A 121,896-nucleotide genomic window follows, 5' to 3' on the forward strand; every position below is an offset into this window, starting at 1 on the left:
TATTTACATTTTTAAATGTTCATTAATATGTGCTGTCCCTTTACAAATAAATAAGATGGGTGAGTGATTTTTGATGTAATGCACTTTGAGCCTTGAAGGTGGAAAAAGAATGGACAGCAAACCAACCCAGATTTTCTAAATGTAACTGTTTTACATCTTAATATGTGATGACTGAAATGTTTGACTGTTCAGAGCCAATTAACTGTGCAGGTAAAAGCAGAAGACCGGGTAATGTTTGGAGCCATGCAAGTGTATGGACAGTGGAACTAGGCTTGGTCCTGATCCTGTTTTAGACAAAGCTTAGTTCCACTGTCAATAGACTTAAGTGGCCCCAAACACGAGCTGGTCTTCTGCTTTTACCTGCACAGTCAATCATTTCATCAAAGATCACGCTTTCAATCTCTTTTTGACAGATTATTGTAGTATTTATATATTATTTCTAAATGGTTTTGCATTTGACTAGAATCTAGTGAACCAGAATAACAGTCCATTATTAGTGTAACTTGGGGCTTTTGTTTTTTTGTTTTGTTTTTCGATCGTAGAAATGTTCATTTTCAAAGTATATATGCATATTTATTCTTCACTGAACAGCTTAGACCTTGGGCTCTGTCAGAGGACATGTTTCTTTATGGAGGTACAGGTCTCTGTAGGACATGTGTTCTGGAGGTGCAGGTCTCTGTAGGAGGCTCTGACTGTTTGAATGGTGTGTTTTTAGTTGTTCTAAGGCTCCAGTCACATATTTAGAGTGATATTTGATTCCTGTGTTTGCCCTGATGCTGTTTTAGATAAAGCCTAATTCCACTGTCCATACCTGGCCTCAAACACGAGCTGGTCTTCTGCTGTTTACCTGCACGGTCAACATTCAATCATTCCATTAAAGATCATAAGTTAAGATGCAAAACTCTGTTTTCAATGATTTTTTTAAGAAATTTGAATAAAAAATAATGTTTTTTCAAAAATAAATTTTGCAGAGCTTGTGGGGCCTTAAAACTATGAAAAAATGATAAAACCTAAATCTAGTAAATCTTCATGTAAATGAGGTCCTATGGGATGTATAAGTTGTGAGTCTGGAGTTTGAATGAAGTTGGGCTGAAATTCCAAACACAGAAATGTAAGCTGGACTCACTGAATCCCATTGAAATGAATGAGAAAATGGCTCATTGGAAGTTCAGTATCACCAACACTAAATTTAGACCCATCCCATCTTCTAAATCAAATGTTTTTTGTCAAGTACAGTCATGTCATTTCAGTGTTATAGGGCCTTAAACTGTTAGAAATGCACTTTTTTCACATAATCAAGGCATTTTGGTTTTAAATATATAAAGGTAAGGTAAATGTAGTATCATTGCATCAGTCTGAATTCAGACTAAAAATAGAGCCCAAAATTATACAAATATGTAAACTGGGGTCAAACTGACACCTTGAGGAACTTTAGCTTAACTCTACTGGGAGGAACACACAAGAGTTAACTAAATAAACTAGGGCTGTAGACGCTTGACTTCTGCATCTGTCTGTGTTTAGCTCTACAAAGAGGGAAACAGTATCCCTTAAGTGCAACGGGATTCACAGCTCGATGCAGGCTCCTTTAGGGCATGTTCACACTGTGTCAGGTTGACTTCTCATAAACGCTGTTTCATTTAGGTTCCTTGTAAACGCGGTGCCAGGTAGGTCAGGTCAGGTAGGCTCATCATAAACACTGTCAGGTAGGTAGGCTACTCCTAAATACTGTGTCAGGTAGGCTACTCGTAAATGCTGCGTTAGGTAGGCTCTTTGTAAACGCTGTTTCAGGTAGGCTCCTCGTAAACACTGTCAAATCGACTCCTTGTAAACGCTGTTTCAGGTCGACTCCTAGCTCCTGCACGATCAGGCTGCTTTAGTCCCAAACTCTCCTAAAAGCTGCACTATATCTTGTGAGTGGGTGATGTCAAACGGGTCCTAAAAAGAGCATCTGAGTGTAAACAGTAAGACAAAGCGTGATTTTAACACATTATGCAGATAAAACAGCGCCTTCACAAGGCTCCCACAGGTATGACGCCAGCTGCAGTGGCACGCAAAATATTAGTTTATTGTGTCTGAGTTTAGGGTTGGGTCCCAACATTTAAACTCATTTCTTAGGGCGGGGTGGGTCGGGTTCATCACTACTATGTTTGGATTCAATAGCACTAAGAAGAGGCAACGAAGTGTCACGCATTTGTCACTGTACTTCATATGGATTAAAAGCAACATACAATGTGAGGCCAGGTGTCCTATAGGCTGTTAGTCTTTAGTGTTGTAGTGTCTGAACTCACAGATAGGGGGCGCTCAGAGCACTGACAGCAGGGGCAGAGCGGAGAGAGGCAGCTGGAGGCAATAGCATGTGATGACATGTGAGGTTTAATAAAAGTTGTTTATATTTGTACTAATAGGCACAAGGTAAAAAGCCTCTTGCGACATCATTCTCAGAGTTCATTCATTCATTCAGCTGAAATTCAGATTAAAGAAACACACATACACCTGAAGGGCAGAGTTGAACTGAGGACGCTGATGTGTGTCACATACATCACACATGCACACACACACACACACCACATACACACAGAGATACGCACACACACACAACAGACAGACACACACCAGAGACACACACACTGCACAGCCCCCACACACACACAGACACACACACAGACACACATGCACAAAGACCGTGGTCTGTACAAAGGACATGTGACGTTACCCATAGTGTTCAGCTCCTAAACCAACGAAAGAGCCAATTAGGAGCAAGGCTTTTGAAAGTAACGCCCCTTCCTGCACCACTGGTTTAGCAGGAAGCAGGCACTTAGCACCGCTGTCAATCAAACCTGTTGCTAACTCTAGCTGTTATTAATGTTCATATCTTAATTTACAGACACAGTAGATAAATAAAAAAACAGGATCATGTAGAGCAGGTTAATACGAACATTTTAAGACCAAAATGACGAGTCTGATAGAAACAGTTACAGAGAGAGGGGCCGCAGTTTTTCAATGTTAAGTGACTTGGAGCCAGAGTCGATGGAGTTGAAGTGCGCCCATAATCACTTCCTGTCTGGAACTGGGCGGTTAGCAGGTTGGCTATGTCCATTTATATATACAGTCTATGGCACACACACACACACACACACACACACACACACACACACACAAAGAGACCTCGATGTGGGTGGCTCTAGTTTAATCCCCACATAATCCTCAAAACCTCCTTTAACACAAAACAAGACCAGTCCAGGTCTAAACCAGGACTGAACCAGGACTAAACCAGGACTAAACTAGGACTAAACTAGGACTAAACCAGGACTAAACCAGGACTAAACCAGGACTAAACCAGGACTAAACCAGGACTAAAGCAGAACTAAACTTTGAGTCCCATTTAAGTTGAAATCAGTCCTGGGTCGAGGTCTGAAGCAGGTCTTCACTGTCCTTCACCTTCTCTTTCACCCCCCTCTCTCTCCTCATATTGCTCTCGCTCTCCTCTCATCTTTCTTCTTCTCTTTCCTCTCCTCTCTCTCCTCTACTCTTTCCTCCCTCTCTCACTCTTCTCTCTCCTCTTTCATCTCTCCTCTTCTCTCTCCTCTTCCTCTAAACCTCTCCTGTCTTATCTCTCTCCTCCCATGTCTCTCCCCTTTCTCCTTTGCTCTCTCCTCTTTCCTCTCTCTCCTCTCTCTTGTCTTCTCTCCTCCCTCCCACTCTCTCTTCCCTCTCTCTTTTCTCCTCTCTGCTCTGATCTCTTCCCTCTCTCCTCTCCTCCCTCTCTTTCCTCCTGCTTTTTCCTCTTGCTCCTCTCCTCCCTCTCTCCTCTTCTCTCTGTCGTTCTCTTCTTGTGATGTGTTTGTGGTTTGACATTATTCCATGTGAATGTGTTATTAGAGTGTGGGAGTATTCAGGGGGGGTGGCGGGAAGGGAGGGGGGGGGAAAGAGGGGACGGGGGGGGGGGCATTGAGTGTTATTGTGCTCAGATTGCTCAGAGATGGAGGGATGAAGAGGAGGAGGGGGAGGATTATTGGCCCCGCTCTCAGCCTCATAATGAACTCTCTTTGGTTTAATGAAATAAAGAGCAGCAGCTGCAGCAGATTGACCCAGAGCTACGAGAGGCGCCCTCCTGTGTCAGATGCCCTCCCGTACCCTGTGTGTCAGAGGCTCTGTATGACCCACTATCCTGCTCTTTCAGTCCTTGTTTAGTCCTGGTTCTTCCTGGTTTAGTTCTGGTTCAGTCCTGGTCCAGTCCTGGTTAAGATTGGATCTGTATAGCCTCGTTTCCACTGGTTTACTTTGGAGCAGTGTCTCCAGTGAACCATACCACCCTGTCTGAGGGGGACGCTGGAGGATCCTAGCTCCAGAGGGTCTGACCCTGGAGGGTGGTAGCTCCGAGAGTGTGCCAACTCAGTATGAATTGCTTTATCTAAAGCTTGCTCCAAACTCACCTGTTCCAAACACACCTGATCTAAACTGGCCCGCTCCAAATACACCCGCTCTAAAGTCTCCCACTCAAAACATACTCGCTCCAACCACACTTCCTCTAAAACTGACCCACTCCAAACTGACCCACTCCAAACTTACCCCCCTCCAAACTGATGCGCTCCAAATCCCACCGCTCCAAGCACACCCGCTCTAAAATGACCAACTCCAAACAGGCTCCCCTCCAAGCTGACCCACTCCAAACTGACCCCCTCCAAACTGACCTGCTCTAAACTGACCCGCTCCAAACATAACCACTCCAAACATAAACACTCCAAACTGACTTTTTCCAAATCAACCCATTCCCACACTTACCTGGTCGAAAAACACACTCACTCCAAACTCACCTGCTCTAAACTGGCCCGCTCCAAACACACCCGCTCCAAACTGATCTGCCCCAAACTGATCTGTTCCAAACTGACAACCTCCAAACACACCCACTCAAAACACACTTGCTCCAAACACACCTGCTCTAAAACTGACTCTCAAATTGACGTGTTCCAAATCCAACCGCTCCGAGCACACCCGCTCCAAAATCACCAACTCCAAACAGGCATGTTCCAAACTGACCCTTTCTAAACACACCCTCTCCAAACTGAGCCCCTTCAAACTGACCACATCCAAATTAACCCCATGCCCATTAACGCATGGATGCATGAGAAGGGCGAGTCCAAGCTCAATCCAAGCAAGTGCAAGGAGGGCAAGTCCGAGCATGGACTCGTGAGGAGGGCGACTCAGGGTCTGAGCACAAATGCACTAAGAGGGCGAGTCAGAGCAGGGACGCATGAAGAGGGCGAGTCAAGGCCTGAGTGTGAATCTGCGAGGAGGGCGAGTCGAAGTGCAGGTGCGCAAGGAAGGCGAGTCAGAGCACAGACTCGTGAGGAGGGTGAATCCGAGTATGAATGCACAAGGAGGGTAAGTTCCAAACACAACCGCTCTATACTGAACACTTCCAAACTGACCCTCTCCAAACACACCCGCTCCAAACTGACCTGCTCCAACAGGACCTGCTCCAAAAAAATGAACTACTCCAAACTGCAGTAGTCCAAACTGACCTGCTCTGGTGGAGAAGAGGGTTTGTCGCACTGTGACGTCGCAGGATTCTAAAATGGCTGATTTTACAGGATCACAAGCGCAGGTTTTATGTACCCTGAAATTATCATTATGGCCCGAGCATGAATGTGCGAAAAGGGCGAGTCAGAGCATGAATGTGCGAAGAGGGTAAGTCTGAACTTGAACAGGTGAGGAGTGCGAGTCCTAGCACAAATGCGTAAGGAGGACAAGTCCGAGCTCAGACGCGTGAGGAGGGCCAGCCCGAGCACGAACACGCAAGGAGGGCAAATCCAAGCAAGGAAAGCGAGTCACAGCATGGATGCACGAGGAGGGCGAGTCAGAGCACAGCCATGCGAGGAGGGCAAGTCCGAGCTTGAAAGTGCAAGGACGACAAGTCCGAGCATGAATGTGCTATTGTTATTAGACGAGTCTGAGCTCAAATGTGCGTAAAGGGCAAGTCAGGGCCCAAGCACAAATGCGCGAGGAGGGCAAGTACGAGCATGAACGTGCAAGAGGGTGAGTCCGAGCATGGACACGTGACGAGGGCAACTCAGCGCCCAAGCATGAACATTCGAGGAGAGTGAGTCTGAGCAGGAGCGTGCAAGGAGGGCCTGAGCACAAACGTGTGAGGAGAACTTGTCAGGGCTCAAGCAGAAACACTCAAGGAGGGTGAGTTCAAGCACGAACGCGCAAGTCCAAGCGAAGCTGCGCAAGGAGGGCGAGTCTGAGCACGGACGTGTGAGGAGGACAAGTCTGAGCTTGATCCGAGCACGAACGTGCTAGGAGGGTGATTGTGAGCACGAACATGTGAGGGCGAGTCAGTGCCTGAGCACAAGCATGCGAGGAGAACTTGTCAGGGCTCAAGCAGGAACGTTCGAGGAGGGTGAGTTGGAGCATGAACGCATGAGCAGGGTGAGTCCAAGCATGAACGCGCGAGGAGGGTGAGTCTGAGCACAGACGAATGAGGAGGGCAAGACCGAGCTTGATCCGAGCACGAACTTGTGAGGAGAGCGAGCCTGAGCACGAACATGTGGGGAGGCCGAGTCAGGGCCCAAGCACGAATGTGCAATGAGGGAAAGTCCAAGCACAGACCTGTGAGGAGGGCGACTCAGGGTCTGAACACAAATGCACGAAAAGGGCGAGTCAGAGCATGAATGCACAAGGAGGACGAGTCAGGGCTTGAGCATGCATGTGCGAGGAGGGCTAGTCAGAGTATAGAAGTGCGAGGGGGGTGAGTCTGAGCTCGAAAGTGCAAGGAGGGCGAATCCGGGCCCAAGCACGAACATGCGAGGAGAACTAATCAGGGCCCAAGCACAAATGTGTGAGGAGGTCGCACATTTGGTCGCACGCATCCAAGCACAGATGAGTGAGGAGAGCAACTCAGAGGAAGGAGGCGTGAGGAGGGCGACTCAGGGCCCGAGCTCGAACGCACAAGGAGGGCGAGTCCGAGCTCGAACGCGTGAGGAGGGCAAGTCTGAGCCCAAATGCGCAAGGAGGGCGAGTCAGGGCCCGAGCTCGAACGCACAAGGAGGGTGAGTCTGAGGCCAAATGCACAAGGAGGGCGAGTCAGAGCACGGACACGTAAAAAGGGCGAGTCAGAGCACGGACGTGCGAGGAGAGGGACTTTCGTGAGCCTTAAAAAGTCCATTTACATTGCACCAATGGGAGCACGGCCCAGAAACATGTCATCGTAGACAAATGAAACAAATTAATAATAGGTCATGGTCAGGACATGTAAAAAATGATATTATGGCCCTGCTGTAAACCCTACAAGAAGTCAGCCATATTGGGTCAAACTTGAGACATCCAAAGGGTTTTGTCCGATGGACTCCAGAGGCAGTATCATCAGGACATATCTGGGGTAAAACGTTGCTAAAAGAATTTACATAAGTCTCACAGTGTTGTCATAATGAGCTCTTAAAGAAGTGGCCATTTTGAAAGTTTAAAAATTCCGGTAACTCTTGCAAAAATTGTGGACGAACCAAAATGTAGTGTTTGTGTATTCTGATGAACTGGACATAATGATGTGTGAGTATCTTTTAAAAAGTCTCTCCACCACCCCCTGCAAAGTTAAAATGGGGCAGAAAAAATTTATATGTCATAGACAAATTCAATTTGGTACAGACAGCCTTCATGAGATTCTGAACAAAAAAAAGGCAATGAAGACCACGCCCTCTCTACATTCATATTTGCAAGGCCACACTTCAAAAAAGTAAATGAGAAGTGAAACTTTTTTTATTTTTTATTTGCTGTAATCCAATTAAATTTCGTACACTCATTCTTTATGTGACCTTAAGCAAAAATTCTATGGGGACCACACCTTATCTCTAATGTTAATTCAGCCTTTTTGAATAAAAAATATGCAGATGGCCAAAATCTAGACCTTGCACTTTAACAAACTTGTCCTCGGATTGTTATCCAATGGACTCCAAATTGAGGACATATCTGGGGTCAAAAGAATTGATATAAGCCCCAGGGTGTGGCCATGACAAGCTCTTAAGTAAACAGCCATTTTGAAAGCACAAAAATTTCTGTAACTTTTGCAAATATTGTCGGATTCAGACAAACCCAATGTAGTGTCTGTGTATTTTGATGAGCTGGACAAAATGATGTGTGGATTAAAATTCTATCTTTAAAAATGGCTCTCCAGCACACCCCTGCAATGTTACAATGGGCCGTAAACATTAATTTCTGACATGACACTGGAAATATGAAATCACATATCAAGCAAAGGTTGATATGGAGTTCTCCCACTGTGGCGTGCTCTTACGCGGTCACAAGGGTTGCGACGGCTATTTATAACAGCTTGCAGTTTAAAATATAATTATATATATATATATATATATATATATATATATATATATATATATATATATATATATATATATATATATATATATATATATATATATATATATATATATATATATATATATATATATATATAAAAGATTTTTCATATTTCATTCAGGGGGCCCCACATTGGTCCCCGGGCCTCATTTTTAAGTTCAGCCTAAATTAAATTTGGAGAGGTGCGAGCTAATAATGTATTTAGTATTTAATTTTGAATTTTAATAAGTACATTAGGTCAAATAATTAATTATGATAGTTAATAATAATAATAATAATTATCATTATTATCATTATTATTATTGTTATTACTATTATTATTATTATATTAATAATAATAATGAATATTGTGAGGTGCTCCCTGAGAAAAACAGGTGCGCCGCAAACTCTCTGAATAACAATCATAACATTATTCAAATAATTAATTATGATAGTTAATAATAATCTAATAATAATACGTATTATTATCATCATCATTATTCATAATAATAATACGCATTATTATTATTATTATTATTATTATTATTTTATTATTAATAATAATAATAATAATAATAATAATAATAATAATAATAATAATAATAATAATAATAATAATAATAATAATAAATAGTGTGAGGCGCTCTCTGAGAAAAACAGGTGCGCCGCAGACTCTCTGAATAACAATAATAACATTATTAATACCCGGATAATCCCGGGCCGCGCGCGGTCCAGAGGGGCTCAGGCCGCGGAGAGGAGCGGAGACGCGCGCAGGACGGAAGGCCGCTGCGTTCCGCTCCGCTCGCGCCGCGTGGCCCATAATTGAGCGCGAAATGAGCAGCGCGCGGATAATGAGCGGCTCACGCGCTCTCAGGTCGGATCAAAGGCGGATCAGTGGTGGATCAAAGCCTCCAAATTGGCGCATAATACGCGCATAATCAGCGGATAATGCGCGGATAATGCGCGGATCACACGAGAGGAGGCGGAACGTGAGAACCGCCACGGATCAAACACATCAGCGCGAGGGTCACGGCTCCATTCAGCGCCGCTCAAAGGCTTTAGTCCGGATTTAGGACCACACACGGGACTGTAGACCGGGACTAGACCAGGACTAGACCGGGACTATAGACCAGGACTACAGCCTGGACCGGAGCGGGGCTGCGGCGGGGAGCAGACCGATGGGAGTGCGCTGTGCCCGGCAGAGCAGATCACACGAGGCCGCTGCTCCCGGAGCTCCGAGATGCACAGTTTTTATAAAGAGCAGAAAGAGAGGACACACAGTGAACTCCACTCAAAGTGGAGCGATCAAATAAAGAACACAGTGACGTTTTACGTTTGACTTTATTAAAAATGAGAATAAGTTAAACATGCAACAAACTCACGCTCCGTAGAAACTCATGCAGCGAATCCACAAGTTATAATCGTAATCGTAACATAATTATCATAATTGTAATTGTAAGAGCAGACTAGAAACAGCCTCACAGAAACCGACTAATCAGAGCCCAGCTGTGGCAGCAAGCACCAATCAGAGAGCTGCGTCTGAACCGGACAGCTGCTGGTTAGAGGGCAGGGAAGAGGAGACGATTAAAACTCTGATTAACTGAGGATGTAAATGAAGATTTCTGTGACTCAGACACAAAGTAAAAATGATTTTATATAAAATGTAAGAAATAATAGAACAAAAAGTGTACGGGGGTCCAAACAACTAAAAGTCTAAATATGATCCGTGTGCGTTTGGTTAAATGTAAAATAAGACGCCTTATAAAAGGGCCACGGCACAAAGAGGATGAAGGGGACGGCGGGGAGACGCGACCTCACCACAGAGCTGTGATCCTGGGCAGAGGATCAGTGACCCCCCCATCCCCACCCCGGGCCCTAGAGCTCTCACACACCGCCTTTTGTTTGAGAAGAACAACTCATAAAATTAAAAAAATTAATCTGTGAACCAGAGCCACAGTGGGAGACTGCAGCCGGCAGCGCCCTCAGACAGAGCACTGCTCCGGGGATACATTGCCAGCGAAGGCCCCTGACATCTGGAGCTCCAAACCTCATATTAGACCTGGAGATTACAATAAAGGGTCTCATTGATATAGTCTATATTCTCTGTTGTTGTGCCTCTGAGAAAAACTATAAAGGCCATCCAGGCTGAACTAACTGTAACAAATAAAAAACGGAAAAGAGAGAGGTGAACGATGAGAGAAGGATGATCTGTTCCAGACTCTGACATTTTTGACTAAATGATAAAAAACATTTAATTTTCTGAATAAATCTGAGAATTTAGAACAAAACTTTGATTCAGACTGAAAAGAATCAAAAGAATCGTCTGTTCTGTTTGGAGTGATTTGCCTCAGAGCATCTGAACCGGACCAAGACCAGGACCAGGCTCAGGACCAAGACGAGAGCCAGGATCAGGACCGAGACCAGGACCAGGGCCAAGGCCAGGCTCAGGACCAAGACGAGAGCCAGGATCAGGGTCAGGACCAAGACCAGAGCCAGGATCAGGGCCAAGACCAGGACCAAGACCAGGGCCAAGACCAGGACCAGGCTCAGGACCAAGACGAGAGCCAGGATCAGGGTCAGGACCATGACCAGAGCCAGGATCAGGGCCAAGACCAGGACCAAGACCAGGGCCAGGATCAAGACCAGGAATAGACCAGGGCCAGGACCAAGACTAAGACCAGGACTAAGACCAAGTCCAGGACTAGACCAGGACCAGACCTTTAGACCAGGATTAGCCCAAACCAGGGCCTGGACTCAACCCAGACTAAACCAGGATTAAACCAGGACTAAATCAGGACTAAACCAACCCTAAACAATGACTAAACCAAAATTAAACCAGGACTAAACCAGGTCCTAACAGTGCCAGAGACCTTAGGAAGACCTGGTCCGGTCCCAGAAGCAGTCCAAAAGTTCAAACACAAACCCAAAACTCTGAAAAGGTCATGTGACTTTAGGGTTTATGCAAATGAGCTGTGACCTCTGACCCCTGTCGCCACAGAGACGCCAAAAAACGACAAACTGACTAAAACAAACACTCCAGAGCAAAGGAGGAGGAGGAGGGAGGGAAGAGAGGAGAGAAGGACAAACAGAGACAAGGAAAGAGAGAAGAGGAGAGGTGAGAGAGGCAAGAGAGGACGACAAACAGAGAAGGAGAGAGAGAAATGGACAGCTGAGAGAGGGAGAGAACAGAGGATGACAAACATAGAGAAGGAGAGAGAGAAAAGTAAAGTTGAGAGAGGGAAGACAGGATGACAAACAGAAAAGGAGTGGTGAGAGAGGAAAGAGAGGACAACAAACAGAAGAGGAGAGGTTAGAGAAGGAGAGAAATGAGGATGACAAACACAGGAGAGAGAGAAAAGAAGAGGTGAGAGAGCGAAGAGAGGAGGATAAACAGAGAAGGAGAGAGAGAAGAGGAGAGGTGAGAGAGCGAGGAGAGGAGGACAAACAGAGAAAAGGAGGGAGAAGAGGAGAGGTGAGATAGGGAAGAGAAGAGGACAGAGAGGAGAGGATGGGGGATAAAAGCAGTGTGCAGAGAGGAGAGAGAGAGAAGTAACTATTATGAGTCTGTTTACATCTCCAAAGCTCAAAATGCTCTGTTCCACCTTGTGATGTCATGAAGTGGTAGTTTTCAAGTTAACAGCTCCTTTTACTGTTTGTTCAGAAATTCCAGGGCTGAAATGATCCAAATGATTCTAGTGAATGTGTATGGAGTTTAAAAATAGTGTAGCACTTCCTGTATTATCACATGACATCACAAGGTGGAACAGAGTGTTTTCTGTTGGAGAACTCATTCTAAATATGCAGGGTTTGTGTATTAAACAATAACTTTAGAACAGAGATCAGAGAAAAGCCTAATATGGGGCATTTAAGTAACAGACCTGAAGGAATACTAGCTGCCACAGTAACAGCTATCCAGGTTTGGTCCATGGCAAGGCCTGAAGAAAGGCTCTAGTCCATAAGAGAATGTACCAACACTGTTGAGAGAGCAGCTCAGGAACACAACCTGATATACATCTCCATCAACCAACACCGTTGTGAGAGCTCCTCGGGACCCTAGTCTGCTGCACATCTCCATCTCAAAGTCACTAACCACTCTTTTGAAGATAGTGAGGAACAGGCCTTAGCCAAAGAAAAGAAATGGTTTGAGAGGACAGTTAAAGAAGCATTTTTTGTTAGGAAAGACAATCCTTCCTTGAACAGGAATGAGGGCCTCAGACATCATCTATTCCCTATCTATAACTCAATCCTCAGACCCACAACAAAGAAAACAATAGGGCTAGCCAGGATGCTAATAGGTGTAAGCGCACCGATTAGGGGACTGAACCATTATGCAAAATATCACTGCAGCAAAACGTTGTTCACTCCAAAAACTTTTTGTCCAGTTACAGAATTGATTAAAAAAATGTATTTACGAATAAACAAATAAACACAGGAGCAGGCTCAGGTCTAGAGCAGGGTCCTGTACTCCTGCAGTAAACTTTCACCAGATTGGTTCCTGACCACAGATGTTACTTGAGAATGGAAGCTCTGATTGGTCGGTTGTGGGTTGAGCTCTTCTCTGATTGGTCGGCTCTGTGTAAAGGCTTGTTCTGGTTTTGGTCACAGTGCAGAATCAGGAAGTGCCAAAAAAGGTCATGTCCAAATCATTGGGCCCTAAAATAGTGCAGCTTCAAAACATTCAGTCTCTCAAGTCCAAGACCCGGTTTAGTCCTGGTTTAGTCTTGGTTTAGTCCTGGTTCAGGCCTTTCTAAAACTAACCCAGGACTAACCCTGGACTAAACGAGGACTTAACAGAGACCCAGGACTAAGCCCTGACTGACCCAGGATCAGGTGATGAGGGACAGCACAATTCTCGATGGTGATTGGTCCATGCAGACAGTCCTGAGCTGTGATTGGTCAGCCCTGGCCTGTGATTGGCTAGGAGCTATGGAGCAGAGTCCGGGGGTAGGGAGCACTGTAGTAGTTGGCGTCGAGCTCCAGGCCGCGGGAGCCATAACCATTAGCGTTAGCATTAGCGCCATGCGACATCAGGCTGTGGATGGAGAATGGGTGATCGAAGGCGAAGCGTGGGTCGTCCTTCAGCTCCAGGGGATTGTGGGAGGGCAGAGGGGCATTGTGGGAGGGCAGAGCAGAATGATGGGGGGGCAGAGGGGCCGTGTGGGTAGGCAGCTGGTCGGGGTCTTGATTGGAGGTATGGCTGGGAGCATGGTTGGCTGCACTGGGGTTAGCGGCATTAGGGGTGGGGCCAGCCTTCAGCTTCCTGTCACACTTGAAGCGTTTCTGGCGGCGCAGGTAGCAGCCGTTCTCAAACATGTTTCCAGAGTCGGGGTGCAGCGTCCAATAGGAGCCTTTCCCTGGCTTCTCGGGCGAGCGAGACACTTTGACGAAGCAGTCGTTGAAGGAGAGTGAGTGGCGGATGGAATTCTGCCAGCGCTGTTGGTTGTGCCGGTAAAATGGGAATAGCTCCATGATCCAGGCGTAGATCTCCGACAGCGTCAGCATCTTATTGGGCGCCTGCTGGATTGCCATGGTGATGAGGGAGATGTACGAGTACGGAGGTTTGGCGTGTGGGTAGCTGCGCCGGAACGACTTAGTGTCACGTCTGTTAGCACCGTAAGAGCTAACACCACCGTACGCCGGGCTGAGAGCACCTCCCTGTGGCCCCTCACAGTAACTAAAGGATTGAGAACCCGGAGTGGACATGTACGACACAGGCTGCATCTGAGAGGAGATCTGTGAAGAGATCTGGGACGAGATCTGGGACGAGATCTGGGACATGGGCTGCATCTGTACAGACATGGATGACACGTGAGAGGACATCTGAGACATGAGCCCCGCCCCCAAACAGCTGCTGGACAGAGGAGCCGAGGAGGACAGGGGTCCAGAGGAGGACAGGGGTCCAGAGGAGGACAGCGAGGGCATCTGAAGGGAGCCTGGTAAACTGTTGGACATGGGGGAGTAGACCTGGACAGAGACAGAGACACAGAGACGCGTTATAAACCCACATCAGACCCACATTAAACCCACATCAAACTCACATCAAACTCACATCAAACTCACATTAGAACCACACCAGACCCACCAGGGCCACGGTCAAGACTAAGATCAGGCCAGTACCATGACCCGGGCCAGGACCAAGACCAGGACCAAGACCAAGATCAAGACCAGGGCCAGAACCAAGACCAGGACCAAGACCAGGGCCAGAGCCAAGACCAGGACCAAGACCAACACCCACATCAGACCCACATCATGTATCTCAGATGCACAGTTAAAAAGTCTCTGACAGGTCGTTATTATTAGAGCGGCAGGTGAGCTGAGCGGCAGGTGAGCTGAGCGGCAGGTGAGCTGAGCGGCAGGTGAGCTGAGCACTGAGCTGAAGGCAGTGGGGAGTGAAGGGTTAACCTGCACACTCTTGGTTTGATGGCAGTGGGGAGTGAAGGGTTAACTCTTGGTTTTATTAATAACTCATTTAATAAAGTCAGTGTCTTTTATTCACTAAAAACATGTTTTTTTTATCAAAAGTCAATTTAAAAATACTTTTATCATTTCTGTTTGTGCCGTTTGACCTTTTCCTCAGAATGAAACCAGCGCACATCTGATTATTAGTAATAATGCTATTATAAGTAGGCCTGTATCCAGTCAGTGGCCCATTATTATTAATATTATTAATATTAAGACTATTAATACCGCAGCCCTGCTCTCTGCTCCAGCTCAACTACACGCTTTTATCAGCACATCTCAAACCTGATTAAAGTTCACAACAGAACCAGGTCTGGTCTCTGGTCTCAATCTGGTTCTGGTCTAGACCAGGTCTGGTCCTGGTCTCTGGTCTGGTCTCTGATCTCTGGTCTCTGGTCTGGTCCTGTTCCGGATCTCTGCTCTCTGGTCTGGTCTCTGGTCTCTGGTCTCTGGTCTGGTCTTTGGTCTGGGTTTGGCCCATTTGCAGCCTTGTTCAGGTATGTACTTAAGTTCTTTAGTTTTTCGTTATATATACAGTTGAAACCAGAATTTTACATACACAATATAAAAAGACACATGCTGAAGTTTACATACATTTCATTAGTATTTGGTGCCATTGCCTTTAAACTGTATGACTTGGGTCCATTTTTTTGGATTTCCTTCCACAAGCTCCTCACAATAGTTGGCAGGAATTCTGGCCCATTCCTCCTGACAGAACTGGTGTAACTGAGTCAAGTTTGTAGGCCGCCTCGTTCGCACATGCCTTTTCAGGTCTGTTCATACATTTCAATATGATTGAGATCATGGCTTTGTGGTGGCCACTCCAAAACATTGACTTTGTTATCCTTAAGCCACTTTGTAACCAGTTTGGCAGAATGCTCTGGGTCATTGTTCATTTGGAAGACCCATTTGAACCAAAGCTTTAAATTCCTGGCTGAAGTCTTGAGATGTTGCTTCAGAATTCCCACATAATGTTCTTTCCTCATGATGTCATCTATTTTATGAAGTGCACCAGTCCCTCCAACACCAAAAAACCCACAACATGATACTGCCATCCCCGTTTTTCACAGTTGGGATGGTGTTCTCAGACCTGCAAACTTCTCCCTTTTTCCTCCAAACATAATGATGATCATTATGACCAAACAGCTCAGGTTTAGTTTTGTCAGGCCATAAGACATGTCTCCAAAAATGACAGTCTTTGTCTCTGAGTGCATTTGCAGTTTGTAATCTGGCTTTTTTAATGCTTCTTTTGGAGTAATGTCTTCTTCCTGCAGAGTGGCCTTTCCCGGTGCAGTCCTTGTTTCACTGTGGATAATGACACACTCTTATCAGCTTCAGCAGCATCTTCACAAGATCTTTTACTTTTGTTCTTGAGTTGATGCACATTTCAGACCAAAGCACATTCATCTCTGGGACATGTCTCTGTCCTGAGTGGTCTGATGGCTGGATGGTGTTTATACTTGTGTATAATAGTTTGAACAGATGAACGTGGCACCTTCAGGCATCTGGAAATTGGACCAAGGATGAACCAGCAAGTCCACAATTCTCTTCCTGATATCTGCTCTCTATTTAACTCAAATGTTGTCAATAAACCAGAAGCTCAGAAGACAAGAAATCAGAAGCTTCCAAAGACATGAGATCATCATCTGGGTTTTCCCCAATTGTTTAAAAGCATAGTAATTTCACTGTATGTAAACGTATGACTGAAGAAAGTCATGAAAAGTTGTCTAAAAATCCTTCTCTCATTATTCTGGCATTTAGCAAATAGAAATAATTTTGGTAATCCCAACTGACCTAAAACAGGAAATGTTTAGTCTAATTTTGTTGAGACAGTGAGAAAAAAAGCATGTGTCTTTTTACATAGTGCATGTAAAAGTTTTTGTATATTTATGAACAATACAGCTACCTGTGTGTCTGTTTGTGTGTGTAGGTGCAAACATAACACACATGACCTGTGTTCCAGAGTGAGGTCAGAGAAACACCCGTTTACAGATGGACACGTATACAAACATCCAGAGCAAGTGAGGAGTGAGTGTGAGTGCGTGTGTGTGTGTATATATATAGACACGATCGCCTGTATAATATTATTTAGCAGTGAGTTATAGTAGTTAAAAATTATTTTATATATGTAATTAAAACGTGCAATTAAATATAATATTAAACGTGTAATTAAACATAATATTACGCATGTACTTAAACAAGTAATTAATCATGTAATTAAACATGATGTTAAACGTAATTAAACATGATATTAAACATGTAATTAAATATGTAATTACACAGATTTAAATAGTAGATGATTACATATTTACCGGTGACAATTCTATTTTTAAATGTGCAGTCTTTATTTTTTATGTTTTTATCTTTACAAAGACATTAAAGACTTTAGAGTTTGTGTTCGCCTGCTCCGCTGTATGTATATATATATATATATATATATATATATATATATATATATATATATATATATATATATATATATATATATATATATATATATATATATATATATATATATATATATATAGTATGTATTTATAGTTTACACACGACCACCAGGGCCGAGTTCATCTGGATTATAAATCGGTTAACTGGCCACTCCCGATTAAAAACATTGTGTGTAGTAGTCATGTTGTAACAGTCCTCCGACACGAGGCCTTTAGTCCTATTTTTATTTTACAAATAAAAACCTCCGCAGATGAGGCCGGGCCCGGAGCGGAGCGAGGCCGAGGGCAGCGCACTGAGGCCGGCCAGAGGCAGCGCGCGCAGACCGCTGACCTTTGCTTTGAATAATAATTCATTTTATAATATTTTTTATAAGAATTGCCTCATTTGTCACGTGTGCGCGCGCAGAGTAGTTAGTTTATAAAATCATTCGTGCGGGTGGTCAGACTGTGATTCGGATTCCCGCCATCAATAATTCAATTACGTGCGTGTACCTGCCTCCATCTCAGTGTAACACACGGGAGGGCATCTGACACACACAGCACAGTACTTGTCACAAACAGTTGTAAATAGCTGTTACCTCTACAAACCATGTTATGTCTTGGTATGTCTTATCACCACTTATCACTACGATTGGTCTGTTTTGCATTAAATAAATAAAAATCTTAAAAACAACAAAACACAAAAACAAACAAACAAAAACTCAGGGTTTAAACAAACTGAACACAGAGAAAACTACTCTACAGATGTTCTGGCATACAGTTTTTTTAAGCAATAAAAGGATAAATGACGCATCAAAAAGTATTATAGTATCAATCAATAATTCAATTACGTGCGTGTAGTAAAATAAAATATATTTACTCTCCGAGAATTATGATTTTAAAGCGCGTAAAAGACGAAGGACGGAGGACCGCAGCAAAGAAGAGAAAGAGAGACAGGACAGAGAAAGAGATAGAGAGGGATAGAGAGAGAGGACAGCGACAGAGAGACAGGGCAGAGAGATGGGACAGAGACAGAGAGACATGGACAGAGACAAGAGAGATGGACAGAGACACAGAGAGATGGACAGAGACACAGAGAGATGGACAGATAGACAGGACGGAGAGAGAGAGATGAATAGACAGATAAACAGGCGTACGTCTGTTTAAATGTTGATCCTACGTTTGTCTTATTTATTTATGATATTTAGATGAATATGATTGTGTTTTTAGAGCGCGCGCTGTGAATGTCTGAGGCACCTGCGCTTCTGCGTCCCGGGCTTTACGCACTCGCGCCTTGGATTGTTACAGCATAAAAAACACCTAAATCTGAAGATTTATTTTGTCATTTTTATTATTATTTATGTGAAGTAAATGAATATGAATTATTTCCGTTTTAATAACATCATAAGTTTTCTGTTTATTTATCAGATTAATTATCGGCCTGTTTCAGGATCCACGCGCGCAGAACTTGAAATTTATTTCTATTTTTACCACGGGAACAAAAATATATTTAAATATGTTTACATATTTACTGAATAAAAATAAAAAGACTCTTTCAGTCAGAGTTTGTATGGTCCGCATCTGCCGCGTATAATAATAATAATAATAATAATAATAATAATAATAATAATAGTTATTATTATTATTATTATTATTGTTATTATTATTATTATTATATATTTTTGGGGTTTTTTTTGTTTGTTGTTTTTTTTACACAGAGTAAAAGAACGAACGAGTCCAGGACTGAAACACGAGGAACCAGGACTAACCCAGAACTAAACCACAATTAAACCAGAACTGACCCAGGATTAAACCACAACTAAACCAGGACTGACCCAGGACTAAACCACGACTGAACCCTACTGGATCAGGACTAAAGTAGGACTACCCCAGGACTAACCAAGGTTTAACCCGGGGCTCGTGCGTCTCACCTCGTCGCCGTAGAAGCTCGTGCTCCAGTCTTGCGCCTCGTGGCCTTCCATCTTCACGGCGCCGAGCATCGTGCACTCGCCCGGGTTCGGCCCAGGCTCGGTCCAAGTTTAATCCGGGTCAGATCCGGGACCAACCCCGAGCATAAACCAGGTCTGAACCAAGTCTAAGCAGTTCTGAGAGACTGAGGAGTCTCTGACCCTGCGCGCGCTCGGCTCCTCCTCGCCCCTCACCCCCTCCCCCCTTCCTTCTTTCACGTGCGCGCACACACACGTGCACGCGCCCAAAATGAGTTTCATTAAAACGTCTCCGCAGAGTCCGGGCTCAGGCAGAGCCGAGTCTGAAATGAAACGAACCCATTTTAGACTCGAGTTATAACATCCATCTGACAGGAGCAGACAGGAGCAAAGAGGAGCAGACAGGAGCAGACAGGAGAAAGCAGGAGCAAAGAGGAGTAGACAGGAGCAGATAGGAGCATATGGGAGCACGCAGGAGCAGACAGGAGAAAAGAGGAGCATACTGGAGCAGACAGGAGCAGACAGGAGGAAAGAGGAGCACACTGGAGCAGACAGGAGAAAAGAGGAGCATACTGGAGCACGCAGGAGCAGACAGGAGAAAAGAGGAGCATACTGGAACATGCAGAAGCAGACAGGAGCAGAGAGAAGGCAGGAGGAAAGAGGATTTATGATTATAAAAACAGATGACCATGAGAAAAACACCAGAAGACAAAGGTGGTGAGTCCTGGTTTAGTCCTGGTTTAGTCCTGGTTTAGTCCTGGTTTAGTCCTGGTTTAGTCCTGGTTTAGTCCTGGTTTAGTCCTGGTTTAGTCCTGGTTTAGTCCTGCTGGATCTGGGAGGGAATCTGGTACAGATTCACTGGAGACATGTGACCTGCCTCCATCTCAGTGTAACACATGGGAGGGCATCTGACAAACACTCACACAGCACAGTACTTGTCACATACAGTTGTAAATAGCTGTTACATCTACAAACCATGTTATGTCTTGTATGTCTTATCACCACTTATCACTACGATTTATGTATTGTCACTATGTTGGTCTGTTTTGCATTAAATAAATAAAAATCTTAAAAACAAACAAACAAAAACTGAACTGAACACAGTGAAAACTACTCTACAGATGTTCTGGCATACAGTTTTTTTAAGCAATAAAATGATAAATGACGCATCAAAAAAGTATTATAGTAGCAGTATAAGTAATAGTATAAGTAGTACTATTGTAGCATTGTTTTGCCGTAGTAGTAGTAGTAGTATTGTAGTATTAGTACTACTAGTAGTATTAGTAGTATAAGTAATACAGTTGTAGTATTGTTTTGTAGTAGTAGTAGTTTCAGTATTGGAGTTGTAGTATAACTAGTACTATTGTAGTATTGTTTTGCAGTAATAGTAATAGTAGTAGTAGTAGTAGTAGTAGTAGTAGTAGTAGTAGTAGTATTGTAGTAGTTGAATAAGTAGTCCTACTGTAGCATTATTTTGCCATACTAGTAGTAGTAGTAGTAGTGTAGTATTGTTTTGCAGTAGCAGTAGTATTAGTATTATTAGTATCAGAATTGTAGTAGTAGTATAAATAGTAGTATAAGTAGTACAGTTGTAGTATTGTTTTGTAGTAGTAGTAGTAGTAGTATTGTAGCATTAATAGCAGTAGTATCAGTATTGTAGTAGTATAAGTAGCAGATTTGTATTATTGTTTTGCAGTAGTAATAGTCATAGTAGTAGTAGTAGTAGTAGTAGTAGTACTTGTAATATTGTAGTATTAGTAGTAGTATCAGTACTGTAGTAGTAGTTTAAGTCGTACTATTGTAGTAGTAGTATTATAAGTTGTACAGTTGTATTGTTTTGCAGTAGCAGTAGTAGTAGTTGAATTGTATTATTATTATTAGTAGTAGAATCAGTATTGTAGTATTAGTATAAGTATTAGTATCAGTAGAACAGTTGTAGTATTAGTATAAGTATTAGTATAAGTAGAACAGTTGTAGTATTAGTATAAGTATTAGTATAAGTAGAACAGTTGTAGTATTGTTTTGTAGTGGCGTCTCCTCAATGACCTGTGACTCACTGGTCTCAGGTAAGGGGGCGGGGCTAACACATAAACCTGTCTCAGTCTGAGCCAAAGGGGCGGGGCTTGCTGCAGGTAAATCTCACTAAAAGCCTGAGCTGTCCCAGAGCCCCGCCCCCTCACCTGAGACTGACCCCGTGGCATCACTGTGACATCACCGTGACATCACCGGGCAGACTCTCAGGAGACAGGAAGTGACTCAGGCAAGGGGTTTGCCTGTTCTCCCTGTGTCCTGACAGTTCAACCCAGAGACACTAAAGGATGGGTCACAGAGATGGGGTCAGAGGTCATACACAGTTCTATAAATTACATTGTACTTTACCATTAAATCTCCAAAGGGTAAATTCACAAATGATCATTTCTATTAGAGACTAGAGCCAAGACGTCTTTGTGTTACAACAACAACAACAACAACAACAACAACAGGCTGAAATGAGTTTCCTCTGCAGGGTGGCTGGGTGGTCTCTTAGAGATATGATGAGGAGCTCAGTGGTGGGCGTAGAGCCGCTGCTCCTCCACATCGAGAGGAGCCAGCTGAGGTGGCTTGGGCATCTGTTCAGGATGCCTCCTGGACGCCTCCCTAGGGAGATGCTCAGAGCATGTCCCTCCAGGAGGAGACCCCAGGGAAGACCCAGGACACGCTGGAGGGACAATGTCTCTGACCTGACCCAGGACACGCTGGAGGGACAATGTCTCTCAGCTGAGCTGGGAACGCCTTTGGGTCCCACTGGAGGACCTGGGGGACATGTCTGGGCGGTCTGGGAGTCCCTATTTAGACTGCTGCCCCCACGACCTGGCCTCGGCGCAAGAAAATGGATGGATAATTCACTTTTGGATTTTTTCTTGATTTTTCAGACGATCTTAAAACATTTTGTCTGTGCTTGCTAATGTGTGCATTGTGTCTCCATGGTAACTGCTGAACATTCCGCCACAGACATACATGTAGCATATGTTATGCAGTCTATGGTTTTAGTGCAGTAATTTTACAATGTTGTTCTGCCCTCTTGCATCTCTGCCTGTTATTGTTCAATAATAAAAGTGAAAGTCAAAACTTTTGGGCCCCGAACCTCAACATAAAGGGTATTGTGGAATTCAGAATGAGAAATGAGTGGACCAGATGGAGCATCACCTGAAGGGACTGTAGGGTATGCTAACAGAAACTGAAGAATTAGCAGGAAGTGCTAATGCTAATGCACGAGCCAAGTTTGAAAGATGAAAATGCATTTTCAGTGTTAGTGCTAAATGTGGCTACACGTCAGTTATACATGAGGATGAGCTGCACAAACATAAAAGAAACATGGGACACGTTAGCAGAAACATTAGACACATTGACAGTAACACGTTAACAGAAACATTAGACACATTGACAGTAACATGTTAACAGAAACATTAGACACATTGACAGTAACACGTTAACAGAAACATTAGACACATTGACAGTAACACGTTAACAGAAACATTAGACACATTGACAGTAACACGTTAACAGAAACCTGGGACAATTTGACAGAAATATGTTAACAAAAACATGGGACATCTGTGTAATCCCTCAGTTGTCCAGGTTTGATCGATAGCAAAAGTCAAAGTTAAAATTGTTAACTGAACAAAAAGTTGTAGGAGACTTTTTGCTGCTCATCCAAACTGCTTCTGCAATCTGACCAGTTCTGGTGGACAATGCTTTATATCTGCCTGAAGGGAGGTGCGGACTACAAACACAGAGGAAAAAGTGAAGAAGGAGCAACATGTGGAGAAAGTCCTCTCGGATTGTGGATGTCCAAAATAGGCCTTTGATAGATCTAACTATTCCTTACACAGGTGGTTTGTCTGAAAAACTTCAGAGAATTTTCAGACAGTTTGAAATTCTGGCCATTCAGACAGAAACTGGTTCAGCCAAAGGACAAAACCCCAAGCCATAAACTAAGTAATGTTGTCTACTCCATTCAGTGAAGTGAAGAGTGCAGTGAGTGTTACATTGGAGAAAATAAACAGCCAACTAAACACCGACACAAGAGCTCCTCTGGAACACAGTCTGCTGTACATCTCCACCTCAAAGACACTAACCACTGCTTTGACGATGGTGAGGTAAACCGGGTATACTACCGGGTATACTACAGTCCGAGTATACTGGAGTCTGAGTACAATACACTCCGAGTATAATACAGTTAGGGTATACTATAGTCTGAGTATACTACAGTTTGTGTATACAACAGTCCGTGTATACTACAGGCTGAGTATAATACAGTCTAAGTATAATACAGTCAGAGTATACCACAGTCTGAGTATAATACTGTCTGTTTAGTTAGACTCATTTAGAACGTTTTATCAAATTCCTTAAACTTATTTTACAGCATCTTGTGTAGTTGATAAACAAAGTAATCTGATGCACTCCTCCTCCTCAGGCCTTCACCAAGTGTTTGAGTTCCTTGAGCTTTGTGTTGTGACCATAGAATGTATATATACAACTCTGTGTTCAGCTGATACGGCCCGTCTCTGTGTTCAGCTGATATGGCCCATCTGTGTGTTCAGCTGATACGGCCCATCTATGTGTTCAGCTGATACGGCCCATCTGTGTTCAGCCGATACGGACCGGCCCGTCAGTGTGTTCAGCCGATACGGACCGGCCCATCAGTGTGTTCAGCCGATACAGATCGGCCCATCAGTGTGTTCAGCTGATTTGGCTTGTCTCTGTTGACACTGACGTTTTCCATCCTCTCCTCTCGTGCAGCAGCGAGTCTTTTTGAAATGTTTGCTCTTGGGAACATGCAGAACACTGTGCAGACTCATTTTGAACCTCACTGACTCTGAATGATAATGATATTCTTAGTTTTATGTTTAAGTCAAAAGGCTTTGACTGCTCAACTATTACCAAGGTTCACTTTGAAGCCCTCCCCCTAATAAGAAACCCTCCCCCTAATAATAGATTCCATCCATAACATAATAAATATGTCGTTATAAAATGGTTACGTTCCTCAGTCCTTTAAGTATGCTGTGATTAAACCCCTTTTGAAAAAACCTAACCTAAATCCTGATGAACTAGCCAACAATAGACCTATCTCTAATCTTCCCTTCCTCTCAAAAATTCTAAAACGAGTGGTGGTGAAATAGCTCTGCCGCCACCTGCAGGACAATAATATATTTGAAAAATTTCAATCTGGATTCAGAGCTCACCACAGCACAAAGACTGCACTGCTTAAAGTAACAAATGACTTACTACTAGCTGCTGATAACAGGCTGGCTTCAGTCCTGGTCCTACTGGACCTCAGTGCAGCGTTTGACACCATTGATCACAACATTCTACTGCAGAGGTTAGAATGTGACATTGGAATCAGAGGGACCGCCCTCAAATGGTTTAAATCCTATCTATCAGATAGGTACCAGTTTGTTAGTATAAACCAGAGCACCTCTCCCTGTTCTAAAGTAGCCTGTGGTGTTCCACAAGGATCTGTGCTTGGTCCAATCCTATTTACTCTGTATATGTTGCCATTGGGTAACATTATCAGAAAACATGGCGTTAATTTTCACTGCTATGCTGATGACACTCAGCTGTACTTATCAATGAAACCAAATCAGACTGATCAAATAGATAAACTCAAAACCTGGATGACCCTGAATTACCTGCTCTTAAATCCTGAAAAAACAGAGGTCATTGTCGTTGGTCCCAAAGGTCAAAGAGATTCTCTGTCGGACCAGATAATCTCACTCGACAATGTGAGTATAGCTTCTAGCCCTACTGTAAAAAATCTTGGAGTCCTATTTGATCAAAATCTCTCATTCACAGTCCATATAAACCTAGCTTGTAAAACCGCATACTTTCACTTGCGAATTATAACTAAAATTAGAAATATTTTACCTAAACACGATGCTGAAAAACTCATCCATGCATTTGTTACTTCCAGACTTGATTACTGTTATTCTCTGCTCGCCGCCTGCCCCAAAAGTACTATAAGGAGCCTCCAGTTGGTCCAAAATGCAGCGGCCAGAGTCCTAACAGGAACTAAAAGAAGAGACCACATCAGTCCTGTACTAAAATATCTGCACTGGCTTCCTGTTGAGCTTAGAATCAAATTCAAAGTCCTCCTCCTGACATACAAAACCCTAAACGGTATGGCCCCATCCTATCTGCAAGATGCTATTGTCCTGTACCAGCCAAACAGAGCACTCCGCTCTCAGAATGCAGGACTATTAGTGGTTCCTAGAGTGTCCAAAAGTACAGTGGGAGGGAGAGCATTCAGTTACCAAGCTCCTGTGCTATGGAATCAACTCCCTGCTGATGTTAAACAGGCCCCCACAGTCTCTGTATTTAAGACCAGGCTTAAAACCTTCCTCTTCGGTATAGCTTATGACCAGGTTACTTAGTGAGCGAGTTAGGGAGGGACATTAAAACCCGGGATAAGACAGGCTGCAGTAGGAGATAACTAGCTGGGGGAAGTATGGCAACCTGAGCACTATCCTCTGCTTCCTCCTATTTTCTCATCAGCAATGCTATTCACATGTTGTCCCCTGTCCCACTCCCCCTGTGGAGTGTAACTCTTTCAGATGCCCCAATGACAGCTGGACCCTCTCCTCCTCCCCGCCTGGCCCTCCTCCACCCGCCTCCCTCTCCTCCTCGCCTGGCTCTCCTCCTCTTTGCCTGGTCTTCCTCCTCCTCACCTGGCCCTCCTCCGCCCCCCTCCCTCCGCCTCCCCTGGCCGATTTTTCTTGTTTTGTCTGATTTTTCCTGTTGTGGAAAGATTCACAGTGAAGGAGAGGTTTCTCTTTTTCCAAGGTTTCTTTTTTGTTGTTGTTTTTTTTTCTAAGGGTCTAAGGACAGGGGATGTTCTTGGACACTTCTCCATTTGCTTGTTTTCTGTTGATTTGCTCATCTGTTTCTCTTTCATTGTTGATTTTCTAACTTTCTGTTGGTTAAATCAGTTCTCATGTTCAGCCCTAAGAGGAAACTGCTGTTGTCTGACTGTATTCTACTCGGGCTGAAGTATACCCATCTGTAGTACACTTGGACTGTAGTATACTCAGACTGTATTGTACTCAGACTGTATTATACTTGGACTGCATTGTATTTGGACCTTATTATACTTGGACTGTAGTACACTGTGACTGTATTATACACGGACTGTAGTAGACCCAAACTGTATAATATTTGGACTGTATTATACTCGGACTGTTTTATTATTGGACTGTACTCTACTCTCACTGTATTATACTGAGACGATAGTATACCTTGACTGTAGTATACTTGGACTGTATCATACTCAGACTGTATTATGCTCGGACTGTAGTATACTCTGAGTGTATTATAATCGGTCTATAGTATACACAAATCGTACTATACCCGGCCTGTAATATACACAGACTGTATTATATTTGGACTGTTTTATACTCTGACTGTATTATACTTGAACCGTAGTATACACGGACTGTAGTATATCTGGAGTATAGAATCCTTGGACTGTATTATACCCAGATTTTAGAATACACTGACTCTAGTATACTCGGACTGTATTATACTCATGCTATTGTATACCCAGACTGTAGAATACATGGATTGTATTATATTAGTACTTTATTATACTTGGACTGTATTATAATCAGATCTTATTATACTCTGAATGAAGCATACCCAGACGTTAGTATACCCGGACTGTAGTATACTTTAACTACTTTAACTAATATACTTGGATTGTAGTATGCCCAGACTGTAATATACTCGGACTGTATTAGGTCCAGACTGTAGTATACTTGGACTGTATTATATTTGGATTGTATTATACACAAACTTTAGTATGCCCAGTCAATAGTATACTTGGACTGTATAATACTCGGACTATATTATAACTGACTGTACTATATTCTGACAGTATTATACTCAGACTGTAGTATAGCCAGACTGTAGTACACCCAGACTGTACTTTGACTGTACTATATTCAGACTTAATACACTCGGACGGTAGTATACCCAGAATGTAATAAACTTAGACTGTAGTATACTCTGAATGTATTATACTTAGTCTATACTATACACGGATTGTAGTATTCCCAGACTGTAGTATACTCAGACTGTAATATATCCAGACTCTAGTATACACAGACTGCATTATACTGACTCTAGTATACTCATTTATTCTGTTGTTTATGCTGTCTATGTCTGTTTTATTCTTGTCATATTAAATGAATAATAAAAACAGAGTTTTCTTTTTACAAATACATTTATTATTGACACATCATTTTACAACTGTCATTTAAACTACACAATAACTTACATCTTTACAAAGTCATAAGAAAACAGGACTGAACCCAGACTGAACCAGGTGTAAACCCGGTGTAAACCCGGTGTAAACCCGGTGTAAACCCGGTGTAAACCAGGACTGAACCAGGACTGAATCAGGACTAAACCAGGTCTACACCAGGACTTAACCAGATCTAAACCAGGACAGAACCAGGTCTAAACCAGGTGGGTTAACAGTTTGCTCAGTAAATTGCACTTTTGAATAAAACTTCAATAAAACAGGGTTAGCGTAAAACTAACAGAGGAGATGGTCAAAGGAGGACAGGGTAGGAGGAGGCGAGGATCAGAAGAGGCAGGGGTCAGAGAATGAGAGGGCCAGAGGAGAAGATCACTGGAGGGGAGGGTCTGAGGAGCAGACAGTCAGAGCAGCAGAGGAGCAGAGGGTCAGAGGATCAGAGGATCAGATCAGAGGAGAGGATCTGAGGAGCAGAGGGTCAGAGGAGGAGAGGGCCAGAGGAACAGAGGGTCAGAGGAGGAGAGGATCAGAGGTCAGTGGCAGAGTGGTTAGCACAGTAGCTTCACTTGGTCCCGGTTCCACAGAGTTCTCCACACCTGGTTCTGTGCTCCAAGTGAGTGACAGACGGGATAGGTGAGTAACGGGTGAGACAGGTAAGTGACAGGGTAGTAACAGGTGAGACAGATGAGGAGGTCAGACGTTGATGACTGTGTCCTCCTCTTCGTCCTGCTCCTCCTCACCACATGGACTCATAATGTACCTGAAACAGAAGTCAGTGACAAAGTCCATGTGAGGGCATCTGACACACAGAGATACAGGAGGAGGGGAGGGCATCTGACACATAGGGACATCTGCAGGTTAGACTAGAGACATTTGCCATGACCCCATCTAAGAACTAAACCAGGACTTCAAAGAAAAGGACTAAACCATAACCAAACCAGGTCTAAACCAGTTATAAACCAGTTATAAACCAGGACTAAACCTGATCTAACCTGTAGTCTCCTCCAATGGCCAGTGCAGCTCCTGATCCCTCTGAGATCCAGTCATGGTGCTGAGTCCAAGTGTGCTGTGACTCTGCCCTCTCATCCTGATGCCCCGCCCCCTCGCCCTGCAGGTTCACGTAGAGCAGAGGAGAGATGGGGGGTTGGGGGTTTGACTCCAGGCCTAAGAGCAGAGTCTGAAGCTGAGACACGAGAGCTGAGAAACTGGGTCTGCACCTGGGCACCGGGCTCCAGCAGCTGTGCATCACCTCATAACTGTGAAATATAGATATATACATATACGGTGGGGTAAAAAAGTATTTAGTCAGCAACCAACTGTAGAAGTTGTCCCACTTAAAACAATGAGAGAGGCCTGTAATTTTAATCATAGGTACACTTCAACTATGAGAGACAGAATGGGGGGAAAGAATCCATGAAATCACGTTGTAGGATTTTTAATGAATTAATTGGCAAATTCCTCTGTAAAATAAGTATTCGGTCACCTACAAACAAGCAAGACTTCTGGCTCTCACAAACCTGTAACTTCTTCTTTAAGAGGCCCATCTGTCCTCCACTCGTTACCTGTATTAATAGCTCCTGTTTGAATTCATTATCAGTATAAAAGACACCTGTCCACAACCACAGTCAAACTCCACTATGACAAGACCAAAGGAGACTAGAAACAAAATTGTAGACCTGAACCAGGCTGGGAAGACTGAACCTGCAATAGGTAAGCAGCTTGGTGTGAAGGCATCAAAATAAATAAATAAATAACAAATAAATTCTTACCTTAAAAAAAACAGATAATGTGATTTTCTGGAATTTTTTTTCTCATTCTGTCTCTCATAGTTGAAGTGTATGTATGATGAAAATTACAGGCCTCTCTCATCTTTTTGAATGGGAGAACTTGCACAACTGGTGGCTGACTAAATACTTTTTGGCCCCACTGTATGAACATGAACTCATATGGGGCATATATATATATATATAGTACTCACATGTCAGGTCTACAGTCTGGGGGCCTCTTGAGTCTTTCTCCTTTGATTAAATATTCATAGATCTCAGAGTTTTCGACGCCTGGATATGGAGTCTGTCCCCGAGTCATGACCTCCCACATGGTCACTCCAAAGGCCCACTGTAAGAGAAAAGCCTCACTGTAAGACAAAAAGAGTCAGTTGCCCTCCCACATGGTCCCTCCAAAGGCCCACTGTAAAGAAAAAAAAAAAAGTCAGATGCTCTCCCAAAAATGTCAGATGTCCTCCCTCACCTTTTCGCTCTGGCTGGTGTGTGTGTGACTGTGTCAGGTGCCCTACCATGTCTCTCTGGCTGGTGTGTGTGTGTGATTGTGTCAGATGCCCTACCACGTCACTCTGGCTGGTATATACATTGTCGCTCAGGCTCTCCAGGGCAATCCACTTCACTGGGAGTTTGGAGACGGAGCCCTGGCGGTAATAGTCCCCACTGTAGATCCTCTTAGACAAGCCAAAGTCTGCCACGCACACAGCCAGGTCCTCCCCCAACCTGAAGACCAGAACCAGAGACAAGAACCAGAGACAAGAACCAGGTCAGAACCAGGACTAAACCAGGACTAAACCAGGACTAAACCAGGACTAAACCAGGACTAAACCAGGACTAAACCAGGACTAAACCAGGACTAAGCTAGGTCTCAACCAAGTCTAGTCTCACATGCAGTTGCGTGCTGCCAGGTCTCTGTGGATGATGTTCTTGTTGCTCAGATATTCCATTCCTCGAGCCACATCCAACATGAAGCACACCAGAGTCTGCAGCTCCAGAGTCTGAAACACACACATAGAAAGAAATTATTTTCCGCATTACTTCTTAAGTACTGGCCTAGCCCCGCCCCCATCCATAAAAACGTGTAGGTGGTACGTGTGTGTTGTAGATGTGTGTGTATACACATGCATACGTGTGCATGGTACATATGTGTGTGTCCATACATGTGTACGTGTGCATACATATGTATGTGTGTGTGTAAACGTGTACAAATGCAGGAGTCTCAAACTTGTGGCCCAGGGGCCAATTGTGGCCTGTGAGATGATATTTTGTGGCCCGCAGGACAATACGGCCACACTAAGTTTAATCTTAGTGTGGCCATATTGCAAGTAGAAGGTTCCGCCAAATTGGTAAACCCCAAACACATGTGCCACTCGCGCTGTGTACTCGCATCACAAAAGATTCAATAAATAACGATGTATATCCATAAAATCCACAAGAATTGGCATATTTCTTCATGTATGTTGAAAACAGTGACGATGTTTGTGGAATACCTGATGCGGCCCAACCTCACCCTGATTCCACCTCCTATGGCCCCCAGATAATTTGAGTTTGAGACCCCTGCAAATGTGTACATGTCAGTGGGTGTGTACATGGGTACATGTGTGTGTGTATAAATGTGTGTCTATGTATGTATACATGTGTACATGTGTGTGGTATATGTATGTGTATACATGTTTATCTGTATGAATGTGTATGTGTGTGTGTTTATGTGTGTATACATGAGTATGTCTCTATACATCTGTACACATGTGTACGTGTGTGATACGTGTGTGTATATACGTGTCTGTGTATGTATATACATGTACGTGTGTATATAGATGTGTATGTGTGTGTATAGATGTGTATGTATGTGTGTATACATGTGGACATGAGTGTATGTGTGGTACATGTGAGCGTGTGTATACATGTGGCAAGGTCAAGGCAAGGCAAATTTATTTGTATAGCACAATTCCTACACAAGGTAATTCAGCTTTACAGAATAAAAAAGACATTAAAATAACAATACAACAAATCGAAACATAAATAATCACAAATAATCATCATAACATGTGTGTGTATACATGTATATGTGTGTCTCTCCATGGCCTAGCATCAAAATACATCTCCAACATGCTAGTGCCATATGAACCATCTCACACTCTGAGGACTTCAGGGACCGGCCTCCTGCTGGTGCCCACAGTCAGGACTAAACATGGGGAAAGGTATTTCAGTTTTATGCAGCTCAAAGGCCTCTACTTTGACCATGTTTAAATCCAGGCTCAAAACGGTTCTGTTTAGCTGTGCATATGACTGAAAGGTTTTTATTCTGCACTTTTCTCCTTTAATGTTGTTCTGTAAATCACTTTGAATTACTGTGTGTATGAATTGTGCAATACAAATAAACTTGCCTGCCTTGCCTCTGTCTGTAGTGGGCCCATTTGTTTACCGGTGCAAATGTAATAAACCAACACACAGTCTTCTTGTACGTTTTGGTATTTTTACAGATAATTTCCATGACACTTACAAAAGGGTTCTCTCCAACTCTGGAGAGCAGGAGGAACGTGTGCAGATCTCCATGTTTCATAAACGGAAGAACCACCATTGGAACCGGCAGCTTCTGACCAGGACGACGGTGAAGACTGACCCCTATAGGACCAAAGAGCTGTCAGTCACATCTGTAACACACTGTACACACCCACAACACACCAGACTGACCCCTCCCTGTGCGTCAGATGCCCTCCCCATGTGTCAGATTCCCTCCTTGTGAGTTAGACCTCTACAAACATAGTCTGACATACATGGGTTAGTCTGTCATGACTACAGGACTGAAATCATCCAAATTATTCTAATGAAGGTGTATGGAGATTAAAAACACTGTGGAGTGCTTCCTGTATTACCACATGACATCACAAGGTGGAACAGAGTGTTTTCTGTCTGAGAGAAGAACACAGCCTAAATATGCAAAGTTTGTGTGTATGAAGCAAAACACAACTTCAGCTCTGGTTGTGATGAGGAAACATTATAATCTGAGCTTTTTAAACTGGCCAGTTTTTACCAATGAGCCGGATCACGTTGGGATGGTTAAAGTCTTTCATGTGCGCCGCCTCCTTCAGACACTGCTCCATGTCACATGAAGTGGTAATGTCATCTGCAAACATAGTCATAACACAACACAAGTCATAAAAGAGACTATTTAAACAAAGAGCCAAAAGAGACAGAGGAAAAGGGTCAGAGGAGCATAGCTAGAGAAGAGCCAGAGGAGCAGAGCCAGAGGAGCAGAGCCAGAGGAGCAGAGCCAGAAGAGCAGAGAACCAGAAGAGCAGAGAGCCAGAAGAGCAGGGAGCCAGAAGAGCAGAGAGCCAGAAGAGCAGAGAACCAGAAGAGCAGAGAGCCAAAAGACATAGAGCCAGAAGAGCAGAGAGCCAGAAGAGCAGAGAGTCAGAAGAGCAGAGAGCCAGAAGAGCAGAGAGCCAGAAAAGCAGAGAGCCAGAAGAGCAGAGAACCAGAAGAGCAGAGAGCCAGAAGAGCAGAGCCAGAGGAGCAGAGCCAGAAGAGCAGAGCCGGAAGAGCAGAGCCAGAGGAGCAGAGCCAGAGGAGCAGAGCCAGAGGAGCAGAGCCAGAGGATCAGAGTCAAAGGAGCACAGTCAGACAAGCAGAGGAGCAGAGCCAGAGGAGCAGAGAACCAGAAGAGCAGAGAGCCAGAAGAGCAGAGAGCTAGAAAAGCAGAGAGCCAGAGGAGCAGAGCCAGAGGAGCAGAGCCAGAAGAGCAGAGGAGCAGATTCAGAGGAGCAGATTCAGAGGAGCAGAGACAGAAGAGCAGACAGGGGCAGACAGGAGCACTGACTTTTTAAAACTTTGACGGCCACTTTCTGAACAGAATCCTCAGTTTTCAGCTCGGCCTCTCGCACCGACCCAAACTCTCCTGAACAACATCAGACCAAAGGTTATTACACAGCAGGTTATTACACAGCACTATACACACACAGTTAATATTATTATTGTTACACAGCACTATGCACATACAATTATTATTATACAGCACTATAGACAGTTATTATTACACAGCAATATACACACAGTTATTATTATTACACAGCATTATACGCAGTTATTAGACAGCATTATACACATACATATACAGTTATTATTATTGTAAAAGCCAAAAGTACAATTTGTCAACTGGATAAAAAGTTATAGGAGTTTGGCTGCTCATCCAAGCTGACTTACATCTATCTGAAGGGAGGAAACTGAAAACAGTTTCTGTTTACAGTTTCTGTTTGTAGACCAGGTTTATTGAGCTACACTAAGTGTGTACTGTGCCTGAGCCATACATAGCATATTCATTCAGCGCTTAATGGTTGCTTTCATACCTACTGGCATCCTGGCTAGCTCTATTGTTCTCTTTGTTTCCTTTGGGTCTGAGAATGGTGTTATAGATGGGGGAAAGGTGATGTCTAAGGCTCCCATTTCTGTTCAAGGAAGGATTGACTTTCCTGACAAATATTGCTTCTTAATAAAAATATATCTTAATCTCGCGCCCCACTTCTCCTGCTGACATCGCCCTGTGTAACAAATTCTCAGTCCTGGCTTTGGAAGAGTTTCCTCCGCTGACAGCCGGACAGCCTCAGCGGCAGCCTCCAGCCCGCTGTCGGACACGTCCTGGTAGCATCCACTTCACCCCGGCTCCTAAACCTCCTGGAGCGTGGCGCACGGGCTCATCACCACCTTTCTTGGGCTCTCTGACTGACTTTCCGCTGATGCGCCCCTCATCTCCACCTGCCGCTCCACCCTGAGCGGAGGCTCCGCGGCCGCGTCCCCACGCACGTCGGGCCAGACTGCTCGCCGTGAGTCGGGTGTATGCGCCGCGTCCTCTCGGTGCACACAGGGCTCGGCCGCATCCAGCGGGTGTGACCCAGGTGATAGCTCTGCTCCGGCGGGTGTTTCCACGGCGCCACAGAGAGACCCAGCACAGGCTCCACCAGCGGCTCCAGCCTCAGCGCCGCGGCCAGGTCCCTCAGGTCCCTCCGTTCTGATACTGGGCTCCTCCTTGGTCAGACACGTGAGGGTGAAAAATGGCTACACGTCTTGTCACCCAGGTGCCCTCGTCCAGGACATCACAAACTCCGCCCCCAACATCCTACGTCAGCATCCCACGGTTAACACAGTTGTGATTCATATTGGAACTAATGATCTCCGTTTGCAGCAGTCAGAAACACTTAAGGACCACTTCTTAACTCTCATCTCCACCATCCATAGTCTAAATAAAAAATGCATAATCTCCGGCCCACTCACCCCACCTCGCTTTGGAGACATCAAATTCAGCCGCTTAAGACAACTTCACATCTGGCTCAAATCCTTCTGCACCACCAACCATATCCCCTACATAGACAATTTCCTTCTGTTCTTCAAGAGACCCGGACTGTTCAAAAAGGACCTTCTTCATCCAAATCTCCATGGTTCATTTCTTCTTTCCCAGAACATACAGCTCACAATAGAATCTGCATGACGGTTTTCTTCAGAAACCCCATCACCATCGTCCACGCCATCAATAGAATCATCACACCATATCCCGGTAATTTTCAGCAGAGAGCGGCCTATTCACAAAAACTCTTACAATCGTACAGTTAACATCAATAATTTATCACAGCTCACCAAAATTAATTTATCAAAGATTCCTCCTACTCATCCTCCTTCAACAATAAACATGGCACTTTTAAATGTCCGCTCTCTGCTGAACAAAGCTTTTATTGTCAATGACTTAATTTTAGACCACAAACTTGACTGTCTCTTTTTAACGGAAACTTGGTTGGGTGGAGATGGACCGGTTGTTCTCAATGAGGCCTCCCCCTCTGATTTTAACTATGCTTTTTCAATTAGGGGTAGTAAAAGGGGAGGTGGCACTGCTTCTATATGTTCAAGTACTCTGGCCACCAAACCTATTTTATTTAATAATTTTAAGAGTTTCGAATACCACGCAGTTGTTTTTAATAACCCACAAATTTTAGCAGTAACAATTTACAGACCACCAAAAAAGTGCAGTATTTTTATCAATGAATTTTCGGATTTTTTATCAATTCTACATAATTCTTACAATATGATTATTTTAACCGGTGATTTTAATTTACATGTAGATATTTTAGACCCTGTTGCAAGGGAATTTTTAAATGTTCTTAATTACATGGATTTTACCCAGCATGTGACACAGCCAACTCACAACAGAGGACACACTCTGGACTTGGTCATCACTCATGGCCTGTCTGCGAGTGTGTCCTCTGTTGTTGACCTGGCTGTGTCAGATCATTTCTGTGTGTTTTTTAATATCACTGGTTTTATTCAGCGGGAGACCTCTGTGAGAACTGTGAGGAAGCGTCATCTTACCCCTGAAGTGGCTGCTAATTTTATTCATATTTTAGAGAACACTCCTCCAATTGTTTTACCTGCCTCCTGTGATTTTATTGTTGATGATTTTAACAGCAAACTTCAATCCACTTTAGATACAGTTGCTCCTCTTAAATTAAGCAAGGCCCCCCCCAAACCTGCAGCACCATGGAAAACTGAATCAATAAAACAACTTAAACGAAACTGCAGAAGGGCAGAAAGAAAATGGAGGAAAAACAAAATCACAATTAACTTTCAAATGTACACCCAACATCTAAAAACATATAATAACGCCATCAGAAACAATAGAAACTCATATTTCTCCAAACTAATCACAAACAATAAAAACAACCCCAAAATTCTTTTCTCCACTATCGACCATCTCACTAACCCTGTTCTTAACAACTCCAAACTCCCTCCCACTGACTCCCTTTGTGAGCAGTTTGCAGACCACTTCATGGGAAAGATAAACAAAATCAGATGTGACATTTTATCTAACCAAACCACTGTTTTTAACACATCTGATTGTTTGTCTTTACCAGAGGAAACACTGGACAGCTTTGTCCTGGTTAATGCTGAGAGGCTTGATGAAGTTTTCTCCTCAGTGAGACCCACCACATGTCTTGCTGACCCCATTCCAACACGGTTCTTCAAGTCATTTTATGAATCTTTTAGAGACGAGCTTTTAAACATGATGAACTACTCTCTTCAGACAGGGGTCTTTCCCACTGCCTTTAAAGCTGCAGTGGTGAGGCCCCTGCTGAAGAAGAGCAATTTAGATTTTAATGATTTTAACAATTACAGACCAGTGTCTAACTTACCATTTTTAAGCAAAATTTTAGAAAAACTTGTTTTTACCCAGCTTAATTATTTTTTAAACACACAGAACATTCTTGAAGAATGTCAGTCTGGTTTTAGAGTAAACCACAGTACAGAGACAGCCTTGACAAAGATTTTAAATGATTTTAGACTAAATTATGATTCTAAACAGGTGACAGTGTTGGTTCTACTGGATCTAAGCGCTGCCTTTGATACAGTAGACCACACTATTCTTTTAAACAGACTCAAACACCTGGTCGGCCTCTCTGGTACTGTACACAAATGGTTTACTTCCTACCTCACAGACAGAACATTTATGGTAAGCTTAGACACCTACTCCTCTCAGGTTCATAAAATCACATGTGGTGTGCCCCAGGGTTCCATTTTAGGTCCTATACTTTTTAACCTGTACATGCTCCCTCTTGGTGATGTCATCAGGAGACATGGAATCAGCTTCCACAGCTATGCAGATGACACACAGCTTTACATCTCCATGTCTCCTGATGACACCAGCCCAGTGGATGCTCTTTTTAACTGTATTTTAGACATCAAATCCTGGATGGCAGAAAACTTCCTCCAGCTTAACCAGGACAAAACTGAGGTTTTAATCATCGGTCCTGAGGCCCAGAGAGAGAAACTTTTACCCAAATTACAGTCACAGTCTTTTAATCCATCATCACAAGTAAGAAACCTGGGCGTTATTTTTGACTCTGAGCTGACTTTTATTCCACACATTAAAAACATCACAAAAATTGGTTTTTACCATTTGAAAAACATAGCCAGAGTCCGTCCCATTCTCTCTCGGGCCAACACAGAGACGCTGATGCTTTTATCACCAGTCGTATAGACTACTGTAATGCCCTGCTCTCTGGTCTTCCCAAAAAGGCGATTTCAGGTCTACAATTATTACAAAATTCAGCAGCACGTGTCCTGACTAAGACCAGGGGGCGGGACCACATTACACCGGTTTTAGAATCCCTGCATTGGCTCCCTGTGTGTTTCAGGATCGATTTTAAAGTTCTTTTACTGGTTTTTAAATGTCTTAATGGTCTTGGGCCTTCTTATCTTACAGAACTGCTTTTATCCTATGAACCCTCGCGGCCCCTGCGCTCCTCCGGCAGCAGGCTCCTAGTCATTCCCAAAGTCAGGACACACACGCATGGAGAGGCCTCTTTCCAGTTTTATGGCCCCCGTCTATGGAACAGCCTGCCGGAGGACCTCAGGGCCGCAGAGAACATTCAGGTTTTTAAAAGCAGGCTCAAGACCCATCTTTTTAGCATAGCTTTTGATTAGTATTTATCATTTTAGTTTACTTCTCTATTTATTTAGTCTTATTTAGGCTGGCTAGTGTGTTTATGTTTTACTTATGTTTTATTTACTTGTTTAGTTTTGACTTATTTTATTATTTATTGATTATTTTATTATTTATTGATTATTTATTGACTTATTTATTAGGTTTGACTTATTTTATTATTTTTAATCATTTTAGATTTCCCAGTGTTTCCTCTGAGGAGCCCTCTGCACCGGGAGCTGTGGTTGGCTGTGGCTGCTGGGCCCTGGCTCCTGGGCCCTGGAGGTTTGGTCTTGACCTCATCTCTTCTCTGGGCCCTGGGCTGGTGTCCTGTGGCTGTGGGTGACCCTGTTCCTGGTGCAGATGGTTCCTCTGGTGGCGCTCTCTCATCTGGTTCATCTTTATCCAGCCTGTTCCACTTAAACATATTTTAAATGAAACTGAGGTATTTTAACATGTGTTGAGGTGGGGGGTGGGAGTGTGTGTTGGGGTGGGGGGTTGTTTGGTTATGATTATTGATGTGTTGGGGTTGGGTTGTTGGGCTGTCGGGTGGGTTTGGTGGGTGGGACTGATTTTAATGGTTTGTAAAGCACTTTGTGTTACTTTTTTTTTTTTTTTTGTATGAAAAGTGCTATATAAATAAAGTTTGATTTGATTTGATTTGATTTAAGTCCCTTCTCAAACTGTTTCTTTTCTCTGGCTAAGATCTGTACCTCGCTAGGAGTGGTTAGTATCTTTGAGATGGAGATGTACAGTAGACTGGGGTCCAGAGGAGCTCTTGTGTTGGCACATTCTTTTATGGAGTGGCTGTTTAGTTTCTCTAATGTAACGCTCACTGCACTCTTCACTGCACTGAATGGAGTAGACTACATTACTTTGTTTATGGCTCAGGGTTTTGTCCTTTGGGTGAACTAGAATCTGCCTTAAAGTGTTTCTAGGTTTAAAATAGACTGGATTTTTATACTGTCTGAAAATTCTCTAAAGTTTTTCAGACACCAGCTGTGCAAGGAATAGTTACATCTTTTCTTCTAGGTTCAGATTCCCTGTTGTCCAGTTTTGTTTTTTTTATCTCTCTTAGATCTATTGAAGGCCCATTTTGTATATCCACAAGCCAAGAGGGCTTTCTCCACGTGTTGTTCCTCCTTCACTTTTCCCTCTGTGTTTGTGGGCACCACTTGAGCTCTGTGTTGTAGTGTAAGGGTAACTTTGAGTTTGTGCTGCATGTGGATGGTGTGAATCAGACAGCAGGTATTGGTCAGTGTGTGTGGGTTTCCTGAAGACTTCTACCTGGAGTCGCTGGTCATCTCCTATAGTCACTGCACAATCTAAGAAGGTCAATTTGTTCTCCTTGGACTCTTCCCGTGTGAACTTGAAGTTTGGATCCAGAGCATTAATATGTGCAGTAAAGGGTTCCAGATCTTGGAACTAGATTAAAATCCAGTGGATGACAACTGGATTTTAGTCCAGTTGTCATCCATGTATCGATACCAATGTGTGGGTGGAGTACCTGGAAATGAGACCAATGCATTTTGGTCAAATTGCTCCATATATAAGAGACACTGGTAAGCACATAGCACAGCCGTGGATTTGCCTGCAGAAGTTTCCTCTAAACTGAAAATATGTGGAATTTAAACACATTTCACTCTTATAACAATTTGTCCAGTCGACAGATTTAAACTTCATCTTTTGCTATGGATCAAATCTGGATGACTGAGGGATTACACAGATATCTTTCCAGGTGTTTGCAGATTTGGTCAGGTGACAGTTTAGCTCTCTCTTTTAGCTTAGTATCCTGCAATAGCCTCCTCTTTGCTGCCTCCACCGCTACTGATGTAGAGAAAGTGAAAAAAGAGGTCACATTGAATGAAACCATGGCCTGATCTGAATCAAATTGGAGATCGTTAATTTTGCTCACAAATTCTGCTGTGTTCTCAACAAGGTGCTCCATGTTGCCCACCAGAGGAGCCCCGATGTTCTTCAGATGTTTGGCCACATTGTATGTGATCTGTGCTACATACAATGGGTCTGAGGAGTACTCCTTCTTTGTGGATTTTTTGGGAGGCCATAAATGCAAGGAATGAAGCCACCAGGATAGTCTGTAATACAGCTGTCTATCAATGACTTCTTCCTTATCCAGCTTCTAAGCAGTTTATGATTTTCTTCCTGTACTCACTAGTAGGGTCTCATTTCAGCAACTCATAGGTGGCGGTGTCACTGAGGAGGCTGTTCACTTTAGCCTCATAATCAGCTGAGTTCAAGATCATGGTGCATTTCCCTTTGTTAGCTGGCAAAATATTGATGTTGTGGTCCTTTTCTAGAGCAGAGAGAGTGTTATGTTGGAGGGAGGATGTTTGGCGCTGCTCAGTGGAGCTGTTACTTTCAGTCCAAGGTCTCCAGCTTCCATATCTGTAAGCTTAGTGTTTCTAATGGCGGTTTCTGCTGCTGTAATGTAGTACACTGTGGGGATCTGGTTAGATGTTACAGAGAAATTCAGTCCTTTGGAAAGTACCTTGTTCTCTGTCTGGGTGAGCTCACAGTTGGACAAGTTTTTCACCCAGCATTTACACAGACATCTTCTCAAGAACTGTGGGCAAACCACTGTCAAACTTGTAAGAGAGCTGGAAAATATTGCCAAGAAATTAGCAGAGAATAAGAATCACTTACGGTCTAACCTTAGATCTCGACAGAATGTTAATACCCAAGGTTTTACAATGGAAGGCACCTGAAGAGACAGAAGCTGGAGATCTTTAATGGAGACCTCCAATATATCATCAGAGGAAGGCTCTTACTGCTCTAGAAAAGGACCACAGCATCAACATTTTGCCAGCTGACAAAGGGAGATGCACTGTCATAATGAACTCAGCGGATTACGAGGCTAAGGTGAACAGCCTCCTCTGTGACACCGCTGAGATGAGACCCTACTAGTGAATGAATATGCTAAGTAACTGTAAATAACAGCTGTTTCCAGTTTCAATATAGTTAGCTCCTTCCTTCAGATAGATGTAAGGCAGTGTCCACCAGCAATCTGACCAGAACTGAAGAAGCAGCTTGGATGAGCAGTCAAATGTCTTCACTCTACATCTTTTTTGTCCAGTTAACAGATTTTACTCTTGGCTTTCACCATGGATCAGACCTGAACGACTGAGGGATTACACGACAGTTATTATTATACAGTACTATACATAAAGTTATCCTAACAAACAGGTGACCCAATAGAAAACAGATCCGAACCACACAGAACCAGAGAACCCCAGAGAACCATACAGAATCACACAGAACAACACAAAACCACACAGAACAACACAGAACCACACAGAACAACACAGAAACACACAGAACCACACAGAACACATTGTAAGTACAGATGCACTGATCCAGTTCAGTTCAATTTGGTTACAAAAAAGTATATGTCAAATGATATTGGCGTATATGTTTCAGTAATCATGATTGTAAAACACACATGTCAATCACTGAATCTGCTGCGTGATTAGACTAGTGAAAACACTGGCCACTTGGGCACCCATAGATGAGGGATATTTTCTGATTTGAAAAAAACTAATGTGGCATAAGACGCAGCAGATTTCAGAAGATCCAGATGTCTCATACAAGGAACTCTTTACACTGGGACTTTGGTCATGGCCAAACCTCCTGGTCAAAGCCAGATGTGGCCTCAGAAGCTCCACAGGGCTGGGCCTGGTCAGTACTTGGATGAGAGACCACTGGGAATTTCAGGGGCCACAGGGGGGCACCACTGGGAAAAAGTCTCATTGTGTTCTTAGGCAAGGCACTTCACTCACATTGCCTAGTATAAATGTGGTGTGTGGGTGAATGTTGGTGATGGTCGGAGGGGCCAATGGCAACTTGGCAGCCCCAGGGCAGCTGTGGCTACCAAGTGTGGAGTGAATAATTAAGACATGAATGATGAAGTAACTATGAGCATCTGGGAAAGTGCTGTATAAGACTACAGCATTATTATCATTATTGTTATTATTATTATTATTATTATTATTATTATTATTATTATTATTATTATTATTGTTAAAGCTAAAGCTGGTTGTGATAATAACTCGACTTGGCCGACAGGACACCCTGAGCGAGAATATAACTGTAAAGGCGTCAGTGACCCTTAATAGCTTGAACAAGTGTCTTATTATTTTATTACTGGATGTGTGGACGCTGGACAACGTCTTTTTCTTCAACAAATGTGTATCTATGAACGCATCACACCATCACAGTACTAACAAGTAAAAAGTACCACATTTGGAACTCACAAAATGAAGCTTGTTATTGTGAATTATAATTTAACTCAAGCAACGACTAGAAACAGTCTGACCAGATTGGTGCTATTCACAATCTATGTTTTTCCACAAACGTGTTCTTGTCCTAACATAAGAGCAATAAAGCTTCTAACGAAATGTAATAGTCTTGGACAATCAGGATCCTGAAGTGTCCAAAAGGTCACTGTCAACACGAGGACGTTCTGTCATGTCCTAGCTAAAGTATGGCAGAGAAAACGCAGTAGAGCTTTGAAACCTGGGTGAGTATCTTTACCTTTTGATTTACAATGAAGATGTCAATGATTAATGATAGCCTTTCCTGTCTTAAAATGGACTTGATTTACCTCATACTTATATATTTATGAAAATGACAGAGTGATACCAATTAAAAAAGGGCTTTTTGTAATTCTTAACAGCAGTGCATGGTCCATTTTATTTAAAGCATATTGTAAAAGACAACATTTCTAATGGGAGGGCCTCTGGCTAATAAAACTTTTTAAAGGTCGTAGTTGCCCAGAAAGTTTCAGAATGTTTGAACTTATATTTACACAAAGTTTTCTGTCTTTACCTGAGATACATAATACTTTTAGATTAGTTTGGTCTTATTTTAGTTTTGTTTAAAGGAAATAAAAACTTAATACTTAATGAAAGAGTAAAAAAACGCACCTTTTCCCAGGACGTGGCCCAGACTCAGCTGTCGCTCTGGGATTAACACATCCTGAAGTTTGGCCCTCAGCTCCATGCTTATGCCCAGGCTGTCCACTAGAGGGAGACAAACAGAGTAAAGACTGTCCACTAGAGGGAGACAAACAGAGTAAAGACTGTCCACTAGAGGGAGACACACTGTCCGCAGTAAGCATCAATGTTGAGAATAATGCCATTTAAGTATAACAGTGTTAGTAACGGGTTTATTTTTTAACAGTGATGAGTAATCTACCTAATGACTCTTTCCTCTGTAACTCCGTTATAGTCACTGTCAGTATAACAGGGCTTGTTATTTTAATGTGAGTCTCAGATCAGACTCAGCTTTCGCCTCATTCAGAAAAGCTGCAAAGTTTTCCCTTTGTTTTGGGAAGTAAACAGGACTAAGACGAGGGATTAGAGACAGTTACAGGGCAGTCCAATCACAGGGCAGTTTATTACTGATCCTGGGTCAGTTTGACTCTGTAATGGTGCAGTCACACCAGCGTCAAGTTGGACGCCTTTGCATTTGAGGGCTGACACCTCCGAAGTGCGTCATGGACGTCATGGAGGTCAGGGAAGTCATGGACGTCTTGGACGCCCGATCATCCGCTGCGATCTGCAAGTGCTATTGGATTGGTTTTGTTTTCCCTGTTTCTTTGTGAACACTGCAGACCAGGTTGTGAGAGTGGCTTTAGTGTATTTATCACATAAAACCCATCAATGGAGGCTATCGGCTCTGTGGTGTGTCTGGGTCCGTTACTAGCCTTTAAGATAACCGGTGTGCACAGCATAATTAAGTTGCCGCTAGTTTGTGGCTGATATCTTTCTACTTCTTCCAAATAATGACGTCACTTTGTCACTGGAGCATAGTCTCTGATTGTTCAGCTTTCTCAACTGCCAAAAAGTTAAGCTTTTTCAACTGTTCGATGCGCGAACAAAGTGTCCGACGCCTGAACACTCAAGACACGCCACGCCAATGCCAGATTCGCGGCCTCCTCCCATGGACCTACCACCTGCAGGAGGATCTGAGAAAGGCCAGTACAAAGACATCTGGGTAGCAGGTAATGTAGGGGGCCTCGATGACCAGATCTCCGGACATGGAGACTGGCTCTGGGGACATGGAATGTCACCTTGCTGGTGGGGAAGGAGCCTTACCCCACAGCGTTGAGCGTTGCCGGTGTTGTCGGCCTTACCTCCACGCAGAGGACTCTCCATTTCTCTGGCGATGCCCGGGGTAGAGGCAGCGAGCTGGTGTGAGCTTGCTTATTGCCCCACAACTCAGCCATGTTGGAGTTCACTCCGGTGAATGAGAGGGGTACTACACAGTGTACCGACCAGGGATTCTGTTGTTATACTGGGGGACTTCAATGCCCATATGGGCAATGCCAGTGACACCTGGAGGGGGCTGATCGGAACCCAACCGATGTTCTGTTATTGGACTGTGCTAGCCAGTGTGTCCATAATGAACACCATGTTCGAGCACAGACGTGTCTATCAGTGCATGTGCCACCGTGATACCCTAGGTCAGAGGTCAATGATGAACTTTGTTGTCATGTCATCTGACCTCTGGCGGCGTGTCTTGGACACTTGGGTGAAGAGGGGGCCAGAGCTGTCAACCGATCAGCATCTGATGGTGAGTTGGATCCACTGGGCCTGCCAGGTCTGTCCAGGAGGTAGCCCAGGAGGAAGGCATGCTCGTTTGATGTGCTCATGTGGAGGAGGAAGCCGGACAGACCTGGCAGGCCCAAGTGTACTGTGAGGGTCTGTTGGGAACATCTGTCGGAGCCCTCTGTCAGGGGGGGGTTTCAACTCACACCTCCTCCCATATCCCAGACAAGGCTGGGGCCATGTATGCCAAGTAGGTCATGTTCTCCTCTATTGTCAAGTCAGCCACTCGCAGCTGTGGTTGTAAAGCCTGTGGTGCTTGTCGCGGCAGCAACCCCTCGAACCTGGTGGTGGACACCAGAAGTAAGGGATGCCGTCATATTGAGTCTTGTTGGCTTGTGGGACTCCTGAGGCAGCTGATAAGTACTAGTGGGCCAAGCGTGCTGTGGTTTGCGCTGTTGCAGTGGCACAAACTCGGGGTTGGGAGGAGTTCGAGGAGGCCATGGAGGAGGACTATCTGACAGCCTCAAAGAGATTCTGGCAAACCGTCCGACGCCTCAGGAGGGGGAAGCAGCGCTTCACCATCACTGTTACATTTAAAATGTACATTGCCTGGCCAAAAATAAGTCACCACCTTGATTTAATTAAGCAAATAGGTACAAGCCTCCTCCAGTTGGTCAGGTCTAGGTTCAGCAACAGTCTGTGCTCAAAGAATGAGGTCAGCTGACACCTGAATATACTGAATGACCAGGTTTTTCCATCAATACATTTTTTCTTCCCTGATGGCACGGGCATATTCCAAGATGACAGGATTCATGGGGCTCAAATTGTGAAACAGTGGTTCAGGAGCAGGAGACATCATTTTCACACATGGATTGGCCACCACAGAGTCCAGACCACAACCCCATTAAGAATCTTTGACCGCTGCACAAAGCCTCCTCCTCCAGCACATCCCAGACTCTACCATCATCAATGCAAGATCTTGGTGAAAAATTAATGCAACACTGGATGGAAATGCATGCCGTAATCAAAGCTAAAAGGTGGTGACTTTTTTTTTTGGCCAGGCAGTGTATATTCACTGTTGATTTAATATAATCGCTCAGGCAGTTTATTTGATTCATGTTTGAGTGCCACCACAGAAACTTAACTGGCCCCCCATAAAAGAATCATGGCTCCGCCCCTGGATTGAGCAATCTTTAATCTCACATTATACAGGTTATACAGATTATACAACGCGGAAGTCAGAGGATTTTTTTCTTTTATGAAATTGTTTTAGAAGAATATTGTGATTTAAAATGTATAAATTATAACAGCTCAAATAAAAAATAAATTTAACAATCTAAGGAATAAGACTGTTTTAATCATAGGTCTGTCATAACAGTGCTCTCTGGGGTCTGTGTAGTAATAGTAGTAGTAGTAGTAGTAGTAGTAGTACTATTAGATTGCAGTACTCACAGTTGATCTCAGAGGGGCGCTCTGTCCTGTTGAAGGATCGGGCTGCACTGAAGGACACCAGACTCTCTGAAGTGACCGGTTTGAACGCTGAACTGCAGGAAAGATAAAAAACGGACATTTGGGCCAGCACTATTTTACACATACACCTTTTCCTGCTTACAGGTTCATCAACTGCCTGTCTCCATGGCCATACTATTGATTTGTCTAGAATGTTCCACAGTGCGGCATTAAACATATCCATCAGCTGTGTTCTTACAATGAGCAGCACACACTTCCACAGATCTGACCTGTAACTTGGTTCGGTACACAGTCAGTTGAGGTAGATAGTTATAAATGCTTGTCTGCAAGGAAATAAATTTCGGTTTAATGCCATACTGTGGAACATTCCAGGCTATGATATCAGGTGGCACGCCCTGTACCAGAAAGGTTCCACAGTGAAGCTTTACTTTGACATAAGACATTAAGGAAAGATGCTGCAGGTGAACAGGAAGAATCGTGTGCTATAGTTTAAATGAGGTTTTATGTTAAAATAAGTCATCATGACTAAAAACAGACAAAATGGACCAAAACAGCATGAAACATGAAAAATATTTCTTGCTTCTGTTTGGTGATATTTTAGATACTAACAACACACAGAGGATACTGTGCATACTGGCTTCTTATTAAGTATCTGGGTAAACTAAATCGTACTGAAAAGGTTCCTAAATGTTGATATTTCCCCTCATTTTTTGGAGTTAAGACTTGATTCACACTTGGAATTAGAGGTTAAAAAAATCCTTCTGTTTGTTTGGTTAAAATCTTATATATATATATATATATATATATATATATATATATATATATATATATATAAAAAGCCTGTTGCAAAGAGACCAAAGTGTTTTTACCCAAAGAGTGAGTCTTTTCTGCGTCTGTGGGCCCCAAACGCCACCATCAAACCCAGAACAGAGGCACCCAGGAGCCCAAGCAGCACCCCAGACCACAGATGAGAACGAGGAGACACCAGGGACACTGCAACAGAGACTGGGTTTAGACCAGGCTTAGATCGGGTTTAAACCGCAACAGAGAAAGACCGGGTTTAGACCAGGTTTAGACTGCAACAGAGAAAGACCAGATTTAGACTGGGTTAAGACCCGGATTAGACCAGGTTTATACTGCTACAGAGAAAGACTGGGTTTAGAATGGGTTTAGACTGCAACAAACAGAGACTGGCTTTAGTCCCTGGTTTAGTCCTGGTTTAATTCCTCGTCCAGTCCTCGTCCAGTTCTGGTTCTGACCTGGTTTAGGTAGGATCAGGACCGGTCTGCTCCAGGGTCCACAGCCCACAGAGGTACACGCCGAGACCTGGACCGAGGCATTCAGGAACCGGCCGGGTCCAGAGAGGAACGCCCAGGACTCTTTAAACAAGAGCGGCTCCTGGACACAGAAATGTCAAATGCTCTCCTATCCTCCTGTGTGTGTCAGATCATGCCAGATGACCTACCTGAGTCTCGGAGCCCAGACTCCACTGGACTTTGTAGGCCTGTAGTTTTCCCTGGAGCTCGCTCTCCTCCAGTCCCACCCATCGCAGGGTCAGGTGACTGTCCGACAGGTCAAAGGTCAGGTTCCTCGGAGCCACCATTGGGACTAAAACAAGAACTGGTTTAGTCCTGGTCCAGTCCTGGTCCAGTCCTGGTCCAGTCCTGGTCCTGATCCAGTCCTGGTCTAATCCCAGTCTTGGTCCTGGTCCAGTCCTGGTCTATTCCCAGTCTTGGTCCTGGTCCAGTCCTGGTCTAATCCCAGTCTAGTCCTAGTCTAGTCCCGATTCAGTCCCGGTTTGGTCCTGGTACAGTCCTGGTATGGTTCTTATTCAGTCCTTGGTCTAATCCGTGGTCTAGTCGTGGTCTAGTCCTGGTTTAGTCCTGGTTCAGTCCTGGTTCAGTCCTGGTTTAGTACCAGACTCTGGTGTAGTGAAGTTGATCCAGTCTGAGTTGGGGGATGATCCCAGTTGGTTCCTACAGGAGACTCTGAGGCTGTAGTCCGAGTGAGCCCTGAGTCCAGAGACTGAGATCTTGTGAGGAGGGACCGGGACCAAGACTGGACCAGAGACCTGACCAGAGACCTGAAGGGTGAGACAGAGAGCTCTTACGGCTATAGTTAAGCACATAGCCTGTATAAAGAAGTGGGCTGAGTGAGTGTGACGTCACCCACAGTGTTCAGCTCCAAATGAAGCTCATCGATCCTAACAGTTATTGCGGCTAATCTGGAGCCCAGTTCCATATTTGGAATTTTGACCGCATGTATCATAGCAACCAAAGAACCTATCAGGAGAGAGGCTGTTGAAGGTAACACCCCTTCCTGCCCACACCGCTAGTTTAGCAGGGGGCAGGCACTTAGCAACGTTGCTTGTTGCTAATGTTATGTTCATATCTTTATGAACATTAATAACAGACAAGTCAGATAGCAGCAGTTACAGAAAGAGGGGCCAAAGATTTTCAATAAAAAAAGAATTAGAGCCAGAGTTGATGGAGCTGAACTGCACCCATGATCACTTCCTGTGTGGAATGCGGCGGCGAGCAGGTTAGCTATGTTTAACCTGAGACAGGTGAGAATTCTCAGGTGGAGTTGCTGTGTAACTCTCATACTGCAGTTGTGTGGACCTGGCTTAGACCTGGTTTAGACCAGAGGGGGAGTACCTGTATGAAGAAAGAGGTCAGGAGGAGTACCTGTACGGAGCAAGAAGTCAGAGGACAGGGGAAGTACCGGTATGGAGCGAGAGGTCAGGGCCAGGGGGATTACCTGTGTGGAGCAGGAGGTCAGGGGTTTGGGGGAGTACCTGTATGGAGCAAGGTCGGGGGGGAGTACCTGTATGGAGCAGGAGGTCAGTGGGGAGTACCCACTGAAGCCCGGGGTCCAGGACACTGTGACGTTGTTCTCCTCAAGGTTTTCCACCTTCAGAAACACAGGAGCTGATGGAAGAACTGAGAGAAAGAGAGAAGAAGGGATGAAAGAGAGGTGAGAGGATTTAAAGGGGCACTGTGTAACTTTTCTTGTGCAGAGTTCAAAACCTTCTTGTCTCCATGGAGATGATGATGGTGATGTTCCAGTCTCCATGGAGACAAGCAGGTGTCTCCACTAAACCAAGTACTTTTGTCAGCATCAATAAAGACATACCGGTACTACATAACAGTTTCATATTGATACTTTACAGTGACATCATACTGTTCTATGGTGGAATGTTCAGCAGTTACCATGGAGACACAACGCACACATTACCAAACGTTTTATGATCGTCAGAAAAAAATCCCAAAGTGATTTAAAGAGCACATTTTCAGGAGCCTGTTTTCAGTCTAACTGAAAAACTGCCGCTTGTGACTGTATTGTTATTTGAGACTTATTATTATTTGAGAGAGAGACTTGTCAGATTGTGTTAAAACAAAGCTCAGATTAAAGTCTAAAAGAGCTTCAAACAGAGCAGTGCCTACAGTTAGCATCTCGCCTCCAGGGAATGTTGATGACATCAGCTGCAAAGTATCAATAGAGCAGAGCATTCCCTGCAGACAGACCTGTGTATAATTTGTGTGTGTGTATAGCACCACCTGCAGACAGACCTTTGATGTGCACCGTCCCCGTCCTGGACACAGAAACACCCCGAGAGTTTTTAGCTTCACAGTAAAACTTCACACTGCTGCTCACTCCTGAAACACCAACATATTTGAACATGTAAATATGTCAACATTTAAACATTTAATTTACACGTGTCAATATGCAAACATTTAAACGTGTCAATATGTAAACATTTAAATGTGTCAATATGTAAACATGCCAACATGTAAATATGTAAACATTTAATCATGTCAAAATGTCAACATGTAAACACTTAAACATGTCATCATGTAAAGATGTAAACATTTAAACGTGTCAACATGCCAACATTTAAACATGTCAACTTTAAACATGCCAACATTTAAACATGTCAACTTTTAAACAAGTAAACACTAACATCTAAACATTTATACATGTAAACATGTTTTACATTTTCAACATAGACTCAAACCTCACCATATTTAAACACAAACATATTAGATTATCACAGATTACACTGTGAGATTCTGAAGGTTATTTATGTAACTACAGTTCTATGAATCCCAAATGAGGTAGAGGCATCGCTTAAAACTGTTGTGTTGGGGATGGCACGTCTGCAGGGCGTGTCTGCAGGGGGCGGCTCCAGGGCATGTTTGAAAGACGTGTCTGCAGGGGCATCTGCAGGATCACCGTTATTTATAAGTAGTGTTCCCCACTCTTGACTGAGTCAGAAGCCGATTCTGAGTTTCATGCTAATAAACGTCTGCTAACGAGGAAGTACTGTGGTGTACTGTGGTGTGCTGTGGTGTGCTGTTATGTAGTGTGCTGTGGTGTGCTGTGGTGTGCTGTGGTGTGCTGTGGTGTGCTGTAGTGTGCTGTAGTGTGCTGTGGTGTGGTGTGCTGTAGTGTGCTGTGGTGTGGTGTGCTGTAGTGTGCTGTGGTGTGCTGTGGTGTGCTGTGGTGTGCTGTGGTGTGCTGTAGTGTGCTGTAGTGTGCTGTGCTGTAGTGTGCTGTGCTGTGGTGTGCTGTGGTGTGCTGTAGTGTGCTGTGGTGTGCTGTGGTGTGCTGTAGTGTGCTGTGGTGTGGTGTGCTGTAGTGTGCTGTAGTGTGCTGTAGTGTACTGTGGTGTGCTGTGGTGTGCTGTGGTGTGCTGTGGTGTGCTGTGGTGTGCTGTGGTGTGGTGTGCTGTAGTGTGCTGTGGTGTGGTGTGCTGTAGTGTGCTGTGGTGTGCTGTGGTGTGCTGTGGTGTGCTGTAGTGTGCTGTGGTGTGCTGTGGTGTGCTGTAGTGTGCTGTGGTGTGGTGTGCTGTAGTGTGCTGTAGTGTGCTGTGGTGTGCTGTGGTGTGCTGTGGTGTGCTGTGGTGTGCTGTGGTGTGCTGTGGTGTGCTGTGGTGTGGTGTGCTGTAGTGTGCTGTAGTGTGCTGTGGTGTGCTGTAGTGTGCTGTGGTGTGCTGTAGTGTGCTGTAGTGTGGTGTGCTGTAGTGTGCTGTGGTGTGCTGTAGTGTGCTGTGGTGTGCTGTAGTGTGCTGTAGTGTGGTGTGCTGTAGTGTGTTGTGGTGTGCTGTGGTGTGCTGTGATGTGCTGTGATGTAGTGTGCTGTGATGTGCTGTTATGTGGTGTGCTGTGGTGTGCTGTGATGTGCTGTGATGTAGTGTGCTGTGATGTGCTGTTATGTGGTGTGCTGTGGTGTGCTGTGGTGTGCTGTGGTGTGCTGTGGTGTGCTGTGGTGTGCTGTAGTGTGCTGTGGTGTGCTGTGGTGTGCTGTGGTGTGCTGTAGTGTGCTGTAGTGTGCTGTGGTGTGGTGTGCTGTAGTGTGTTGTGGTGTGCTGTGGTGTGCTGTAGTGTGCTGTGGTGTGCTGTGGTGTGCTGTGGTGTGCTGTGGTGTGCTGTAGTGTGCTGTGGTGTGCTGTGGTGTGCTGTTATGTGCTGTGATGTAGTGTGCTGTGGTGTGCTGTGGTGTGCTGTAGTGTGGTGTGCTGTAGTGTGCTGTGGTGTGCTGTAGTGTGCTGTGGTGTGGTGTGCTGTGGTGTGCTGTGGTGTGCTGTGGTGTGCTGCGGTGTGCTTTATTAGTGGTGGAGATTATAGTTATATTATTATTATTTATTATTTTTATTTATTTATTCTATGATATAAATATACTGCCTGGCCAAGAAAAAAGTCGGCACCAAAAAAAAAAAAAAAAAAAAGGTCACACACTCTAATATTTCGCTGGGCCGCCTTTAGCTTTGATTACGGCACACATTCGCTGTGGCATTGTTTGGATAAGCTTCTGCAATGTCACAAGATTTATGTCCATCCAGAGAGTGGTAGAGTCTGACGCTGCACAAAGCTTCTCCAGCACATCCCAAAGATTCTCAATGGGGTTAAGGTCTGGACTCTGTGGTGGACAATCCATGTGTGAAAATGATGTCTCATGCTCCTGAACCGCTCTGTCACAATTTGAGCCTGATGAATCCTGACATTGTCATCTTGGAATATGCCCGTGCCATCAGGGAAGAACAAATCCATTGATGGAATAATCTGGTCATTCAGTATATTCAGGTGTCAGCTGACCTGATCTTTGAGCACAGACTGTTGCTGAACCTAGACCTGAACAACTGCAGCAGCACCAACATATTTGCTTACCGGTAGTTAAATCCAGGTGGTGACTTTTTTTTGGCCAGGCAGTGTAAAACTGATCATCTGCTACTACATTTTGTTTCATGTGTTCTCATCTCAATATTGTTTTTTTATTTTATTTGGGCACACGAGGTATACACAGATGGCCAGAATGGATAACGTAAGTATGTCATTTGGATGGAGAACGTTGGTGTTTTTGTTGTTACAAACGAAGATTGTGCCTTTTTACTTTCTTACTATTTCAGATGTAATGTAAATTTTGTACAATTTCTGTATACTGGAAATAGACAAATTTTTAAAAGAAAAAATAAAAGTGTTTATTGTGACAGAAGTCCATCGTTACACTGAGAACATGATTCCACAGATAAATACAATTATATAAAGATTTTACAAAACATTAACTATAACTTAGTGTGAGTGTTGATGGTGGAGGGGCAGATAGTGCAGCTTCTGTCAGTCTGCCCAAGGGCCGCTGTGGCTACAAAAGTATCTTACCATCACAGTGCAGAGTGAATAAAGAATGCACCAAAATGTAGTGCATTTGAGCATCTGGAAAAGTGCTGGATAAGGTCGCGCACGGGAGAAGTGCTTATGTCTCTATTATTATTCAATTATTTACCTGTTGTTTACTTGTTTACCTGTCAGATGCCGTGTGCTGTTATTATTTACCTGTTGTTTATGTGTTTACCCGTTAGGTGAAGTGTTGTAGTTATTTACCTGTCAGTTGCAGCGTTGATGGCGACGGCTCTGGCCCGCCCACCTGCTCCCCTCCAACCCACCACAGCACCTCCACCGGGTCAGGAGGCCCCACTGCGGCACATGACAGATTAAAGGGTTCTCCTGGGAGAACAGAGAGATCCACAGGTTCTGATGTGAAGTGAGGGACTCCTGAGAGAGATAGAGAGAAAATGAGAGGAGGAGAGAAAGAGGAGTGAGAGGAGAGAAGGAGAGGAGAAGAGAAGAGGAGAGAGAGAGGAGAGAGAAAGGAGAGAGAGAGGAGGAAGGAGAGAGGAGTAGAGAGGAGAGGAGGAGAGGGAGGAGAGAGAGAGAAAGAGAGGAGAGAAAGGAAGAGCGAGAGAAGGAGAGAGAGAAGAGAGGATTAAGTAAGGGCGAGAGAGGAAGAGAGAGTAGGAGAGAGAGGACAGGAGAGAGGAGTAGGGAGGAGAGGAGGAGACAGGTTAAAGGTTGAACTAAAGTAACAAACTAATGATTTAAGTATTGGATTCTCATGTTTCCAACATCTTTGTAAATGTATGGATACAGATTTACAGATCCTATTTTATATATGGTTATATATTCTTTCTGCTGCTCGATTACCGTTTTTGGCTGCATATTTTACTACTTGCATCTTGTAATCTGCAGAATAGGTCTTTCTCAGATGTCTTTTAAAATAGCGTAATGTTGAAATTTTTTATTTTAAATGGTATAGGAGATACTGGCAAATAAGCCTAGACTGCCCTCATGCGGTTGTAAGTGGGACAGCAACAAAGATGTGAAATTATATACATATTTTAATAATTTCACATATAAGTCGCATCTGAGTATACGTCGCACCCTCGGCCAAACTATCAAAAAAAGTGCAACTTATGGTCCGGAAAATATGGTAGTAGTAGTAACAGTAGTAGTAGTAGTAGCAGTAGTAGTATTAATAGCAGTAATAGTAGTAATAGTAAAAGTACTAGCAGCAGCAGCAGGAGTAGCAGTTTGGGCCAAGCTCTGTGGGGCCAGATGGGTGCGCGACTGGAAGAGGGAGTGGCCGCGGCTGCACGCTCCGCAGGCTCTTCCCCTCTCACAGGGTCAAACCCTCTCACATCGCTCTGGTCTGGCACAGACTGACTGCTGCGGGCCGCGGAGTGCCATCAACTCATTTATTTATTCCCATGTGACCCAATACCTCTGAAAAGATCCTCTAGCCCACACTGTTATGTCAGGCCACTCTGAAACTCAACAAAACACTTCCTGTGACCATTTCAAAATAAAATCAATAAAAATAAGTTTAAGAAGAACCTATTGTGATAAGCCCAATATTGCAACTAAATGCAGTGGAATACAGGAATTTAAGTGATTTTTTGCTAAATTCCAGTGTTTGCAGTAGTAGTAGTAGCCGCAATAGCAGTAGTACCAGTAGTAGCAGTAATAATAGTAGTAGTGTTTGTCGTACATTTACCTTCCACGGTGATCCAGGCAGGTTCAGAGGAGTACACCTGTCCGTCTGACTCCACCTCACACCAGTACCTGCCCCCATCCTGTTGCTGCACAGACCGCACACTGCAGAGAAACAGCCAATCAGAGAAGCAGTGAAAAAACAGCCAATCAGAGAGGAGTAGGAAGATAACAGCCAATCAAAGAGGAGCAGTTAGAAAGAGCCAGAGAGAAGCAGCGAGAGGAGCATGGAGAAAACAGCCAATCAAAGAGGAGTAGGGAAAAATGGCCAAACAGAGAGAAAACAGCCAATCAGAGAGGCGCCGTGGGAAAACAGCCAATCAGAGAAGAGCAGGGAGATTCTCGTTCAAGCTGATAACACTGAGCTCCGTGAGTGATGTGCCGTGATCTCCTTGGTTCTAGACTCGGTTGTAAACTTGGTTCTAGGTCCTGTCCTGGTTCAGTCCTGGTTCAGTCCTGGTTCAGTCCTGGTTCAGTCCTGGCCTGGTCCTGGTTCAGTCCTGGATTCTGGCCTGTCTGGTCCTTGTTTCTGGTCTGTCTGCTCCTTGTTTTGGGCTCTCATAGTAAATACAGGTGGGGCTCAGTTGGGTCTTTGTTTTCAGTTTAAAGTTCAGATGGAGTTGGGGAAAACTCTTCTAAAACTTCAGTCCTGGTCCGGTCCAGTCCTGGTCTTTCTCCTGTGTTCTAACTCTGTTCCTCATCAAAAACATGAAGAGGTTTTAAATGCATGTTTGAGTAATCTAGTGATCTCTCCCAGGCCCTATTCAAATCCTCCTTACAGTTGTAAGAGTCTGTACAAGGCTCTGTCCACAAGCCTGCATCACCCACATGACAATTTTCCATAAATATACAAAAACATGATACAAAACTGTACACAGCAACTTGACAAACCTGATGTGATGTGCAGTAGTTTCATTAGTTGAATGCAGCTGATTGTGTTGTGGCCATAGAGTGTATATATAAATGGACATAGCCAACCTGCTAGCTGCCGCATTCCAAACAGGATGTGAGCATGGGCGCACTTCTGGCTTCATCAATTCAAACTGTCGCTTCTCTCTCTGTAACTGCAGCTGTCAGACTCGTCATTTTGGTCTTAAAATGTTCGTATTAACCCACTCTACATGATCATTGTGTTTTTATTTCACTATGTAAATCAAGATATAAAAACATTAATAATAGACAAATCAGGCGCCTTCTTTCCCCGAGGTCGCTCTCAAACAGGTTTGCTTGACACCATTGCCAAGTGCCCGTTCCCTGTTAAGCCAGGGAGATTGGCTCTTTGTTTGCCATGATACTCGTGGTCAGAAATGGGCTCCAGATTAGCAACTATAGCTACTAGCCTCAATGAGCTTCATTTGGAGCTGAACTCTGTGGTGACGTCACAGTCACTTAGTCTACTTCTGTATAAAGGCTATGGTTGTGATAGCACTCTGATGAGAGATTCAAGTAAAACACCCCTCTTTAATACCCCATAGAGGTAAATAACCCCTCTTTAATACGTCCTCTTCAGTTTAAATCTTTGTGTTTCATCACCAATTTCTCTTTTTCTCAAATTGAAACTTTCCGATGTGTTTCTAAAAATATGAGACTCGACCTCCCATAATCCTCTGCTGCCAAGTGTGACTGGGTTTAAACGCATTCCAACAATAAGAACTGTGCCAGAGACCGGACCAGAGACCAGAGACCAGAGACCAGAGACCGGACCAGAGACCAGAGACCAGAGACCAGAGACCAGAGACCAGAGACCGGACCAGAGACCAGAGACCAGAGACCAGAGACCAGAGACCAGAGACCAGAGACCAGAGACATCAGACCAGAGATCACACCAGAGAACAGATGGTCGTGGTTTAGTCTGGGTTTTGGTCCTGGTTCAGTCCTAGTTCAGTCCTGGTTCAGTCCTAGTTCAGTCCTGGTTCAGTCCTGGTCTAGTCCTGGTCTAGTCCTGGTCTCGTCCTGGTCTCGTCCTGGTCTCGTCCTGATCTAGTCCTGGTTTAGCCCCGCTCAGTCCCAGCTCAGTCCAGCCCTGGTTCAGTAGCGGTTCAGTCCCGGTTTAGTCGTGGTTTAGTCGTGGTTTAGTCCCGGTTCAGTCCTGGTCTAGTCCTCAGTCTAGACGTGGTCTAGTACCTGTAGAAGGTTTCCAAGTGCATTTCTCCGAGGCTGCCAAACATCTGGTCTGTGGAGTAGATCCTGGTTTAGCCCTGGTTTATTCCTGGTCTAGTTCCGATCTAGTCCTGATCTAGTCCCAGTTCAGTCCTGCTCTAATCCTGGTTCAGTCCTAGTTCAGCCCTGGTTTAGTTTCAGGCCAGTACCTGTAGAAGGTCTCCCAGTGCAGTTCTCCGAGACTGAGGAACATCTGGTCTGTGGAGTAGATCCGGGTCTGGTCTTTCCTCCACACGATGTCGGGTTCCGACAGACCCAGAACAGCACAGCCCAAACGCACGCCATTCCCCTGGGTCACCGTGTGATTCTGCGGCTGCCGAGAGAACACCACACCTGTAACAGAGAGAACCGGGTCAGAACAGGGTCAGAACAGGGTCAGCACCAGGACTAAACCACGATGATGTCCCAGTTCTAATCCTTACAGAGGGAGCCATACTCTCCCTGTGCAGTACTTGTAAACCTGTGTACATGTACACAGGCAGTAGTACTGTGCAGTACTTGTGCACGTGTGTATGTACATGTACACAGTACTGGGCAGTATTTGCAGTACACACAGGGGTGATGTGGGACTAGAGCAGGTATTATGAAGTCTAGACGTATGCTTTATAAAGTGTCAACATGGTAACAACAAATTCACTTTCAATACTGAGGATACGATACCAAGATTACAAGAGTCGGTACTCAATAAGATGCCACGAAGACTCAGTACTCGATACAATACCAAGATTATAAGACTTGGTACTTGATACCACAATGAAAATGCCCTTTTTTAATAACATGACATCATTTTCATACAGCCTTTAACACACCAGTACTTCAACATACTACTACTTTCTTTACCTCAAGCTGAGAATCACACTCACATTCTGTCAAAGGGATTTGTTTAGTATCAATTCCTGTGAACCATGAGGACCTCGTTTACAAACTTGTTTTAGTGGAGATTAGTGATTTTCAATACTTTGGACAGACATAGTCATAGACAGAGATGCACCAATCTGATGCTGGTATCAAATATTAGCTTCTAAATATCGGTCCAGTCGATATCCTGTTGGACATTTAAACTGATGCAATGAGATATTTGTAGGTCAGAGTCATCCAGAAAGTAACAGAATGTCTGAACTTTTATTTACACCAAGTTGTTATGTCGTTATCTGAGAGATAATAATAAGAATATCTGAATCAGTTTGTTTTTTATTTTATTTTTGTTTAAAAGAAATAAATGCTGTTTTCAGTCTCTGGCTCATATTGAGTATCGGGACTTAAAGCCAAAGTATCAAAATCAGTATCGGAACAGAAAGAGCCATATCGGTGCATCTCCAGTTTATATGTGCAGGATTCTTATTATACGTGAAATAAACAGTGAAGGAGTGTTTGACTGAAAGATCACTGAAGCATCATGGGACGTGTCCACAGGCCTCTCACAAATCACATTTACACTAACTCATGAACATGTGACACACAGGGAGGGCATCTGACACAATATGACAAAAGGGAGGGCATCTGATACAATCTGACACAGAGCGAGGGCATCTGAAACACAGGGGAGGATGATGGGAGAGCATCTATGTAAATAACTGTAAAAATCAATGCTGAACACATCAGACTGAAAATGAGCCCCTGCAGCAGAGCATCATGGGAAAACCTCAGGATGGTCTAAAAATAAATTTGTTAAACTGGATTCTTATTGATCTGAAGAGGCACGATGTCATCCTCCAGCCGCAGCCAACCAGCAGGTTCCATGAGCATCACTTCCCCAAAGCGGTGATGTCGTCTTTGTTCACGCGAGTAAATAAGATGATGTCATAGCTGTACTCCAGGTCCAGGACCGGGTCCAGGTCTAGCTCCAGGTCCAGCTCCGGGTCCGGCTCCAGGTCAGGCTCCGGGGCCAGCTCTGGGTGTAGGTCCAGCTGCAGGTTTAGCTCCAGCTCCGGGTCTAGATCCTCAAGTTCCAGCTCCCAGTCCACGTCCAGGTCCACAGTGATCCATTTACATTTAAATGATGACATAATTTTTAAAGCAATATCCAGGACAGAACAGAACAAATAGAATGCATTTGTCTTTAGATCTCAAAGCGGCCCTGGTTCGGCCCTGGTTCGGCCCTGGTTCGGCCCTGGTTCGGCCCTGGTTCGGCCCTGGTTCGGCCCTGGTTCGGCCCTGGTTCGGCCCTGGTTCGGCCCTGGTTCGGCCCTGAACTGATTTTGAACACTTGGGGGACCCTGCGCTCAGACGTTTGGGTTGTAGATGTATTTTGAACACTTGGGGGGGCCCCACGCTCAGACGCTTGGGGGAACACTGGAGCTCTGTGCTGGACCTTGAAATGTTTTTGTTGTGGGGTAAGTTGAGTCCAGAGCCACATTCCTCTGGCCACAGTGACAGACTGCAGAAGGCGCAGGACAAACGCTCACAACGCACATTTAAACACCCCCAAAATTTGACATCAAACATCACAGAAGCACAAACGCACAGGTTCCTGAGGTGCATTTGTGCCGCCGGCGATGGCGAAAATAACATGAGACCATTTAAACCAGCGGAATGTGCTTGTGTTTCTAATGCTACATCAAAATATTCATCTAAAACAACTTCATAAAGTCCACTGACTTCCGTGTTAGAAAACTCTGGTGCCGCGGTGCCCGACTGATGTCGCCATAAACGTCATCACAACAAAGCGCCGCATGCTGTCAGTGCCTCTATGGACAGCTGCACATCACACTAGCGAGCAGAATGTTTTTCACATTTGTACTAAAATAACTATGTAAGCCGCCGAATCCTACGAGTATCACCAATTAAGAAAATATAACTGGAGAAGGAAGTGTGTACATCACAGTGGGTGTGTACATCACAGTGGGTGTGTACATCACAGTGGGTGTGTACATCACAGTGGGCGTGTACATCACAGTGGGCGTGTACATCACAGTGGATGTGTAAACAAGGGTAGATGGGCAAAATGGCATCTTGAAAATAAGAGATTAAAGATTACTTAAACATGAATCACTCCAAATACAACAGAGGCTCAATGAGAAGAAACAACTGGAACATGGTTAAAGATCTGCACACAACTGTTTGAACAGGGTGGATTTAAAACTCTTTGGCACTTTTGGTCCTTTGACAGTGTAACTCTGTGGAGGGACACTAACTAGAACTATAAGTATAACTAGAACTACTGTCTGACAGGGGCCAATCCCTGTGTCCCCAAATCAAGACTTAATTGCCGTGTGCTAAAGTTTAAAGTTCAAACTAGAACACGGCTCACAAAGATGTGTCGAGTGAGAATGATGAGCAGAATCAGAACCATGAGCGGAATCAGAATCACACTCAGAATCATGAGTAGAATCATGAGTAGTTTGTGCTAGTTGTTCAGAGCCGAGTTTGTTGTTTAGTTCTTCACTTAAGTTTAAATTTTAAACATTTTTGTATCAGATACGATCAAATTTCTTTTAAAAACTCACCCGAGGCTTTAGCAGAGTCTGGTCCGAGCAGAAAAAACAGAAAAAGACACAAAACCCGCGACATTTTGGCTCAAATCCAGATTCGGGCGGCGGAGCGGATCATCCCGAGGAGCTGAGCCGAGTACAGGCGCCTGATTCCGGTCAAGAAAAGTCCCAAACCCGGGTCTAAAGTCCCAAAGCCGGGTCCATGTGCTCCCGGAGCCGGAGACACGGGGCCCGGGGCGGGTGAGGTCTGAGCCCGGCGGAGATGCAGCCTGAGCGGGGAAAGATTCTGTTCTCACGGCGCCTCCCGAGACAAGTGTCAACTCTGAAGGACTACAGAGCCCCGGAGAAAAGACTACAAACTAACACCGGAAACGGCTGCAGACTGACCGGAAACATGGAACCTTCGCAATAAAAGCGGTGAATCAATACGTATTGTGAAAATAAATAAATATAACTTTTATGACTAAACATTTATCTGTCACAATGTGATTAATCAGATATAAAATAATTGATCAGTGTTGCACTTTTAATCAAACTTTTAATTTCAAATAAAGTGGATTTAGATTTGAAATATGTATTGAAATAAAATACCTTCATCTGTCTCATTTAATTATTACACTGGAGGGTAAACTGTGGCGAGTTCAGTGGGATATGACTCAAAAACTCATCCTGATAGCGCCCCCCGCAGGAGGAGTGTGGGACCTGCATTTTCCTGACTCATCCTGCAGGCGGCGCCACAGGACTGTAGAGGGCGCTTTGCATCTGGATCAGACAAAGGGGTTTATGAATGACGTCACTTCTACATAGTGCTGCACTCACCATGTATACTACTACTACTACTACTACTACTACTACTACTACTACTACTACTACTACTACTACTACTACTACTACTACTACTACTACTACTACTACTACTACTACTACTACTACTACTACTACTACTACTATCCTGCAACTTATACTGCTTCACATAATATAAAGGTTCAGTCCTGATTTAGTCCTGGTTCAGGACTGGTTTTTGCGTCTTTGATGACAGTTGGTCATAAACATGATTTATGGAGACTTTGATTAAAATCAGTGGATTACATCACGCTACAGCAAATCCAAGGTCAGAACCAGGACTAAACCAGGTCTAGACCAGCACTGAACCAGGACTGAACTAGAACTAAGCCAGGTCTGAACCAGGACTAAACCAGGACTAAACCAGGACTAAACCAGGACTAAACCAGAACTAAAACAGGACTAAAACAGGACTGAACGAGGACTAAACCAGGACTAAGCCAGGTCTGAACTGGGACTAAACCAAGAATAAATCAGGATTAAACCAGGTCTAGTTTAGTCCTGGTTCAGGACTGTTTTTTGCGTCTTTGATGACAGTTGGTCATAAACATGATTTATGGAGACTTTGATTAAAATCAGTGGATTACATCATACTACAGCAAATCCAAGGTCAGAACAGGACTAAACCAGGTCTAAACCAGGACTGAATCAGGACTGAACCAGGTCTAAACCAGGACTGAATCAGGACTGAACCAGGACTAAACCGGGACTAAATGAGAGCGTATTATGAAGAAATGTTTGATGCAAACCAAAAATGTGACTTATTTAATGAGTCCAGTTTTAGACTCAGTTAAAACATTTCAACCTTTCGGGCTCAGACTCACAAAGATCACTTAAAAACATTTGGCTTTTATTAAATGAACAACGAAACAGACTAAACCAGGAATAAACCAGGTCTGAATCAGGTCTGAACCAGGACTAAACCACAACTGAATCAGGAATAAACCAGGTCTGGTTTAGTCTTGATTTAGTCTTGGCTTAGTCCTGGTTTAGTCCTGGTTCAGGAATGGTTTTTGTGTCTTTGGTGACAGTTGGTCATAAACATGATTTATGGAGACTTGGATTAAAATGAATGGATTACATCACACTACAGCAAATCCAAGGTCAGAACCAGGACTAAACCAGGACTAAACCAGGACTGAATCAGGACTGAACCAGGACGAAACCAGGATTAAGCCAGGTCTGAACAGGTCTAAACCAGGCCTAAACCAGGTCTAAACCAGGACTAAACGAGGATTAAGAAAGGACTGAATCAGGACTGAACCAGGACTAAATGAGATCGTATTATGAAGAAAGGTTTGATGAAAACTGAAAATGTGACTTTTATTTAATGAGTCCAGTTTTAGACTCAGTTAAAACATTTAAACTTTCAGGCTCAGATTTACAAAGATCACTTAAAAACATTTGTCCTTTATTAAATAAACGATGAAACAGACTAAACCAGGACTAAACCAGGACTAAAACAGAACTGAACCAGGACCAAACCAGGACTTATACAAGACTGAACTAGGTTAAACCAGGACTGAACCAGGTCTGAAACAGAACATGTACACTTTTACATACCGTATTTTCCGCACTATAAGGCGCATCGGAATATAAGGCGCACCTTCAATGAATGGCCTATTTTAAAACAAATTTCATATATAGGGCGCACCGCATTATAAGGCGCATAGAATATAAACTACTGTAGTAGCTGGGGTTGTGTTACGCATCCACGAGATGGAGCTGCGCTGAAGGGAACGTCAACAAAACAGTCAGATAAGTCAGTCAAACTCACAAAACAAGTTAATGCATTCACAATATAGTAACTCTCGAAATAGTGCAACGTAATAACAATAACTCAACGTTGTTCAAACGTTAATGTCCATATTCACAATATCTCCCAGCCTTGTTTAGTTGTAAACACGCGAAAGAAACACGTAAAACTCACTTTTTCAGTTTATTCCTCATTCACGAATCCGTCGAGATCTTCCTCTTCAGTGTCTGAGTTGAACAGTTGGACGAGCTCATTCAAAGTGCTCGATTCCGTCTCGTCCAAATCGCCATTATCCGTGTCACTGCTGTTGTCTAACAGTTCAGTGACAATTCCTGCCTTCGTGAAACTCGGACCACAGTTGAGACTGATATATCAGCCCAGGCATCCGCGATCCATTGGCAGATTGTGGCGTATGTCTCCCCGTCTCCCCGTCTCCCCGTCTCCCCGTCTCCCCGTCTCCCCGTCTCCCCGTCTCCCCGTCTCCCCGTCTCCCCGTCTCCCCGTCTCCCCGTCTCCCCGTCTCCCCGTCTCCCCGTCTCCCCGTCTCCCCGTCTCCCCGTCTCCCCGTTATCCCTATAGCGTCGGATCCTGTCGTTGCAGATAGAGCGGGTTGCGGACTTTCCAGCAGCGTAACTCCGCGCCCGGTCGTGCTCTCATGTAAATTCAAACGGCGTCTCAAAGCGGAGACACTGGGCTATCTAAATGTTTTACCGTCATTACGGTAATCTGCCTCTGTTGTCCTGAAGGTGACGAATGAGAGCGCGGGGCTGCGGGGATTTTCCCAGTCATTTATTCGACGCGTAAAAGAAAAAATACGGATGGATGTGTAGAATAGAAGTAGTTGTGTGGAAAAAATGCAGCAAATGCTGATACTTCGTTTAACATGATTTTTATGGCTAAAAAAGAATAAAAGTCTAGGTCTAGGTGAGCTATACTGGCCCAGAGTGTGCTCAGTCCTTAAAGGGTTATTACCGCTATTACTTCAGCGACGCCTCCTGACTACGGGTGTCATAATTGACCAATAGTGATCCATATATAAGGCGCATCGGATTATAAGGCGCACTGTGGGTTTTTGAGAAAATTAAAGGCTTTTAGGTGCGCCTTATAGTGCGGAAAATACGGTACTCTTATTTTTCCCGTAGTGAAATGTGTCCTCCACATTTGACCCGTCCTTCAGTGTCTAGGTCAGGAGCAGTGGGACTCAGCTTCAGGTCTGGGTCTAGTCTTGGTCAGGACCTTGTGGTGCATGTCACAAATGTGATAAATATGACATTTAAACAGTCCAGAAGTCTTTAAAAGGCAATAAAATGTGACTGGTCCTGACTGGTGCACTCTCAAGAACCACATGAACCCAGAGATACCCACAAGAACCACAGGAACCCATAAGAACTCACAGATACCCGCAAGAATGACAGGAACCCACAGATACCCACAAGAACCACAGGATCCCACAGATACCCAAAAGAATCACAGGAACCCACAGATACCCACAAGAACAACAGGAACCCACAAGAACCCACAAATACCCACAATAACCACAAGAACCCACAGATACCCACAAGAACCACAAAAACCCACAGGGAGGGGGGTATTTCACATGGGGGGTATTTCATTTGACTTTTATGGGGTATTAAAGAGGGAATATGTATTTCTATGGCCTATTAAATAGGGGGTATTTTACTTTTATGGGGCATTAACTGTAACACATAACATTTTAGATCACCATGTTTGCTTTTATTGTTTTGAAAATGCTCTTTTCGCCCAAAACAACATATTAACATGTTTTATAAGTTTAACTTTTGTTTATATTTGCTGAGTCTCCCCTCCCTTTGCTCTCTGTGCTAAGTCACTCCCCCTTCAGAGCACTATCACAACACAATCAGCTGCATCCCACTAATGAAACTACTGCACATCACATCAGGTTTGTCAAGTTGCTGTGAACAGTTTTGTGTCATGTTTTTGTATATTTATGGAGAAATGTCGGAGCATGGATGGCGTAGGTTTGTGGGCGGAGCCTTGTACAAGCTGGTACTGCTAACCGTAAGGAGGGTTTGAATAGGGCCCGGGAGAGATCACTAGATTACTCAAACATGCTCTCCTCTTTAAAGTCATTCAGTTCTGTGTGGTTCTGTGTGGTTGTGGTGGTTTGTGTGGGTGACATTTCAGGTGATGGTTCATTCATGGTCAGGTCAGAGGTCACACGGTGGTCATCAGAGTAAAAGTTCCGCTCTTCAGCCTTTGGATCCTCTTCTTCAGATTCTGAGAGGCTTTTATTCTGACGAGATGCTGCCTCCTGACCCCGCCCATTCCACTGTGCTCGCCTTCACTTCCTGTCTCCTCCTCGCTGCAATGCTCTTCTCTGATTGGCCGCCTGCAGGTGAGCTGCTGTGACGTTACCGCTCTGCCACACTGTGATTGGCACAGACTCCTGGATTTGACCAAAGACCACCGCCAGGATTTCACTGAGGAAAAAAAGAACTGTGTCAGAAGAGAAACAGACACGTTTCTGTTTAGTAAAATTTCACTAAAACCTTAATAAAATGTTTTATAAAAGAAATACAAAAATTAAATTTTGTGTCTTTCTCCCATGTTCTAATGAGGAGTAATCTAGTGATCTCTCCCGAGCCCTATACAAACCCTCCTTACAGTTAGCAGTACGAGCATGTACGAGGCTCCACCCCCAAGCCTACATCACCCATGCTCCCACACAACAATCCTCCATAAATATACAAAAACATGATTCAAAACTGTACACAGCAACTTGACAAATCTGATGTGATGTGCAGCACTTTCATTGTTTTAATTTTATTTTTATTTATTTTATTGGGACAATGCATGCTAATGAAGAGACATGATACAACATGAAAGTAAACAAACCGGGCTATAGCCAAAGGCTAATTTCTTTAAAAAAAAAATCAAGATATGTTTATTGTTTTCAAATTATCAAATACAATCAAAAACTAATAGAACAAGAACTAATAGTACAAAAACAATACAAAAATGAATTTAAAAAATATATATTGTAAAACAAAACCCACAAAAAATAAACCCACCCTGTCACCGCATGAGGAAAATATTTACACCAAGTGCTGTATTTATTCACATACAATTACACTGCACCCTATTCTTTTTAAAGCGTTGGGTACAACTGTACCCATATCTTCTCAAATGCATTGATATTTTTGTTTCAATGAAAAGCTTTAGACAGGACATGACATCCTGTAAGCAGAGTGTGAAGGAGGGTTAGCATCCTTCCACCTGAATAAAATAGCTCAGCAATAAGTAATGCAAAAGCCAAAGAGTATTTTTTTGTGGCACTAAAATGTACATGATCCTCCAAAACACCAAAATGGGCCAATATAGGGGTTTGGTTCCATCCTAATATTGAATATCTGGGACAGAGTGTTAAAAATGTTCCTCCAATAGGTTTGCAGGTGTGAGCATGACCAAAACACGAGGCCTCAGTCAGGCCACATTAAATGCATGATACTTGTTTGTGTAGCAGTTTTACTATAGATGACAAAAAAAGTCTACATTTAAAAGGTGAAACGTCTCTTTCAACTGTGCAAATAATGCTATGGTGCCATTTATCAAAAGATCTTTAAAACGTTTGGCTCCCCCTCTATGCCATTTCCAAAAACCTGCATCCATGATTGATGGCTTAAATAAATGATTGTTAAAGAATAGGGCTCCAGAGTGAAAAACTGGCCAGGCCAAAGTGCTTCCTAAATTGCCCCCAAACCTTCAAAGAGTGCTTGACAACTAGATTATCAAATAATGCAATGGAAGGTAAAGGTAGAGAAGAGCCCACTGAGGCCAAGGGGGACAGTTTCAGTGAAAAAAGTTCCAACGCAACCCAGTCAGGGCTGATCAATTAGACAAAGCAGGGCCCCCAAATTAGGCAAAGCAAGGCCCCCATGAAGTTTAGATATTTGGAGATGGATCTTGCTTAACCATGGATTCTTGCCCTCCCAAATATAGGAAGTTATGCTTTCTTCCAACAGTTGGACGCACTCATGAGATATAAAAATGGACAATGTTTTGAAAAGATATAAGAATTTCGGTAAGATTACCATTTTAACAGAGGTTACATGGCTCACTAGGGAGGAAGGGTGATCATTGAGACATCAGCTGCCGGGCCTGGTTCAATAGAACAACAAACATTTTCTTTAAACAGGTCCCTGTGGTTTTTGGTGACAATAACCCTAAGACACGAAAACTTGTCATATTCGACCTTAAAGTTTAAATTGGAAAGATCTGAGATCCACGCCTTGTTATTGATCGGAAATAAGATAAGCCATTGCAGGTATGAAGTGCGATAGCAAGTCAAAAAGCAGGAGACTTAAAGGACAACCTTGACGGGTGCCACGGTACAAGGGCCTGGACATTTGGGAATTAGTACAAATCATGACAGTGGTGTGGGAATAGAGCATTCGGTGGGTCCAAATCCAAATTTGTCCAGCACAGCAAAAAGGTACGGCCAATCGATGTGGTTGAAGGCCTTCTTCACATCTATAGAAATTACACACTCAGGATGGTCTTCCTGGGCAGAGTAAAAGATATTAAAAAGACGTCTAATGTTAAAGTAGGACTGCCTGTTTTTAACAAAGCCTGTTTGGTCTTTGGATATAATGGTTGGGAGGATATTTTCCATTCTGAGGGTTAACATTTTTGCCAGGACCTTGGCATCTGCATTAAGACATTACAGCTCACTATGTTAAGACCATTTACCATAGTGTTTAGAGAGGTATAGAATTGTTCAAAATAACCTGGTGACCAGCAGTAGGCAAAGTGATCAACACTTCCCCCAAGGATTTTGAGATAGCGGCGTTGTTTGCGGTGACAGGTGCCCACCCCTTACCTCTCCCAAAAATGACAGCTGCTGTTAAAAAAAGCAGCAAGCTTCATAAATAAAAAAAAACTTCAGACAGCCCGTCCTCCAAATGATGCTTAAGAATGGAACTACAAACGTTCTAGCATTTGACGTCAAATTAAAATAACAGCCCCTTTAATAGAATAAATGCACTGTAAGTAAGTAAAATTAAATAGTAAATACTCTAAGTATATTTTGACTGCACTCCAACAGAAGACCAAGGTCCTATTTACAATGGTTACTACTTTGTAATATGACAAACGTGTACAAACAGTAATATAGTTATCAAAATAAAATGGTAAGCAGTGTAGTCTAGACAGTCACCAAAGGTAAAATGGAATCAAATGATGGCTATTTGCATTGTCTATCGATTAATAAGAACACTGGCTAGTAAACATAATGCAAAGTGTATAAATAACTCGCCATTGATTGCATTTACAGTGATTCACCCAGACCAATGACACAGAAGATAAGTCCAGGGAAAGTCCAGTTTCTCCATCTATATGGGACTGAGCTGCTGGTAGGTATGATGATCAATGTATTTTTGTGCCTCCTCAACACTGCCAATCCACTTCTTGAGACCACTGGATAAGGGCGGAGATGAACTGAGTAGAACATTAGACCCCCATTTATAAAACTCTGCCACTCTGCCATCACATCTCTGTACTGTACTCGTTGGGACATAACTTCAGCGCTGTAATCTGTTGCCCATGATAGTCAAACATCCCTTTGCGTCGTGCTTCTGATGAGGACGTCCTTTGTTTGGAACCGATGCAGGCGGAGAATGACTGTGCAACTGTCCCCAGCCTTGCTGCCCCTATGCGATGAGCCCTGTCGATCTCCAGCGGGATGGCAATGTGTCCTTTCCAAATGCATCCTGAAGTAGCCGTGAAAAAAAGTCAATAGCCAAGACAAGAATATGTATATTTTGGTCCTCCAGGTCAATAACTTTAGCCTTAAGTTTAGAGTCATCATCCTGGAGAGAGGAGATGGCATTTTCAAGCTCGCTAACACGTTGGCTAATGTCGTTAGACGAGAGCTCCAAAGAGGATATGCGCTGGTTGTGGTCATCTACCAAAAGTTTGTACTGGTCTATTCCAGTCAGAGAAGCTTTGAACTCAGCAGAGAGACTTTCATGGTACTTTTCTAGGGCTGAAACGGCTTCTACTCACGTCCTCCTTCTCGTCAGTTTTTTGGCTCTTAGGCAGCATTGTGAGAGAGATTATGTTCACGGATGGGTCAAACGGATAGTAAAAATCTTCCCAAAAAGGCAAAAAACTTAAATTAAGATTATAGAGGGCTAAATGAAAAATAAGTTTTGAATTTGCCAGAGCACACTCACAACGCGTCTACTCCATCTAAGTTACCAACCAGAAGTCTCTGCCAAAGGCTTATTTCAATCCGTTATACAGTTATACAAAAATGTCTCCACACTGCATTCCAAATTATTATACAAATTGTGTATATTGTGTAATAGTGTCATAAATGTATTTTTTTGTTTTCCAGTGAAAACTCATTGATGTATTGTGTCTCAGGGCTCTTTGGGTCAGTCAAATTAATCTCAGACACCTGTGACAATTAGTTTGCCAGGTAAGTTCAATTAAAGGAAAAAAATACTTGAGAACATTCCGCATTATTAAAGAGACCACCATTTTCAGGCAATATGGGAACAGAGGATCTCTTTAATGCTGAAAAGCATATATATATATATATATATATATATATATATATATATATATATATATATATATATATATATTTTTTTTTTTTTTTTTTTTTTAGAATACCGTGGACAAGGTATGAAAACCTTAGATATTTCATGAAACTTAAGCGTGATCATCATACTGCTAAGAGATTTGTAGCTGATTCAGAGCACACACGGATTTGTGCAGATAAAGGCACAATGAGGAAGGTTTCTGCCAGACAAATACATCAGATTAAGAGAGCAGCTGCTAAAATGCCAATACAAAGCAGCAAACAGTTATTTGAAGCTGCTGGTGCCTCTGGAGTCCCGAGAACATCAAGGTGTAGGATCCTCCAGAGGCTGCAGTTATGCATAAACCTTCTATTTGGACACCCTTAACCAATGTTCACAAGCAGAAACGACTCCAGTGGGCCCAGAAATACATGAAGACTAATTTTCACAGTCTTGTTCACTGATGAGTGCCGTGCAACCCCGGACGGTTCAGATGGATGGAGTGGTGGATGGTTGGTGGACGGCCACCATATCCCAATAAGGCTGTGATGTCAGCAAGGAGGTGGCAGAGTCATGTTTTGGGCCCAAATCATGGAGAGAGAGCAGGTCGGCCCCTTTAGGGTCCCTGAAGGTATGAACATGACCTCTGTAAAGTATGTGGAGTTTCTGACTGACCAAGTCCTTTCATGGTACAAAATCAACTGTGCTTTCCATTGCAAAATCATCATCCAGGACCATCTCATGCTGCAAGGAATACCTCTGTATCATTTGCTGCTATGAGCATAAAAGAAGAGAAACTCATGGTGTGGCCCCATCCTCCCCTGACCTCAACCCTACTGAGAACCTTTGGAGCATCCTCAAGCGAAAGATGTATGAGGGCGGGAGGCAGTTCTCATCCAAACAGCAGCTCTGGGAGGCTATTCTGACCTACTGTAAAGAAATTCAAGCAGAAGATCTCCACAAACTCACAAGTTCAATGGATGCAAGAATTGTGAAGCTCCTCTCAAATAAGGGGTCCTATGTTAAAATGTAACTTGACCTGTGAAGATGTTTTGATTTAAATAGGTTTTGATTTCAGAAATATGCTAATGCTTCTAATTGAAAAATAAACTAAGGACCATTTTCAGTGTTGTGCATAATAATTTGAAACAGTGCATGTTATGTTTTTATTTTTGAAAAAACACTTATCACTGGGAGGTTTGTTCAAATTGTACTCTAAAGGTTGATGACTTGAAAATTATGATTGTCATTTGTATTGACAATTTGGCAAAATCAAACAAAAATATCATTTGCATAATAATTTAGAACGCAGTGTATAGAAAAGTCAAAATCTGATTGCCACTATAAATGAGTGCATGTTTGGTGTGACCATAACCAGTTTTTTATTTGAGCTTTAAAAGAAATGTATGTGGGACATTCTCTCAGGGTTACTGGGAGACTATTCCACAGGTTCCCACCTTGGACAGATAATACATTCTGACCAAAGGTTGTCTGTCTGAGCGGGATCAACAGGTCATCTCTGGTGGTGGCTCGTGTGTTCTTTGCTAAATTGTCTTTATATTTAATGTACTCCTTTAAAGGTGGCGGTGCAAGGCAGTGTATGACCTTATAAATTAGGCAAGCTCATTTATGGTTGACCAAGTTGTTAAAGTCCAATAGTCTATGCTTTTTCAGAATGTGACAGTGATGGTGGGAAATGGGTTTTTAATAAAGTATTTTTAGGCCTCTTTTATAAAGGTTTTCAATGGTTTTAAGTGTTGTGGGGCAGGCAAGAGACCAAGTAGTTAAACAATAGTCTATGTGAGAAGACATAAGAAGTAGAGTAGAAATACGTTTTAGCAGCACACATGTTTAAATTATTCCAGATAAGACGAAAATTCTGATTATTGAATTGAATTACCTGGGACCACTTTTTTTTACATGACTTTTGAAGGACAAGTTTTGGTCTAGGATAACTCCAAGGTATTTCAATTCTGGGACCAGATCAAGTTATACACCATTAAGAAAGACATTTGATTGTCTAAGTTCAGTATGAGGTTTTGAGAAGTACATACAAACCATTTTTTGTGGTGTTTAACAAGAGGCACAAGTGGGACGAGTGAGCATTAGTGTGATGCAGCTGATTGTGTTGTGATAGCGTTCTGAAGGGGGAGAGACTTAGCACCGAGAGCAAAGGGAGGAGAGTCTCAGAGTGTCAGAAACGAAAGTGAAATATATAAAACATGTTAATACATTGTTTTGGGCAAATATAGGATTTTCAAACCAATAAAAGGAAACAAGGTGATCTAAATATATTATGTGTTACAGTTAATACCCCATAGATGTAAATACCCCCGTCTTTAATACCCCATAGAATATAAAACTGATCCCCAAACCTGCATTTCTAACCCCATGACTCACCTGAACAGGACCTGAGTGATGCTCTGTCCTCCTGCACCTGTGCAACGCTCCTCCTCTGCCTCCTCCTCCCCAGCTCCCTCTGCCTGAGCGTAGTCCCTCCTCTGCTCTCCTCCGGTCTGCTCCTCTTCTGCTCCTCTCTCTCTCTTCCTCCAGACTCAATGTTATTTTTACTCCCCAAAGTGAAAAGCTTGTTGTTCTTGATTAAACTCATATTGGATTTGAATGTTCTCCTGTGACCTGTTGACTTGTCCATGTTTGACCTCCTGTGGATCATCTTGTCTCCACTGCACAGATCCGTCTTCTGTTTCAGCCCGAGGTCTTCCTCTGACTCCAGTTTCAAAGCTCCACATTTAAAAGTACAATTGTTTTTGTCCCTTCGAGATTTGTGTCGCTTGCTTTCCCGTCTCAAAATGTTCATCTCTCTCCTCTCTCTCCACGCCGATGGTTCTCGGTTGAAGTTCAGATGTTTCTCAGACTTGTTCCGGCTCTCTCTGGCTTCTCGCTCTGCATCTGGACCTAAAACAGCCGCCCAATCCTCGTTGCTCTTTGTGGGCGGTCTCACAGGTGGTCTGATCATGGCGACTTTGGGAGATCTGGTGCTGAGGAGCAGTTTGGTGGTTCTTGGCTGAGACGGGCGAGAGCCCAGAGACCGACCATGAAGAAGAGACATGATATACCTGTCCAGGTGAGACAGGGGGGGAGGGGGAGGAGGAGGAGGAGGGGAGAAAGAGGGAGGAGCAGAGGATTCCAGAAGACAGGATGGAGAGAAGGAAGGTATAGAGGAAGGAGCAGAGAGAGGTGCAGAGGAGAAGGGACCAAAGGAGAAAGGAGTTGCAGAGGAGGAGGGAGGTACAGAGGAGGAGGGAGAAGAGGAGGAGGCAGGTGCAGAGGAGGAGGGAGCGGAGGAGAGAGGTGCAGAGGAGAGGGAAGGTGCAGAGGAGGAGGAAGCATAGGAGAATGGAGGTTCAGAGGGGGAGGGAGCAGAGGAGGATGGAGCAGAGGAGAACAGAGGTGCAGACGAGGAGGGAGCAGACGAGGGAGTGGAGGAGGGAGGTGCAGAGGAGGGTGCAGAGAAGGGTACAGAGGAGGAGAGAGAGTGCCGGAGCAGAGCCTGAAGACTGGACATGTCTGAAACATATACAATGCATTCTGGGTCAGAGCGTCACATTGGACCGATCGTGGAACAGCGCTGTGGTGTGGGCGGACCCAAACATGGTGGCGCAGATGTAACAGATGTACTGAGGGTTTTAGAATTCAGAGAGCGCTCTGTGGAGCGACTTCATCGGTCTGAGCTCACCTGTGAGAAGGGGAGGGGCCTCTGCAGCGGGGGGTGGGGTTACTGGTGAAATGGGTGTGGTCTCAATGTCGAGGGTGGAGCAAAGGCTAAACACAGAGTTTGAGAGCGACGCTCCATCACTGACATCATAGAAACCTGAAGAAAACAAAGGGATACATAGGGAGGGCATCTGACACAATCTGACACAAAGGGAGGGCATCTGGCTTAGTACCGGAGCTGGGGCGGCTGTCGGGGGCGGAGCTCTCAGGGGAGTCACATGGTCTGGGGGAAGTGTCATGTAACAAGTCAGTGTCCAAACGCAACTCGAGGATCTGACGGTCCAAGTCCTGGATCTGAGACAAGAGTCCAGCGTCTCGGCTCTTCAGGGTCCTCTGAAACAACACCAGGTTTAGACCAGGGTTAGACCAGGTTTAGACCAGGACTAGACCAGGTTTAGGCCAGGGCTAGACCAGGTTTAGACCAGATTTAGACCAGGTTTAGACCAGGACAAGACCAGGACAAGACCAGGACTAGACCAGGACAAGACCAGGACTAGACCAGGATTAGACCAGGTTTAGACCAGGTTTAGACCAGGTTTAGAACAGGAATAGACTAGGTTTAGACCAAGGTTAGTACTGGTTTAGACCAGGACTAGACCAAGTTTAGACCAGGGTTAGACCAGAGTAAGGTCAGAACTAGACGAGGGTTAGATCAGGTTTAGACCAGGGTTAGACCCCGTTTAGACCAGGTTTACACCTGGTTAAGACCTGGTTTACACCTGGTTAAGACCTGGTTTACACCTGGTTAAGACCTGGTTTACACCTGGTTAAGACCTGGTTTAGACCAGTTTGAAACCAGGGTTAGACTTTGTTTAGACCAGGTTTAGACCAGGGTTAGAACTGGTTTAAACCTAGTTTAGACCAGGACTAGAACAGGTTTAGACCAGGACTAGACCAGGTTTAAACCAGGGTTAGACCTGGCTTAGACCAGGACTAGGCATGGTTTAGCCCAGGTTTAGACCTTGTTTAGACTAGAACTAGACCAGGACTAAATCGGGTCTAAACCCAATCTAAATCAGGACTAAACTAGTACTAAACCAGGATTATACCGGGACTATACCAGGACTGAACCAGGACTAAATCAGGTCAAACCCAGTCTAAACCAGGACCAAACTAAAACTAAAACACCCCGCCAAAACCCGGTCTAAACCAGGATAAGAACAGGACCGAGGTGGATTGGGTGGTCACGAGGCACATTCCTCTGAGCCACAAACACAAACAGCAGATCTCATTGAGTCTCTGAAGTTGCATTTGGAGTGATTCATGTTTGAGTAATCTTGAATCTCTTATTTTACATAATTTTGCCAATCTACCCCCATTTTCACCTCCACCAGTATACGCCCACTGTGATGTACACGCCCACTGTGATGTACATGCCCAGTGTGATCTACAGGCCCACTGTGACGTTTGCACTTCCTTCTCCAGTTATATTTTCGGCATTATCACATAGTCAAAATGTGAAATTATAACTCACAACAATCTTCTAAAATGTAACACCTCAGAGATCAGGGATATCAGGGTCAAAGGTCTTAAATCACCTTTGACCCTTGCAGACCTGGTGTGTCCAACCCGAAACAAACCTTGGTCTAATTCATATTTTATCAGTGAACCCATCCCTGAACACAGAAACCCATTCCTTAACTTGAAGAACCCATCACTGAACAGGGGAACCCTTCGTGTGTGTGTATATCTCTATGTATGTGTATCTCTGTATGTGTTTCTGTATATGTCGGTGTGTATCTGTTTGTCTATGTGTGTATATGTGTCTGTGTGTGTGCATTTGTGTATTGGTGTTTGTGTGTATGTCAGTGTGTGTGTCTTTGTGAGGGGGTGTGTGTGCGTGTTCATGTGTGCGTGTATCTCTGCGTCTGTGTCACATTGGGACAGTTCCAGTCCAGGCTCAGGGGAACACACAGCCTCTACATGTGATTGGAGAATTTTACTGTTTGTGCTGAGAGCCACATCCGGTCCTGATCCGGTCCTGATCCGGTCCTGATCCGGTCCTGATCCGGTCCTGGCTCAGACTGCAGCAGGATGTTGTGTTTGGAATCTGATGACATCAGCAGCTCCTCTCACCACAAATCTGTTTTTACAAGAGTTAAATACACATCCTCTGCTGCACCTGCTCCTCCTCTGCTCCTCTGCCCCTCTCCCACTGCTCCTCTGACCCTCTGCCTCTCCTCCTCTGCTCCTCCCCCTTCCTCCTTTGCTCCTCTGCTCCCCTGACTCTCTCCCTCTGGTCCTCTTCTCACATAAACCAGGAATGAACTTGGACTAAATGGAGGTCTGGACTCACCAGTTGTTCCTTCAGCTGCAGAATGTTATCCTCCCAGTGCCTCTGAGTCCTTGGGTCCAGGTTTAGATTTGTTTTTTGGTTATCCAAACCGTTTTTTGGGAGGACTTCCTGAGGATCTAAGGCAGACTGAACCAATACCTTCTGAGAGACACGTCTCTGGTCCAGATCTTGGAGGGACCTGAGGACCAACTGCAGATGCTCCTGCACTTGAGTCCTTGTGTACTCTGAGGGCTTGTGCCCGTGAGTCTTCGTGCACACAAACATCAATCCGGGTTTAGTCCTGATGTTGCCCTGGTTTAGTCCTGTGCTAGTCGCTTGGCCCCTCCTCTGTGGGTTTGAAAGAGAAAGAGCAAAAACACAATTAGGTCCTGAACTTGGGTGCCACATCTGCCTCAGGGCTGAGTGACAGAGAGAGCACAGCCTCTCTGACCTCCATCAAGAACACTGGCACACACACACAGGAAGGGGGGTGGCTTGCTCAGGGACACAGCATCAGCCAGCCGCAGAGGGAAGAGACCCGACAACCTTCACCATGATTCAGTGTGAGCGCTAAGAGTCAAAAGTCCATTCACAGTAATATTTAGACTCCACCTTCAGATAACGCGCTGTACATTTAATAAAGTCTAGATGATGCCAAATGTTTAATCCTGAAAACACAGATCAAACTGCGCCTTAGAATCATTACCTCTGGTCCCGTTCATGTTTCGAAACCCACCGCTTCAGATTCTGCAAAAAGTCACGGCTCTGGTGCGCGCTCATCCAGACTCAGGTAAATACAGGTTCAGTCCGGGTTTGGTCCAGGTTAAGTCCAGGTTCGGTGCAGGTTTGGTCACACGTTAGTCCCGTTTGAGTCCGGCGCGGCTCAGGTTCAGGTCCGCATTACCCCCGGCTCTCTGCGCTCCTGCGTCCGTCTCATGCGCCTCTCGCTTCGGACTGAAGCTGCGGGAGGGACCGCCCCTCCGGTGCTCCCCAAACCGCACCCCCCACGCGCATGCGCCACTCCGCCCTGCTCCAGAGACGTTCCCCGGTTTCGAATACAAATTCTCATTCATTCATTGACTTTCCAGAAAGTTTGAAGCGCAGGGCAAATCAGCTCTGTGGAACTAATGACTACAAACCCTATACTTTTATTTAAAATCTGAAACTTTATAAACCACGGAAATTTTTAAAATACATCGTTTGCATCGCTGTGGTTTAGACTTCATCATATTCTACAGGACAATCATCTTTAACACAGATGAAATCACATATTCTACAGGCACTGCTTTAGTCCCAGATTAGTCCCAAATTAGTCCTGTTTTAGCACTGCTTTACCCCCTGGTTTAGTCCTAATTTAGTCCTGCTTTAATCCCTCTTCAGTCCTGCTTTAGTCCTGCTTTGTCCCTGCTTTAGTTATGCTACAGTCCTGCTTCAGTCCTGGTTCAGTCCCCGGTTCAGTCCTGGTTCACTGTGGGACAAATCTTAATAACACGCAGATGCAGATAAACTTTTGTGTAAAGTCTTTATTAAACATAAATCTCTCTCAGATCAGTTTAAATTAAAATGAAAATAAAATGTTCAGGTTCAGAAAACATCACTGGAGGAGTCGGACGCTACAGCGCCCTCATCTGGTGAAGGCACAAACACATCTACCGTCAATACACCAGGACCACCCTCTTCCCAGACACCGCCTCCAGCACCTCCTGCTCCCCAGACACCTCCTTCCCTTTCTTGACCTGGGAAAATAAATGCGGATGTTCAAAATGGCTCCACTTTATGAAAGGTTTGTGAAAATATTATATGACTTTTGTTTATTTAAACTGACAGAGAGGACCAGGACTAAACCAGGACTAAATCAGGACTAAATCAGGACAAAAGCAGATCTAAAGCAGGATTAAACCAAGTCTAAACCAGGTCTAAACTAGATATAAACCAGGTCCAAACCAGGGCTAAACCAGGTCTAAACCAGAACTAAGCCAGGACTAAAACAGGTCTAAACCAAGTCTAAACCAGGTCTAAACCAGGACTAAACCAGGACTAAACCAGGACTAAACCAGGACTAAACCAGGTCCAAACCAAGACTAAACCAGGTCTAAACCAAAAACTGAAGCAGGGACTAGTCCTGCTTTAGTCCTGCTTCAGTCCTTAGTTTAGTCCTGCATCAGTCCCGCTTCAGTCCTGCTTCAGTTCCTAGTACAGTTCTGTTTTAGTCCTACTTTAGTCCTGCTTTAGACATGCTTTAATCCCGCTTCAGTCCCTGGATCAGTTCTGGTATGTCTCATCTCTTGGTCTGTCTCCATGGTAACCCTCCCACGCTGTCTCCGTGGAAACACCCTGGTGAAGCTTAGATACGGTTGTCACAGAAACTCCCCGTTCTCCTCCAGGAAGAGTCTGCAGGTCTGACTCAGGTCTGACCCATATCTGACCCTCACTGCGGGTTAATGCTCAAGCCTAAGGTCAGGAGGGACACTCTGAAGTAACTGGTCAATTGAAGTGAGGAAGTTTAGGAACAGGGTCATTTGTTCAAGTTAGGAAACGGGTTTTGTTTAGGTTAAGGAGAAGCAGAAGCGACTGTCCCTGAGTCTGAACATTTCACAAAAAGGGTTAAACTCAGACTGATATATCTGTGTAAGTTTAGGTTATGTGGTCCTGGTCTAGTCCTGGTCTAGTCCTGGTCTAGTCCTGGTCTAGTCCTGGTCTAGTCCTGGTCTTGTCCTGGTCTTGTCCTGGTCTTGTCCTGGTCTTGTCCTGGTCTTGTCCTGGTCTTGTCCTGGTCTTGTCCTGGTCTTGTCCTGGTCTTGTCCTGGTCTTGTCCTGGTCTTGTCCTGGTCTTGTCCTGGTCCTGTCCTGGTCCTGTCCTGGTCCTGTCCTAGTCCTAGTCTCGATTTAGTTCTGATTTTGGATCTGGTCCTGGTTTAATCTCCATGTGTCAGATTCATGTGCGCTCAGTGCCCCCTGCTGTATACAGGAGGGAGGTGTTCTCACTGCTCCTCTGAAGAGTCTCTGGGTCCCGGCTTTGGTCTTTCGTCTGGTCTTTGGTTTGGTCCTGGCTCTGATTCTGGTTCTGGTCCAGGGTCTTCAGGGTCTCCTGGTTCTTAGGAGGGTCCTGGTTCTTAGGGGCGTCCTGGCCCTGGTCTAGCTCCAGATCAGCGTTCGGTTTGGGGGTACAGACTGGAGCCGAAGTCTGAAGAAAACAGAGATACACTTTGAGTGTGGTCTAAGATTTGGACAAAAAACCCCCCACAAAAAACCCCCCAAATATGAATGATATTATTTGATTTGGACAAAGGCATCACACAACATCTGACCTGAATCACTGAATCAGAAACACAGAGGGGCAGGTGTGACCAGTGAGGTTCATGGTTTACTTTTCTGTTGTTTAAATCTACTTTAGTGACACTCTGAAGATGACTGCTGCTGTGATTTTGGGATGTACAAAAACTGAGCAAATTTGCTCTGTAAAACCAACAAAATAATAATGTTTTCCTTCTTCTATCTGCTCTGCTCCACAGCCTTTTCCTGACTTCTGACTGGCTGTGGATCTTTGCATCAAAAACACCCAAACTGACCACTGTCCAATAGAAACCATGGATTCATTACACAGTGTCCTGTGTATAAGGTTATAATGACAGGGTCACATTATCACAGTCACCTGCAGCAGGTGAGAGTCCAGGAGGTCAGAGGTCAGCACCCCCTCAGACAGAGCACTCTGATTGGTCCACTCGAGGACATCCCCTGAACACAAACAGGCATGGGATTATTTAAAGGTCCTATATAACGTAAACCTGACTCTTGTGAGCTCCATGTTATAATGCTGTTCCCTCCTCATAAACATACCTGGAGTTGTGTTTTGTTTCATTCACACGTTTCAGTAACTCTTTATTATTAGTTTGTCTACATCTCTAAAGCTCAAAATGCTCTGTTCCACCTTGTGACATCACAAAGTGATAATTTTCAAGTTAACAGCTCCTTTTTCATTTAGTTCAGTAGAGATTGGCAATTCTAGAGCTAAAATCATCCAAATGATTTTAGTGAAGGTGTATGGAGTTTAAAAACACAGTGGAGCAGTTGAGAGAAAAACTGAGCCTAAATATGCAGGGTTTGTGTGCTAAACATCTGTGAATGAAACAAAACACACCTCCAAGTATGTTTGTGATGAGGAAACATTAGAACAGAGATCAGAGAGTAGAGTCATATGGGCCTCTAACAGCTTTAGATTAAAAGTGACACCATGCTGGTGTCGGAGGAGACTACATAAACATCTTTACACAACACCAGAATTTTGCACAGTCTATGTTCTCACCTGTGATTGGACTGGCCTGACCCGGAGACCTCTCCTGATTGGTCACATCTTTGATCAACTCATCTTGGATTTCACCGGCACTCACTTCCTCTTCTTCCTCTAAGAAGCCCGAGCCCTGCAGGTCAAAGGTCAGGCATCAGGTTTACATTTGCCTCTTTACATTACATCATCTACAGTGTCTTCTAATGTTAAGGTTAAGCTCTATTGCCATATCTCAATGCCAGTGGGACCCCTCTACAGTGCTGGGACTCCTCTCCAGACCTAGAGCTAGTCTTGGTCAAGACTAAACCCACCCAGACACAGAAACAGCATGCAAACTCCACACACAGACACAGGGAGAACACACAAACTCCACACAGACACAAGGACAACAGGCACACTGCACACAGACAGAACACGCAAACTCTTATCACAGGCTGTGGGCAGGGCGGGGCTTACCTCGGGCTTACCTCTGGCTGCGGGGCTTACCTCGGGTTGCGGGTGGGGCTTACCTCGGGTTGCGGGCGGGGCTTACCCCGGGCTGCGGGCGAGGCTTACCTCGGGCTGCGGGCGGGGCTTACCTCTGGCTGTGGGTGGGCCTTACCTTGGACTGTGGGCGAGACTTATCTTGGGCTGTGGCCGGAGCTTACCTCGGACTGTGGGCTGGGCTTATCTCAGGCTGTGGGCGGGGTTTACCTCAGGCTGTGGGCGGGGCTCTCTTTGTTGCATCTTTGTGATGAAGCTCAGTAAAATGCTGCTGCTGTGAATCTGCCCCTCACTCGGGGGGTCAGGGTCCTAAAAAGAAGTTATAAAGGAGAAGGAGAGAGTTAGTTGAGCACCACTCTGCTTCACCTGCTACAGGAGGAGCAAACCTGTGACAAGAGCAGAGGCTCTGTCCGCACTTGTCTGATGAGAGACTCACCATCTCCTGGAGCTCGTGCAGAGAGCTGGAGAAGCTGCAGCCGTCCTCTGGAATCACACACACAAAAACATGTTAGATTCAAAATCTGAAAATACACAGTTTAGAACATACACTTATAAATATATAAGACACTACTGAGCTACTGAGTAAACTTTAAAAACACTGAGGAGAAATTATGGATCACCACCTGATGACATCACCAGGTGGAACAGAGTGTTTAGCGCCCTGTAGAGGGAGACAGACTCAAGGTGTGTTTGTGAGGATAGAACATTCTGGTTTAAACTTGTGACTAAAGCTCAAATAGCAGAAACATCCAGTACCGTGTATCGCCTGCAGGTGGCGCAGGCTTAGCAACAACTCTCCCTCTGAGATGTGTCGTGGGGCGGAGTGAGTGGCCCCTGGGGAGGAGAAGGAGGGGGATGAAGGGGAGGAGGAGGGAGAGGAGGAGGCGTTTGGAGGAGTGGGAGGCTCAGGGGGAGGAGGGGAGGACACAGGAGCAGGGGTGGAGTCAGGGGGAGGGGCGAAGACAGGGGGAGTGGGGATCCTAGGCTTACTGCAAAGAGAGAGGAAGAGAGAGGGGGGGTGGTTAGATATGGGAAGGGTGAGTAAACTCCAGACTGAGGACTAAACATGCCTGACTCCGAGACTCACTCTGATTCTTCCTGTCTCTCGGCCAATGGCGACTCAGCATTGGGACATGTGACCGAAGGGGTGAGAGGAGGTGTGGCAACAGGCTCAGGGGGCAGGTTCTCATTTGCATTGGGCCAATCAGAGAGTAGCGGCGGTGTGGGTGTGGGCGTGGCTACAGGAGAGAGGGGTGGAGTCTGAAGAGCAGGGGGTGGAGTGTGGACCGGTGTGGGCTCAGGAGTCGCCACCTGCTGGAACATAACAGAACAAAAAAAACAAAACACTGTTTAAAAGGCCATGTTCTGCTAGTCTCGAGTAGACGAGGAAACAACATTAGCCTGTAACACAACCTGTAGTTGTGTTTTGTTTCATTCACACATCTTTAACACACAAACCCTGCATATTTAGGCTGAGTTCTTCTCTCAAACAGTAAACACTCCACCTTGTGATGTTATGTGGTAATACAGAGAGTGCTCCAAGTTATCAAACTCTATTTACCTTACTGTTTCTGGAGTCAAATCATGAAAATAAAGTCAAGATAACGATTGACACAGATTTGGGGTATGACACTGCCACAGTTCAACACTGGGCTGAATCCTCTGAGCCTCCATTTTCTGCACCGACGAGGGCAGACATTTTGTTTTCCCTCACCTCCGGAGTCTCAACTCGGTTCGGCTCAGTTTCTTCTAGTTCTCCTCCCAGTTCAGATCCTGGCTTGGTTCTGGACCCAGTCTCTGGTTCCTGGGACTCTCTGGACCCCAGGAACAGAGCCACAATCTCAGTCAAGACCTCCAAGACCAACCCCCGAACCTGGTCGGAGTCCAGGTTTAGTCCAGACTCCACCTGAAGCTGTAGACTAGAGTCTCCATGATCTGAGGGTCAAAACAAGGGGGATTAAACCAGGACTATACCAGGACCAAACCAGGACAATACCAGGACTATACAAGGATTAAACCAGGACTAAATCAGGACTAAACTAGAACTAAACCAGGAGTAAACCAGGTCTAAACCATGACTAAACCACGATTAAACCCAGAGTAAACCCAGGAACAAAATAGGACTAAAGAAGGAATACAGCCGGACTAAACCAGGGACTAAACCAGGGACTAAACCAGGGACTAAACCAGGGACTAAACCAGGGACTAAACCAGGGACTAAACCAGGAATAAACCCAGACTAAACCCAGGAATAAAACAGGACTAAACCCGGGACTAAACCCGGGACTAAAGCAGGGACTAAACCCGGGACTAAACCCGGGACTAAACCCGGGACTAAACCCGGGACTAAACCCGGGACTAAACCCGGGACTAAACCCGGGACTAAACCCGGGACTACACTAGGGAGTAAAATGGAATGGAACCAGGATTGAACCAGGATTAATACCAGGACTAAAATGAACCAGAACTCACTGAGGTCAGACGCAATGTTGTGCTCTGATTGGATGGGAGACAGTCTGTGGGCGGGCTCAGGCCTCTCCTCTGGCTCTGATTGGTAGTCGTAACATGTGCGGGTAGGGTCAGTGGGAGGAGGACGGGACATCTCACAGATGAACCTTGACATGAGCTGCTGCTCCACCCTGAACACGACACACATGTAATTTAAAAACATAACACTATCCCTCTGACACAGAACACCACCCTAACCCCGACACAGAACACGCAGAACACTACCCTAACCCCAACTCAGCACACCACCCTAACCCCAACACAGAACACTACCCTAACTCTGACACAGAACTCGCAGAACACTACCCTAACCCCAACTCAGAACACCACCCTAACCTCAACACAGAACACACAGAAGACCACCCTAATCCCGACACAGACAACCGGCCTAACCCTAACACACTTATAAAACTTATATACACTTTAAAATGTTTGCTTCTGTATAACTGTACTATTCCATGAGCCATTTCCTGTTAAACCAGATGTGTACTGATGTATTTTATCTCTCATAAGCTGCATATGTGAATGTTGCACTGTTTTATTACAGCCTTATACATTTATATGGAGCGCTGTTCCAAGAGATTTTGGTGACCATCCCGCACATTCTATTGTATAAAATATCTTATTCTTTATTTTTAACAAGTGAAAATAAATCAAATTAAACTAAAAGTGTGAGTGACAGGACTGAGTTCTATTACCACTGCACCAGCCGCTCCTCCAGGGCCTCTCGGTGGATGCTCAGGCCCAGATCGAGGCTCTGTCCCTGGGCAGAGGCCAGAGCGGAGGGAGGGGGCTGTGGAGGGAACAGTGGACCCTGGTACTGCACCGGGTCTGGACCAGGCCCTCCCTCCAGCTGCAGAACCTCCTCAGAAGCATCAGGAGCCTGGGACCAGAACAGAGCACATGAACCACAGACTGTGTATATCTCCAGACATAGCTAACCCGTGTGATGGAAATTTAAGTATATTCATGTTGTATCTTTAAAAGCATTTGATCTCAGGGGATTTAGACGGGGATGGAGACTGTGATCAGTGGGCCCTGTCCTGTCTGTATCTGATGTAACAAAGAATAAAAAGAATTTTTCTGTATTTCAAAACTCACCAAGCTTCGCAAATGGATCACTTTTCATTGAGAATTGTAATTTTTCCACAACACCTGCTAGCCGTGGTGTGCCAAACTGGAAGCAAGCATGGGCGCACTTCGGCTCCATTTCTCTCTGTAACTGCTGTTGTCAGACATGTCATTTTGGTCTTAAAATGTTGGTACTAACCCACATGATCCTGAGTTTTTTTTGTCCAATCAGGCGCTTCTTCCCTGAGGTTGTTCCCGCTAATGTTAGCAACAGATTTAATTGCGAACAGAAGGGTCATTACCTTCAACAGCCTTGCTCTTGATTGGCTCTTTGGTTGCTATGATACTCACAATTGGAATTCCAAATATGGAAGCTCGGTGAGCTCATTTGGAGCTGAACCTTGTGGGTGACGTCACACTCACAAAGTCTATGACATGAACAAAAAGCAGAAGTCACTGGGATCCATGTGAGTTTACCTGTTCCATGTCCGCCACAGACAAGAAGTGTGTCCCGGGAAACTCCACCTCTTCCTGCTCCTCTTGGACAGGGGCGGACTGGAGGATGTTCACCACCAGAGGCACTGCAGCTTCTGAGGCCTGAGATACAGACATGGGTTTAGACCTGGTTTAGGCATTTGTATGTTTAACATGGTAACTCCAGTGTCCACCTCTGCCTCTTGCTCATCCTCTCTCACTGCGTCTCCTGAGGTTTCGACACTTTGATGCGTAATGTCACTTCCAGCAGAGGGCAGGCTCTGGACAGGGACGTCACTTCCCCCGGGGGCTCTATGGGAGGAGTCTATCCTGGGTCTTCCTATCAATCATCGTGAGGTCACAACATTAGAAACAAAAAACATTTGGATTTGAGTTTGACACATTCGTACTGACTCAGAGGGATGGCTGTGAGTGGGAAACTGGACCCAGACTGAACCGGACCAGGACCAGGACCAAGACCGAGACCAAGACCAAGACCAAGACCAGGGTCTAAACCAGGCTCAGGACTGGTCTGAGTCTTGCAGGACTTGAGCTTTACTCCTGACACACAGACAGTAGTTAGTTCCTGATTGGTTGATTTGTTGTTGGGTTTCATTTTAAAACTTCACCTCTGACGCTCTCCACAATTCGGGGGCGCGGCCTGTTGTACCAGGGGGCAGAGCTAGGGGAGACGGGTGAGTTCAGGCGCAGATAGGGGCTCCGCTTCAGACTCCGCCTCTGCCTCTCGTAAGCTGCTTTACCGTAAAGACGGCGCAAGTACAGCTCCGGGTCTGCGGACAGGTCTGAGGGCTGGGAAAGAAAACACAAAGTAGAACTGTAGAGTAGAGTAGAACCGAACCAGGATTTAAACCAGGACTATACCGGGACTGAAACTGGGGCTAAACCAGGGGCTAAACCAGTGCCTAAACCAGGGGATAAACAGGACTTAAACTGGTTAATCACAAAGTCTAATCTAAAACTAAATGAGGATGAACACAGAGAAAAAACATATCACTATCCCGGGTCTAAACAATGACCAAAGTCAGATTCTAACCGGTTTGGTGCTGGTTCTGGTGGGTTTTGTAGGGGTTGTTCTGAGCGTGCTCTGTGGCCTCACTCTGCCTAAGGAGGCGGGCTTTCTTCTGTTTGCTGTGTTTCTATTGGCTAAGACCTTGGTTCTAGCAGAGTCCGGTTTGACTGAAGACTTTTGGACCTCAACCTGAAACAGAAGCAAGACCAGGATCAAGACCAGGACCAAGATCCTTTTGGTCAAAGCCAGGACACAGAGCTCTGAGCTAAAGAACCTCATGAAACTCAAATGAATGTGAAACTGCCGAGTTCTCGCGCTCTCACTCATATCTGGCACATATCTCTGGACATAACCTGTTGCATAGACTACATATATAAATGGACATTGCTAACCTACTAGCATAAACTGTGTGCATATATATATATATATATATATATATATATATATATATATATATATATATATATATATATATATATATATATGTTCAGGTTCTGTCTTAAAGTGTTTGTAGGTTTGAGAGGGGAGTTAAAGAAGCAACAATCCTTCATTGAACAGAAATGGGGGGCTTAGACATGCTCTTTTCCCCATATATAACTCCATCCATAGACCCAAAGCAAAACAAAGAGAACAGAGGATGCCAATAGGTGTGAAAAAACACCCATTAAGAGTTATCCCTCTGTGCTCCCTCTGTCCTCAATCTCTCCTCCCTGTGTTCCCTCTCTCCTCCCTCTGTCCTTCTCACCTGGATCTCTTGGGACAAGGTACTGATCAAAGAGTCCACAGTTTTCTTGATGCGGATCTCATCAGAACAGTCTCTGAAAAATAGAAAAAGTACAAATTTACTAAAGTGGGTCTGAACTGGGTCTAAAGCGAAACTAAACTGGGACTAAACCAGAAGTACCTGTTCTGTGAGGAGTACCTGTTCTGTGAGGAGTACCTGTTCTGTGAGGAGTACCTGTTCTGTGAGGAGTACCTGTTCTGTGAGGAGTACCTGTTCTGTGAGGAGTACCTGTTCTGTGTGGGAATACCTATTCTGGGAGAGTACCTGTTCTGTGTGGGAGTACCTATTGTGTGAGGGTACCTGTTCTGTGGGGAGGGGGGGGGTACCTGTTCTGTGCAAGGGCGTTGAGGTGACAGTGCAGTAGATCTCCGGTTCTGGCTCTGAACTGAGACTCCAGATTCTCCTCCAGAACTTTCCTCTGCCTCTGGACATTCTTCAGGACCAGCCTGGCCTCGTGCAGAACTGAAATAGAACTCTGCGGACCCAAGACCCTCTGTAGTCCCGCCCCAGATCCCCCTAGACTCTGCGGTTCCGCCCCACATACCTCTAGACCCTGCAGTCCCCCTAAAACCCGACCACAGTCCGGGCTGCTCAGGCCCTGTTTCGAGGAGCCACCATTCTGTCTGTGCTGTCGGCCATTTTGAGTGTTGGTCTGAGTCCCTCTGTTGCGCTGCTCCACTTGGCTCTTTTGTGATTCTTGGTGTCTTTTGGTCCTGTTTTGTGAGTGATGTGGCTGAGCCTCATCCCTCTCCTCCTCCTCCTCCTCCTCTCGAGTTCTGGTTTGGTTGTTTTGGTTCCTCAGATGTTCCTGATGAGATCGGATCCGCTCTTCTAAATACTGGATGTAGCCCTCATGGTTCTCTACATTGCTTCTCTGTGGCTCTGATATTGTGGCCTGAATTTGAGATTCTTTCACACTTTTTGGCTGGGATTGAGTTGTAGTTTTCGCCTGGTTCCTCGTGGGGTGACATCTACTGAGCGCGCTCAGACCGGGCCGATGGAGGATTCTGGGGGATTGATTCTTTTGGGTTCTGGGTCGGTTTTCTTTGGAAGGAGATGGCCTTGGTTCAGTTTCAGGGGATTTTTTTGGTTCTTCTCGCTGCTGAAGACAAATCACATGACAAAGGTTTAAGAGCGGAATTAGGGCTGGCAAAAAAATAAAAAATCAGATGCTAAAACTATGTCTGTGTAATCCCTCAGTCGTCCAGGTCTGATCAGTAGTAAAAGCCAAAGTTAATTCTGTCAACTGGACAAATCGTTGTAGGAGTGAAGACATTTCGCTGCTCATCCAAGCCATTTCTTCACTTCTGGTCAGATTGCTGGTGGACACTGTCTTATATCTATCTGAAGGGAGGAGATAACTGCACTGAAACTGTAAACAGCTTTGTTTACACTTTCAGCCTTAATGGGCCTATTGGCCTATTTCCTTTGTTTTGCTTTGGGTTTGAGGATGGAGTTATATATGGGGGAAAGATGATGTCTAAGGCCCCCATTCCTGTTCAAGGAATGATTGTCTTTCCTAACAAAAAATGCTACTTTAACTCCCCTCTCAAACTATTTCTTTTCTCTGGCCAAGATCTGTACCTCACTATCTTCAAAGGAGTGGTTAGTGGCTTTGAGATGGAAATGTACGGCTGGCTGGGGTCCAGAGGAGCTCTCGCGACGGTGTTGGCACATTCTCTTATGAAGCGGCTGTTTAGTTTCTCCAATGTAACGCACTGCACTCTTCATTACACTAAATGGAGAAGACCAGATTACTTTGTTTATGGCTCGAGTTTTTGTCCTTTGGGTGACCTTTCCACCATATATAACTCCATCCTCAGACCCAAAGCAAACAAAGGAAACAAAAAGAACAATAGAGCTACTCAGTAGGCCTATTAAGGCTGAAACTGTAGTTTTGTAGTTTCTTTCCAGTTTCAGTTTAGTTAGCTCCACCCTTCAGATAAGATATAAGGCAGTGTCCACCAGCAATGCGAACAGAACTGAAGAAGTGGCTTGGATGAGCAGTGAAACGTCTTCACTCCTACAACTTTTTGTCCAGTTCACAGATTTAACTTTGGCTTTTACGACACTAAAACTAGTATCAAAACTAGATACTCATTGTTTGCAGTTATGTTTTTTTAACAAAATAGTTTTAGCTCAATACTGTGATTTCAAATGTCCTAAATAAAACAATGACCCACGAGTGTCGTAGAATAGATGATTAGAGATTATAGATTGTCAAGGCCGTTTCTGACCGTTAAAAGCGCCTTCATCTCACTCCTCAGAAGTCCCACCTCCCGCAGGACCTGATTGGCTGTCAATGAGGCCGACTCTGCAGGCAAACTGCACATAAAACATAAAACTGAAAATGTTGTCCATTTGTAGTCCATTTGTAGTCCATTTCAAGTCCGGGTCTAGTCCTTTTCTAGTCCATTTCTAGTCTGGGTCTAGTCCGGTTCAAGTCCATTTCTTGTCTGGATCTAGTCATTTTATAGTCCAGGTAGGGTGCTGACCTCTCTGTAGCTCGCTCACAGCAGCAAGAAGGAGCCACAGTGGCAGGTAACATCTCAGCGGCTCTGGGCTCTGTGGGAACAGGAGCCAGAGGGGCAGAGGAGCAGGGGCAGAGGAGCAGAGTCAGAGGAGCAGAGTTAGAGGAGCAGAGCCAGAGGAGCAGAGCTCGAGGAGTAGAGGAGCATATAGAGTTGATTGACAGGTGTTACCTGAGCTCAGGTGTGCTGTGGGCAGAGCCTGAGTTCTCAGGGCTATCTTCAGAGCGGAGTCCAATAACTGGTTCTAAAAAAAACAGACCCAGGACACACAGAAAACAGTTAAAAGTTCCGTAATGTGGTTTAGACAGTCTTGATCATTACCTGCAGAAAGAGCTGCTGCTGCTGTACAGTCTCCATTCCGTGAAGAGCCTCCTCCCTCACACTCTGGCCCCTGGAACAAACTTACAAACTTATAACTGGCTTAGTCCTGGCTTAGTCCTGGCTTAGTCCTGGCTGAGTCCTGGCTGAGTCCTGGCTGAGTCCTGGCTGAGTCCTGGCTGAGTCCTGGCTGAGTCCTGGCTGAGTCCTGGCTGAGTCCTGGTTTAGTCCTGGTTTAGTCCTGGTTCAGCCCTGGTTCAGCCCTGGTTCAGCCCTGGTTCAGTCCTGGTTCAGTCCTGGTTCAGCCCTGGTTCAGCCCTGGTTCAGCCCTGGTTCAGTCCTGGTTCAGTCCTGGTTCAGTACCTGTATTGCTGCAGTAGTTTCTGGACTGACTCTGTGAGCTCTGTAACTTTCTTCATGTCCAACTGAAACAGAACTCAGACATGTCAGAGAATTATACACCACAGTTTTGTATCATGTTTTACCATGTTTTTGTATATTTATGGAGAATTGTCATGTGGAAGCATCGGTGACATAGGTTTGTGGGCGGAGCCTTGTACAGGCTCATACTGTTAACCGTAAGGTGGTTTGAATAGGGCCCGGGAGAGGGAACAATGTTATAACATGGTAGAAAGCTAAAATATGGATTTTGAATATTATCCCTGTTTGACAAGAATGAACATACAGAGCGCTTTGAGCTCACCTGGTTTACTCCTGGGGGATTGTTGGAGGGTGATTCCAGGCCTGATACACTGTGGAGGCTGTGGTCCTGTTCTTCAGCGCTCTGCCGTGGTGCATCCAGCAGCGTGACTCTGACCTGTTTCCTTTGGGGGGCGCTCTGACACCTGACACAGGATGACACCTTTATTTAGTTGTGCTCAGTATTTTAGTGTAAACCTTTACAAGTCTTCACATCACCTGTCCACCAGCCTCACCTTTGTCTGAGCGCCTCTAGCCCCGCCCCTCGGCTTCCAGCAGGCAATTGGATCGTCTGCAGTTCATCATCAGCTGCATAAAAACAAAACAAAAGAAACATTGGAGATCAGATCTGACACTAACAAGAGACATTCATAAAGCTCCTCTCTTCTGTAACCCTGTTCTAATGTGAGGTAATGTCCCACAGTGGGGCTTTAACCCTGTTCTAATGTAAGGGAATGTCCCGAAGTGGGGTTTTAATCCTGTTCTAATGTCGTGTCCTTCTCAGAAACATCTCTGGACTTGTGTTTTGTTTCATTTACACATATTTCAGTAATTCTGCACATTTAATGTGTGTCCCCCTGCACAGCTGATGATGTTATCAGATGGCGATCCAGAAATGCTCCTCTGGGTTTTTAGTCCACACACCTTCACTTTAGCCTGATTTATAGAGATTTATTCCAGAAACATAGTCTCAGATAAATGAATTGTTTACCAGACCAAAGGCTGCAGTCCCCTTCCATAGACTGTAGGCGGAGGTATGTGGACAGAGGTAATGGTCAGGATTACTTTGAGATAGAATGTCCTCTCATAAATAAAAATAATCCTGTCTTTTTATAGAAAAAAAAATAGCTATAGTATAGACCTCTACAAACCTGTTCTGAAATGCCCCTGTGTGTCAGATGCCCACCCTGTGTCTCCATGGGGTCTTATTTTGTGTAACAGCTGCTAACCCTGTTGTTTAAACCGGTACAAACATGTTCTGAAGTGCATGTGATTCTTGAATGAATGTAAAGTTCAGATTTCAGTCTCTCAGATGTGAATGCGCGTGGAGTTCACAGTGTGCACTCTGCTTAGCCCCTCTGTGCATACAGGTCTACAATAAGGCCAGTGAGGTGGACGTGGTGTGGATCAGACGAAAAACACTATACTAATACTTAGATCGTCTAACAAATCCATTTCCATCTCAACTAACTCTGTAATCTGACCCGTTTCTCTTCCCTTTAGACCAGGTGCCTCCTAGCACTTGAACAGCAGCGGGGCGTGTGTGTCAGCTTACCCGGCAGAGGAGGTGCTCTGCCCGGCCTCGGGGCCGCAGAGGGGTCGGTGTTCTGGAGCGGCACTGCCTCGTGTCTCTGAACACGGAGATTGGCTCTGGTGGATCGGATTAGCACGTCCCCAGGGTCCGAGCAGAGTGAGGCGGACAGCGGCTGGCCTCGCCCCGGGTTTGAAGACAACATTCCCTTTTTCAAAACTTTGAAGTTTTATATTTTAGTGACAGTTAGCATCGCGGCTAACTGAGGCTAACTGTTCAAACTTCCCGCTCTGAGGACTCAAGTTGTTAAAGTGAAAAACACACAGAAACCACACGCACGGGTTTAATAAAGACTGCTCTCCAAAGCGGTCACGACTCAGGCATTTATTTATGAAGAAACGGTTTTTAAAAATGTAAAAATTCCCAAATGTGAGACCTTAAAAACTACACTTGTTGCTAAAAACAAACACTCACTTCCGGTGAGTCCCAACAGGACAGCGCCGCCAGCTGGGCACATGTCGTTTCATAAAAAAAATAATAAACGTGTTTAATAAGTTTGATTTAATTTTATGCTCAGAGTTAGAATATTATGGCCTCTTTTGGCTCCATAGAATTCTGGCTATTTGTTTAATTAACAGAACACCTTAAGATAAAGAAATTATTTAATTATTAAGTAGCCACTATATATAGAATAATATACAGTAAATCACTTCAACGGATTTATATGCTGATACTGGTCTAGTCCTGTCCTCTGTCTAAACCAGGTCCAGATAGGGTAGCTCTAAGCCAGGACTAAACCAGGTGCAGGTAGGGTCCCTCTTGTCCCATTTATTTAGAAAATATGTCACGTTTTGACCGGTGTTGTACAGAATAAACATTTCTGTGAGGCTGTGATCTGCACCTGCTACTGTTTATTCCAGTCTCTCTCTGTGTTCAGACTGATACAAACTCAAAATCATCATCTTATTGCAGCATTCATGAGCTTGTCCTTATTTGTACTATTTGGTCCAGAGTCTGGTCTAAACCCAGACTAGCCCAGGACCTCAGGGTACTGTCCCCAGGTTCAGTCCTGGTTCAGTCCTGGTTTAGTCCTGGTTTAGTCCTGGTTTAGTCCTGGTCCAGTCCTAGTTCAGTCTTGGTTCAGTCCTTGTTGAGTCCTGATTCAGTTGTGGTCCAGTCCTGGTTCAGTCCTGGTTTAGACGACGGATGCTCCTGTCCGTCACAGCAATGGCCACACCCCCGTCCACTGTCAACTTCACCTCCCACTAGCTCCGCCCAGTCAGACTCAGACCCGGATCAGGACCAGGACTAGACCAGAGACTGGACTCAGCAGGATGTATGGCACACAGGATCTGGAGGAAGAGTCAGATGCTCTCCCTGTGTGTCAGAGTGCTTCAGATGCCCTCCCTGTGTGTTAGAGTGCCTCAGATGCCCTCCCTCAGACCTTGGGGTATGAGTCAAAGTGTTTGGGGTGTGGGGGGAACTTCTGCTGCTCCTCACCAAACAGGTTGGACTGCCGGACTTTGAGCTCAGAGTTGGCCATGATCAAGTCCAAATGCACCTCAGAGGAATCTGTTTAAAGAGGGGGTATTTACTTCTATGGGGTATTAAAGAGAGGGTATTTACTTCTATGGAGTTTTAAAGAGGAGATACTTTACTTCTATGGCATATTAAAGAGAGGGTATTTACTTCTATGGAGTTTTAAAGAGGAGATACTTTACTTCTATGGCATATTAAAGAGAGGGTATTTACTTCTATGGAGTTTTAAAGAGGAGATACTTTACTTCTATGGCATATTAAAGAGGGAGTATTTACTTCTATGGGGTATTAAAGAGGAGATATTTCCTCCTGCTCTCTGTGTTCTCTCTGTATCCTCCTCCGTGTCCTCCTCTCCGTGTCCTCCTCTCCGTGTCCACGGTGCGGCGCTGTCTCTCCACTCTCACGTGTCCTTCTCACGGTCACGGATCAGATCGTGGATTTGGCTCAGACTCAGGTAAACTGGACCCGAACTCGCCCCGAAACTGCTCTGCCCCGGGTCTGGATCGGTTCTGCCCCGGGCCACACGGGGCTGTACCGGGTCCGGAGCTAAGCGGCGAAAGAACGGGACGTTTCTGACGTAAACAGCGGGAACTCGTGTTAGCTGTTAGCCTCTGTTAGCATCAATTAGCCTCTGCAGCCAAATCTGACTAAACCAGGTCTAAAACAGGAATAAACCAAGTGTAAACCAGAACTAAACCAGGTCTAAAACAGGACTATCCCAGACTTAAACCAGGTCAAAAACCAGGACTCTACCAGGTCAAAAACCAGGACTAAACCAGGTCTAAACAAGAACTAAACCAGGTTTAAACCAGGTCTAAACCAGAACTAAACCAGGTTTAAACCAGGACTAAACCAGGTCTAAACCAGGACTAAACCAGGTTTAAACCAGGTCTAAACCAGAACTATACCAGGTCAAAAACCAGGATTAAACCAGGTCTCAACCAGGTCTAATCCAAGTCTAAACCAGATCTAAACCGGGACTAAACCAGGTGTAAACCAGGTCTAAACCAGGTCTAAACCAGGTCTAAACCAGGACTAAACCAGGACTAAAGCAGGTCTAAAGCAAGACTAAAGCAGGACTAAAGCAGGACTAAAGCAGGAACTAAAGCAGGAACTAAATCAGGAACTAAATCAGAAAACCACCCAGCATCAAAAACAGTGTTAGAACCTTTTCCGCTGTGAACACGACTGGTTTGTCTTTCATCATGTTTACGGCTGAAAATGTGTAACATGTCGGTATTGGCTGATTTGATTGATTTTTATCCACTGGGTCAAACAGTTACAGAGTCAGACAATTCACAAGTCACTTCCAACAACTGTGCTGTAAAAATGTTTATTATAGAAACTAGGAGCCTATTGACACATTAAAGAGAAGACATCGGTGATGCCACTGAATCCTAAACTGTCCGTCCTAAAATCTTGCATGTTTGTGTCCCAGTGTCAGAGCCATGGCTGTGCAGGTGTCTGAGTCGGATCAGATCAAACAGGTGAGGTTTAAAGACACCTGTGCACGCCTAGAGCAGTGCACACACATCTCCTGTATGTGGCGCTCTCCTTAACACATCCTGCGGTTTGTTTCAGTTTAAAGAGTTCCTGGGGACCTACAACAAAGTGACAGAAAACTGCTTCATGGACTGTGTCAAAGACTTCACCACCAGAGACGTCAAACCAGAGGAGGTACCATGTCATTTATAACACCACCACAATTACACCAGTCACGATTATCATGGCCAAAATAATTGCAATTAATTATGATCTCAGTATAATTATTCAAGTTTAAAAACAGTTAAAATATTTTCTTGATATGAATAATTCTAACTTTACTATTATGAACAGTGTCCATACTTAAACAGTGAAGAGATCATCAGGAGATGTACGTTTGTTCTGCACATTCTGCTCATGTAAAAAACATTATCTTTGTTTGGCAATTCTCACGATTTTATGAAATGTCCCACAAAAGATTATTGTGGACCCTTTTTATCATGATAAACCATAGTATTAGTTTAATGTCCCTCCTCCTCCCACACTGACCAGGCCTTTGGGTGGTCTGAATGCAGCGTCACGTTCACAGCTTTCGACCCTCACATCACATGACTGAGGACAGGACTAAATGCCATGTGATTAATAACATGGCATCTGGTTTATTCTAATTCTTTTTTTTTTTTTTTTTTTCATATCGGGTCAATTCAAAATGTTCTTGATTGTGTTTAAATGTGTGCAGTCTATGGGTCCTCTTTATCCAAGGGAGTTACTGCAGCCCTATACTCTACCCAGAGCCCTGAGGTCAGCTGACCAGTTCCTGACTATGGAACAGCGCCCTCTGCCTGTCAGATCCTCTGTTTTTAACGCAGTTTCATAATGGACTGAAAACCCACCTTTTTTCCTGGCATTTAACACTTGACCAAACTCTTCTCTCTGACATTTAACACGACACAGGACATACAGGTGTTGCATTGTTCTGTTCTTGTGTGTCGTGTATCTGTAGATTTTTTTTGCTGACTGTTGTAATGTGCTGTTTTAATTGTGTTATAGAAATAAACTTGAATTTGAATCCAATTGAATTTGTTTGTTCCAGTCGAGCTGCTCGGAGTCATGTCTACAAAAGTACCTGAAGATGACCCAGAGGATCTCAATGAGGTTCCAGGAGTATCACATCCAACAGAATGAGGCACTGGCGGCCAAGGCGGGGCTCCTGGGGCCGCGGTGATGTCATCAGGAGGAAGGCAGGGCTCCTGGGACAGGCCTCATCATGTGACCTCTGTACAGTTTCATGTTTGTGTGTTTTTTTATGATTTTCATGTGAATAAAAGTATGAAGCCGTGTGTGGTCCTCCTCCGTCTGTTTAAAGTGAGCCGTCATCATAATAACCATCATAACATCAAGACATCATTCTAGTTCTATAGAATTAAAAAAAAAGTGTCAAAATATTCAATAAGAAATTGTCAAAGGAGAGGAGCAGAGGACAGGAGTGGGTCTGAGGAAAGCAGGAGGGTCAGAGAAGAGGAACAGAGGAGCAGTTGGGAGGAGCAGAGAAGAGAGGAGGAAGAAGAGGAGCAGAGGAAATAGGAAATAGGCCGAGGAGGGGTGGGTGTTTTTTTCTGTTACGTTAATATTTGATGATGTCACTGTCGGGCCCCGCGACCGTCACAGAGTGGACCAATCAGTACAGAGGAGGTCAGCCAAGCCCCACCCTTTTACTCACGGCGCGCGGAAACTTCACTGTCACGCGCCTCGGTCGGAATTCGCAAATTTACACACAAAAACACGAATAAAACCATAAAAAAGGAGGAAAAAACTGCATAAAGGGAAGTGACGAGACATAAATGAAAAACTCTTACGTAAAGGCGCAAAACTCTTACGTAAAGGTGAGAGAGAGTGAGAGAATCATGTGCAAAACAGAAAACAAAAGTTATTGTTATTAAGATATATAAAAATGAGTCAAACCGCCAGAGTGAATGTAAATGTGTAGAGTTAGTTTGTGAAAGTGAAATATATCCCTGCGGTACATGTGTGTTTGACTGTGAAGCCGCCAGTGTCGCTGTAGTTTCGGTTTTGGGCCGTGGGAGCTCTCGTTTCCGCGTGTCCGTGAACTGTGTGAAAACTTGGTCAACAGCCGCGGGACTTGAGCCCGGTTCAGCCGCTGAAAGTGCCCGATTCGACCCGTTTCCCGTGTCCGTGTGAGCCCGTGTGCTGTCGGTTGTCCGTGGACCCAGAGAGGACGGGACCGAGCCGCGTGAGGACGCAGTTTTATCGGCGGAGAGAGCGCGGAGCCGCGGGTCTGAGCTGCTCCATGTGGTGGGCAGATTATCTGTAACAAAGAGCCGAGAATCCCGCTTCGTGTCGCCGCCTCGAGCCCGGTCCTGAGCCCGGTTTCGTGCCCGCAGCCGGAGATGCCTCTGCTCCACCGAAAACCCTTCGTGAGGCAGAAACCTCCCGCGGACCTGGACCCACACGAGGAGGTGTTTCTGTGTAAAATAACCCACGAGATCTTCCGAAACTACGAGTGAGTCCCGAGACCTGCTTCTCTTGAGTTTAGTCCTGCTTTAGTCTGAGTTAGGCCGGGAGTTAGACCCGGCACCGGCTTGTCCACACACCGGGGTTTGGACGTGTTCTTAGCGGGGCAGAGAGGCACCTGCCCCGACTGTCAGACCGCCCTGAGCCGGTGCGGCGCTAGCTCCGAGATAAGCGGCTCCGAAGTGTCCCGAAGCGGACAAAACAAGGCGAGAGCGCAGCGAACGGCGGAGCGGGCACAAGCACAGGCTTTACCGACAAAACCCGACTCTAAAGTGCGCTAAAAGTGGTTCAAGCGAGTGTCCGTGGCTCGGGAGCTGTCGCTGTCGGGGACCGGGGCAGAGTTAGCCTGGACCGGAGCTAATCCCGGGCTAACACCGCTCTCCCGCCGCGGGCTCCGGACAAACCCGAGCGGATCCGAACTGTGCCAGGCGTCTTCGAGACTCCAGATTACTCAGAAACGGCTCCTTTTGGTTTTTAGCATGACCTCTGACTCAGAGCTGTATCTGTCAAAAGAGTGAAGAAGTGTATTTAGTTTATAAAAGTAATCACAAGTGCGGTATAATTCTAACAGTGCGCAGGCCTTAGTGGAGTACGCACCTGTCACTCATCCAGAACCAAAAATATGACTTTATTACATTATTTTCATCAGGCCCTCCTGCTTAAGACCGGGCTTAGTCCAGCTATAGTCCTGGTCCCGGTTTAATTTTAGTTCAGACTTTTTTCTGTCCTTGTTCATTCCCGGACTGGTCTTTGTCCAGTCCCAGTCCTGGTACAGTCCGGTCTAGTCCTACTCTAAACCTTCTCACCCTGTCTCTGTCCCTCAGTGAGTTCTTCGAGCGCACCATCCTCTGTAACAGTCTGGTTTGGAGCTGTGCGTTGACGGGCCGAGCTGGACTCACGTACCTGGAAGCGGTAGAGAGCGAGCGGCGGGCCCGGTCCAGTCTTCAGAACTTCCCTGAAGTTCTACTCAGACCTCTGCTGCTCCTCGTGAAGCAAAGCCAGAGCAAACGTCTGTCTGAGCTCTGTGAGGATGTCTATGGCTTCTGCAGAGAGCGGTACTTCCCTGGAGAGAACGTGGACGTCAGCACCCGAGGGGGCAACAGGTAACACACCCTACACCTGGTTTAGTCCTGGTTTAGTCCTGGTTCAGTCCTGGTTCAGACCCGGTCTTGTGCTGTGTTACAGAGTGGCGTGTCAGGTTGTGCAGGTCCTCTCTCCTCACTCGAGTGCCAACGGTTCCACGATGAAGACCGAGGAAGACTCCATCGTCATCAGCGACAGCGACGAAGAGGAGCCAAGCATTCCCCCTCACGTCAATGGGTAACACCCCACATCTGTCACTGTGTGTGTGTGTGACAGGGATACTTGACCTGTACACATGTGTTATAAGCGTGTTCCCTTGTGTTGCAGTAAATTTGTTCCATTTGTGTTCCAAGCATGTTCTTGTGTGTTAAAAGCATGTTCTTGTGTGTTGCAGTAAGCGTGGGAAGCCGCTGTCTCCCTCTGTGTTCAGATACACTGTGAAACTACTGAGTGGAGAGGCCGAGACGTTCACAGTGAAAGCGGCTCAGCTCAGGTCAGACAGTGCCCCCTACTGTGTCTCACTATGTTTACATGCACAGACAGCAGCTCCTCCTTTGCCTACCTATCGTAAAAGCCAAAGTTAAATCTGTCAACTGGACAAAAAGTTGTAGGAGTGAAGATGTTTCGCTGCTCATCCAGGCCTCTTTTTCATTTTATTCATTTATTAATTTTTTTTATGGTTTCAGGCTTAATGGGCAGAAAACCCAGACACTCACACTGACCAATACTTGCTGATTGATTCACACCATCCACTGAAGCACAAACTGAGTTATCTGTACACTACAACACAGGGCTCAAATGGTGCCCACAAACACAAAGGGAAAAGTGAAGGAGGAACAACACGTTGAGGAAGCCCTCTCGGCTTGTGGATATCCAAAATTCAGTAGATCAAAGAGAGCTAAAAAACAGGACAACAGTGTATCTGAACCTAGAAGGAAAGGCGTAACTATTTTAAACCTACAAACAATTGAAGACAGAAACTGGTTCACCAAAAGGACAAAACCCCGAACCATAAATACCGTAATATAATGTGGTCTCTATTCAGTGTAGTGAAGAGTGTAGTGAGCGGTACAATGGAGAAACTAAACAGCCACTCCATAAGAGAATGTACCAATACTGGCATGAGAGCTCCTCTGGACCCCAGTCTGCTGTACATCTCAATCTCAAAGACCCTAACCACTCCTTTGAAGATAGTGAGGTACAGATCTTAGTCAGAGAAAAGAAGTTTGAGAGGGGATTAAAGAAGCAATGTTTGTTAGGAATGACAGTCCCACCCTTAGATATCACCTGTCCCCCATATATAACTCCATCCTCAGATCCAAAGCAAACAAGGGAAACAAAGAATCCCATTAAGGCTCATTAAGGCTGAAACTGTAAACAATAGCATTTTACAGTTTCAGTATAGGTAGCCCCTCCGTTCAGATAGATATAAGGCAGTGTCCACCAGCAATCTGACCAGAACTGAAGAAGCGGCTTGGATGAGCAGCGAAACGTCACTCACACAAACTACACTCCAAGTTTTTGTCCAGTTGACAGATTTAACTTTGGCTTTTACGATGGATCAAAACTGGATGACAAAGGGATTACACAGCCATCTTCTGTGTCGACCTTTGTTTACATGCACCAACAGCACTCAAGGCTGTGTCTCACTACATTTACTTGCACATAGATCTCCCAGAGCGCTAAACAATCAGATTCAAATTCTACTGAAAATCTGTCAGACTAGTCCACATAGACATGGATCCAGAGGAGTCAATACCTGAATGAAAAAGGCATTTTAATTACATCTAAACCGTCATGGACAAAATGGACCCAATTGTGTTTTATGTAGAAACTGTTGAACATCTTTGTAGGAATAAAAGTTCAAACCTCATTAAATCCCATCAGATCTACATTTGCCTGTAGATCATTGTATTACATCTAGTAAAAGGCCCAACCAGGACATCGGCTGATATCGTGGAACCGATACCAATACTGCACATTTTACTTACTTTACTGGGTATTTTACTTCTATGGGGTATTAAAAAGGGAATATGTTACTTCACTCCCCCTTCAGCGCACCATCACAACACAATCAGCTGCGTCCCACTAATGAAACTACTGCACGTCACATCAGGTTTGTCAAGTTGCTATGTATGTTTTTATATATTTATGGAGAATTGTCGTGTGGGAGAATGCGTGACCTAGGCTTGTGGGCGGACCCATGCACAAGCTCGCACTGCTAACTCTAAGAATTTGAATCGGGCCCAGGAGAGATCGCTTGATGTTTTGATGAGGGAAGAAAAAATGGGAGAAAAAAAAAAGCTTAATAAACCTTTTTTTTTTTTTTTTTTTTTTTTTTTAAACAATTGATACATGTCCAAACATATCGTCTGATATTCCCCTGCTGTTTGTTACCTCATGCAGTTGAACACCTCTCCTTGTCTGGGCCACCCAGATTTACAGAGTACATACAGGTATAGGTACAGCTATAACTGTAGTGACTGCATGTGTTTAACAGTGTTTCCAGACAGCGCCCCCTGCTGTGTGTATGAAGCTTTGTTGTTGTTTCAGTCGGCGGAAGAACGTTGTGTCCAGAGAGAAGCTGAAGCTGCTCTTCAAAAACCACTGTGAGCCGCGTAATGGAGCCATTGTCCTCAAGGTGAGACTGAGGAATTACACCTCAGGCTTTTGAAACAGCCACACGAGTCACTCATAGCTCCAAATTAAGCTCATCAAGGCTAACAAATAAAGCGGCTAGTCTGGAGCCCAGTTCCATATTTAGAATTCCAACTGAGAGTATCATAGCAACCAAAGAGCCAATCAGGAGCGAGGCTGTTGAAAGCAACACCCCTTTCTGCCTGCATTGCTAGATTAGCAGAGAGTGAGTGCTTAACAACATTGTCAATTGAATCTGTTGTTAATGCTAGCGGGAGTGACCTCAGGAAAAGAAGGCGCCTGATTGGTCTGTTATAAATGTTCATATTTTGATTTAGGACAAAATAATGAAATTAAAACCCCAGGATCACGTAGAGCAGGTTAATACGGACATTTTAGGACTAAAATGACGAGTCTGACAGCAGCAGTTACAGAGAGAGGGGCCACCCTTTTTACTGAGAAAGTGAATTGAAGTCGATAGAGTGGAATCCCGCCCATGATCACTTACTGTTTGGAATGCGGCAGCTAACGGGTTAGCTAGGTTCAGATATATATATATATATATATATATATATATATATATATATATATATATATATATATATATATATATATAATATACACACACACACACAGTCTATGGCTGAGACTCTAAACACACAACGTAATAAATGCTAACCCTGTGCCTGTCCTTTGACCTCTCTCTCTTCAGTCCTCCACAGTCTCCAAGTTCAGACTCTCAGACCTGAACTTCACTCAGTTTTTCCCCGACGAACCTCCAGTGTTTAGCTCCTCCTCCAAGAGCTCACCTGGGCAGGTAATTCATACAGCAGTAAACACCAGTTTAGACCCCAGTTTTTACACAGTTCTGTTTTGTCCACAGGGGGCGCTCTCTCAGTTGAAGGCCATGGAGGAAAAGCTGAAGCTGGTGCAGCAGAAGGAGGATATGGCCCAGAAGAAGAGGGAAAGAGCAAAAGAAGACAGAAAACGACAGAAAGAAGAGAAGGATGAACGAAGGAGAGTGGAGGAACATAGACTGAACGAGAGAAGCGAGAAGGCCAGAGAAAATCAAAAACAGAAAAGAGAGATGAAGAGAGCCGAGAAGGAGAAGGTAAACACCACAGGGGAGAGGGAGGAGGAGGAGGAGAGGGAGGAGGAGGAGAGTGAGGAGGAGGAGGATGAAGATGGGGAGGAGGATGGGGAGGAGCGGAGGGAGATGAAGAGACCAGAGAAGGTAAAATGGAGGAGATGGAGGAGATGTAAAACACTACAGGGGAGAGGGGGGGGAGGAGAGAGAGAGAGAGAGACGAAGAGAGCCGAGAAGGACAAGGGAAGAAGCACTACAGGACCGAGGCAGTAAGGGAGTAGGAGAGAGAGACGAAGAGAGCCGAGAAGGATTGACTGCAGAGGAGCAAGGAGGAACAGGAGGTTAAAGCATATGCGTGATGTTGCTCTTCAGAAAATCCAGCATAAGATTGATGAACTGAAAGAGGAGAAACGGAGGAGAGAGGAGGAGGAGCGCATCAGCCTCAAGGAGAACCTCAAGAAGATCCGAGAAGAACTGAGGCAGAAGAGACTGGAGGAGAGAGAGATGAAGAGAGTGGAGAAAGAGAAGGTAAAGACATGAGAGCGGAGGAGAGAGATGAAGAGTGCAGAAAGAAGGTAGACATGTGAGAGATGGAGAGAGTAGAGAAGAAAGGTAAAGATGCATGACACAGGAGGAGGAGAGAGAGATGGAGAAAGAAGGTAAAGGCACATGAGAGCGAAGGAGGAGGAGGCGGGAGAGATGAGAGTGGAGAAAGATGAGGTAAAGACACATGAGAGGAAGAGGGAGGAGAGATGAAGACACATGAGAGAGGTGGAGGAGGAGAGAGTGGAGAAAGAAGGTAAAAAGACATGAGAGGAGGATAGAGATGAAGAAGGTGGAGAAAGAGGGCAAAAACACATGATAGAAGAGGAGGGAGAGAGATGCATAGTGGTAAAGAAGGTAAAGACAGGAGGAGGGAGAGATGAGAGTGGAGGTAAAGACACAGGAGGAGGAGAAGGAGATGAAATGAAACACACTACAGAGGAGAAGAGAGGAGTTCTAATGTTTTTTCCTCATCACAAACAGACCTGGAGTTGTGTTTTGTTTCATTCACATGTTTAACACACAAACCTTAACACTTCTCTTAAACAACACTCTGTACCATCGTGTGATGTCTTGTGGTAATACAGGAAGTGCTCCATTGTGTTTCAAACTTCATACACCTTCACCAGAATCATTTGGAGGATTTCCCAGGAATTTCCCATCTCTACTGAACTTACGGTAAAAGGAGCTGTTAACTTGAAAACTACCACTTCATGACATCACAAGTTGGAAGAGAGCATTTTGAGCTTTTGAGATATAGACAGACTATCAATAAAAGGTTACTCAAACATGTCAATGAAACAAAACACAACTCCAGGTATGTTTTTGAGGAGGTAATAGCATTATGGTACGCTCACACCGGGGCGTGTGGGGCATCAAGCTTAGATGCAAAGTCTATTGTGGACGCGCGTCCTGAGCGCCTTGAGCGTCCTGTGTTTTTGTTTGTGGTTTTGGACAGGTGTCTTTTATACTGATAACAAGTTCAAACAGGTGTCATTAATACAGGTAGGAGTGTAGGACAGAGGAGCATCTTAAAGAAGAAGTTACAGGTTTGTGAGAGCCAGAAATCTTTCTTGTTTGTAGGTGACCAAATAATTATTTTGCAGAGGAATTTACCAATTAATTTAAAAAAAAAATCCTACAATGTGATTTCCTGGATCTTTTCCCCCCAGTCTTTCATAGTTGAAGTGTACCTATGATGAAAATTACAGGCCTCTCATCTTTTCCCACTGTATACTGGTGGACACACCGGCTGGCTTAAAGGCTAGTCACAGACCCAGACACGCCGCCATGGAGGTGATTGCCTCCGCTGATAAGTTTTATGGAATAATAAATACACTAAAGCCACTCTCTCAACCTGGTCAGCGTTCACAAAGACAAAGGGAAAACAAAACATCCAAAGGTACTTGCAGACCACAACAGATGCCCTGGATGTGTGTCAGATATTTTTCTCCGACGTGTGTCCACGGCGTCCAACTGGGGGCGTCCAACATGTTTTTGATACTCCGGTGTGAATGCACCATTAGAATATGGAGCTCACATGAAGGCCCCGGTCTAAGGCCCCGGTCTAAGGCCCCGGTCTAAGGCCCCGGTCTAAGGCCCCGGTCTAAGGCCCCGGTCTAAGGCCCCGGTCTAAGGCCCCGGTCTAAGGCCCCGGTCTAAGGCCCCGGTCTAAGGCCCCGGTCTAAGGCCCCGGTCTAAGGCCCCGGTCTAAGGCCCCGGTCTAAGGCCCCGGTCTAAGGCCCCGGTCTAAGGCCCCGGTCTAAGGCCCCGGTCTAAGGCCCCGGTCTAAGGCCCCGGTCTAAGGCCCCGTTGTGTAAATGTGTTTCAGGAGCGAGAGAAGCTGAAGGAGGAGAAGAGGAAATACGCAGAGAGGCTCAAACAGCTGAGCAGACCCACAGAAGACCTGGACTGTGATGACCTGCAGGTGACTCATAGTGATGACGTCCTGGGTTCAATACTCTGTCACTGTTAAAACTTGGAGGAGGACCAGGACCAGGCTGGCACCACTGCTCCTGATGTGGTCTAGTGCTGAGGACGGGGTCTAGCCATAGACTGTATGTACACTGCCTGGCCAAAAAAAAAAGTCACTGGATTTAACCAAGCAAATGGGTATGGTATTGCTGCAATTAGTCAGGTCTAGGTTCAGCAACAGTCTGTGCTCAAAGAATGAGGTCAGCTGACTCCCTGAATATACTGAATGACCAGGTTATTGCATCAATGTATTCAATGTCAGGATTCATCAGGCTCAAATTGTGAAAGAGTGGTTCAGGGAGAATGAGACATCATTTTCACACATGGATTGTCCACCACAGAGTCCAGACTTTAACCCCATTGATAATCTTTGGGATGTGCTGGAGAAGGCTTTGTGCAGCATCTGACTCGGCCATCATCAGTGGAACATCTTGGTGAAAAATTAATGCAACTCTGGATGGAAATAAATCTTGTGACATTGCAGAAGCGAAATCGAAACAATGCCACAGCGAATGTGTGCCATAATTAAAGCTAAAGGCCAACCAAATATTTTAGTGTTACCTATTTTTTTGGTGATGACTTTTTTTTGCCAGGCAGTGTATAAATAGATATAGCTAACCTGTTTGCCACCGGGTTCCAAATAGAAAGTGACCATGAGTGCACTTCCAGCCCCCCTGTGGCCCCTCTCTGTAACTGCTGCTGACTCATCCTTTTGGTCTGGAAATGTTCATATTAGCCAAGTCTTCATGACTCCACGTTTTTTTTATTTCACTGTTGTCTGTCTCTCACCTGTCTCTCACCTGTCTCTCACCTGTCTCCCACCTGTCTCCCTCCTGTCTCCCTCCTGTCTCCCACCTGTCTCCCACCTGTCTCCCACCTGTCTCCCACCTGTCTCCCACCTGTCTCCCACCTGTCTCCCACCTGTCTCCCACCTGTCTCCCACCTGTCTCCCACCTGTCTCCACTACTTCCTCCTCTCCTCAGGAGCTGCCCCGTCCCTCCCCGGTGCAGACACGCCTCCCCACTCACCTGTTCGGAGAAGCTCTCATGGTTCTTGAGTTCCTCAGATCCTTTGGAGAAATCTTTGAGCTGAAGGATGAGTTTCCAGACGGCATCAATCTGGGTGAGGTCAGGGGCTGTGTGGGCTCAGGGGTCATGTAGGCTCAGGGGTCGTGTGGGGTCTGAGATGTTGAAATGATCGCTCTGTTAACAGCTTGAGCTAAAGTGGCTAACACTAGCAGCTTTACACCATAATGGTTTGTTTAAGAGTGTTTTATTCATTCAGTTAAAGACCTGTCTCTGAACACTGGTGTTTTTCCAACTCTCACAATGCATTGTGGTCTATATTTACCCCTAGTGACCACTATGCACTCCTTTGTGGAAAATTTTGAGTGCACTATTTTTTCACTCACTGGACATTCAGTCACCACTAAAAGTGTCTGACCCCTAAATGGGGCCCCCTGTAGGAAGAGTGTGGACATTCAGACAGTGTCATTCTCCAATTTGAGTCAGAAGAGAATATGAGTAATTTTGATCTGCACATGCCCAAATGTGTCATGAAGCCCAGACTGTCAAGTGTAATAATATTGAATGTGTTTGGTGCTGATGGTTTTTGTGTAATCCCACAGAGGTCCTAGAGGAGGCGCTGGTGGGCTCAGACCCTGAGGGACCGCTGTGCGAGCTGCTCTTCTTCTTCCTGTCAGCCATTTTCCAGAGTTCAGATGAAGATGAGGAGCGACGCCCTGAGGAGTCGGGTAACTCTCTGAGCAAGTTGGACAGATGGACTTCAATCATCCCTATTGTTCTTCTGTCTCTGTAGTTCATCTCTGACACCTGTGGATCATTGTTATAATTTACACATTTTAAATCACAATATTCATCTAAAACAACTTAATAAAATAAATAAGTCTGCTCACTTCCAGAAAACTGTAGTCATCATAGCAAAACGCTGCATGCTGTCGGCACCCCCTATGGATAGCTGTACATCACACATCGCAGCCCATTTTTTTTCATTTGTACCAAAATGATTATCAACGATTAAGAAAATAAAACTGGAGGAGGAAGTGCTTACGTCCAAGTGGGCGTGTAAGTCACAGTGGGCAAAAATGGGGAGTAGATTGGCAAAATGGAGTTTTGAAAATAAGATTTAAGATTACTCAAACATGGCTCAATGAGAAGAAACGACTAGAACATGGTCATCTGAACAGAATAGTTTGAACAACAGGTCTGATTTAAACAGGAAGACTCTAATGTGTGTTTCAGACCTATCAGAGGCCCTGGATGATGCTCCTGACTCCGCTTCCTCTGCTCTGGCTGCCATGACAATGGCAGCGGGGGCATGGTCACAGCTACACCAAGGGCGGAGCCTGAAACATCTGGACCTGGACAGTTGCTCCCTGAGCGAGATCCTCCGACTGAAGATTCTATCAGCCGACGCCAAAGATGATCCCTGCGCAGAGCTGAGAAGCATGAGGCCAGAAATACTCCAGAAACTACGGAGTACGGCAGTGTACGACCTACAGCCAGGTACTGATACTACTGATACTGCTGATACTGATATTACTATTAGTAAGGAGTATGAGCTCCTTAGAGAGATACTACAGAAACTCAGGAGTACTCCGGTGTCTACCTCAGTCCAAGTCACAGACTGTGTAAACAAGTGGACTAAGTGAGTTTGATGTCACTCACAGCGTTCCGCTCCAAATCAAGCTCATCGAGCCAAGGTCCTTATTTGGAATTCTCATTCTCTCACTTCCTGTTTGACCAGCCTATGATCTCGACCCCAGTCTCTCAACTGTGGTCTCTTGTGCAGGGGAGAAGCTGCAGATCCTAAACGCTCTGGTGGGAAAACTCCTCACTCTGGGACTGAGCCGAGACCTGATCGAAGACTGTGTGGACGAGCAGAAGACTGCAAGGAGCGAGCTGAGAGAGATACGAGCAGAACAGCACCGTAGAGAGAAGGAGGAGGCGGCCTACAGGTGAGCCATACACACCTTTACACTAACAGAGAAGCCACACACACCTATACAATAACAGAGGAGACACATAAAACTGTACACTAACAGTCTGACTTAACATTTGTGTTTTCAGAGTTCGAATGAGGAGAGAAGAGCGGCTGAGGGAGCAGGAGCAGAAGATGAAGGAGAAGGAGGACAAGCTCCGAGAACAAGAGAACATCAGGTACAGACACAAGCCCAAGAACATCTAAAACGCACCTGCACGCACCAGTTCAGATTGGGAGGTCAAAAATGCGTTGGACGCCTCTAGTTGGACGCCTCTAGTTGGAAGCCTCTAGTTTGGACACCTTTGCAGTTGAGGACAAAAGAAAAATACTTGACATGACTCCAGGGCATCTTTTGTGGTCTGCAGGTGCCTTTGGATGTTTTGTTTTCCCTATGTCTTTGTGAACGGGGGCAGACCAGGTTGAAAGAGTGTCTTTAGTGTATTTATTACATAAAACCCATCAACAGAGGCGATCAGCTCGTCAGCGGTGTGTCTGGGTTCATGACTAGCCTTTAAACTAGTCAGTGCGCCCAGTATAATTAAGTTGCCACTAGTTTGTCGCTGATGTCAGTCTATTTTTTCTGGATAATGATGTCGCTAAATCACTGGAGCATAATCTCTGACTGGTTGACGCTGTGAGTCAAACGGCAAAAGTGCAGCCTTTTCAGCTCTGGCTATTGAGGCTTTGGGTTCGCAAATGGTGTTTTCCAACACGTGAAGACTTGGAAACGTGCCACAAAAACGCAGGGCAGCCAGGAAGTGCGTTCACCATAGACTTTGCATATAAACTCGACGCCCCTGGCACCCCAGTGTGAACGCACCATAAGGCTTTCAATGTTGTGTTGTTTTTGGGGTCAGGAATCCTAACCTTTGACCTGTGACCTCTCTCCTCTGTACACCTTAACACACTCGCCCTGATCCTCCCTGTGTCCACAGTGTGAATGGAACTGGACCAGAACCAACTCCAGGGCTCAAGAAACCCGAGCAGAACCAGGACAAAGGTACTGATTTAGTGCCTGTTTTTTTTTTGGTCCCTGGTTTAGTCCCTGGTTTAGTCCCTGGTTTAGTCCCTGGTTTAGTCCCTGGTTTAGTCCCTGGTTTAGTCCCTGGTGTAACACATGTCATTGTGTTGTCACAGATGTTCAGAAAGGGCTTGACTCCAAACCTGTCCCACTGACTCCAGAAGAACTCCAGAAGGAACAGGAGAAGGTCTGTGCTCCTGTCTGCTCCTCTGGCTCTCTGCTCCTCTAGCTCACTACTCCTCTCTCTATTCTCACCTGTGTTTGTGTTGTAGGTGGGTGAGTTGCTGGTTCGACTCCACAGAGCCTCTTCTTGCACTTCGCTGCTTCCTTTGGGCAGAGATCGCTGGTTTCGTAAATACTGGCTTCTCCCATCACAGTCTGCTCTGTTTGTGGAGGAGGACACGTTCGGACTGACCGCAGACATGGCCCGGCCTGAGGTTGGCGTCACTGAGTGTGCCCAGAGCACAGTGTGTAACGGCAGTTCACAGGATGTGGAGATGGAGGAGGGTGGAGTCAGGTAAGTCAGCGCTGAGAAGCGGAGTGTGAGATCAACATCATGCCATCACTATAAAAGATAGCTGTGTGTTTTCAAAATGCTGTGCTCACTGATTTTGCTCCTCTCTGACCTCTGATCAGTCCAAGTTATTTTTAGACAGTTTTAACCCCTTAAAATTCAGTACATCTGCATCTGTTCACGGGCGGTTCATCTGGACTCCAGAAGCTATTTTACATTTGATGTTTCTGGTTAAAAACACTGGGCCTTTATTCTCCTGAGTTTAAATCCAACCCCTAAGGGAGGCATTTTAGAGTGAAATTGCCCTGCCTATAGTTTAAATGAGATACACATTTTTTTTACTCACAAAAATAGGACATTTCGCTTATTTTTTAGTGATTTTGCTTTTAGCTGTGACATGGGACAAGATCCAGCACATGTTCATTCTTGCCTGTAAGTCCACACCTTTAAACAGGAGCTTTACTCTCGTTTGTATTTACCAAAATAAAAAATCTAATTTCCCACTGATGACAGTAGATCAGAAGCTGACAGAGCCTCAGCCACACATACAGCCCTCAGCCGAGAGCCTCAGCCACATACTGAGCCCAGCCCCATGTGTGCGCTCCAGAGGGCCCCGTGTGTGTGCGCTCCAGAGGACCAGACTCAGGTTCAACTGGGTTTCAGTCAGGCGCTTTAGGGAGAGTCATAGGGATTGATGTGAGATTTTTCAAGTTTATTCTCTCTGATGCAACTTTTTCATTTGTTTCCTCAGTACTACCTCCAGCTCTGCCCCTATCTGCCGGGACTCCGCCCCTCAGAGCCCTGACTCCGCCCCAGAGGCCTCAGACCCCACCCCTGCCCCCTGCCTGCCCCAGAGCGCCCCCCGCTGGTGGTTCTTCTCGTCTGTAGACCATCTGGAGCTGCTGCTGCAGAGTCTGAACCCGCGCGGGCACAGAGAGAGCGGCCTGAGGGAGGCGCTACTGAATGAGAGAGCACGCATCACCACAGTGCTACAGACCTGTGAGGAGAGCAAGTACAGCCACACAGGTGAGCCCCTGACAGGTGAGGGAGGACACGGCCCGGGGCTGAGGCGGATGTTCCAATCCAAAGTCTACTGGAAATCCTTGCTCCACCAATTTTACTGGGGATGCATCAGAGGAGACTGTACTCAGCACAGTATATTTCCCACAATGCACTGCACATCATGCGTGCATCGGGGGCTGATCACCGCCGATCTCAGAGCAGGCAGAGGTCAAGCCCATAGATACAGGTTACTATAGAGCAGGGGTGCTCAGACTTTTTCAGTATGTGAGCTACTTTTAAAATGATCGTGTCTGAAAGATCTACCACCTAATACAAAAATGTTAAACATATATTTATTTGTAAATGTATTATGAATTCTTACATGTACAGTGCATTTTGATGTACCTTGCACAACGTCATGAGATAATACTGCACAACACAATTGAACTTCCTACATGTTCATAAATACTTGAATGATGATTACTGCTCTGATGACTTGCACTGAATGGAATCAGTGAGGGATGCATAGTTCGGGCAGTAGCTTCTGACAGGAGCCAGGAGTAAAATTGAAACTTTTTGTTTGAAAGCGATAACAGAGCTAATCATGTTGATTACGGTTTTGTCTTTTTTATAGCCATAAAAAACATGTTAAACAAAGTATCAGAATTTACTGCATTTTTTCACACAACTATCGGTACTTCTATTTTACACATCCATCCGTATTTTTTCTTTTACGCATCGAATAAATGACTGGGAAAATCCCCGCAGCACCCACGCTCTCATTCGTCACCTTCGAGGGACAACAGAGGCAGATTAGCGTAATGACGGTAAAATATTTAGATAGCCCCATGTCTCCGCTTTGAGACGCTGTTTGAGTTTACATGAGAGCACGACTGGGCGCGGAGTTACGCTGCTGGAAAGTCCACAACCGCGCTCTATCGGCGACGATAGGATCCGATGCTTATGCGTGTGCAGCGCCCATGATGTGACCTAGAGTCAGGTGTAATCTGACTGTTTTGTGTGTTTCAGAGGAACAGCATTTCTCAGAGTGCACTACAGCGGAGTCTGTGATGGAGGCCAAACTCAGAGACCTGCTGCTGGACATTGAGGATCGGGTCTACCAGGGCACGCTGGGGTCACTCAAAGTCAGTTTAGATCAACAGCATGGGTTAAAGTATCTGTATATAAGATTTACATTTTAAATTCTATGAACTCGTCTTCTCTGTGACCCTAGATACGAGGTCAAATCTAACTTTGTGTTGATTTATTTTTGATGTCAAAAACATTGGACATCATCTACTCAGAAAGAAGAATGAGCCTCACATGACTCTCATTTGGGTTGCTAGCTTCATTGTTGAAATCCTGTTGGTTTAAACCTAAAAGGACTCTCTCTGATCTGTTCATGCATACAAACAGGTCCTTTGAAATAGTTTTAGATTAAGGTTAAAGTTTAGGTTTAGGTCAGGGTTTAGGTTAAGTCCCGAGCCATGAACAAAGTAATGTAGTCTACTCCATTCAGTGAAGTGAAGAGTGCAGTGAGCGTTACATTGGAGAAACTAAACAGCCACTCCAGAAGAGAATGTACCAACACCATCACGAGAGCTCCTCTGGACCCCAGTCTGTCATATATCTCCATCTCAAAGCCACTAACCACTCCTTTGAAGATGGTGAGGTACAGATTTTAGCCAGAGAAAAGAAATGGTTTGAGAGGGGAGTTAAAGAAGTTATTTTTGTTAGGAAAGACAGTCCCTCCTTGAACAGGAATATTGACAGATTTAACCTCGTCTTTTACTAAGGTTTGGGTCAAGGTTTAGGTTAAGGTTTAGATTAAAGTTTAGATTAATGTTAGGGTTTAAGTTAAGGTTAAGGTTAGGGTTTAGATTAATGTTAGGATTTAGGTTAAGGTTAGGATTTAGGTTAGGGTTTAGATTAAGGTTCAGTTAAGGTTTAGGTGAGTAGTGACTATGATTAAACCCGGTGTGTGCGTGCAGGTGCCAGAGCGACAGGTGTGGAGGGTGGCACTGGAGGCGGGTCAGTACCACACTTTGATTAACAGCTGTGAGGACCAGTTGATGGAGGTGGACTCTGACTGGTGAGTGTGTTTGTATGACCTTTTATAAACGGGTGATCTCCAGACCTGACCCCCCCATGACTCTCTGCTCGTCCCCAGTCTCGGAGCCTCATCTGTGGGCAGCCACAGCGTCAGGGCCCTGGCGGCTGCTCTGGGTCAGATAGAACGAGGGATTGAGAGGCGCTTTCTCAAACCTCCTCTGGGTAAATACTTTTACACTAAACATTTACATCAGAGTAAAACCTGGAGCTGACCCTTGACCTCTGACCCTGCACAGGTGAAGAGGATTTCAAGAAGGAGCAGAAGGCCAAGAAGAACCAGGCCAGTGATGGTATGTTTTACCTAGATGCCCTCCTACACTCATTAGCAGTGATGCCATACTCCTTTATTAAACTGTATACTTAGGCACAGACTCGATATTTGATACTGATCTCAATACCACGATGATAATAAAAAGACTTTTTCTTTAGACAATATACTGTGATTTTCCACATTAAATGGTAGTAGGTTCCATAGTGGTCCAGCGTATACTAGTCTATATGGCCTTATACTTGTTCTGTATCTGTGTGTGTACAGATGTGAGTGACAGCGGGCGTGGGAGCAGGTCTCTATTGGAGAGGTGGAGAGAGTCTCTGAGCTTCTGCTCCAGTCTGTCACAGGTAACACCCACCTGAACCTCTTGCCCATATCGCTTGTATGGTTGTAGTCGACTAAAGACAAGTGTTGCCAATCAATTGGTTGACTAAAAAGAGGGCATGGCAAAAGCTCTCAGAACTATTCTGTATCTCTGTATCTGACCCAAACTGCACTCACAGGACTACACCTGCAGGAGGAGCTCATGGATAAACTACTGTTTTTGCAGAAAAAAGTACAAGGAAACGATGTATTTAAATAAAAACAGATTACACTTGTGAATCATGAGTATAATCTGACTTTTCACAGACAAATACACTCCCTCACTCCTTTCTGCTGTCTCATAGAAATCCTGACCATTGAAATAAAACGGCAAATACACATTTTGGTTGACTCAGACTAAACAACTAGTCACCTGTCTCACCTGTGCTCATCCCCTAAAGCGTCTCACCCTCTCTCCCCTCTGTGACAGGTGTTTGTGCACCTGTCGACCCTGGAGCGCTCCGTGCTCTGGTCTCGTTCTCTGTTAAATGCTCGCTGCCGAATCTGTCGAAGGAAAGGAGACGCAGACAACATGTTGCTGTGCGACGGCTGCGACCGGGGACACCACACACACTGTTTAAGACCCAAACTCAAGGTGAATGCCAAGACTCAGGCACAAGAGGGGGGGTATTTACCTCTATGGGGCGGTAAAGGGTGTTTTACTTCCTTTTGCTCTCTGCTAAGTCACTTCCCCTTCAGAGCACTATCACAAGACAATCAGCGTGCATCCCCTAATGCAGGCATGACCAAACTGCGGCCCGGGGGCCAAATGCGGCCCTCAGACCAATTTTTCTCGGCCCTCAAGCTTCTACGTGAATTGGCCCATATTACCTTAAACAGTACTTTTTACTGTATATTTCTAAAATCAAATATTTAATGCATCCCTTTGAGGATTTAAGCATGAATAAAGCTCTAGTGGTTCAGTTTAACACACAGATTTGAAGTATTCACTGTATTGGTGACCAGTCTAAGGCCCTCAATCGGCCCTCAGCTTTGTCTATGTTTTTATACGTGGCCCTTAATGAGAAAAGTTTGCACACCCCTGCCCTAATGAAACCGCACATCAGTTTTGTCAAGTTGCTTTCTGCAGTTTTGTATGATGTTTTTTTTATATTTTTGGAGAATTGTCATGTGGGAGCATGGGTGACATGCAGCCACGGAGAACATGGGAGAATAATCCCTCCTCTTTAAGGACACAATGCTCCACAACTTGCCCTGTTACAACCTGAACCAATGACATCATCTGAACCTTTACTAAAACATGATGTTTGTGCCTGTAGTTGATCCCGAGCGGAGACTGGTTCTGCCCCGACTGCAAACCCAAACAGAGGTCCAGCAGAATCCCGTCTAGGACAAGATCCTCCATCGACGAAGAGGAGGAGGAAGAAGAGGAGACGGAGGACAGCGAAGAGGAGGAGGAGACAGATGACAGTGAAGAGGAGGTGGAGGAAGAGGAAGAGAAGGAAGAGGAGGACAGCCCACCCCCCAGGTGAGAGATAGGAGGGAGAAAGGGAGAGAGAAGAAATGGAGAGATGAGTCTGAGAGTGGAGGGAGGAAGTAAGGAGAGGGGAGGAGTCAGAGGAGCAGGTCCAGGTGAGGTTGGATTATATCCTGTACATATCTCTGGACATAGCTAACCTGCTAGCCGCCACGCTCCAAACAGGAAATGATCATGGGTGCTCTTCTAGCTCCATTGACTCTAGCTCCAGTTCACTTTCTCTGTAAAAACTGTGGCCTCTCTCTGTAACTCCGGCTGTCAGTCTCGTCATTTTGCATTTTGTTCGAATTAACCCGCTCTACATGATCATGGGGTTTTTATTTACTATTTTGTTCTTAAATGAAGATAGGATTAATAACAGACAAATCAGGCCTCTTCTTTCCCTGACGTTGCTCTTGCCACTGTTAGCAACAAGTTTGATTGACACCCTTGCTAAGCGCCTGCTCCCTGCTAAACCAGTGGTGTGGACAGGAAGTGCGTGGTCTTCAACAGCCTCACTCCTTATTGGCTCTTTGGTTGCTATGATACTCACGGTTGGAATTCCAAATATGGAACTGTGCTCCAGATTAGCTGCTATAACTCCTAGCCTCGATGAGCTTCAATTGGAGCTGAACGTTGAGGGGCCGTCACATAGTACAATCATTTATACAGTCTGTGGTTCGGTGTTTGACACAGGTGAGAGCAAATGTCACCTTGATCTGTCACTCTCACCTGTCCTTCTCAAACAGGAGGTGATTCTAATGAGCCTTTGTTTGCAGCAAGAAAAGCTCAGCCCCGCCTCCAAAGGGAAAGAACCAATTGGCATCGTCCAGGATCCAACAGGCCACACTCAAAAACACTGGGTCTGCACCAAAACCTGCCTCCAGGTCAGTCACTCTGCTCACCACAGAGATTGAATGTGAGGGTTGTGGGTTCAAAGCTGGTTTATTTGTGACTTTTTGTTTTTGTTATTAAACTTTAACACACATATCGTGATTTTTTCTTTTTCATTGTAAACCACAGTATTGATCTGAAACGGCTTGATAATAGAAACTTCCTGTTCACCTTCAGGTTGTCGAGTAAGAAGGCTTCTCCGCCCTCGTCCAAAGCTCCACCCAGAGCAGGCAGCCGCAGCAGTGCCCGCCTCAGCCTCGAAGTCACACACAACGGGAAGAACACCCCCAAGACTACCCCCAAGACTACCCCCAAGAACACCCCAAGGAATACCCCCAAAACCAGCCCGCAGAGCCAGCCTGACCCTGCCCCCTCTATAGCCCGCCCTGTGCTCTCCTCTGGACTCTCTTCTGGACTCTCCTCGGGGTGCAGGAGGTCCTCTGGGAGAAATCAGGGTGTGCACGAGCTGTCAGCCTGCGAGCTCCTCACAGTGGAACTGGTCAGACACGAGGACAGCTGGCCTTTTATGAAGCTTGTGTCACGCACTCAGGTACAAATATATATGTGCTATTACTACTATTATTATTACTACTATTATAACTGCTACTACTGTCTGTACTCACTGAGGTATGAATCCTCTGAGTCCAGTCTGTCTCAGTACTGTCACACTACTGCCTGTGTATACTACTGTGTGAGAGGATAGACTGCACTCTTTTAGAACAACAGGACCTGGACTGGGACTGGACTGGGTCTAAAATAAACAATAAAGAGTTAAACTTTGTGATTTCAGGTTCCAGATTATTACGACATTGTGAAGCGGCCAATTGCTCTGAGCACCATCAGAGAGAAGGTTAACAACTGTGAATACCACTCAACAGGTAGACCTTGCACCTGTCTACACCTGTCTATACTCACCTGGCTGAATATTCACTGGTCCAACCTGGTGACAGGGTGCCTCTTATTTTTAACTATGATGCACGGTCTGCTGCAGTCTGAAGTATTCTATAGCCTGCTTACTTTGATTAAACCAGATGCCCCGTCTGCATGGGTCCATGTTACAACCATAGACTCTATACAGCTGGGCATAGCTAACCTGCTACCCGCCACGTTCCAAACAGGAAGGGATCATGGGTGCGCCTCTGGCTCCAATTCACTTTACATGTGAAAAACCATGGCTCCTCTGTAACTGACTTGTCATTCTTACCATAAAGGTCACTCCCACTAGCATTGGCAACAGGTTTGATTGACAGCATTGCTAAGCCAGGAAGGGGTGTTGCCTTTAACAGCCTCGCTCCTGATTGGCTCTTTAGTTGTTATATCCCTGTTCTGTCTCTGTACTGTCTTTTTCTGCATGTTGTGTAAAAGAGTGGTACATTTGTCTGTTCCAGCCGAGTTCATGGCCGATGTGGAGCTGATGTTCTCAAACTGTCTCCAGTACAACCCTCGCCAAAGCAACGAGGCCAAAGCCGGACTCCGTCTGCAGCAGTACTTTCACTCACAGCTCCAGAAGATCGGCTTGAAGACCAGAGAGGAGGAGCCTGCAGCCAAGCGCTCCAGGCACTGAGGAGGGAAATTGGACCAGGCCAGGAGACTGGGCCCAGAAGGGGGAAGCAAGAACTGGGGACTAAAGGTTTGGGCCTGCTTTGGGCCTGCTTTGGGCCTGCTTTGGGCCTGCTTTAGTCCAGTTTTAGATTTGAGTTAGTCTCATAGAAAAGTCCTGAAATCTGACCCCAAATGTGACCTCAAATAGAGCAGGCTTGGATGAATAAAACTTGACTTTAATGACATGACCTACATTTCTATTGTCCGTTTGAGATTTAGGTGAAATAAAAAGTTTTATTGTTTAAATATTAACAAAAGGAAAAACAAAATCCTCCTATTAAAATAGATGAAATGTTGATTAAATGTGTTGGCTGAAGTGGACATGGGCTCCACACATGCTTGATTTTCAGAGCATGCAACTGCAGCTCTAAAAATCAAACTATGAAATCTTAAAGGACTTTGGTCCTGTGTCAAATTAATTGCATTAAAAACAAAGCTGCAAGTGATTTAAAATAAATATTTCTTCAACACTTTAAAACCATTAGCCAACCTCAACATCTCGGCCTTAAAGCTCCATTTGTCGCATTTCAAAATGTATTTTTATATAAAAGACGAGTGTAAATATGTAAAAGACACATATCACTGAGAAAAGCAGACGTGTCCTCGTCATTTGACCTCAGGAAACTCCCATTGTTACAAATGCCTTTGAACCTGAGGAGACTGGAGCTTTACATTTATACAGTTAATTTAATATGACACGTTTCATTTTATGACTCATTTTTATACTTTGTACATTTTTTCCTGGAGTTACATTTTTGTTTAACAGTTTAGATTCATTAACATATTGTTGGGTCCAATATGTTTCTAATTTCAAATGCTTTTAGTCAGGTTTGATTTCATTGATCACACACAGCAGTGAGGCTTATGATCACGAAGGACATTTAACCCAGACAGAAGTCAAATAATCAGATTTCATTAAAAAAAAACCTAAAACTTAACCAAATGCGTCTGAAGTAATTTTAAGCTCCAAGGCTCCTGTCTGCTTTTCCTGCTATGACTGGACACAAGTCTAGAACAATCAGATTTGAATAAACCTTCTCAGAATGATCCATGACTCTGACTGAACGCACCTGTTGTTACCCCGGCCTGTGGGATTGTGGGACATGCATTTTTTGTTGTAGTTTTTGTGTCAAACTACTGCTTTAGTTTATTTCTGTTGTATTTATTAAGAAGGTAATTGTTCTCCTGTTTTTCCACTGGTTTTGTGTTTGATAATTAAAATGTAAAAATAAATGATGTTTTATAAAGAATCACATGTCCTATGATTATTAAAAACTTGGTAGTTTAGACCAGGTTAAGTCCTTTTTCAGTCATGGTTCAGTCTTGCTCTAGTCCTGGTTTATATCCTGGTTTATTCCTTTTTCAGTAGTATTAAGTGCCTCCACACTCCAGCCCCCTTTGTCCCGGGTCCGCCTGTCCTGGTCTGTCCCAGTCTGTCCCCGCAGCTGTCACTCAGGCCTGTGCCCGCCCCTCGGCCCCAGGTCCCGCCTCTGTCTCCGGTATCGGCCTCAGTCACTCCCCGCCGCTCAGAGCTCCCTTTCACCGAGAACCAACCGATCTACGGCCAAGAACCAAGGGAAACATGGTGAGTGTGCCCGGCCTTGACCCCCCTTCCCTCTCCCTGGCTGAGTATAGCCGTGTTTGGAGCCTCAGCCCGCGGCGCCAGCTCCCGTGAGTCCCCGTGAGAAGCCGCTCTAAGCCCGGCACTGCTGCTGCTGTGGACCGTTATTCGCTATGACAGCCTGGACCAAGCTAAAGGCTAATCATGGCTAGCCCCGGCGCTTTCCCCGGTTAAACCGCTCGTTTTCGCCTCAAACACTTTTGAGCCGCTGGAGTTTGACATTTGACAGTTTTTGTGTCGGAAAATTAATGAACGGCGCAGTTTTCAGAGTGAATCCGGTGAAGCGGCCGCGGCGGAAATGTGTGGACAAATGGAATGCAGGAGCGCTTCGGATCCGCTCCGTCTGCGCTCCGTCTGCGCTCCGTCTGCGCTCCGTCACGAACAACAGAGGAATAAAACATTATGAAAGTATCCGCCCTGGTACACCGGGACCGTGTGAAACCACATGCCCTCATGGGAATAAACTAGCGGGCTTAATGCGGCGAAGAGTATTTGGTGTAGTTTGATCTGAATAACGGACCGGGGGTTAGCTGTTAGCTGTAGCATCACGCTCTGATTGACGTTAGCTCACGCTCCGCGCCACTCCGTGCCGCTCCAAACCGGGCTTCTCTTTATTTTATTTTATATTTTCTTTCTCACCCCGCGGGCAAAGTTTAGTGACTCCTGGATGTGTTTGAGTATGTTGCATCTGCTCCGGCCTCTGTCCGCCTCAGGCCGCCTCTGGACAGGACTCCCCCGGAGGCCTGGGCCCGCGGCAGCCATCTTGCGGCCGGAGCTGGAGGTCCAGAGGCCGGTCAGGAGCCGCTCTGAGCCGAGACATAGCAGCCCCTCCCGGCCAAAGGTCTGAGGGCTGACCGCTGCCTCCGGAGACCTGCGAAAAGCCCGGAGACGGTGTGATTTTGACTGTATGTAAAACAAACAGTTAAGTAAAGTACATTAGTAATCACAGCAGTGAAGTTGTCTTCGGTTTAAACTCGGTGTAACTTTTGTTCATTCAAACCCGGGGCCGACATGCGCTGACGGGCCGCGGCAGATGGAGCCCCACAGAGAAGTTCCCTTAGGGAGCAGCCCCGGGACCGGGTTCGGTCCGTGGGTTCGGCCCGTGGGTTATTATGGGTGACTGAGTTATGTTAAGCTCAGTCTGCAGTTACCTGATCTGAACCGTTCTGGGATCACTACACAATCTGTAACTCCATATGGAAAGTTTAAATACAAACAGAGAGGACAGAGGGAGACAGAGAGGACAGAGGGAGACAGAGAGGACAGAGGGAGACAGAGAGGACAGAAGGGACAGAGGAACCTTTCATCATGTGGACCCCAGGAAGACTAGGACTTTGTTTTATGTTGCACTTTATCACCGAAGTAAGTTCCTAGTTTGTGAACTGTGTTCACAAACGCTGGCAATAAAAATCTTCTGATTCTGGAAGCTAACAGGGATCCAGATTAAGACCACAGACTGCAGAGGGGAAAGTATTCTTGATCTTTTCAGGGCTTGTATTCTGTGATTTGACTGTTTTATACAAGATGCCCTCCCTGTCACAGGTACATTTCTGTGACTGGCATGCTGGGAAGTGTCTTGCTCAGGTGTGGATTTGAACCCAAACCCTCACACATGTTTCTGAGTGTAGTTCCTTATCTCCTTGATGTAAGATTTCCTTGATGATTCACTCAGAGTTTTGTGAGCTCTGATTGGCCAAGAGTATCTGAAGCAGATCAGACACGCCCAGCTCTATCTCTGCATTTTGACCTCTGGTGTTTTATTGGACGGAGTGGCGACTGTGTGATGTCATTTACAAAGCGCCAGTCACAGAACCTCAGCCGTGATCACGTGACTTCAATTTCAGTTTGACTGAGCCGAGACAGGATTTGCTCTAGACCCACGCTGGTCCTGGTCCATTTGATTGTGATTAATACTGCCACTGTGTCCATGGGCAAGACACCTCCTCTTCCCCTGTGACTGAGTCCAGCCTAGTCACGGTCTATAAAAAACCTGCTGACTCATGAGAGCTACTATCCAATCACAGCTCAGTGTACACAAGCCAACCAATTGCAGACGGGCTCTCACTGGAGCTGGCCAATCAGGAGTGAGCTGAGCTAAGCTGCAGGTCATATTTCAGAGACCAGCTGCAGGGGGCGCTCTGGGGTTAGACTAAACCAGGACTAAAACCAGGACTGAACCAAGACTAGGCCAGACATCAGACACAGGTGTTGTCCAAGGTCGTTCTGACCAAGACGAGCTCAATGTCTGGAGATGGTCCCCACTTCACCTGACACATTTAACCCACAATGAAGAATGGGTCAAATCAGGTTTAACCCAGAGACGCTGAAGGATGGGTGACATGTAACATGCGTGTAGACTGACCCTGTCTCCCCCTCAGGCTTCAGGCGTGACCGTGAACGATGAGGTCATCAAAGTGTTCAATGAGATGAAGGTGCGCAAGTCCTCGTCTCAGGAGGATGTGAAGAAAAGGAAGAAGGCGGTGCTGTTCTGTCTGTCGGAGGACAGCAGGAAGATCATCGTGGAGGAGGGCAAACAGATCCTCGTGGGCGACATTGGGGACACAGTCCAGGACCCCTACGCCTGCTTCGTCCAGATGCTCCCGCCCAAAGACTGCCGCTACTGCCTGTACGACGCCACGTATGAGACACGCGAGAGCAAGAAGGAGGACCTGGTCTTTGTGTTCTGGTGAGTGCTGCTGCTGCTACAACTATTACTACCACTACTGCTACTGCTACTACTACTACTACTACTGCTGCTGCTACTACTACTGCTGCTGCTGCTACTGCTGCTGCTACTCCTGCTGCTACTCCTGCTGCTACTCCTGCTGCTGCTCCTGCTGCTGCTCCTGCTGCTGCTCCTGCTGCTGCTGATACTTCTACTATTACCCTTAAATTTCGGACTATTGAACGCACCTGAATATAGGCCGCACTTGAATATAAGACACAGGTTTTCATATTGTAACATGAGATATTTACACAGAAAGACGGTACAGAGTTTTTTTTTATTTAAGACACACTTTTTTTCAAACTGTGCCTGAAAATCGGCAGTACGGTACCAAGATGCCATCAACACAGGATGAACATACCTGCGTGTTTAGAAAAAAACACTTTTGTCATTGACAAAGTTCTTCCCACTGCCACCTCCAACGTCGCACCATTGATTCATTAATGCCAAGCCTTTAACTTAAAAGCTGCATCATTTGCATTTCTTTGTGTGTTCGATGATGAGGGTGTGTGCAAGATGGGGAAAATGACAGTTCAAAATCAGCGCATAATCTTTACCCAAGTCTGTTTATCTTTTGAATTTACTGTTAGAGTCCCCCCTGGTGGCCCTTAGCCAGTAATAATCTATAAATTAGTCGCACTATTGTATAGGCAGGGGTGGAGAAGAGAGTGTAGTGGTAGTAGTAGTAGTAGTGCTACTGCTACTGCTGAGGAGGAGAGAGAGAAAGGAGGAGTAGCATAGGATGAGAGCAGTAGTGGTAGTAGTACTACTAGTGCTACTACTGCCGCTACTACAACTACTACTGCTAGATCTACTACTGCTGTTGCCTGTACGACACCATGTACAAGATGTGTGAGAGGTGGGGCTGGTCTTTGTCTGGTCAATGTGACTGCGAGGATTACTACTACTCACACTACTATTACTACTAGTAGTACTATTAGAGCACATGCAAGTGTGGGTGAGGGTTTTCTCTGTCTCTCTGTCTCTCCTCTCCTAACTTCTTTCCTCTTTTCTCCCTCTCTCTTTCTTTTATTCTCTCCTCTAAATCCTTTCTCCATTTCTCCTCCCCTCTCTTCCTCTCTCCTCCCCTCCCCTCTCTCACCTTTATTCTATATCCTCCTCTCATCTCGCTCTCCTCTCCCCCCCTCCTCTCTCCTCCCCTCTCTCTCCTCTTTCCTCCTCTTTTTCTCCCTCTCCCCCCTCCGTCCTCTCTCCTCTTTCCTCCTCTCCACCCCTCTCCATTCTTGCTCTCCTCCCTCCTCTCTGCACCTGTCCTCTCTCTCTCCTTCTCCTCCTCTCTCCTCCTCTTTAACCTTCTCTTGTGTGCCCCAGGGCTCCAGAGGGCGCTCCTCTGAAGAGTAAGATGATCTACGCCAGCTCCAAAGACGCCATCAAAAAGAAGTTTACAGGTAACCCCTAGCTGACTCCAGCTGCCCTCTGATCTCTGGCATTCTAACCTTAAAATGTTGGTTCACTATTTTGTCCATAAATCAAGACATGAACATTGATCACAGGCAAATTGTGGTCAGAATTCCAAATATGGAACTGTGCCCCAGATTAGCCGCTATAACTGCAGTGATGATGTCACATAGTCCACTTCTGTACACAGACTGTGGTCCTGGTCCGGTCCTGGTCTAACCCTTTAACCCTTTTCTTCCTGCAGGTATCAAACACGAGTGGCAGGTGAACGGCCTTGATGACATCCAGGATCGTTCGAACCTGGCAGAGAAACTAGGCGGTCCCGTGGTCGTGTCCCTAGAGGGCAAGGCTCTGTGACGGGCGCCTGCTGCAGCCAATCACGTGCCATCCTGCTCCCACGCCCCACCCACCGCTGTCTGAAGGAGGATCTTTAGGCTCTTTGTCCAATGAAGGATCGGTTTAAAGCGTTTACAGCTAACTTCAAGAACTACAAGAACTACAAACAAAACTACAAGAACTACAGAGGCTCCACTGAGCACCGCCGAGTGCCGCACATGTCACACACTAAGCCACGCCCCCTACAGGGTCTACCCGTGTCTCCTCCACATGCCTGCTCCACCTCCTCTGCTCGTCTCTTTTACATATTTCACTCTAAAGATCCTAAACCAGCTCCATCTTTATTTCACACTAAAGTTTGTTCCTGG

The 121,896-nt window shown here is 45.1% G+C and overlaps 8 protein-coding genes across 8 annotated transcripts; 3 read left to right on the forward strand and 5 right to left on the reverse strand.

The window, feature by feature from the left end:
- Nucleotides 1-13,266: 13,266 nt before the first annotated feature.
- foxa1 (forkhead box A1) lies at nt 13,267-19,234 on the reverse strand. Its single transcript, XM_033987774.2, has 2 exons — nt 19,166-19,234; nt 13,267-14,313 (listed from the first exon to the last, which is right to left on the reverse strand). Exons 1-2 carry the CDS (start codon nt 19,232-19,234, stop codon nt 13,267-13,269), a joined length of 1,116 nt encoding a protein of 371 aa, XP_033843665.1.
- Nucleotides 19,235-27,431: 8,197 nt separating this feature from the next.
- tyro3 (TYRO3 protein tyrosine kinase) lies at nt 27,432-60,010 on the reverse strand. The gene is made up of 20 exons (XM_055231061.1): nt 59,694-60,010; nt 56,397-56,580; nt 54,092-54,192; nt 52,642-52,812; nt 49,333-49,419; nt 48,587-48,702; nt 47,678-47,843; nt 47,226-47,368; nt 47,020-47,158; nt 46,630-46,753; nt 45,743-45,834; nt 42,665-42,760; nt 33,078-33,155; nt 32,289-32,381; nt 31,758-31,879; nt 30,143-30,252; nt 29,818-29,977; nt 29,455-29,591; nt 28,469-28,732; nt 27,432-28,236 (listed from the first exon to the last, which is right to left on the reverse strand). The coding sequence occupies exons 1-20, from the start codon at nt 59,755-59,757 to the stop codon at nt 28,170-28,172; spliced, it is 2,514 nt and encodes an 837-aa protein (XP_055087036.1). The 5' UTR covers nt 59,758-60,010; the 3' UTR covers nt 27,432-28,169.
- Nucleotides 60,011-64,061: 4,051 nt separating this feature from the next.
- LOC129457334 (uncharacterized) lies at nt 64,062-71,927 on the reverse strand. The gene is made up of 2 exons (XM_055231066.1): nt 71,247-71,927; nt 64,062-64,739 (listed from the first exon to the last, which is right to left on the reverse strand). Exons 1-2 carry the CDS (start codon nt 71,914-71,916, stop codon nt 64,474-64,476), a joined length of 936 nt encoding a protein of 311 aa, XP_055087041.1. The 5' UTR covers nt 71,917-71,927; the 3' UTR covers nt 64,062-64,473.
- Nucleotides 71,928-72,493: 566 nt separating this feature from the next.
- On the reverse strand, nt 72,494-75,141 carry dact1 (dishevelled-binding antagonist of beta-catenin 1). Its single transcript, XM_055230936.1, has 3 exons — nt 74,878-75,141; nt 72,755-72,914; nt 72,494-72,678 (listed from the first exon to the last, which is right to left on the reverse strand). The coding sequence occupies exons 1-3, from the start codon at nt 75,139-75,141 to the stop codon at nt 72,494-72,496; spliced, it is 609 nt and encodes a 202-aa protein (XP_055086911.1).
- A 1,299-nt stretch (nt 75,142-76,440) lies between these two features.
- kiaa0586 (KIAA0586 ortholog) lies at nt 76,441-90,662 on the reverse strand. The gene is made up of 26 exons (XM_055230937.1): nt 90,316-90,662; nt 89,276-89,348; nt 89,044-89,185; nt 88,704-88,765; nt 88,344-88,413; nt 88,194-88,266; nt 87,987-88,056; nt 87,729-87,816; nt 85,818-86,593; nt 85,453-85,525; nt 84,732-84,896; nt 84,307-84,487; nt 84,092-84,238; nt 83,872-84,017; nt 83,681-83,800; nt 82,831-83,015; nt 82,097-82,263; nt 81,339-81,559; nt 80,712-80,935; nt 80,381-80,613; nt 80,061-80,107; nt 79,835-79,933; nt 79,160-79,274; nt 78,509-78,591; nt 77,842-78,040; nt 76,441-76,592 (listed from the first exon to the last, which is right to left on the reverse strand). Exons 1-26 carry the CDS (start codon nt 90,494-90,496, stop codon nt 76,441-76,443), a joined length of 4,092 nt encoding a protein of 1,363 aa, XP_055086912.1. The 5' UTR covers nt 90,497-90,662.
- Nucleotides 90,663-92,209: 1,547 nt separating this feature from the next.
- On the forward strand, nt 92,210-94,646 carry timm9 (translocase of inner mitochondrial membrane 9 homolog). Its single transcript, XM_055231068.1, has 4 exons — nt 92,210-92,284; nt 93,269-93,317; nt 93,412-93,507; nt 94,406-94,646. Exons 2-4 carry the CDS (start codon nt 93,279-93,281, stop codon nt 94,535-94,537), a joined length of 267 nt encoding a protein of 88 aa, XP_055087043.1. The 5' UTR covers nt 92,210-92,284; nt 93,269-93,278; the 3' UTR covers nt 94,538-94,646.
- A 723-nt stretch (nt 94,647-95,369) lies between these two features.
- baz1a (bromodomain adjacent to zinc finger domain, 1A) lies at nt 95,370-116,671 on the forward strand. Its single transcript, XM_055231060.1, has 29 exons — nt 95,370-95,833; nt 96,669-96,947; nt 97,030-97,164; nt 97,322-97,420; nt 99,481-99,568; nt 100,277-100,381; nt 100,448-100,675; nt 101,024-101,179; nt 103,026-103,121; nt 104,152-104,290; nt 104,796-104,921; nt 105,430-105,693; nt 105,980-106,145; nt 106,258-106,347; nt 107,107-107,171; nt 107,309-107,379; nt 107,465-107,709; nt 108,458-108,732; nt 109,738-109,853; nt 110,700-110,800; nt 110,879-110,982; nt 111,057-111,110; nt 111,356-111,438; nt 111,885-112,049; nt 112,735-112,943; nt 113,711-113,818; nt 114,003-114,375; nt 114,616-114,703; nt 115,214-116,671. The coding sequence occupies exons 1-29, from the start codon at nt 95,721-95,723 to the stop codon at nt 115,387-115,389; spliced, it is 4,317 nt and encodes a 1,438-aa protein (XP_055087035.1). The 5' UTR covers nt 95,370-95,720; the 3' UTR covers nt 115,390-116,671.
- Nucleotides 116,672-116,977: 306 nt separating this feature from the next.
- Nucleotides 116,978-121,685, forward strand: cfl2 (cofilin 2 (muscle)). The gene is made up of 4 exons (XM_033987901.2): nt 116,978-117,012; nt 119,427-119,734; nt 121,106-121,182; nt 121,437-121,685. The coding sequence occupies exons 1-4, from the start codon at nt 117,010-117,012 to the stop codon at nt 121,547-121,549; spliced, it is 501 nt and encodes a 166-aa protein (XP_033843792.1). The 5' UTR covers nt 116,978-117,009; the 3' UTR covers nt 121,550-121,685.
- Nucleotides 121,686-121,896: the final 211 nt, after the last annotated feature.

The sequence above is a fragment of the Periophthalmus magnuspinnatus genome, chromosome 22 (genome assembly GCF_009829125.3).
Source record: "Periophthalmus magnuspinnatus isolate fPerMag1 chromosome 22, fPerMag1.2.pri, whole genome shotgun sequence".
In the NCBI taxonomy this organism is placed as follows: domain Eukaryota; kingdom Metazoa; phylum Chordata; class Actinopteri; order Gobiiformes; family Gobiidae; genus Periophthalmus; species Periophthalmus magnuspinnatus.

Excerpts from the sequence above, each read along its gene's own strand:
- foxa1 (XM_033987774.2), bottom strand. The coding sequence starts at position 19,234 with ATGCTCGGCGCCGTGAAGATGGAAGGCCACGAGGCGCAAGACTGGAGC. Across the intron at positions 14,314-19,165 it reads CGAGCTTCTACGGCGACGAG|GTCTACTCCCCCATGTCCAA; the intron begins GTGAGACGCACG and ends GTCTCTGTCCAG.
- tyro3 (XM_055231061.1), bottom strand. The coding sequence starts at position 59,757 with ATGTCGCGGGTTTTGTGTCTTTTTCTGTTTTTTCTGCTCGGACCAGAC. Across the intron at positions 45,835-46,629 it reads AGAAAAGACTCACTCTTTGG|TTCAGCGTTCAAACCGGTCA; the intron begins GTAAAAACACTT and ends TCTTTCCTGCAG. Across the intron at positions 31,880-32,288 it reads CAACGTGATCCGGCTCATTG|GGGTCAGTCTTCACCGTCGT; the intron begins GTAAAAACTGGC and ends TTGGTCCTATAG.
- LOC129457334 (XM_055231066.1), bottom strand. The coding sequence starts at position 71,916 with ATGTCTCTTCTTCATGGTCGGTCTCTGGGCTCTCGCCCGTCTCAGCCA. Across the intron at positions 64,740-71,246 it reads ATCACTCAGGTCCTGTTCAG|TGAAATCCTGGCGGTGGTCT; the intron begins GTGAGTCATGGG and ends TTTTTTCCTCAG.
- dact1 (XM_055230936.1), bottom strand. The coding sequence starts at position 75,141 with ATGTTTGTGTGCACGAAGACTCACGGGCACAAGCCCTCAGAGTACACA. Across the intron at positions 72,915-74,877 it reads TGCAGCTGAAGGAACAACTG|AGGACCCTGAAGAGCCGAGA; the intron begins GTGAGTCCAGAC and ends GTGTTGTTTCAG. Across the intron at positions 72,679-72,754 it reads CGACAGCCGCCCCAGCTCCG|GTTTCTATGATGTCAGTGAT; the intron begins GTACTAAGCCAG and ends TGTTTTCTTCAG.
- kiaa0586 (XM_055230937.1), bottom strand. The coding sequence starts at position 90,496 with ATGTTGTCTTCAAACCCGGGGCGAGGCCAGCCGCTGTCCGCCTCACTC. Across the intron at positions 89,186-89,275 it reads CTAGAGGCGCTCAGACAAAG|GTGTCAGAGCGCCCCCCAAA; the intron begins GTGAGGCTGGTG and ends ATCCTGTGTCAG. Across the intron at positions 83,016-83,680 it reads CTGTGGCGGACATGGAACAG|GCTCCTGATGCTTCTGAGGA; the intron begins GTAAACTCACAT and ends TTCTGGTCCCAG.
- timm9 (XM_055231068.1), top strand. The coding sequence starts at position 93,279 with ATGGCTGTGCAGGTGTCTGAGTCGGATCAGATCAAACAG. Across the intron at positions 93,318-93,411 it reads AGTCGGATCAGATCAAACAG|TTTAAAGAGTTCCTGGGGAC; the intron begins GTGAGGTTTAAA and ends GGTTTGTTTCAG. Across the intron at positions 93,508-94,405 it reads GAGACGTCAAACCAGAGGAG|TCGAGCTGCTCGGAGTCATG; the intron begins GTACCATGTCAT and ends TGTTTGTTCCAG.
- baz1a (XM_055231060.1), top strand. The coding sequence starts at position 95,721 with ATGCCTCTGCTCCACCGAAAACCCTTCGTGAGGCAGAAACCTCCCGCG. Across the intron at positions 106,348-107,106 it reads CGAGAACAAGAGAACATCAG|TGTGAATGGAACTGGACCAG; the intron begins GTACAGACACAA and ends CTGTGTCCACAG. Across the intron at positions 112,944-113,710 it reads GAGGACAGCCCACCCCCCAG|CAAGAAAAGCTCAGCCCCGC; the intron begins GTGAGAGATAGG and ends CTTTGTTTGCAG.
- cfl2 (XM_033987901.2), top strand. Across the intron at positions 119,735-121,105 it reads GACCTGGTCTTTGTGTTCTG|GGCTCCAGAGGGCGCTCCTC; the intron begins GTGAGTGCTGCT and ends TGTGTGCCCCAG. Across the intron at positions 121,183-121,436 it reads CATCAAAAAGAAGTTTACAG|GTATCAAACACGAGTGGCAG; the intron begins GTAACCCCTAGC and ends TTCTTCCTGCAG.